The following is a 140,377-nucleotide window of genomic DNA, read 5'->3' on the forward strand; positions in this document are numbered from 1 at the left end:
GCCCAGACAATTCTGGAAATGTAGAACTAGAAGAGGATTTGTCCACTTATATACCAATGCCTATTACAAAGCAATAATAATTGAGACAATGTTGTGCTGGCTCAGAAGTAAACCCAAAATCAAAGGAACAGAATAGTAAGCCTAGAAACTGAACCACACATAAACAAACTTCACACATGACAAGTGCCATTGCTAATCCATAGTGAAAATAGGGACAATTCAATAAATGGTGCTAAATAATTGGTTACAAACATGGAAGATAAATTATATCTGTATGTCACACCACACCCAAAACTCAACATCCATTTCTAGTCTTAAATACAAATAAGGAAAAGCATAAGACTTTTGAATAACAAGGCAGTATTGTATGAGTTCAGGACAGACAAGAATAAATAAAGAGGTTTATCTACTACTGTGGACAGGAATCTCTTAGAAGAAATGTAGTGGTCATCATGGTCAACAAAAGAGTCCAAAATGCAGTATTTGGATGCAGTCTCAAAAACGACAGAATGATCTCTGTTCGTCTCCAAGGCAAACCATTCACGATCACAGTAATGCAAGTCTATGCCCCAACCAATAACGCTGAAGAAGCTGAAGTTGAATGGTTCTATGAAGACCTCCAAGACCTTTCAGAACTAACACCCAAAAAAGATGTCCTTTTCATTATAGGGGACTGGAATGCAAAAGTAGGAAGTCAAGAAACACCTGGAGTAACAGGCAAATTTGGCCTTGGAATGTGGAATGAAGCAGGGCAAAGATGAATAGTTTCGCAAAGAAAATGCGCTGGTCATAGCAAACACCCTCTTCCAACAACCCAAGGGAAGACTCTACACATGGACATCACCAGATGGTCAACACCGAAATCAGATTGATTATATTCTTTGCAGCCAAAGATGGAGAAGCTCTATACAGTCAACAAAAACAAGACCAGAAGCTGACTGTGGCTCACATCATGAACTCCTTATTGCCAAATTCGAACTTAAATTGAGGAGAGTATGGAAAACCGCTAGACCATTTATGAATGACCTAAATCAGTTCAGTTCAGTTCAGTCACTCAGTCGTGTCCGACTTTCTGTGACCCATGAATCACAGCACGCCAGGCCTCCCTGTCCATCACCAACTCCCGTTCACTCAGACTCACGTCCATCAAGTGAGTGATGCCATCCAGCCATCTCATCCTCGGTCGTCCCCTTCTCCTCCTGCCCCCAATCTCTCCCAGCATCAGGGTCTTTTCCAATGAGTCAACTCTTCACATGAGGTGGCCAAAGTACTGGAGCTTCAGCTTTAGCATCATTCCTTCCGAAGAAATCCTAGGGCTGATCTCCTTCAGAATGGATTGGTTGGATCTCCTTGCAGTCCAAGGAACTCTCAAGAGTCTTCTCCAACACCATAGTTCAAAAGCATCAATTCTTCGGCACTCTGCCTTCTTCACAGTCCAACTCACATCTATACATGACCACTGGAAAAACCATAGCCTTGACTAGACGGACCTTAGTCGGCAAATGTCTCTGCTTTTGAATATGCTATCTAGGTTGGTCATAACTTTTCTTCCAAGGAGTAAGTGTCTTTTAACTTCATGGCTGCAATCACCATTTGCAGTGATTTTGGAGCCCCCAAAAATGAAGTCTGACACTGTTTTCACTGTTTCCCCATCTATTTGCCATGAAATGATGGGACCAGATGCCATGATCTTCGTTTTATGAATGTTGAGCTTTAAGCCAACTTTTTCACTCTCCTCTTTCACTTTCATCAAGAGGCTTCTTAGTTCCTCTTCACTTTCTGCCATTAGGATGGTGTCATCTGCATATCTGAGGTTATTGATATTTCTCCTGGCAATCTTGATTCCAACTTGTGTTTCTTCCAGTCCAGTGTTTCTCATGATGTACTCTGTATATAGCTTAAATAAGCAGGGTGACAACATACAGCCTTGACGTACTCCTTTTCCTATTTGGAACCAGTCTGTTGTTCCATGTTCAGTTCTAACTGTTGCTTCCTGACCTGCATACAGATTTCTCAAGAGGCAGGTCAGGTGGTCTGGCATTCCCATCTCTTTCCGAATTTTCCACAGTTTCTTGAGATCCACACAATCAAAGTCTTTGGCATAGTCAATAAAGCAGAAATAGATGTTTTTCTGGAACTCTCTTGCTTTTTCCATGATCCAGCAGATGTTGGCAATTGGATCTCTGGTTCCTCTGCCTTTTCGAAAACCAGCTTGAACATCAGGAAGTTCACAGTTCATGTATTGATGAAGCCTGGCTTGGGGAATTTTGAGCATTACTTTACTAGCATGTGAGATGAGTGCAATTGTGCGGCAGTTTGAGCATTCTTTGGCATTGCCTTTCTTTGGGATTGGAATGAAAACTGACTTTTTCCAGTCCTGTGGCCACTACTGAGTTTTCCAAATGTGCTGGCATATTGAGTGCAGTACTTTCACAGCATCATCTTTCAGGATTTGAAACAGCTCAACTGGAATTCCATCACCTCCACTAGCTTTGTTCATAGTGATGCTTTCTAAGGCCCACTTGACTTCACATTCCAGGATGTCTGGCTCTAGATTAGTGATCACCCCATCATGATTATCTGGGTCGTGAAGATCTTTTTCATACAGTTCTTCTGTGTATTCTTGCCACCTCTTCTTAATATCTTCTGCTTTTGTTAGGGCCAGACAATTTCTGTCCTTTAACGAGCCCATCTTTGCATGAAATATTCCCTTGGTACCTCTAATTTTCTTGAAGAGATCTCTAGTCTTTCCCATTCTGTTGTTTTCCTCTATTTCTTTGCATTGATCACTGAAGAAGGCTTTCTTATCTCTTCTTGCCTTTCTCTGGAACTCTGCATTCAGATGCTTATATCTTTCCTTTTCTCCTTTGCTTTTCACTTCTCTTCTTTTCACAGCTATTTGTAAGGCCTCCTCAGACAGCCATTTTGCCTTTTTGCATTTCTTTTGCATGGGGATGGTCTTGATCCCTGTCTCCTGTACAATATCATGAACCTCATTCCATAGTTTTTCAGGCACACTATCTATCAGATCTAGGCCCTTAAATCTATTTCTCACTTCCACTGTATAATCATGAGGGGTTTGATTTAGGTCATACCTGAATGGTCTAGCAGTTTTCCCTATTTCTTCAATTTGAGTCTGAATTTGGTAATAAGTAGTTCATGATCTGAGCCACAGTCAGCTCCTGGTCTTGTTTTTGTTGACTGTATAGAGCTTCTCCATCTTTGGCTGCAAAGAATATAATCAATCTGATTTCGGTGTTGACCATCTGGTGATGTCCATGCATAGAGTCTTCTCTTGTGTTGTTGGAAGAGGGTGTTTGCTATGAGGGTGCATTTTCTTGGCAAAACTCTATTAGTCTTTGCCCTGCTTCATTCCACATTCCAAGGCCAAATTTGCCTGTTACTCCAGGTGTTTCTTGACTTCCTACTTTTGCATTCCAGTCCCCTATAATGAAAAGGACATCTTTTTTGGGTGTTAGTTCTAAAAGGTCTTGGAGGTCTTCATAGAACCATTCAACTTCAGCTTCTTCAGCATTACTGGTTGAGTCATAGACTTGGATAACTGTGATATTGAATGGTTTGCCTTGGAGACGAACAGAGATCATTCTGTCGTTTTTGAGACTGCATCCAAATACTGCATTTTGGACTCTTTTGTTGACCAAGATGGCTACTACATTTCTTCTGAGGGATTCCTGTCTGCAGTAGTAGATATAATGGTCATCTGAGGTAAATTCACCCATTCCAGTCCATTTTAGTTAGCTGATTCCTAGAATGTCGACGTTCACTCTTGCCATCCCTTGTTTGACCACTTCCAATTTGCCTTCATTCATGGATCTGACATTCCAGGTTCCTATGCAATATTGCTCTTTAGAGCATCGGACATTGCTTCTATCACCAGTCACATCCACAGCTGGGCATTGTTTTTACTTTGGCTTCATCCCAAAACTTCTTTCTGGAGTCCTTTCTCCACTGATCTCTGTAGCATATTGGGCACCTACTGACGTGGGGAGTTCCTGTTTCAGTATCCTATCATTTTGCCTTTTCATACTGTTCATGTTCATACTGACCTAAATCAAATCCCTTAAAATTATACAGTGGAAGTGAGAAATAGATTTAAGGAACTAGATCTGATAGATAGAGTGCCTGATGAACTATGGACTGAGGTTCATGATATTGTACAGGAGACAGGGATCAAGACCATCCCCATGCAAAAGAAATGCAAAAAGGCAAAATGGCTGTCTGAGGAGGCCTTACAAATAGCTGTGAAAAGAAGAGAAGTGAAAAGCAAAGGAGAAAAGGAAAGATATAAGCATCTGAATGCAGAGTTCCAAAGAATAGCAAGGAGAGATAAGAAAGCCTTCCTCAGCGATCAATGCAAAGAAATAGAGGAAAACAACAGAATGGGAAAGACTAGAGATCTCTTCAAGAAAATTAGAGATACCAAGGGAACATTTCATGCAAAGATGGGCTCGATAAAGGACAGAAATGGTATGGACCTAACAAAAGCAGAAGATATTAAGAAGAGGTGGCAAGAATACACAGAAGAACTGTATGAAAAAGATCTTCACGACCCAGATAATCATGATGATATGATCACTAATCTAGAGCCAGACATCCTGGAATGTGAAGTCAAGTGGGCCTTAGAAAGCATCACTATGAACAAAGCTAGTGGAGGTGATGGAATTCCAGTTGAGCTGTTTCAAATCCTGAAAGATGATGCTGTGAAAGTACTGCACTCAATATGCCAGCACATTTGGAAAACTCAGTAGTGGCCACAGGACTGGAAAAGGTCAGTTTTTATTCCAATCCCAAAGAAAGGCATTGCCAAAGAATGCTCAAACTGCCGCACAATTGCACTCATCTCACATGCTAGTAAAGTAATGCTCAAAATTCCCCAAGCCAGGCTTCATCAATACATGAACTGTGAACTTCCTGATGTTCAAGCTGGTTTTCGAAAAGGCAGCGGAACCAGAGATCCAATTGCCAACATCTGCTGGATCATGGAAAAAGCAAGAGAGTTCCAGAAAAACTTCTATTTCTGCTTTATTGACTATGCCAAAGACTTTGATTGTGTGGATCTCAAGAAACTGTGGAAAATTCGGAAAGAGATGGGAATGCCAGACCACCTGACCTGCCTCTTGAGAAATCTGTATGCAGGTCAGGAAGCAACAGTTAGAACTGAACATGGAACAACAGACTGGTTCCAAATAGGAAAAGGAGTACGTCAAGGCTGTATGTTGTCACCCTGCTTATTTAAGCTATATACAGAGTACATCATGAGAAACACTGGACTGGAAGAAACACAAGTTGGAATCAAGATTGCCAGGAGAAATATCAATAACCTCAGATATGCAGATGACACCATCCTAATGGCAGAAAGTGAAGAGGAACTAAGAAGCCTCTTGATGAAAGTGAAAGAGGAGAGTGAAAAAGTTGGCTTAAAGCTCAACATTCATAAAACGAAGATCATGGCATCCAGTCCCATCACTTCATGGGAAATAGATGGGGAAACAGTGGAAACAGTGTCAGACTTCATTTTGGGGGGCTCCAAAATCACTGCAGATGGTGATTGCAGCCATGAAGTTAAAAGACACTTACTCCTTGGAAGAAAAGTTATGACCAACCTAGATAGCATATTCAAAAGCAGAGACATTTGCCGACTAAGGTCCATCTAGTCAAGGCTATGGTTTTTCCAGTGGTCATGTATAGATGTGAGTTGGACTGTGAAGAAGGCAGAGTGCTGAAGAATTGATGCTTTTCAACTGTGGGGTTGGAAAAGACTCTTGAGAGTCCCTTGGACAGCAAGGAGATCCAACCAGTCCATCCTAAAATAAATCAGTCCTGAATAGTCATTGTTTGGACTGATGCTGAAGTTGAAACTCCAATACTTTGGCTACTCGATGCAAAGAACTCATTGGTAAAGACCCTGATGCTGGGAAAGGCTGAAGCCGGGACGAGAAGGAGAGGACAGAGGATGAGATGGCTGGATGGCATCACCGACTCAATGGACATGAGTTTGAGTAAGATCTGGGCGTTGGTGATGGACAGGGAGGCCTGGCATGCTGCAGTCCATGGGGTTGCCAAGAGTCAGAGAGGACTGAGTGACTGAACTATAATGAAGCTTCTTGGTGGCTCAGACGATAAAGAATCTTCCTTCAATGCAGGAGACTCAGGTTTGAGCCCCTGGGTCCAGAAGATGCCCCGAAGGGAATGGCAACGGATTCCAGTATTCTTGCCCAGAGAATTAGATGGACAGAGGAGCCTGGCGGACTACAGTCCACGGGGTCGCAGAGTTGGACATGACTGAGTGTCTACTACTGACACACAGACACACAGAGACACACACACACACAATGCCCTTATCATATGTGATATATATGCTCAGTCTTTAACAAATCAACAAAAAACCTCTCTCTGCTCAAGAACGCAGAAGAGATGTTTAAGAACGTACAGCCTCGGTGACTTCTCTCCCCTCCCCTTTGGAAATTCTCCTGAACTGTCTTCTCCTCCACGTTTACATGGAAGCCTGAAAAAAAGCAGGACTGCAGGATTTCAGAGCTTAAGGGCCCCAGCCCTGCGTAGCGAAGCTCGGGCCCAGAGGCCCGCTTTCCGAGCTCGCTTACTACACGAGCACCTGCAGAGAGCGGGGCGCTCCGCGTCGGGGGAGGGGCTCCTGGGTCTGGGGTGCCCGCCGAGGAGCGGAAAACCCAGGCGCCGGGAGAAGGAGCAGACACTTAACACAGGAACCCGGACGCCGCGGGCCAGAAACAGCGGGGCCAGCGCGTCCCGGGCCAGGTGGGAAAGCGGAAGGGAAGCCGGGCGGAGCGGAAGAGGGGCATGACGGGGCGGAAGGGGAAGTCGTCGCCAGTGTGGTCTTCAGGGCCGTGTGGCTGCGGGGGCTGCACTTTAAGGACCAGGTCTTGGCGAACCCGAGCAGTCACTGTGTCAAGACTTTAGCGTTTCTTCACTGGAATTCCAGATGGCGACCCGCGGGGCTTCGGCGGCGCTGTCCGTGTGAGGCCGTGCCGCAGGTCCACTGCCCTGTGCTGGGCGCGGGGACGCTGTGCAGAGCGACGCAGAGCCCTTTGCCAGGTGAGGGAACGTGACGGAAAAAGGTCAGTGGAACTTTCCTGGGAAGGTGAAGAAATAGCTGATGTTGACGTTTTCAAAAGGATAGAGACGCGTGCTTTCAGTGCTGAATTTATTTATTTAAATTTCATTTAAATGCTGACTACTTCCCAATTCCTGTACTCAGTTGTTGTTCAGTGGCCAAGTCGTGTCGGACTCTCTGGGACCCCGTGAACTGCAGCACACCAGGCTTCCCGGTCCTTCAGTATCTTCCTGCTGCTGCTGCTAAGTCGCTTCAATCGTCTCCGACTCTGTGCGACCCCATAGACAGCAGCCCACCAGGCTCCCCCGTCCCTGGGATTCTCCAGGCAAGAACACCGGAGTGGGTTGCCATTTCCTTCTCCAGTGCGTGACAGTGAAAAGTGAAGTCGCTCAGTCGTGTCCGACTCTTAGCGACCCCATGGGCTGCAGCCTACCAGGCTCCTCCATCCATGGGATTTTCCAGGCAAGAGTACTGGAGTGGGCTGCCATTGCCTTCTCCTGAGTTTGCACAATCTCACGTCCATTGAGTTTGTGATGCCATCCAACCATCTCATCCTCTGTCGCCGAATTCTTTTGCCCTCAATCTTTCTCAGTAGTGTTAAAAAGATGAAAGAAGATAATTTAGCTGATACTTTTAAGTTCATACTGCCGGCCCAGACGGTAAAGCGTCTGTCTACGATGTGGGAGATCCAGGTTCGATCCCTGGAATTGGGAAGATCCCTTGACGAAGGAAATGGCAATCCACTCCAGTACTCTTGCCTGGAAAACCCCATGGACAGAGGAGCCTGGTAGGCTACAGTCCATGGGGTCACGAAGAGTCGGACACGACTGAGTGACTTCACGTTCTGCCATGAAGTGGGCAGCCTTCTTTTGGAGAAGTGCAAAATAAAGTGGAAGGCATGAAGCTTTCAAGATAAAAATAAAACAGCCAGTTCTTTTACCAGCAAAATGGGCTTATTTCTGTGTAGCCAAGGAATTGGAATTGGGACAAGCCAACTATAGCAAAAGCCGTAGATAAGTTCAACAAACGAAGGAGAGTCCCATTATGTTAAAGAGAAGGAGGAAGTTGACAGGAGTTGTTCCGAAGAAAGTCCCTGGGTTGAGGTGAGAGTTCAGGTAGTGATGGTTTCTCATAGGCTAAGTAGCTAGGCACATAGGAAGTGTTCCCTTCTAGTGGGTCTGTAAGTGATGCTCTCTTGTTGGAGCATGTAGTTAACAAGGAGTAATTGATGCCTCCTTTGGTAGTGTGTCCTTCCAACTATTTAAAATGATGTTTGTTTTATTCCGTTTGACGTTTTCTACTTTTCTCTGAAAGCATCACTGATCAAGAGGCAGGTTTTCTAGTTTCAGTGGCCTTTGTCCTTTGGTGCCAGGAAGGACTTCTTGCTGGGTGTTGTGCCCCACCTTGGAGGGAAGGTGCACCGATTGGAAACCTATTGAGAAAACCTAACAAGGATTAGGAGGGAGAAATTGTGGTCTGATCCTCTTAAGATCTTAAATCGTTTGAGATTGTTCTGATCATTTTGAAATGTGGAGCAAGCATCAGCTTGTTGGACAAACTGGTTTTACAAAGATTTGACAGGCAACAAAATACAGAACTTAAAATAGTTATACAAAGCAGAATTAGAAGTTTAGAACCAAATTGTGTGATGGTTCTAACCTAGGACCTTAAGCCTGAGAGTAGCCAATAGAAGAAATCATGTTGGGAAAGGGGGAGGTGACCCTTTTGCAAGTGGTCTTTCTCTCTGATTCTTCTATGCAATTGAGTTTCTGCTTCTCTAATCATGTTTTCTTTGACATTTACTCAGACCCAATGGAAAAAAGGCTCTTCCTACTGAGGCAAACCTGGAGTCAGATATGCTTCCTGGAAGTTCCCACTCAGGGTGACCATGCATGCATGCTAATTCGTTTGAGTTGTCTCTGACTCTTTGTGACCCTATGGACTGTAGCCTGGCAATTTCTTTTTATATGATTCTCCTGACAAGAATAGTGGAGTGGGTTGCCATGCTTTCCTCCAGGGGATCTTCCCGACCCAGGGATCTAACCCACATTTCTTACGTCTCCTTCATTGGCAGGTTTTTTATTACTAACACCACCTAGGAAGGCCATTAAAATAGTGTTGTTATTTCAAAATAACTGTTCAGAACCAAATGTATTACCCAATAATACAGGCTGTAAGGTTGCAAATTCAGAAACCATGAATCTAGGTGAGAATCCAGAATAGTTAATAGTCCAGACAAAGAAAAACTTTAGTGAATTCCGAACCTTCTAACTCTTAAAATAAAGAAAAACAAACAAACAAAAACACTGGCAAGTGAAAAGATTAATTTGTCATGGAGATTCTGAAAGGCCATAATCAAAAGAAGAGGTTGTCCCCTTTCAGTATAATTTGAGAAATACCAGTAAGGGTGTTGTCTTTCTGTGAAAGAGAGAAAGAGAAAAGCAACAGTGACAAAATGGGTTTACAAGCCTAGTCAGGTCATCTTTGGAACGCTGTCTGCCTCAGTTATTAGCTGCTGCTTTTCCTACTCAGTTTGATTTGGGCGTTTCCATTATTTGAAGTTTGGTTACCTTCCAGGTCGTGAGGAGGACCTGGTATAGACCGTTCTAAGGAAATTCAAGAGCAGTCTTTTTTTCTTACTGATTTCAAACCAGAAAAGTGGAAAAAAATTGAAAATATGAGTTTGAAGAGGAGTAGCCAGACATTTAAGGATAGTAAAAATATTTGACCAAAGAGTTACTTTGGCCACCTGCTGCCAAGAGCTGGCTCATTGGGAAAGACCCTGATTCTAGGAAAGACTGAGGACAGGATGAGAATGGGGCGACAGAAGTTCAGATGGTTGGGTTCAATCACTGACTCAATAGACATGAGTTTAAGCAAACTCTGGGAGGTAGTGAAGGACAGAGAAGCCTGGCGTGCTGCAGTACATGGGGTCACCAAGAGTCAGACATGGCTGAACAATAACAGCAGAAGAATTTGGAATCCAGTCCAGCGTACAGGTATGTAACAAAACCTTGAAGATCACCGGTAGGAATAGAACTTAATACCTGTGTAAGTGAAAACATAATTTCTTTCTCCCATGCTTATCCTTTTATTAAAGACAATCATAGTAAAACTAACTTGTTGGTATTAAACTTGGGTTATTTACATAAATGCCATGAGAATAGTGACTGACCATATAAGCTGTTTTTCAAGTTTGTTTTGCTTGAACCTTGTAAACAAGATACCCGGCCCATTTCTTTATTTATTTTTCTTTTCTTCCTTAAAGCTGTCTGGTCACATCTGAGTCTATGTACACCTTTCCTAAGTATGATAATACAACCAAGGCCATGGTAATATAGCCAGTATTTCCAGTGGTGTCTTGTTATGAGGAGAACAGATTCCCAGTGAATTTATGCAAATACACATATTGTCATGAAAAAAAAATACTTAGGTTTTTAAATTCTGGAGGAATCAGGAAGGGAGGAAAAAAAAATAAATGTTTTAACCCTTGTTGTAAAGATACATTTTCTTAAAGGAGAGGAAAAAAAGGGTCCTTTAAATCAAGTTCTGTGCAATATCTTAAATTTATCTAATACTGCTGGGGTCCAGCCCCAGTGGATCCAGGGAATTCGAAGTGGGGACGGCGTTGGCGAGGAAAGACTTATTTATTTATTAAAATAAGATTAGATCAGGAAGAAATCGTGTAGTAGGAAAATTAAGTGGAGAAAAGAGGCTGATTAGCTTGGTTTATGTGGAAAACCAATAAAATTCCAGACAAGGAACTTGCATCGTCTACGTTAGGCCGGCCTCTGGCGCCCGTTTGAATATCGGAGAGTGCCCCGCCTTGGGCTCTCTCTCTTACGGATCTTAGAAACCGGGACAAGTAAGTAGACACAGTGAGCCTCCACGTTCCAAAGGATCAGCCTTAAAAGGAGAGGGAGGGAGCAAGAGAAAGAATCGACAAGGGGGAGGCCAGGCTTGTGCAAAAACCCCCTCCAACTTTATTATTTAAAAGGTGTTTATATACCCTAAATTTTACATAATGGAAGGTATAGAGTCACGCAGGGGCAGCAGTCCTGACCCTTTCTGTACATCTTTTTCATATACAAAAGGTCTCAGGTGATTTACATTATCTTCTGGCCTGGAGGCTTGCTAACACTTTTTGGCTCTCTTTCTTAATGAATGTTAATCTGTTTCCTCTGAAGTGTTTTTCTTTAATCTGCATCTCCTTAAAGCACTAAAGTTACATCTCTATAGAACAAAGGTGCAGTGGGTTATAACATAACAAAGAAGGTACTTAACTCAAAGATCTAATGTTGCTAATACCAGGTCTACTACTTGTTTTTCTATATACCAACTATATCTAAAAATAAAGGATATGAAAATTTGGCAGCAAGTATTGGCTCAACAAATGAAACTTTTAATCAGTCCTATTCTAATGATTTTGACTGCTCGGAAGCCCCTACATTCCTAGGATGTTTTAAGCTTCCTGTGCCTCCTGCAGTCAGGAGGCCTCAAACAATCACATGCGCAGCTGTACGAGTCCTGCAGGCAGGCTAGAAAGCCATCAGAGGGGTTTTTGGATTGAAACACTCTTTCAAATGCAGAAGACTAAAGCCCTGAATTAACTTTTTCCAGAGAATGTCAGAAGAGTGGAAAAGCAGGCAGATTCTTATTTTTGGGGGTACATGTTCAGAAAATGCCAGGGGGAAAACCTGAGATCTGACTCGACCCTGCCCATCAGATCTCTGCCGCATGACCTTGTCACGGGTGGAATTCCTCACGCTGGCTTCCGGCATAATACTTTCATCCTAGAGTATTTGTCAGGATCTTTTCCATGAATTTCTTTGAAGATAAATACGTTTGCAAAAGCCTTGGTGTATAAACAATAATTGTCTATAAATGACAAAAGACTTAAAAATAGTAATAATTAAAGGTGAAGGTTCAATTTAATGTAATCGACAAGTCTATTTGGTCATTTCTGTGACCACATCTTTAAAACCATGGCTGTATATTGTCAGCCTGCTTATTTAACTTATATGCAGAGTACAGCATGAGAAATGCTGGGCTGGATGAAGCACAAGCTAGAATCAAAATTGCCAGGAGAAATATAAATAACCTCAGTTATGCAGATGACACCACCCTTATGGCAGAAAGTGAAGAACTAAAGAGGCTCTTGATGAAAGTGAAAGAGGAGAGTGAAAAGTTTGGCTTAAAATTCAGCATTCAGAAAACTAAGATCATGGCTTCTGGTCCCATCACTTCATGGCAAATAGATGGGCAAACAGTGGAAACAGTGACAGACTTTATTTTGGGGGGCTCCAAACACTGCAGATGGAGACTGCAGCCTTGAAATTAAAACCATTTGCTCCTTTAAAGAAAAGGTATGACAAACTAGACAGCATATTTAAAAGCAGACACATTACTTTGCCAACAAAGGTCCATCTAGTCAAAGCTATGGTTTTTCCAGTAGTCATGTATGAATGTAAGAGTTGCATTATAAAGAAAGCTGAGTGCTGAAGAACTGATTCTTTTGAACTGTGGTGTTGGAAAAGACTCTTGAGAGTCCCCTGGACTGTAAGGAGATCCAACCAGTCCATCCTAAAGGAGATCAGTCCTGAATATTCATTGTTAGGACTGATGCTGAAGCGGAAACTCCAATACTTTGGCCACTTGATATGAAGAACTGACTCATTGGAAAAGACCCTAAAGCTGGGAAAGGTTGAAGGCGGGAGAAGGGGACGACAGAGGATGAAATGGTTGGATGGCATCACTGACTTGATGGACATGAGTGTGAGAAAGCTCCTGGAGTTGGTGATGGGCAGGGAGGCCTGGTGTGCTGCAGTCCATGGGGGTCTCAAAGAGTTGGACATGACTGAGCAACTGAACTGAACTGATAACATTATACTAGAACACATGAGAATTGTCAGAATTTTCATACAATATTTAGAACATTTATTTTAATAACATTCATTTTAATAACATTCATGTATACAAGATAACCTAGGAAAGTTTATTATAATTTCTTTGACAAAGCTTCCCATAAAATTTGACATATCAAATAAACCTAATTACCATCTCCTTTTATAAGAACAGAGAACGTGTCCTTTAAGAAGTTCTAGGGGCCCCTCTGGACATTCCCAAAGTTATTTTCAGGTCAAAAAAACTTAATTTAGAGTTTGAATTTTGGGGGGAAACTTTTCAAAAATATCAAAAGGTTTTGAACAATTCAACAAATAAGATTACAGAAGATTACAAAATGCTAAGTATCTGTTTAATCAAAATGACAAAAAGATTTCAGAAGATACATAGAGAAGGTTACATAGCTGCAAAACAAAAAAGCCAAACCAAACCCTTAGCTGTTCTTTATAAAAAAGACAACTTTTAACTTAAAGCACGTGAGATAATTTTGATTAATGCTTTGCCAAAAGTTTTCACTTTTGTCTCAGGTTCAAAGTGTTTGTTAACCTAATAAGCCACTCATTCTATACAAACTAAATAATACCAATATTTATTAGAGAATTTTCTAGCTTACTTTCGATATATAGTAACATTAAAAGAAAAGAGAAATAGAAATAGCAGAGGATACGTCATCAAATTGGGTTTTAACCAACATCCAGACTCAAACAGCGCTGGGAAGTCCCATGACACAGCACATCTGGAGTCCTAACTGGGAAAAGGTCCCAGGCAGCGCATCCACTCCGTGGAAGAGACTTCAAAGACTGCAGTTCAGGGTTCCTGCTTATAATCCTAGGATGCAAACTGATATCATCATTAACCTATGAGCAAATTGCAGCTCTGAGTTCCTGTTTATTCTTTAAACTTGGAATGTTGTTAAGCCCGGGGCTTGATTGGCCACCCTGTCTTGAGGGGCTCAACAGTCTCAAGATTCTTCCCCAGTCTTATCTATGGTGCTGCAGTTCTTACAGTCATAGCTGTCACTCACAGCCAGGGCAGTGTCGAGGCAGGTTAGAAGCAACGTCATAGGTCTGCTCTGCTTTGTCTCTGAAGCCTAAACAAAACTAATTTCTCTAACAATGAAATGGTCTCTTGAGGAAAATGAGAGATACCAAGGGAACATTCCATGCAAAGATGGGTACAATAAAGGACAGAAATGGTATGGACCTAACAGAAGCCAGAAAATATTAAGAAGAGGTAGCAAGAATACATGGAAGACCTATACGAAAAAGATCTTAGCAACCCAGATAACCATGATGGTGTGATCACCCACCTAGAGCCAGACATCCTGGAGTGTGAAGTCAAGTGGGCCTTATGAAGCATCACTACAAACAAAGCCAGTGCAGGTGATGGAATTCCAGCTGAGCTATTTCAAATCCTAAAAGATGATGCTGTTAAAGTGCTGCATTCAGTATACCAGCAAATTTGGAAAACTCAGCAGTGGCCACAGGACTGGAAAACGTCAGTTTTCATTCCAATCCCAAAGAAAGGCCATGCCAAAGAATGTTCAAACTACTGCATAACTGCTCATTTCACATACTAGCAAAGTAATGCTCAAAATTCTCCAAGCCAGGCTTCAACAATACGTGATCTGTGAACTTCCAGATGCTCAAGCTGGATTTAGAAAAGGCAGAGGAGCCAGAGATCAAACTGCCAACATCCGTTGTGTAGAAAAAGCAAGAGAATTCCAGAAGAACATCTTCTGTTTCATTGACTATGCTAAAGCGTTTGACTGTGTGGATCACAACAAACCATGGAAAATTCTGAAAGAGATGGGAATTCCAGACCACCTGACCTGCCTCCTGAGCAACTTGTGTGCAGGTCATGAAGCAACAGCACCGGACATGGCACAACAGACTGGTTCCAAATTGGGAAAGGAGTATGTCAAAGTTGTATATTGTCCCTTGTTTATTTAACTTATGTGCAAAGTACATCATGTGAAATGCCAGAGAAGATGAAGCACAAGCTAAAAGCAAGATTGCCAGGAGAAATACCAGTCACCTCAGATATGCAGATAATACCACCCTCATGGGAGAAAGCAAAGAGGAATAGAAGAGCCTCTTGATGAAGGTGAAAGAGGAGAGTAAAAAGGCTCGCTTAAAACTCAACATTCAAAAAACTAATATCATAGCATCCAGTCCCATCACTTCATGGCAAATACATGGTAAACAATGGAAAAGGTGAGAGACTTTATTTTGGGGGGCTCCAAAATCACTGCAGATGGTGACTGCAGCCATGAACTTAAAGATGCTTGCTCCTTGGAAGAAAAACTGACTAGTCTAGACAGCCTATTAAAAGCAGAGACAAAGGATGAAACAGAAGCGTTTAGAAAAGACACATGTAGGTGGGAAATTAGTGTGTATGATAAAAACAATTCTAGTCAATCATGTAATTTATCTTAGCAAAACTCTGACATTTTAAGTTACCTCAAAAGATTTCAGTATGCTATTTTTAAGTACATATATCATAAAATATAATTGTCACACCTAAAAACTCTTATCCCATTTTCATCTACCTGAATTATTTGTTCCCAACATTTATGTTTAAGTTACTCACAAAAACTTAATGAGTCATTAGACAAAGTCAGCCATCATATCAAGCAAATTTTTTTTCTGACAGATTTGCAGCAGAGATAATATGAATTTATCTGACTAGTAAACGCATGTGGAATTAAAGTATTCAGTGCTGATGACTCTAAAAACGTTCCTGTTTCAGTTAGACTAACAAATTTAAACTATCACATGAACCACAAAAGCATTCGTGTGAGTTGCTCTTATATTTCTGATAATTTATATAAGTAATATTTTAGACCAATTAAATGGAGCTCTTTTTATAAATTAATTTTGGCAGTACCATCTGGCAGTATAAAAATAAGACATACCTGTGACATAGCATATAGCCATACACAGAGATCTTTTAGCCTGGTACAAAACTCAAAGGAGAATATTTAGATACAAGTTGTTCTTCTGACAGATGAACTAAGTTAAGCCTACCTGTTTATTTGCATGCTATAAGGACCCTCTTAGAGCTCTTTTCAGACTCATTTGTCTTTTTAGAAATTTCTGCATGCCAGTGAAAGAAAGAATTCCATCGTCTTTGAGATCAGGTGCCCCAAATATCAAACCTGAGTTTGAGCAAAACTACAGTTGTTTTGAAGATTTATATCCCCTTGAGGCCAAATGTTTTAAAAGGTACGTGCTGTCTTTCTATGAAGAAATTGAGAAATTTCAGGGGGTGGGGCGGGGTGGGAAAGAAACAGATTATTTATATAGTATAACAGTAGAGAATAGAAGACTTTATCGAAAAATTTGATCTCAGTAGGAATGGATGTCAGTAGCATGTAAAAGATGGGAACAATCAAGTGTCAAGGGATAACAGTGTTATTTATTGCTCTGAGGTTCTGGGCAAACCTATCCCTCTGGCCTTGGATTTTTTCACGGGAAAAATAGATGTATTACAGGGAACGCGTTTATTGCTTTGAAAGATATTTATCTACTATCAAGTTCTGGAATTATTATTTCCTTTTTGCGGGAGAAAGAAATCCCAGCATGATTCTTTTCTAAAAAGTCTTGGCCTAATGAATGAACGGGGCTGAGGAAGTTAAGGAGAGAAGAGTGGGTATCTCTCAAATGGCCTGAAAAGGAATAGGCACAGAGGTAGGAACCTAGGGTAGAGACTCCCACAGTCTGAACCATATTAGTACCTGTCCTGGAGAAGGGAAGGAGGAAATTGGGACTGGAGGCAGGGCCTGAGACAAAAGAAAGTGAAGGAGGGGAAAGAGACCACAGAAGACATGTTTTTTTTTTTTAAATTTGTTTGAAATGTTCATGAGGAAGAACTGCATTAAAAAAAAAATTATTGATTTGGCTGTGCCAGTCTTAGTTGCAGCACCCAGGGTCTTTGACCTTCATTGTGGTATGCAACTCTTCGTTGCAGATGTGGGATCTAGTGGCCTGACCAGGGATTGAACCTGGGCTCGCTGTGTTGGTAATGCAGAGTCTTATCCACTGGATCACCAGGGAAGTCCAAGGACTGTAATTTTTACATGTAACACCATCCAGCTATGATAGACCTAGACAGCATTCTAAACAGCAGAGACATCATTTTGCTGACAAAGGTCTGTATATTCAAAGCTGTGGTTTTTCCATTAGTCATCTACGGATGTGAGAGTTGGACTATAAAGAAGGCTGAGCACCAAAGAATTGATGCTTTTGAACTGTGGTGCTGGAGAAGACTCTTGAGAGTCCTTTGGACTGCAGAGGAGTTCCAACCAGTCAATCCTAAAGGAAATCAATCCTGAATATTCATTGGAAGGACTGATGCTGAAGCTAAAGTTCTAATACTTCAGCCACCTGATGCAAGGAGCCAACTCATTGGAAAAGATCTTGATGCTGGGAAAGATTGAGGGCAGGAGGAGAAGGGGATGACAGAGGATGAGATGGTTGGATGGCATCACTGACTCAATGGACATGAGTTTGAACAAACTCCAGGAAATGGTGAAGGACAAGGAAGCCTGGCTTGCTGCAGTCCATGGGGTCACAAAGAGTTGGACACGACTGAGTGACTGAACAGCAACAAGAGTCCCTGAAAGGGGAAAATTCCTAAACAAATTGCAGGTCATAGCCCAGTACAGTTCCAGTGGGAATAGCTTAATTTCAAAGGAGTTGGGCCAAATGCTAAATGCGTGAGTGCTCACAGGAAGGATAAAGCCTTTAATACAGAAAGTTATCTACTGGAGGTTGTGTCAGTTTCGATTTGCTGAGGAGGCAGCCCTGGCAGCAGTAGCTCTATTTTGTGTCTAGAAATTGATTCCAACCATCAGTAATGTTCTCTGGGAACTCTATAATTGTCCTTCTCGCTGCCCATATTAAGTTATCTTAAGTAAAATTTGCATCATTAATTTCACACAGCCAGCTTTTCAACAACAAAAATGAAAAACTCATTTTTGGTAAATGTTCTTTCATTCTAGTATTCTTTTTGAGCCTCAACAATTCTTTTAATACTGCACACACACATGTAATTGTGAAATCAGCTGGGGGAGGGAGGAGCATAGTAATAAAACAGCTGAACTTTTCTTGATAGTTTATTGGTCTGACCTGAAAGATAAGTAGATCTTAGTTAGCTGGTGAGTTGGCAGTGATCAGCATTCCAAGAAGAGAGACCAGCTTGCATAGAAGAGTGGAACTGAAACAGGGTAGGTAGAGTTGACTTATGGACAGATTCTTAGCCTTGTCTCCTGGTATGGATTCTCAAGCCTTGTGTGCCAGATTGTTATTGGCAAATATTATTTGTCAGGTACTGTACCAGGCATTGCAAATGTCCTCTTGCAGCTAAATCTAGTGGGAAGATTTTTTTAAAGGACTAGTTACAGCAAAGTGTGAGTGAGGGTTAATGAAGGATCTAAACATTGTGAGAGCAGACAGAGTATTTTGTGTAGTTGAGAGTATTCTAAACATTGTGAGAGCAGACAGAGTATTTTGTGTAGTTGAGAGTATTAGAGGGGTTGATTTGGAGTTGCTCTGAGGAAGAAAAAGGTATAATAGGGAATCACATACTCAGAGGGTTGGAATGAATAGAGCGACTGAAGGATATGAACAACTGAAAGAAGTTCATTTTGGCTGGGAGGAAAAAAGGTATGTGTGGCATACTCAGTACATACACAGTAGTGTATGACTTAAGTAGTGAAACTCGAAAGGTATGTTAATTAAGAAAGAAAGAAAGTGAAGTTGGTCAGTCTTGTCTGACTATTTGTGACCTCACGGACTGTAGCCTACCAGGCTCCGGGGGGCCATTTCCTTCTCCAGAGGATCTTCCCAACCCAGGGGTCGAACCCAGGTCTCCCACATTGTAGGCAGACGCTTTACTGTCTGAGCCACCAGGGGAGTGAAGTGTTAATTAATGACCGCCTCAAACCAAATTCAAATGCCAAAAACGGGTCATATGCTGACAGTCTGAAACGGAATAGTTCTGATCTTTTGTTGTTTACTCCCTGCCTTATGCTTATTGTTTTCTTGCTCAGTATGTGTTTGTGTTTACTTTCTGGATATTTCCAGCACCTGATGAAACGGGTTACAGCTTCTAAGAGAACAGAGAGCTTAGTCTTTGTGTAGGGAAGGGAGCTTACTTGTTTGCCTTTGAAAAAGTTAGAAAACATGGAGAGAGTGAAACCTTTGATCTCGGATCTCTTCTTTTTCCCCTTTCTGATGGCATGGTTGTGAGCTTGTTCAGCTGGGCTGAATCTGGTTGTGGTAGGACAGCAAAGCAACCAGCAGGATGGGTTAGCAATCCTGACAAGCTATGGGGTCAGGGGTCCATGCGGTCACAAAGAGTCAGACATGACTGAGCAACTGAACTGAACTGATCCATGTGATTTGTAATAAGTTGCTCAGTCATGTCCAACTCTCTGCAACCCCAAGGACTGTAGCCTGTCAGGCTCCTCTGTCCGTGGGGATTCTCCAGGCAAGATACTGGAGTGGGTTGCCATGCCATTCTCCAGAAAGTATTCATAATAGGCTCTTATCCAGTGTCAAGGATTGGACCCCTAATCTTGGAATCAGCAAACTTGAGAGGCTTAGCAGTGTACTTGAGTTTCTCAGGTACTACTCTCTGGCACAGACAAGGCGATCTGAGGAGAGAAAAGAAGGGAGAGTTAGTGGAAGGAGGACAGGAGTTTGGGGGGCAAAAAAAAAAAAGGAATCAATAGAGAAAAGGATCCATGAGGTTTTTATTAAGAGGTTTCCATGGAAAAATGAGTATATCAAAGATGTCCAATGAGGCAAAAATATTAGTGACATAATGTTTAAATTTGGTAATGATTTAAGTGTAAAAAGGTACATCTGATGATGTCTATACTCATTGCCCTTGTTTTAGATATTGGAGTGGGGTGCCATGCTAAGTCACTTCAGTCATGTCTGACTCTTTGCAACCCTATGGACTGTAGCCCAGCAGGCTCCTCTGTCTGTGGGATTCTCCAGACAAGAATACTGGAGTGGGTTGCCATTTTCTTCTCCAAGGGATCTTCCCGAGCTCGCGTCTCTTACATCTCCTGCATTGGCAGGCAGATTCCTTTACTACTAGTGCCACCTGGGAAGCTTCATTGGAAGTGGTGGAGTGGGGGGGATGTATGTGAAGACGGAACAAACAGACTCCTTACAATGAGAAAAGATATGTTGTTTATTGATTCTATTATCCCTTCATAATAATTAAAAATGCTAATGATTTTACAAGTCTTACTCCTTATTTTCTAGTTTAATTCTTTTTTTTTTTTTTTCCTAAACAGAATACTATGGAAAACATAGGCAACTTTTTTCTTTTTTTTTTTTTTTTAAATAGCCATCTAAGTTCTCATCAAGTTTCTTTGGCACAGTTCTCTTACATTAAAGTCACGGTCAACGTGGAAAAGACCTCACCCCCAAATGAATTTTACATTTAATTGTTTCTTCTATATATGACTTATGCCTTGGGGCAAAACGTGCAGAGAGCATATTCTAGGCAAAAGCCAGCTTGGTCATGTTGTGTTTGGCTCTTTCTGTGTAGGCCTCTCAGTTTTGTGAACTGATCTGGCCAGGGACCTTGAGATCTTATTTTTCCTAGACTAGAAGCAGGCCTAAGGAACCCTGAGCCCTACAGCTTTAATCTTCTTCAGATGCCTTCCCAAGGTAAAGGCAGCCCCTGGTTCCATGTCCCACACAAGCTGAGAGGCAGAGAGGGGAATGTGAGAGAGAAGGCAGTGGAGACGAAAAGGAGGAAAGAAGGGAAATCAGAACAAAGAAGATTCAAAGTGGCAGCAGTACCAGTGGAGATAGTTTCACTTTGTTGCCTTCTATGGCAAGCTGTAGTGCTGTGACTGAATTGCTTATCTTGGCTCAAAACCAATAGTTTCGTTCTTTGGAAGAAGGACTGGGGAAAGTAGATCAAGTCATGGGTTCTCTGCTTGTTTGCCGCTAACAGTTACTAGGTCTTAGGCTCAGTACTCCCTGGGTAAAATGCCTCTGATTCTGAGAAAGTCAGAGAACCGAACTGCCTCGCTCTAACCCTTGTGAGAGAAATCATTATATAGTTAAAATATGAAGTACACTACTAACCAAATCCTTGTAAAATGTGAATCACTAACCACAGACATTATAAGTAGGTAATGTCTTATCTATAACTTAACCTCATTTCTTAAAAAGTGTCAGTACTTTTATTAATGATGTGATAAAGATTGTGTTGTATGCAAACCTGATTTGTATACCTGGAAAAAAATAAAAGACCCACAGCTCTTATCCTTCTTGTGAAGAGGGGTAGGGACTCCATGAGAGTGGAGTGGTGGTTCTGCATCAAACTGACCAGGGGCCAGTGAAAGGGAGACCTTCTTCTCTGGCTGACTCTAATACCTTTAAGCACTTGGAGCTACATATTCTGGACTTGGAATTCCTAAAATCCCTACAATGAAATAAAATTTTTCTGTCTGGAAGATAGAGATCTTTTATTTAGTTTGGGAAATGATGGTTAGATATACAGTAATCACTGGGCTTTCTAGGTGGCTCTGGGGGTAAAGAATCCTGTGCCAGTGCAGAAGATGCCAGAGATGCTGGTTTGGTCCCTGGGTGGGCAAGATTCCCTGGAGGAGGAAGTGGCAACCCACTCCAGTATTCTTGCCTGGAAAATTCCATGAACAGAGGAGCCTGGAGGGCCAACAGTCCGTGGGTCACAGAGTTGGACATGACTGAACATCAACAATAACAACAACTATAGTAATCCCTATACAGTAATAACCACATTAGGTATCATTTAGTACCACAAATGTTAAATGTAAAAACTCTGTGCGCTAAAACCATGAATAAGATGTGGTCCCTGCCGACAGCAGTTTTTAAATTTACTGGAGGCAGGAGCGTCATTATGGGTCATTATAATTTACTGGAGGCAGGAGTGTCATTATGAGACATTATAATTTACTGCAGGCAGGCGTGTCTCTAATTCTTTCTTACCTGGTTTCTGGTCATACATCAAGTTTTAAGAAATATTATTACCTTTAATGAGGACACTTCTTAGTTTTCAGAACTTCCAGAGACTCCAGATACCTGTGTGGCCACCTATAGCAATATGTGTGTTCTTTATTAAATATCTTCTATACAAAAAACAGAATACTTAGAAAAATTAGTTTTGAAATTAGTGTTTTAGAAGATTGGGAGAGATTATTGGCAAAGGCAGAGATACCTCTCCATTCCAAATTTGAAATGGTATCATTTAATAAAAAAAAGTTTAATGAGAAATGTAGCATACTTGCACATAGTTTAAAAAGCATAAGAAGAGTTTAAAGAACAACAAGAACAAAAATAAATAACCCGTGTATCCATTGTCTAGGTTAACAAATACAACACACTCATTCTGAAACCTAATTTTTTCAGAAGTAGGTTAGCTTTCTTCATGTCTACGTTTATTTAGCCACTGTACTAAAACCTGATTTCAAGTTTAAGACAACAGTCTTTTATAGAAGTAATTTTGGAATAATAATATTGTGGTTTCATAACATAAATATTTTTATTTCATCAGATATATATTTTATGTAAAATATATTCTTATCTATTAAAAAATTTAATTCTGGGCAGCTGTTTAGTTACTTGAAGTGATGCCTCAAGTTTTAAAGCTTTTGAATAAATTAATATTATGCTATAAAATATATGTATTTATTTAGAGAAAAAGAGTAAGAACTTTGAGATCTTTCCTGTTGCTTCAGAATTTGACAGTAAGTAGGTGACTCCCTAGAGGAAAGCTTCACATATAGGTAAGCTTTCATTACTTGTGAAATGGAAATATGGGCCTTGTTTCTTGTTTTCCTAGATTTGTTTTGGAAGGGAAGTGAGGCTGTATCATTCTCATTCTAATTGATTGGTGCTAATTTGACTGTGTGCATCACAATAAACTGTGGAAAATTCTGAAAGAGATGGGAATATCAGACCACCCGACCTGCCTCTTGAAAAACCTATATGCAGGTCAGGAAGCAACAGTTGGAACTAGACATGGAACAACAGACTGGCTCCAAATAGGAAAAGGAGTATGCCAAGGCTGTATATTGTCACCCTCCTTATTTAACTTACATGCAGCGTACATCATGAGAAATGCTGGGCTTTAAGAAGCACAAGCTGGAATCAAGATTGCCGAGAGAAATATCAATAACCTCAGATATGCAGATGACACCACCGTTATGGCAGAAAGTGAAGATGAACTAAAAAGCCTCTTGATGAAAGTGAAAGAGGAGAGTGAAAAAGTTGGCTTAAAGCTCAACATTCAGAAAATGAGGATCATCGCATCCGGTCCCATCACTTCATGGGAAATAGATGGGGAAACAGTGGAAACAGTGTCAGACTTTATTCTTTTGGGCTTCCAAATCACTGCAGATGGTGATTGCAGCCATGAAATTAAAAGACGCTTACTCCTTGGAAGGAGAGTTATGACCAACCTCGATAGCATATTCCAAAGCAGAGACATTACTTTGCCAACAAAGGTCCGTCTAGTCAAGGTTATGGTTTTTCCGGTAGTTGTGTATGGATGTGAGAGTCGGACTGTGAAGAAAGCTGAGCACCGAAGAATAGATGGTTTTGAACTGTGGTGTTGGAGAAGACTCTTGAGAGTCCCTTGGACTGCAAGGAGATCCAACCAGTCCATTCTAAAGGAGATCAGTTCTGTGTGTTCATTGGAAGGACTGATGCTGAAACTGAAACTCCAATACTTTGGCCACCTCATGTGAAGAACTGACTCACTGCAAAAGACCCTGATGCTGGGAAAGGTTGAAGGCAGGAGGAGAAGTGGTTGACAGAGGATGAGATGGCTGGATGGCATCACCGACTCGATGGACATGAGTTTGGGTAAACTCCGGGAGTTGGTGATGGTCAAGGAGGATTGAATATAGTTAGGTGAAGAACTGATACTCTGGAAGTATATAAGGTGAGAGTTTCTTAAGGTAGCCCACTCTGCCAATATTTTGGCCACAAGACACTGTAGAGAAAAGCTAATCTGAGTTTACTTTTTCCTTTCATTACTCCCCAGCAAATTAGGATGTTGCTTAATTTTTGTTCTACTTCTGCTTAAAATGTTAAAACTTGAAAAGATTGAAGGGAAATAAAATATCATAATCCTATGCACTGATTTAGTATCTTCAGGTCCTTTTCTGCCTATAGAAAATTCTTAGACTTCATAATAAAAGTTTACTGGTGAAGAGAGGAAAAAAATCAGGTCTCTGCTGCTGCTGCTACCAAGTCGCTTCAGTCATGTCCAACTCTGTGCAACCCCATAGACGACAGCCCATGAGGCTCCCCCATCCCTGGGATTCTCCAGGCAAGAACACTGGAGTGAGTTGCCATTTCCACAAGGCATGAAAGTGAAAAGTGAAAGTGAAGTCACTCAGTCGTGTCCGACTCTTAGCGACCCCATGGACTGCGGCCCACCAGGCTCCTTCGTCCATGGGATTTTCCAGGCAAGAGTACTGGAGTGGGGTGCCATTGCCTTCTGCACAGGTCTCTAATAAAGCTTAATAAAAGGAGGAATTTTGTTCTGTTTTCAATTAGAGAATTGAGTTATTTTTGCTTAGTACATACTTCATTTCTTTGATAAAACTGAAAATTTGTTGAGGGTAAAATTTTTTTTTTCCCTGAAATAGCTAGTTAATGAAGGGGAGGTGACTAATAAGAACTCAGTTAATTTACATTGAACTGTTACCAATTATATCTTACCAAATATATCTTATCATATGCACATGTGTTTATATACTAGGACCCCAGTCCTATGAATTTCTTGACTATAAAAACCTACATGTAGTATGTAATTTACTTAATGGCTCTTACGCACAGAAACTCGTCAACCCATTTTTTATTCTTAGAATGAAACTATTGTCTATCTTAAATAATCCAATAAAGAATCTTGTCCTGTTTTAAAAGATTTATCTTAATTGCTAATCTAGTCGTTATGTATGTATCTCAAATTTCATCTTCAAAAAAGCGAAAAGGCTTCCAAACTCATTTTGAAATGATGTACAGTAATTTGATCTATTTCTTTACTTTTCCCACAAACATTGATCACTGAACTTGAATCTGGGGATAGTGAAAGGGGAGATGAAAAAGAAAGAACAGTGTTTGGGGTCGAGATGGATTTTTTATGCACGTGGCTGGAGTTGTGAGCTTATGTATGTTGCAGAAAAGGGTCTGCAGCAAGGGAGATGCCTTCCAGGGTGCAAGAGTAGGCTCTTGTCTAACACTTAGAAATGAATTATTCCAGAAGATAAACGTGTTGGCAAAGCAAGACACTTCATTGGGAAGTGGCTCCCAGGTGAAGAGCAGCAAGGTAAGGGAACCCAGAGCTGCTCTGCCATGTGGCTTGCAGTGTTGGGTTTTATGGTAATAGAGTTAGTTTCTGGGTTGTCTCTGGCTAATCATTCTGACTCAGGTTCCTTCCTCGTGGCCTGCACATTGCTCAGCCAAGATGGATTCCAGCAAGAAGGATTCTGGGAGGTTGGCAAGACATATGAATTGGTGTCTCACTCCTTTTGACTTTTCCCGAGTTCTTCTGGTTGGTGGTAGCTGCTTCCATGTTCCCTACCAAGGTCTCCTGTTGTAAGATAACTCATGCAAGTAGTTACTGTCTACCTTGGCCAGGGTAGGTGGTTTTGGGCAGTGGTTCCCCTACTATATATGTATATAGTATATAGGCATGAGAATATAAGTTTTGTTTGCTAATTTAAGTTGTTTCTAGCTCCATTGCTTGTCATTTCTCAACAACTCCTGAAATTTTTAGTGTAGATTTTCTCTGCTAGCTAAGAGACTCTTGAGAAAACTTGATATTTACATTTAGCCAATAATTTAGAAAGCCTCTAAAATCCTTTATTTTTTCATAGCTATTTCATATTTTAGTTAGTAAAAATATTATATTTTTGAACTTCACCTTCCATTTCCCATAGACCTAAGTTTATCCACCTTTATCACTTTATTTCTTCTTCATGTTCATTTTTTAGGTTCATGCTCAAGTCCTGAGAAGTCACCCTATTTAAAATCTTTTCAGTTTCTTTGAAAATGTATTTGTAGATTTGTGCTTTTAGGAGCATACAGTAGAAAGATAGCTCTGATTTTAAGGACTAGTGTGAAACTAATGGTGGCCATTGTATTCATCCAGAGACAAAGGTTTGAACTTTGTTGTAGGGGAAACAAAGGATTGGGAAAATAAAAAAGGTAGATTGCACATGAGATATGAAGGAGGGGAAGGAGGTTGGGTTTTCTGCTCTGGCTTTCTGTGTTGTTGATACTACAGATAGTTAAGGGAAGGAATAAAGTAGTTACAGGTTTTAGTAGGGTGAGTTCAGGTTTAAACTGATTTTGAGAAGCCGGTGGTACATCTAGAGGTGAGGAATACGGAAGTAGATTTTTGTTTGATTTAGGAGTACACAGGCATAGCATTTCCAGTGGAGATGGAAATGCAGGATTTATTGTCATAAGAATTTTAAAAAGCTATAGGCAAATGAATAAAAGAATTTCTACAAGTTAGTAGTAAAAGGTTCAGTTCAGTTCATTGCAGTGCAGTTGCTCAGTCTTGTCTGACTCTCTGCAACTTGGAAGAGGCACTTTACAAAAGATGATGAGCTGCAGCACCTCAGGTCTCCCTGTCCATCACCAACTCATGTCCATCGAGTCGGTGATGCCATCCACCATCTCATCCTCTGTCATCCCTTCTCCTCCTGCCCTCAATCTTTCCCAGCATCAGAGTCTTTTCAAATGAGTCAGCTCTTCGCATCAGGTGGCCAAAGTATTAGAGTTTCAGCTTCAACATCAGTCCTTCTAATGAACACCCAGGACTGATCTCCTTTAGGAGGGACTGGTTGGATCTCCTTGCAGTCAAGGGACTCTTAAGAGTCTTCTCCAACACCACAGTTTAAAAGCATCAATTCTTCGGTGCTCAGCTTTCTTCACAGTCCAACTCTCACATCCATACATGACCACTGGAAAAACCATAGCCTTTACTAGATGGACCTTTGTTGGCAAAGTAATGTCTCTGCTTTTGAATATACTATCTAGGTTAGTCGTAACTTTCCTTCCAAGGAGTAAGCGTCTTTTAATTTCATGGCTGAAATCACCATCTGCAGTGATTTTGGAGCCCAAAAAAATAGTCTGACACTGTTTCCACTGTTTCCCCATCTATTTGCCATGAAGTGATGGGACCGGATGTCATGATCTTCGTTTTCTGAATGTTGAGCTTCAAGCCAACTTTTTCACTCTCCTCTTTTACTTTCATCAAGAAGCTCTTTAGTTCTTCACTTTCTGCCATAAGGGTGGTGTCATCTGCATATCTGAGATTATTGATATTTCTCCCAGCAATCTTGATTCCAGCTTGTGCTGGAATAAAAGGTAAATAAATAGAAAAAATGGGTAAAAAAAACTTGGAAGAGGCACTTTACAAAATGTGATATACAAATAACAAATTAGCATATGAAAATGGAGCTTCACTTCATTAGACATCATAGAAATGCAAAGTGATACCATAATGACTGTACCACTATCTAGAATACTTAAAATGGAAAGAAAGGAAATAAAAAGACATTAGCAAATGATTAATAAGATCATGGAGCAACTGGAATGTTCACTCTCTGTGGATATGAAAACTCTTATTAGCCAGTATCTCTTAAAGTGGAACAAATGAACAGATATGATCATTATGGCCAGTCCTTGGAAAATGGCAATATGTGTGTGATGTGTGTGAGTATAAGAGGGAGAGATTGATATGTAGAGTTTGCTAATACTTTTCACCATGAGTAATTTCTGTTGGACATAAAGCCCACTGACCCAGACTGAAAGAATGAACTTGGAGACACTAGGTGCAGCTAGAAGAGAGGATTTAATGACGGTTTTGCAAGATCTGGTGTCTGGTGGGCAGGCATACCCAGTGTCATTAAAACAATTTTATCCCCTAGCATGCAAGCCCTTCCCCAAGTTCCTTCCTGGCTGAGTACTGTGGGATGAACAGTCTTCCTGGATGTTGCCTAGGTTTGTTCCCTCTCTCTTTATGGGCTTGCCCCTCCCTGACATCTTGTTTCTTCCTTTCCTGTGCACCCATTCCTGTTTTCTGTTTTGAATTCACCAGTAGAGTGAGCCTCCATGAAAATCCTAAACATTCCACCCTCCCTTTGTTTTCCTGGACTTTCCAGTTTTATAACCCTTATGGTTATTGCATCAGTAAGCTGCTAGGCCACTTTGGCTGGTAGTAATTTTTCCACCCAAAGCCAGCACCCTTGAAAATGGACCATTTTAAGTTTTTTTATTTCTTACAATTTTCAAGTTACCAGTGGTTTAAAAAAAACAACTTGCAAAATTCTTCACTGTTTAACAGTCAGTATCCACTACTTCTGTTTTTAGATATAGCCAGCAGAAGTGCATATGTGTTGACCCAAAGACAGATACTAAAATGTTCACAGCAGCTCTACTTGTAATGCCAAAACCCAGAAACAACCCTAATATCTATTTACATTGGAATTGATGAGTAGTGGTATATTCATATAATGAAATGCAACAATGAAAAGAATGGACTATTTAGAATCTCATTACACATGATAATAGTAATAGGTGTCACAAACATAGTTGAAACCAGACAAAAAAAGATATACCATGTTTTTCAATTTATATAAAGTTCAATAGTAGGCCAACTAATCTTGAAGAAGTCAAGATAGTTGTTATCCTTATTTGGAGTCATGACCAAAAAGTGGCACAATGAATGGTGGACCTTGTAAGGTTCATGTTCTGTTTCTTGATCTGAGTGCTATTTACTTGAATGTATTTGCCTTGTGAAAATTCATTGAACTGTAACTTATGATTTGTATCATTTCTGAGTGTATTATTTATGTCAGCAAAAATACTTACAAAAAAGCATTTGAACAAATAGGTGATTACTCGGAGATGAGATATATAAAATGAGAAGAGTTGACAGAACTTTGGGGGATGCAGAAACCTTACGTATGTGTTCCTATTTCTTTCCCTGTTTTCCTCAGGACTCCTTCCAGCTGTTTCTGTGAGAGCATTACATAAGATAAGGATAATACCAAGAATACTGCTCTGTTGCACTTCTGCCCCGAGGTTGTTTCCAAAGGGACTTTTGGACTGAATTTTTTCTTAGATTTAGAGTTAGGAGAACTGCCATCATGAAGAAGACTCCCTGAAGGCAGGAGATGGTGCAAACTACAGAACAGCAACAGCTTTCTTAACCCTCCTAGTGTGTTGGATCTCAGTAAATGTCCTGTAGCTATGTCATCATCTCCCAGTGATGTACTGAGATAATGTACTTTGTGAATTGTTTGGTTTGAGAAGCTGGGAGAAGGGAAGCAATCTGATACTTAGGGTGCTTTGAGAAGGAGGGAAGTCCTTTCAGTAAACAGAAAGGTCTCTCGCTAAAGACCGTTAATGTATTATATTAGAAAAGTGTCTGTTTAGCTAGACTACTGCGTACTTCTCTCTTTTTTCCAGAAATGGCAAGAAGTCTTTTGAAGACATCGCCTAACCCTGTAAAGACAAAATTGCTGCATCAGATAGGATTGTCAGTTTATAATACTTCTCATGGCTTCCATGAAGAAGAAGTGAAAAAAAAACTTGAACAGTTTCCTGGTGGATCCATTGACCTTCAGAAGGAAAACAATGGCATTGGCATTATTACTCTGAACAATCCAAGCAAAATGAACGCCTTCTCAGGTATAGAGATCTTTCTTATGTTAAAGAATGATACCAAACCTAACCTGCTATCTTGTGATTTTTATTCTTAAACTCTGTAGACAGAATCCTTGAAAGTCATGGTACTCTTTGTAGAACATGTAAAAATGAAAAGTTGTCACATGAACCAGGAATATTTTTAAAATTTATTTATTTCTAATTGGAGGATAACTATGTTGTAATATTGTGTTGGTTTCTGCCATACATCAGTCAGCCATAGGTATACATATGGCCCCTTCCTCCTGAACCCCCCTCCCACCTGCCACCTGATCCCCTCTATGTTGCCACAGAGCACTGGTTTGAGCTCCCTGCATCATACAGAAAATTCCCGCTGGCTGTCTGTTTTACATATGGTAGTGTATCTGTTTCCATGCTCCTCTCTAAATTTCCCCCAGCTTCTCCTTCCCTCGCCGTGTCCACAAGTCTGTTCTCTATGTCTGTGTCTCCTTTGTTGCCCTGCAAATAGGTTCATCAGTACCATTGTTCTAGCTTCCGTGTATATGTGTTAATATATAATACTTGTTCTTCTCCTCCTGACTTAACTTCACTCTGTATATTAGGCTCTGGCATCCACCTCATTGGAACTGAACTGACTCAGATGCATTCCTTTTTATGGCTGAGTAATATTTCATCGTATGTATGCACCACATCTTCTTTATCCATTCGCCTGTTGATGGACATCGAGGTTGCTTCCACGTCCTAGCTCTTGTAAATAGTGCTGCAGTGGACATTGGGGTACTTGTGTCTCTTTCAGTTTTGGTTTCCTCAGGGTGTATGCCCGGTAGTACGATTGCTGGGTGATATGGTAGTTTTATTCCTGGCTTTTTACGAGATCTCCATACGGTGCCCATAGTGGCTCTACCAGTTTACATTCCCACCAACAGTGCTAGAGGCTTTCCTTTCTCCACACCCTCTCTTAACATTTATTTTTTGGTAGTTTTTTGATGATGGCCATTCTGACTTGTGTGAGGTGATACCTCATAGTTTTGATTTGCATTTCTCTAATAATGAGTGACATTGAGCATCTTTTCATATGTTTATTAGCTATCTGTATATCTTCTTTGGAGAAATATCTGTTTAGGTCTTCTGCTCACTGTTTCATTCAGTTGTTTGTTGTTCTGGTATTGAGCTGCATGAAATGCATATCTATTTTGGAGATTAATCCTATGTTAGTTGTTTCATTAGCTGTTATTTTCTCCCATTCTGAGGGTTGTCTTTATACCTTGTTTATAGTTTCCTTTGCTGTGCAAAAACTTTTAAGTTTTATAAGGTCCCCCTTGTTTGTTTTTTTTTGGTTTGTTTCCCTTAATCTAGAAGATGGGTCATAGAGGATCCTGCTATGATTTATGCCAAAGAGTATTCTGCCTATGTTTTCCTCTTAAGAGTTTTATAGTTTCTCGTCTTATATTTAGTTCTTTAATCCATTTTGAGTTTATCTTTGTGTATGGGTGTTAGGAAGTGTTCTAATTTCATTCTTTCATATGTGACTGTCCAGTTTTCCCACCACCACTTATTGAAGAGACTGTCTTCTCCGTTGTATATTCTTGCCTCCTTTGTCAAAGATAAGGTGCCCATAGGTATGTGGGTTTATCTCTGAGCTTTCTATCTTGCTCCATTGGTCTGTATTTCTGTTTTTGTGGCAGTACCATACTGTCTTGATGACTATAGCTTTGTAGTATAGTCTGAAATCAAGAAGGTTGATTCCTCCAACTCCATTCTTCTTTCTCAAGACTGTTTTGGCTACTCAGGGTCTTTTGTTTCCATACAAATTGTGAGATTTTTTTTTTTGTTCTAGTTCTGTGGAAAATGCCATTGGTACTTTGACAGGGATGCATTGAATCTGTAGATTGCTTTGGGTAGTATAGTCATTTTCACAATATTGACTCTTCCAATCCAAAAACATGGTATATCTCTCCATCTGTTTATGTTGTCTTTGATTTTTTTCATCAGTGTCTTATAGTTTTCTGTATACAGCTGTTTTGTCTCCCTTAGGTAGATTTATTCTTAGGTATTTTATTCTTTTTGTTGCAGTGGTAAATGGGATTGATTCCTTAATTTCTCTTTCTGATTTTTCATTGTTAGTATATAGGAATGTAAATAATTTCTGTGTATTGATTGATTTTATCCTGTGACTTTACTAAATTCACTGATTGACTCTAGTAATTTTCTGATAATATCTTTGGGATTTTCTATGTATAGTATCATGTCGTCTGTAAGCAGTAATAATTTTTACTATTTCTTTTCCAATCTGGATCCCTTTTATTTCTTTTTCTTCTCTGATTGCTGTGGCAAGTACTTCTAGAACTCTGTTGAATAATAGTGGTGAGAGTGGTCACCATTGTCTTGTTTGAACTAAGAACATTTTTTACTAACTGTGTATATTTTAATTTTTTAAAAATATATGAATACAGATGTTGATAAAATTAATCAAACTGAGCTTGGTTATTTTTTCCATGGAAATTTTAAGTGCTTAATAACTTCATATGTGTTCAGCTGTCACTAGGAGACAAAAGGAAGGATATTTCAAAGATTAAAAACTAAAGAGAAAAGCCTAAAATGAAAAAAAAAAATTTAGTTTAATTTTTTTGTGAACTAAAATAGACTGTCATTTTAACCATGTAATTCTAATAATCAGTGAAAGCACTGCACTTGCCTATTTGCTGCCCCTTTTCTAACTCTGAGATACAGGTAAATACTTTGTATTGCTAGGCAACACTCTTGGCATATAAGAATTTTACATTTAAGAGACCTCAAAGTCCAGGACCTGGATAATTTGTAATTTTTTGCCAAAGCTCAAATTTGTGTTATTCTACCATGATGTAATACAGAAGCCAATGAATAACCTTGCTGACTGCCCAGCACTCATGTTTCAAGGTGATTTTGGCAGTCTCTGTTTATCAGTTATATGCTTCATGGAAGGAGGGGGTTGTGAATTATATTTTGTAGTAGCATTTGAAATATTGGGTTCAAAAATATCCCAATAAAGTTTTATGTGTCTTTATATAATCATAACTATAGACATAATTCAATAGACTGTAAACTTTGTAAATTATCAATGATGAGTCTTTAAACATAAGATGACTTTTCTTTACACTCAGCAGAATTCAGAGATATCTCTTGCTATTAATGTTAATGAATAGAAATATAATGTAGGACACAAGCGTCAGCTATATATATCATTTAAAATTTTCTGGTAGCCCTATTTTTAAAAGGAAAAAGAAGGGTTAAATTAATTTTAATAATATTGTGTTTAATCAGTGTATTCAGAATATTGCAACTTGTGATTGATATAAAAAGTATCAATGAGATATTTTCCTCTTTTTTTCATACCAAGTCTTTGAAATCTGCTATGTATTTTACACTACTGTTAGCGAATTGGGTCTGGCTGCTTGCTACTCAAAAATCAGCATTCAAGACAAGTGTTATTAGGAAAGAAAGTTGCTTTTAGTCAGAATGCTGGCAGTTTGGGGAGATGGTGGACTCAGTGTCCCACAAAAACCACCTCTGAAGATTCTGTTGAGCCATGAAAATTTTAAAGGAAGAAGGGGACATAATCTCAGTCTCTGAGATAAGGTGTCTGAGTCATTGCCATCCCACACTGTGTGCTGGCTTGTTGACTTCTTGTGATTTTTCTTTAGATGCTCTCGTTCACTCAGTTTGTTTGCATGGATTTGTTCTTGAGATTTCTGAAGAAGAAGCTAGGGAAGAGATCTAGTCCTCTGTTACTTATTCTTCATCTCTACTTCTCTGATCTATGGAACGAACCAACAGGTTAGGCAATGTATTGTGTCATCCAGAGATCTGATAGTTGTGCCTAAGGCCAGAGATGAGTAGAGGATGGGGTTGCCTGGCCTAAGGTTAGTGACAAGGCAGAAGGGGCTTCCTGTCGAGAGCTCTTTCGTGCCATAAACTGTTTACACTACCGCACATCTCAGTTTAGACTAGCCATATTTCAGGTGCTCAGGGACTTCATGTGGGTGGTGGCTACTTCATTGGACAGTGCAGCTCCATACCTTCAATTGGTTCAGAGAATAAAAGGCAACTTTTACATGAGCCTAGAAAAAAATTAAATTAGAAAGGTAAGACTGTTGTAGAGATTTTAGAGTAGCTAGCTACTAATTTTTACTGACTACTGAATAGCTGTACTTTATGATTTATATCAGTAAAGCTTTTCATCCAAATGGAAACAAGTATTAATTTGATGCCTCGTGTTTAAAACTAATACAAGCAGAGCTACTTTGATTAGAGTGATGGGGTTGGGTCAGGTTGAGAGACGATGAATGAGCCCTACACTCACAACTCTCAGGTCCTTGCCTGAAGATCACCCAAGCAGATACTCTTCATGGTCCATTCCATCTCTTATGTTTATTTCACAGAGTCAATAAGATTAGTTTAACTACTGGTATATGTTTCTCATACTCAGGGCCAGCGTTTTTTCCCTACCTATCCACATATTTATGTGGTTTCTTAATTAAGGGGGGGAGAGAGAGAGATCACTAACAAATTGTAAATTTTTAAAGCAGAGAGACTGTCATGCTTATCTTTTTCATATATACTCAGTACCATCATTATGGGCATTTGATAGACATTCAGTATTTGTAAAATTTGTGATGTTAAAGTCTTGTTTGACACCTTACAGTTTCTAAATTATTTCTATTTGTCCAATATTTTATGTGTCTGTGATACCCCCTCCCCTCTCTGACAGGTGTTATGATGCTACAACTTCTGGAAAAAGTGATTGAATTGGAAAATTGGACAGAGGGGAAAGGTCTCATTGTCCGTGGGGCAAAAAATACTTTTTCCTCAGGATCTGATCTGAATGCTGTGAAAGCACTAGGAACTCCAGAGGCAAGTATTATATCAGTTATGCAGTAGATTCTACATGTTTGTCAGCCATCTATGGCTATGATATTTATATTCTACTTATTGGTTATTATGATGACAGCTATTTTCTAATAGTTTTCCAAAGATCAGAGTTTTTATTTTGCATCTTAAAGATTAGCTTGTAATAGTGTGAAGAAATGGGGAAAAAATGAAGGATAGGAAGGTTAGCAATAAAACGTCCACTATTAAAACCAGCAAGGATGTGAATTTTTTAAGTGGGAGCCCTTTAGCATCTCATGATATGGAGTTTTGCACAAGGTACATATATAAAATACTTAGCAAGGCTTTGGCACTTGGTAGGCTCCAACAAATGCTGGGAGTTGAAACATTTGCTTTTGAATTATGGTGACAGAAAAGCAGTCTGAATCATCTGTCAGTATTTGTCCTCCACGGAAGCTGTTTTTCTTGAATTCAACCCTCCACTAACATTCCCTAGGCAGGAAAAAGTAAAAAAAAAGCAGATGAGAGAGAGAGGAAAAAGGGAGAAAAATGTATCTGTTACCATTTAATGATAAATGTGAACTGTATGTAGGTAATAATGTTTTAATGTTATTGGACAGCTCTTGCACCACTCTGTGTAGTATAAGGATTTCAGTTTGCATAATATCTATGAGGAAAGATCTCTCTTTTTGTAATTTTGATAGATTTGTATTTGAAAGTTGGTTTCAGCATTTTCCGGCAGGCAGGAGGGTGCCAGCCTAAGAACCGAGTGGGCTACAGTTTTATAATCTAAGGAAAAGTGAAGACAGGGAGAAGACCCCCGTCTTCCTTATAGTTCCTCTTCCATGTTGGGTGGGGGATTTTTCTTGTCCCTGTGTGGTCAAACTGGCACTGTCATCGTGCAATGGAAATGAGCAAAAAGGTGCTAACATATGCTAAAGTATGGTAAATCATCTCAGGTTTCAGTGTAATATCACCTTTTCCTTATATTTTTGTTTTTACTGTGTATAGAGAACCGCATCATAGAAATCATTAACTTACTGAGCTTACTGGGCAGGAGGTGGGTCTCATTCCACCGTTATTTTATTATTTTGGGGCACATGTTATGTGTCTGTTGCATGGTTTTGCTGCTAAGGAATCCTGTTTGGTTTCGTGGTGAAGCAAAACTGCTGTGTTAAATGATCATTAACTTACTGGCTCTCCCACACTTTGGTTTTATTTACAATCCCCTCCTGGGATTAAATATTTAACCACTTGCTTTGTCCCTTTACTCTATCCCTATCAAGAATACTAAGCCGGCAATCTGAATATATGGATTCTTACCCAGGCTTTACAGGTAATTTTACTATGGGGCCTGCAGGTCATTTGATTATAATTTTTCACCTCTAGAATGATTCTGCAGAGAAGGCAATGGCACCCCACTCCAGCACTCTTGCCTGGAAAATCCCACGGATGGAGGAGCCTGGTGGGCTGCAGTCCATGGGGTCGCTAAGAGTCGGACACAACTGAGCAACTTCACTTTGCCTTTTCACTTTCATGCATTGGAGAAGGAAATGGCAACCCACTCCAGTGTTCTTGCCTGGAGAATCCCAGGGACCGGGGAGCCTGGTGGGCCGCCGTCTGTGGGGTCGCACAGAGTCGGACATGACTGAAGCGACTTAGCAGCAGCAGCAGCAGAATGATTCTGTTGCTAGATATCTTATTCTGTTCACAAAAGACACTATAAAGATAGAATGAGATAGTAATGGTAGATAATTGTGGGTCTGGTATAAGTCAGTGTTGGGCTGTACTCTCAGGCCTGGAAAGCCTGCACTTGCCCAGCCACAAGACCAAAGAAAGAGCCTGGAGTCAGTGACAGCTGTCAGTGGGCCAGTGGAAAGGGGGAACTCACATGTCTGAAGCAAAGTCCTGAAGCAGCACCCCACCAGCTGTGGCAGACAGGGCAGGACAGTCTTTGCTTCATGGAAAAGGGGAGCCCCTTATAAGGGGAATTAGCTTCATGTTGGCTCATTGGTTACCAGGGAAACTAGCAGAATGCCTCTCACCACACCTTTGAGGACAGTGACTTGCAGGGATGCAGGAAGGCCAGCCATGTGAGTAGGGTGTAAGTGAAGCAGGCAGTGGTTGAGGAAGGGACGTACAGAGAGCCAGAGAAGAGCCACCTTGAGTGGCCTGACCTTTTCAGTCAGATAGGAAATCATCCCTAAAAATGCGAAAAGTTATTTTTATTTCTTCTAGTTAGAAGGTTGTTTCTGTCTCTTTAGATCATGTGGCCAGCATTTTTTTTTTCTGCTATATATGTAAAAACTACAAGTGGAAACATGCTAATTGTTTCACATATATATAGTGGGCCTGATGTAAATCAGGTAGGAAAATATCAGACTTCAGATGAGATATCACTTAATAAAGTTTATTCTTTCCAGTGAGGACCTTCTCCAGATAACTTGTTGAATGTTTGCAGTAGAGTGAGTGTGGATTTTGATCTACAGCTGGGAACTCGGGTGCTGTGACCCCAGTGCTTAAATAGCACTGCAGGTGTCCATCCCTTGTAGTCACGCACATCTGCCAATATCGATAAAAAACAAACAAACAAAAAAAACCCACCTGGAATTGTGATTCTGCTTCACAGTGTGTTATTTTTCAGGCCCAGATTGGCTTTAAAATGCCTTATTTCAAAATATTGTCTTGTGTAGGTGAATCCTTTATTGTACTTCTATGAAATATCTTTAGTCATGGTTATAGGAAATATATAGCGTAGAAATAAATAATTTGAATAAATTCTCTTTATGAACAGTATTGGGCTTCCCAGGTGGCATGGTAATAGAGAATCCGCCTGCCGATGCAGGAGATGCAGGAGACATGGGTTCGATCCTTGAGTTAGAAAGATCCCCTGGAAGAGGAAGGGGCAACCCACTGCGGTGTTCTTGCCTGAAAAATTCCATAGACAGAGGAGCCTGGCAGACTACAGTTCATGAGGTCGTAAAAGAGTCAGACATGACTTAGCACACACGTGCAATGTACATGCATGCATGGTGTATTTGTCACATGATGACTTTCAAATTAATAAGAACTAGAAACAGTTTAAATAGAATTCCTGATAACTGTTTCCATTTCTCGTATAGAGCTTATTCCTATATGCCTGAAAAGTAACTATAAATGTGTAAAACTGAAATTTTAAATGGCCTTGGGATTTTTGAGGCTCATACATGTTTATGAGCTGCAGTTGCACATATGGACATTCCTGTCCCTCACAGCTAAGAGATTCTGAGATGCTTAACATGACTTAAAGTTATAGACAGCCTTTTTCTGAACAAAGCTCTTTTTATCTCGCATACTTACTCTTTGTTCTCAGAGACATGTCACTGCATCTGCTTGTTTGGTGAATTCACTCTTCTGAGGATGGATAAGTACAATAGATGATGATTTTAGTAATTGAATTGCTTTTCTTTCAGATTATTAATAAGGCACTCAAAAGTGATTATTAAATGCTTGTGTTTTTTCAAAGCTTTGAAAAATATTTTGCTAATGAAAATTACCAAATACTAAAAAAAGTAGACTTATTAACTGAAAGAAGATGGGCAACCTAGAAGTTGCGAGTTAACATTTTATTCTGCAGACATTCTTAGGACTTCAAACCTAAGGGGAGACAGTATCTCATAACCCTGAGAAATCGCTCTGAGGCTGTGAAGGGGAGCCAAGATATATGGGTGTGTTTGCAACAAAGTGCAAGTAGTCAGGAGATTCTTGTTAATTAAAGAAAGCCAGACATCTGAAGTTAAGGAATCCAGCGCTTTTCTGTGTATGGGTGGGTTCGAGAGTCTGGGCCCACTGAAATCATTTCCTTTAGTATGTACCTTCAGCTGTAGGGGCCAGTATCCTGTTTTCTCATCCTGCGCTCCCTCAAGCTGCACTGTTGGGAGTGGCGGCTGCTCGATGGGGGTACATTCCCTGTTCCCATGCTAAGCTCCCTCAGGGCTCACCGTCAGGGTTGACTGTAATCGCTGATGATTGCTCCATCCTTTGTTTACCGATAAGATAGGCAGTATTTTATTTTTCAGACTAATATGTTGAAACCCTCCTGTACTCAGAATCAACAGTCATCAGTATTGTATTTGCTTATCTATCGGTAGTTTTTTTCGTTTTTTTCTTTAGGACCTGGTCTCAAGAGGTTGGTTTCATTTTGATACCCTTTTGTTAATGAGCAGGGAAAAAAAGCTCTCATTGTTCTAGTGAAAGAAAGTGAAAGTCACTCACTCCTGTCCGACTCTTTGCCACTCCTATGGACTATACAGTCCATGGAATTCTCCAGGTCAGAATACTGGAGTGGGTAGCTGTCCCCTTCTCCAGGGGAGCTTCCCAACCCAGGGATTGAACCCAGGTTTCTCGCATTGCGGGCAGATTCTTTACCATCTGGGCCACCAGGGAAGCCCCTAAATATTCCTATTAGATAGTTAATCCTTCATTAAGATGGTCCAAGCAGAGAGATGAACTAGCCCTGAAAAGTTATGGAGCAGAAAAAAAGAATAAAAGAGGAAAAAAGTCTAGTGCAGTATTAACCCATTTCTCAGATGTGACTTGATGCAGCAGATGTGCTGCAGACTCTGAGAAGTCTTTTTTCACAGGGCAGAAATAATAAAAGTCCAGTTGAAGCTTTCAGATAGGGGGAAATAAAAACCTTCTTACTCTGCAGTGAATGGGTTTGATGCCTCGAGAAAAGTTTGGCCTTTTAGAAACCTGTATATTTCTCTATGTACCTTGAAGACAGTAAGTATCCTCCTTTGTCCAGTGACTTCCCTTGTTAAGTTTCTGCCAGTCTGTTGCCCCCTATTTCTCTGTTGCCTAAATTTTCGCAGCAACCCCAAAGTTCTTGTCTAACTTCTTTGCTTTTGCTGTGGTTATTATACAGTTCCATTGTGGCCTTATTGACTTGTAGAGAAGCTGTTATAAATTTCTCAAAACTCTTCTGTGTATTTTGAGGAAATTAGTAAATTCATACAACAGGCACTTAGAGAAAAAAAGGAAGGCTCATTTATGGTTCTCTTACTGGAAGGGGGACCACTTCCAGAGCCCAAGAGTGGGCTCCTGTCTAGCACTCGGAAATGAATCGTCCAAGGAGACACACATACTGACAAAGCAAAATGCTTTATTGGGAAGGGATGCCAGGCAGAGAACAGCAGGGTAAAGGAACCCAGGAGAGCTGCTCTGCCACATGGCTCTTGGTCTCAGGTTTTATTGTAACTGGGAGTTAGCTTTCCAGGTTATCTCCGGCCATTCATCTTACTTATATCCATATTTGGTCTGATTCCTGGCAGCACATACATCTCTCAGTCTCAATAGTGTCCAGCAAAAGGATTTCTGGGAGATTGGCAGAACATATTATGGGCTGGCATCTCCTCCCTCCTTTTGGCCCTTCCCAAATTCTTCCCAGCTGTATCATACTGTTTTTTACTACTCATTGATTGCCTTTGTTTTGTGAAACAACGTAGTTCTCCATCTCAAATTCATCTGAGTCAGTTAACTTCAACAAGCACATACTATATGCAGAACGTTGATTACACTGCTAGCTTCTGAGGATAAAGAATGCGTTTTGTCAGCCTCAAATTATCTAGCAAATGCCATCTCCTCTTCTCCTCTATAAAGCCTCCTCAACTACTCCAACCCAGTGAATTGTTTCTTATTTGCCACTATTCTCAGCTTGTTTAAGCATTTCTCAGAATACTTAACGTACTATACCTTGATGCATGATGCATTTCTGTTTTCTCACAAGATTTTTGAAGACTGGGAACCAGGGCCACATTCTACTGATCATGTTCCCTATCTATCTTTATCTTGTATAGATGATGTGACTAATAATAAATCTAAATACAATGTATACAATCTATAAATTCTCTAGTTAAGTTAGAAAAAGGAAAATACTACAGAAACACAAAGGGAAAAAGTTGTTACTCTGGGATTTAGAAAATCTTGTTGAAAAAAATGTTTGATTCAGGCATTCCTTGAAATAGGTAGAGAAAAGGACCAGCTGTTCCAAATAGTGGGAATGATGTGAGCCAAGACATAGAACAACAATAAATGTGAGGTGTTAAAGGAATGGCAAAGAGCTTGTTGCAGAAGAAGTCAGGATGCTTGACTGAAGGGTACAGTAGTCAATAAAGTTGGTAAAATAGTTTGGGATCAATCCTCCCTAAGGAATTCTGACCTTGCTTTATTGGTGATATGAAATTATCATCCTATAAGGAGGTTTTTCAGGCAGGATGCAAAATACATTACAGAGGAAAAAGAAATTAAATACAGAGAGGCCAGTTAGGAAACAAGGCTGTTGTAATAATCTAAGCATGAGTAACACAAGTTCAAACGTGTGAAAATAGAAGACGAAGGGATTTAAATTGGAAATATTTCAAAAGAAGGATTGAGGAGACATGCTTGGTAACTCAGCAAACACAGGAAAACTGAAATGGAGGAGTTAAAGATAATGCCAAGAATTCTGAACCTGTTGGACTAGAAAAACCATTCCTGTTAATTCAGAACTCCGTGATCTATTACAAAGCATCTAGGTACATTTTCATCTTTCTAACCATTCTTTAAATCAAATGGAACAAGTCTTTAAAATTTTTCGTTCCTTCCTTATTGTGTAAGAAAACTGAAGTTCATTGTTATGACTTGCTCAAGTTTATTTTTTTATTATGTGGTGATACTCGGGTTAAAAGTCAGCTTTTTCATAACCGGTTGTTTTGCCATGCCAAATTTGAAACATTGGCAGAATGTGAAATCTCTTAGCAGGTTTTGGTACTCTAAAGGAAACACTAGTTGAAGCAATGGAATGGATGAGACTTCCAAGGAAGAAAGTGTAGATAAGGGAGAGAAAGAGGGTCATGGAGTGGATTTTCGGTAACATGTATTTAGCTGAATAAAAAAGACAAAGAAGAAAACTAGAATATAGTAATCAAAGAATTAGGAAGAGGATTGGGAGTTGAAGTGTCACTAGAAACTGAGACTATCCAAATGAAAAAACTGGTCAAAGGAAGATGCTATATGTTATGGAGATACAGAAGGAGATGAGAATAAGGAAAAGCCATTTAATTTAACAAATAGGAGATTGTTAGAAACCTTTGAGGAAAGTCTTTTGAGAGAAGGCTGAAGACCACATTATACTTGGTTTAAGAAAGTATATGAGGGTAAAAAGAAGAGGCAATGAGTTTATACTACCATTAAGAATTTGTTTTTAATATGTTTATATTCTTAGGGGATCAGAATTTGGGATAATAGGTGGGTATGTCTTATGCCTTGTCCTTCCAAATTACCCTGAATAGAACTTTACACTTTTCTGAGACCTGACTCTTACACACCTATGGCTACGGCTAAGTCGCTTCAGTCGTGTCCGACTCTGTGACCTCATAGATGGCAGCCCACCAGGCTCCCCCATCCCTGGGATTCTCTAGGCAAGAATACTGGAGTGGGTTGCCATTTCCTTCTCCAAGGCATGAAAGTGAAAAGGCAAAGTGAAGTTGCTCGGTCGTGTCCGACTCTTCTCGACCCCATGGACTGCAGCCCACCAGGCTCCACCGTCCATGGGATTTTCCAGGCAAGAGTACTGGAGTGGGGTGCCATTGCCTTCTCCATTACACACCTAAGTCCATGGTAATAACCTCATACAAAGCTGAATTCAAAAAACCCTTGAAGATCAATATAATAAATACAATATCATTTGCATTTCAGACAGCTTCAAAGAGTTTTTAAATGAAAACCTCATTTTAAAAATTTCATTATTTTTGTCTCTATTACTTTCTAAATCCTAAAAGTTTTTTTTTTTTAATTTCTTACGTAAAACATTTACATGTGTCTTTGTGTTTATTCTTATTTAAAGGATGGAATGGCCGTATGCATGTTCATGCAAAACACCTTAACACGATTTATGAGGTAACGTATCTTTGTTTTTAAAACATGATTTCTATGCTTTCTTCTCTGTAACCACCCTCCGTGTTTTTTCAGTCTTCTAACTTTATTGAGGCTTTCAGTGGCTAAGTCAAAGATCTCTCTCGGTAAATGTCACATGGTACTTGAAAATACATGGGTTATTTTCAGATATCTTTTGATACTGATTTTTAACATCATTCCACAGTGGTAAGAGAACAGACTTTGATTTTGATACCTTTAGACCTTGAAATTTTTGCACCTTGTTTTATGTCCCGCAATATGTCCCAGGGCCTCCTAGTTTATAGGCTGTGAGAACTTGAATAGAATTTGTATCCTCCTATTGTGTGAAAATTGTATAAATCTTAATTATGTTGAATTGGTTCATGGTGCCTTTCAGGTCTCCTGTATCCTTCTACTTTTTTGTATGTTCAGTCCATTAATTTTTGAGAGTTTGCTAGTGAAACTCCAACTAAAAATCTTTATCTATTAAAAAAATAATTGTAATATATAGTAGAACTGTATGTAACTTTGTTCTGTATTTTCCAAGTCTCCTATAAGAAAGTTATATTTTCATAATTTAAAAAATAAAAAAAGCAATAATTAAAAACAACACAATTTCTAAAAAACCCCAAATAACTCTTTATTAGTCTATGCTTTGCTCTAGTTAAGAAACAGTCACTGATAGTCTATTCATATTTAGAATATATGAATTCAATATTCATATATTCTGGTTCATATTTATTCTAATGATGAACTATTTACGTTTGCCATCAAGGACAGTCATATAATTAGGTGTTAGTGAGGTACATACAAATATTTTAAAAATAAGAACCTTGAGAGGTAAAGAGTTTAAGACTTAGCTCTTTTCCTTAAAGCATTTGTATTTAGTTATAACCCGGATATATTTAAGATAGACATGTGAAAGTTAAATACTGATACTAGAGCAGAAAAGATGCATAAAGATAATCTAATATTCAAAATTAGCAGAATGTATAGTGAAGTGATCTACATCCACAAGGAGAGAGAAAAAGAGAGGAGAGAGAGAAAAGAGAGAGAAAGCTTTTAGGAAAGATGGATTCACTTTGCACCTAGAAGAGGAAGAAAAGGGAAAAAATTTGGCTCCTGTTATTATGCATTTGGGGTTACAAACTATGACATGATTGGGGTGATTAGCTTTCTAGTTCCATATTCTGAATGTAAAAAAAGTTAAAATTCAGGGAAACTAAGGAAATTCATACTTGTTTAGCACGCTTATTTATTGGACATGAATGTATTTTTGTTACTGTTTATATATAAGAGTCTAGAAAGAGTGATCTTCATTGTATTAGTTCCTATTCACCTACTTCTTACCACATTTGACCTTTTCTTAAGTAAATCTTAAAAGTTTTTTTCTTTAGGTAATCCTTTTTATTTGGAAGCAGTGTGTGTTAAGAAATGTGTGATTTCTTAAGACCTGTATCTTTTCATTTTGGTTAGACCTGCAAAAAATTATATATTTTTGAAACATTTTAAATTCACCTTTTAATACACAGTTCTGCAAAATGGGTCTTTGCAAACATGAAAGGTGAAGAGTATTTTTACTTCAGAACCATTCTTTTATGTAGGATCAGTCTCTGGATCATTTCAATGAGGAAGGAAAGATTTTTGGTAGGAACCTTCCATACCACATTTCTTCCTTTTTGATACAGCCTTAATTTTCCCGTCTATAATTTGATATCAACAAAAATCGACTAAGACTGTAGCACACTGAAGAATTCCCAGTTGTCAGGTGCTTGGAAGTTCCAGGAGCTCTCTACAAGCTTGTTAGTCACTCAGTCATGTCCAACTCTTTGGACCCTGTGAACTGTAGCCCGCCAGGCTCCTCTGTCCATGGAATTCTCCAGGCAAGAATACTGGAGTGGGTTGCCATTCCTTCTCCAGAGGATTGTCCTGACGCAGGGATCAAACCTGGGTCTGCTGCATTGCAGGCACATTCTTTACCATGTGAGCCACCGGGGAAGCCTGTATACAGGCTTACCTCGGAGATACTGCAGGTTGGGTACCACAGCACCACAACAAAGTGGTATCAAAGCAAGTCACAGAATTTTTTGGTTTCCCAGTGCATATGAAAGTTATATTTATACTGTACTGTGTCTGTTAAGTATGTGATTGCATTATGTCTTTAAAATGTACATATTAGTTTAGAAACACTTTATTGCTAAAAATTGCCAATCATCGTCTGAGCCTTCAGTGAATCTTAATCTCTTTGTTGGTGCAGGGTCAGTATTGATGGCTGCTAACTGATCAAGGTGGTAGTTGCTGAAGGTTGGGATAGCTGTGAAAATTTCTTGAAATAGCCAACAGTGAAGTTTTCAGCTTCAGTTGACTCTTCCTTTCATGAACGATTTCTCTGTAACATCCAGTGCTGTTTGACAGCATTTTTACCCAGAGAGGAACTTCTTTCAAAATTGGAGTCAGTCCTCTCAAACCCTGTGGCAGCTTTATCAAATACATTTTTTAATATTTAAAATCTTTTGTTATCATTCCAATCATTTTCACAACATCTTCTCCAGGAATAGATTCCATCTCAAGAAACCACTCTCTTTGCTCATCCATGAGAAGCAACTCCTCATCTGTTAAAGTTTATCATGAGATTGCAGCAAAATCAGTCACATTTTTAAGCTCCACTTCTTGTTCTCTTGCTGTTTCCACCGCATCTGCAGTTTCTTCCTCTAATGGTGTCTTGAACTCCTCAAAGTCATCCAAGAGGTTTGGAATCAGCTTCTTCCAAACTCCTGTTAATGGTGATGTTTTGAGTTCTTCCCATTAATCACAGATGTTTTTAATAGTGTCACCTGGCTCCTCTGCCCATGGAATTTTGCAGGCAAGAGTACTGGCGTCGGTTGCCATGTCTTCCTCCAGGAGATCTCCCCAACCCAGGGATCGAACTCCAGTCTCCTGGGTCTCCTGCATTACAGGCAGATTCTTCATCTGCTGACCCATTGGGGAAGCCCCAAGAGCATCTTGAATGGTGAATCCTCTTCAGAAGGTTTTCAATTTACTTTGCCCAGATCCATCAGAAGAATCACTCTCTGTGGAAGCTAAAGACTAATGAATTGTATTTCTTAAATAATGAGACTTGAAAGTTAAAATTACTACTTGATCCACAGGCTGCAGAATGGGTGTTGTATTAGCAGGCATGAAAAACAGCTTTTATTTCACTGTACACCTTCATCGGAGCTCTTGGGTGATCAGGTGCATTTCATTGTCAATGGGCAGTACTAGTTTGCAAGAAATCTGTTTTTTCTGAGCAGTAAATCAGCAGTGGACTTAAAATATTCAGTAAACCACGTTGTAAACCGATGTGCTCACCCAGCCTTTGTTGTTCTATTTATGTAACACTAAGTAGATTGAGAAATGCTGGGCTGGAAGAAGCACAAGCTGGAATCAAGATTGCCAGGAGAAATATCAATCACCTCAGATATGCAGACGACACCACCCTTATGGCACAAAGTGAAGAGGAACTAAAAAGCCTCTTGATGAAAGTGAAAGAGGAGAGTGAAAAAGCTGGCTTAAAGCTCAACATTCAGAAAACGAAGATCATGGCATCTGGCCCCATCACTTTATGGGAAATAAATGGGGAAACAGTGGAAACAGTGTCAGACTTTATTTTTGGGGGCTCTAAAATCACTGCAGATGGTGACTGCAGCCATGAAACTAAAAGACGCTTACTCCTTGGAAGGAAAGTTATGACCAACCTATATAGCATATTCAAAAGCAGACACATTACTTTGCCAACAAAGGTCTGTCTAGTCAAGCTATGGTTTTTCCAGTGGTCATGTATGGATGTGAGAGTTGGATTGTGAAGAAAGCTGAGCACCGAAGAATTGATGGTTTTGAACTGTGGTGTTGGAGAAGACTCTTGAGAATCCCTTGGACTGCAAGGAGATCCAACCAGTCCATCCTAAAGGAGATCAGTCCTGGGTGTTCTTTGGAAGGAATGATGCTGAAGCTGAAACTCCAGTCCTTTGGCCACCTCATGCGAAGAGTTCACTGATTAGAAAAGACCCTGATGCTGGGAGGGATTGTGGGAAGGAGGAGAAGGGGACGACAGAGGATGAGATGGCTGGATGGTATCACTGACTCGGTGGACATGAGTCTGAGTGAACTCTGGGAGTTGGTGATGGACAGGGAGGCCTGGCGTGCTGCAATTCATGGGGTCGCAAAGAGTTGAACATGACTGAGTGACTGAACTGAACTGAACTGAGCAGATTGAGCATAATTCTTAATAGCCCTAGGATTTTCAGAGTGATAAATGAGCATTTAGTTTCAACTAGTAACAGGCTGCTCCTGAAACGAGTCAGCTTGCCCTTTGAAGCCTTGAAGCCAGGCATTGATGTCTCTCTAGCCGTGAATGTCCTAGATGGCATCTTCTTCTAATGTAAGGTTGTTTTGTCTGCATTGTCACCTTCATGAATTATCTTAGATCTGCAGGATAACTTGCTGCAGCTGACATCTGATCTGCATCAGCACTTGCTGCTTCACCTAGCACATTTAGGTTATGGAGACGACTTCTTTCCTGAATCCTCATAAACCAACCTCTGCTAGCTTCATACTTTTCTTCTATGTCTTCCACATCTCTCTCAGCCTTCATAGAACTGAAGAGAGTTAGGACTGCTCTGGATTAGGCTTTGACTTAAGGAAATGTGGGTAATTTGATCTAATATCTGGACCAATAAGACTTTCTTCCTATTAGCAATAAAGTTGTTTTGCCTTCTTATCTTTCATGTGTTCACTGGAGGAGCACTTTTAATTTCCTTCAAGAACTTTTACTTTGCATTCACAACTTGGCTAACTGTTAGCCAAAGCCTAATCCAGCACAATAAGTGAAAGTGAAAGTTGCTCAGTCGTGTCTGACTCTTTGGAACGCCATGGACTAGATACAGTCCATGAATTTCTCCAGGCCAGAATACTGGAGAGGGTAGCCTTTTCCTTCTCCAGGAGATCTTCCCAACCCAGAGATTGAACCCAGGTTTCCCGCATTGCTGGCAGATTCTTTACCAGCTGAGCCACCAGGGAAGCCCAATAAAGTGAAGCACAAAGAAATGAGGTGTGCTTGCATTATACAGAAACAGCTGTTTATTTGGAAGAAAGTTAATATGCCTGAAATTTAAAATAAATAATGATTTGGGGAGGTATGTTGATCAGTTTGGGGCTTCCCTGGTGGCTCAGAACGGTAAAGATGGCAATGCAGGAGACCCAGGTTCGATCCCTGGGTCAGGAAGTTCCCCTGAAGAAGGGAATGGTTACCCACTCCAGCATTCTTGCCTGGAGAATTCCATGGACAGAGGAAGCTGGCAAGCTACAGTCCATGGCGTGGCACAGAATTGGACACGACTTAGCTACTAACACCTTCACTTTGATGTTTCCATAGCATTTAGTGTGAATTATTATAATTTTTCGTTATTATACTATTTTGCTTCTCATGGTTTACAGGCTAATGATTTTACTGTACTTTGAGGTGTGCTTGTTTTTATAAACACAGATGAATAATTTTGTTTCTACTATATCTCAAGTTTTTAAAATATTTGTAGCTTAATATCAGAATTTAAAATATTAACATCCATTTTTCCTTCTTCCTTCAATATACAGACTTCCTTTAATAAGTGTTGCATTGGTTCAAGGTCAGGCGTTGGGTGGAGGAGCAGAAGTTACTACAGCGTGTGATTTCAGGTAGGGTAAAAATTGTATTACTCCTTGCCCAGTATAATTAACATGGGAAATTTATTTCTTTGCCTGAATTATAGGTATTTAATATATTTTTAAATAGATGATGATGAGCAAATATTTTTTTCTGCCAGTCATATCATTAAAGTAGATAATCAGTCTAATATAACTCCATAATTACTTCATTGCTGTGCATTTCAAAAAGTTAAAATGATTTTGAAAACAAATCCATACTAACAAAGTCCCCGGGGAATGAAGCGAAGGAATACATGAAACTTTAAGAGTCACAAGAATTATACAAGAAAAGAACCAAAAAAAAAAAAAAAACCTCAAAGAAGTAAAGAGAATGGGGAAAGGGTCTGCTTGGGTCTTCCTCTTACTAATGACAAGAGGTTTTCTGAGACCCTGTCTCTACTGTGATTTGTAGAAACTTTGTGGGGATTTTGAGCTGATTAGAGAATTCATTTAGAGAAAATTATTTGGTATCAATTAACCCTTTAATCCTAGAATTCTTTTTAGTATTGGATAGCTGTACTTTTGGAGAAGGGAATGGCAGTCCACTCCAGTGTTCTTGCCTGGAGAATTCCATGGATGGAGAAGCCTGGTGGGCTACAGTTTGTGGGGTCGCAAAGAGTCGGACACGACTGAGCGACCAACACGTGCAGCTGTACTTTATAGGAATGATACAGTTTTTGTAAGGCTTTCTATATTTTGCTTTCCTGTGTATAAACCATAAATGTTTTATAAACATTTGTGTGTATAAACATAAATGTCAGTTTAATGACTTGCTACAAAATAGGAAGCTATGTAACCATCTTATAGGTCAAGAATTGAAACATTATCAGCATTCCTGAACTCCCTAAGTCATAACCCCTTCAGTTCCATCTGTAAGAAAGTATTACCCTGAATTTTATAATTACTTTCTCATTTTCCTTTATAGTTTTATAAGTTATAACCATTCTATAACCAGTATATTCTATTTATTTTCCTTTTGAACTAAATATAAATAGCATACTTATAGAAATACTATGAGGAAAGAGTCAGTTAGCTAATTCATGCAAAAGAGGTAACTTTTAAAAATTTGTGACTCAGGTTTCAGTTTATAAGTTGAAACATGTCACTTTGTATTCAAATAAATTGAGATTTTAAAATAGTTTGGGTATATAAAACAAATTACAAAGATCCTAGTCTCTTTGAAAACTGTGTTAAAGTTGCTTTAGTTGTGTCTGACTCTCTGTGACCCTGTGGACTGTAGCCTGCCAGGCTCCTCTCCATGGGATTCTCCAAGCAAGAACACCGAAGTGGATTGCTATGCTCTACTCCAGGGGATCTTCCTGACCCAGGGATTGAACCTGCGGCTCCTACATTACATGCAGATTCTTTACCTTTGAGCCACGCCCACCTGGGGAAGCCCCTTTCAAAACTAGTACTTGCTAATTGAGGAGCATTCTTATATACAACAAAAACTGGCCATTTCACATGACAGTGCCCTCTGCTGTCATCAATGCAGATTGTATTCAGTTCAGTTCAGTCGCTCAGCCCCATGGCCTGCATGCAGCACACCAGGCCTCTCTGTCCATCACCAACTCCTGGAGTTCACTCAAACTCATGTGCATTGAGTCGGTGATGCCATCCAACCATCTCATCCTCTGTTGTCCCCTTCTCCTCCTGCCGTCATTCTTTCCCAGCATCAGGGTCTTTTCCAAGGAGTCAGTTCTTCTCATCAGGTGGCCAAGGTATTGGAGTTTCAGCTTCAGCATCAGTCCTTCTCATGAATATTCAGGACTGATTTCCTTTAGGATTTACTGGTTTGATCTCCTTACAGTCCAAGGGACTCACAAGTGTCTTCTCCAACACCACAGGTCAAACGCATTAATTCTTCAATGCTCAGCTTTCTTTATGGTCCAACTCTCACATTCATATATTACTACTGGAAAAACCATAGCTTTGACTATATGGCCCTAATTGCAGATTCTATCAGGAGGCTACATTTTCATTCTGTGAGGAGAAATCAGTTATATTGGCTTTATGGTCAATATGAGACTAAATAGAAAATGTGTGTGAAAGGACTAAATGCTTTTCTCAGTTTACCCTGAAATAAAGGTACTTGTGAAATATATCATTTAAGCATATATGATATATAAATATAAAGTATATATTTAGATATAATGTAATATATCTAAAGAATCCTAAGCTATATGTAAGTATACATTATTACACTTAAAAATCCTCTACATAAAAGTGAAAATTAATACTTTATAGATGTACTCTGGACAAAATGTACCCTCTAACACAGAGTTGTGTGTTCATCTTTAAGCACTTATTAGACTTTTGCTTCATCTTTTATACTCATTCCTGATCTGTGTTTGGGTGGAGTTAGGGTTTAGGACAAAAGGCAAAAATCACAGAAAAAATAATTAAAGATTACTTAGTCCTTAGTTAGTTAGTTAAGTTGCTCGGTCGTGTCTGACTCTTTGTGACCCCGTAGACTGTAGCCTACCAGGCTACTCCATCCATGGGATTTTCCAGGCAAGAATACTGGAGTGGGTTGCCATTTCCTTCTCCAGGGGATCTTCCCGACCCAGGGATTGAACCCAGGTCTCCCGCATTGCAGGCAGACGCTTTACCCTCTGAGCCACCAGGGAAGCCCTGAAAGTGAAAGAGAAGAGTGAAAAAGTTGGCCTGATGCTTAATATTCAGAAAACTAAGATCATGGCATCTGGTCCCATCACTTTATGGGAAATAGATGGGGAAACAGTGGAAACAGTGTCAGACTTTATTTTTGGGCTCCAAAATCACTGCAGATGGTGACTGCAGCCATGAAATTAAAAGACACTTACTCCTTGGAAGAAAAGTTATGACCAACCTAGATAGCATATTCAAAAGCAGAGACATTACTTTGCCAACAAAGGTCCGTCTAGTCAAGGCTATGGTTTTTCCAGTGGTCATGTATGGATGTGAGAGTTGGGCTATGAAGAAAGCTGATCACTGAAGAATTGATGGTTTTGAACTGTGGTGTTGGAGAGGACTCTTGAGAGTCCCTTGGACTGCAAGGAGATCCAACCAGTCCATTCTAAAGGAGATCAGCCCTGGGTGTTCTTTGGAAGGAATGATGCTGAAGCTGAAACTCCAGTATTTTGGCCACCTCATGCGAAGAGTTGACTCATTGGAAAAGACCCTGATGCTGGGAGGGATTGGGGGCAGGAGGAGAAGGGGATGACAGAGGATGACATGGCTGGATGCCGTCACCGACTGGATGGACGTGAGTCTGAGTGAACTCCGGGAGTTGGTGATGGACAGGGAGGCCTGGCGTGCTGCAATTCAAGGGGTCGCAGAGTCAGACACGACTGAGTGACTGAACTGAACTGAACTGACTGATGCTAGCTTGGCACTGCCATTCAAGAAAGTTGTGTCTTGGTTTGTCGTTTAGTATTTTTAGTAATGCAGTTTTACTACATTTTATAAAATTCTTGGTTCACAATTTACAAGACGTTTTAAAAACATAGAAACTGGTCCTTCACAATAGAAGTGTGAAAAACTCTCCTAGACTATTGAGCTCTTTTAAATGTACACACTCAATATAAGAGTTCTTAAAGATAAAGGCTAATAGAGAGGCTTGTATAACTGAGGTACATTACTAACCACTAGTTACAAGATAGTGATAAACCAGTATAAATTACTCTAGCTGGTCTTCCACCTAACTTCACCATTGCTCTGTTGGTTATTTTCTATAACAAACTGGAAACTATTTCAGGAGATGAGAAATACTTTTTTTTGAGAAATATTTTTAATATGAATATTCCTAATAAGTGAGCTTATACAGCATTCCAGCATTACCCCTCTCCCTGCCCTGAAACCCTTTAAGCACTAGCTGATAATACATGTCATGAATTAATACGTCAGAAACACTCAGGTCTACATAACATATATAGACTCTCATACTGAATTGCCTTCAGTTGAGTCATCATTTTCATGTAAAACTTGCTTAGAGAAAATGGCTTGTAAAAAACATTCTCTAAAGCTGGTAACTTAAAAATTGTCATTCCACAGTGTTCAAAAACTAGTCACTCAAACAATGTTTCTCTTTAGTGACAAAATTGATGAGGAAATGAAAAGCTTGAACTGATAAAATAATCTGATTCTAACTTTTAAATTTGTCTTGATTAAATGAAGCACAAGTTAAGAAAATATGTATTTGAATATTACTTTTCTATTGCAGCCATAACAAATCACAAATTTAGTGGCTTATAACAGTACCTGTTTATCTCACAGGTATATAGGTTGGAAGTCTGGCTGGGCTGAACTGGGTTCTCTAAACCTGGTCACGAAAGGTGCAAGTCAGTAGGTTGACCGGACTGAACTCTAAGGACTCAGGGGAGTGTGCACTTCCAGGCTCATCCTGGTTATAGCTGGTAGAGTCCAGTCCCATGCACTTGTAAGGCTGAGGTCTCTGTTTTTCTGTCAGCATGCCAGCCAGGAGCCAGTCTTTGCTCTTAGAGGATGCCTGTATTCCTTCTCTTGTTTTCCATGTGACCCCCTTCAGCAGTGGTGGGTTAAGTTCCTTTCATACTTTAAATCTTTCTCACTTTTCCCTCTGCTTCATCTCTCTGACTCCAACTGGGGAAAGTTTTCTGCTTTTAAGAGCTCACTGGTTAGAATGAGCCCACTGAGATAATCTGGGATCATGCCTCTATTTTGAGAGAGAGAGACACACACACACACAGACACACACACACACACACACACAATCTTAATTACACACACACACACAATCTTAATTAGATCGGCACAGTCCCTTTTATCATGTAAAGTAACATATGCACAGCTTCCTGGGATTAGGGCCTGGACGTCTTTGTGGGACTGTTCTACCTCCATCACAAGGGCTTATCATAGAGAATATAGTTGCCAGTTTTGGGTTGTTTTTTTTTTTTTTTTTTGCTAGCTTTTATATTCCTATTTGATCACCAATTAAAATTGGTAACTTTGTTACTCTAAGTTACCATTGTGAACTGCATCTTTTTAAACTTGTTTAGATACACCAAATTGATAAAGGTTCATTGATCCAAAAATTACTTAATGTGTTATTATAGTTTCTTAGGTTGGTTTCAAGCTCAAGATTCTAGAGTGTGCATTAGGAGGTACTTAGAACACTCATTCCTTGATTCCCCTTGTCTTATGCCCTATCATTCAACAAAAGGAAGAGGGTGGGAGAGGGAAGGGGAAAGGAAGGAAAATCTCTCAGAAATATCCTAGAAAATAGGAAACTGCAAACTCAGACTGCTTGAGGTTTCAGCGTCAACTTTTGGCAGTCAGAAACATGTCATCCGTTTAATTGTCTGTTACTCAGTTTTTGCTACTTAATTTGGTATAAGAGAGAAATTGGAATTGTGCTTTTGCTTTGAAATTACGGTCAGCCCTCTGTATCTGTGGGTTCCAAATTCAAGATTTCAACCAAGGATTGAAAATATTCTGGAAAAAAATTCGAGAAAATTTCAAAAAGCAAAACTTGTATTTGCCATGTGCTTGCAACTACTGATGTTCCTTTTACACTGAATTAGGTATAAGTCATCTAGAGATATTTAAACTATATGGGAGGATGTGTACAGGTTATATAAAAATACTATACCATTTTATATAAGGAAATTAAGCATCTGAGGATTTTGATATCTGTGAGGGATCCTGGAACCAGTCATGGAATGGACAAAGACTCCCTGTACCATATTATAATGGAACTTCACCAATTTTTAACATTTTGCTGTTCCTTTTTTCACCTCTTTTGTGTATGTGTATAGTATGTTTTATATATATATACACACACATATATGTAATTTTTTATGAGAAATTTGAGAGTAAGTTACAAACATCTTACCCTTTTACTCCTTTATACACCCAAACACACACATAAATATATATTCTTTTTTTTAAGAACTAGTTGTTCAGTTGTGTCTGAGTCTTTGCAACCCCATGGACTGCAGCACGCCAGGCTTCCCTGTCCATCACCAACTCCCGGAGATCACTCAGACTCATGTCCATTGAGTTAGTGATGCCATTCAATCATCTCATCCTCTGTCATCCCCTTCTCCTCCTGCCTTCAATCTTTCCCAGCATCAGGGTCTTTCCCAGTGAGTCGGCTCTTCACATCAGGTGGCCAAAGGATTGGAGCTTCAGCTCCAGCATCAGTCTTTCCAATGAATAGTCAGGGCTGATTTCCTTTAGGACTGACTGGTTGTCTCCTTGCAGTCCAAAGGACTCTCAAGAGTCTTCTCCAACACCACAGTTTAAAAGCATCAATTCTTCAGCGCTCAGCCTTTTTTATGGTCCAACTCTCACATCCATACATGACTACTGGAAAAACCAAAGCTTTGACCAGATGGACCTTTGTCAGCAAAAAGTCCGTATAGTAACTTACTATACTCTAATGAAGAACTAGAGTGTTCTTTATATAACCACAGCACACAGTTGTCAAATGCAAGAAATTTAACATTGATGCCCTACTTTTATCTAATACACTGTCCGTATTCTAGTTGTGTCATTGTGGCAATGACGTCCTTATAGCACTCCTGGACATTTTTCCTCTACTGCAGGATCATGTACTGCACTTATCGTCAGAACTCTTCATGTTCAGAACTGAGATTATGTTTTTTAAGCCACTAAGTTTGTGTGATAACATCAAGAGAAAGTAATGCAGATAATGATACTTTAAAAATGTTTATTGTGCTTTCTAATTGTAAAAGGATATTGTGTGCATTCTGGTGAATATGAATCACCTGAGGATTTTGTTGAAATGCAGTTCTGATTTCATCTCAGGGGTGAAGCCTGAGCTGATGCTGATATTACTGGTTCACAGACCACACATTGAATAGCAACATTCTAGATTACTTTGTGTGTTGGTCATTGAGTCATGTCCAACTCTTTGTGATCCCGTGGACTGCAGCCCACCGGGCTCCTCTGTCCATGGAATTCTCCAGGTAAGAATGCTGGAGTGGGTAGCCATTCCCTTCTCCAGGAGATCTTTCCGACCCAGGAATTGAACCTGAGTCTCCCACACTGCAGGCATATTCTTTACCGTATAAGCCACGATGGAAGATTATTTTGAAAATAACTTATTTTGAACATATTATAAATATTATAATAATAAAATATATGTTACTATATATTAAAATTTTTAAGAATATAGAGTTAGCTATAGCATAACAAAGTTGCAGCCAAAGATAATTAGCATTAGCACTGCAGTGTGCTTTCTTCATATCTTTTTTTTTTTTTTACAATGGAGAGAACACAATCTCTTTATTTTTTTTTCATTAAAAAAAATATTTTATTGAAGTGTAGTTGGTTTACAATATTGAGCTTAATGCCTGCCGTACAGCACAGCGACTCAGTTATACACATACATGCATTCTATGTTTCTTTTTTTTTTAATCTTCATATCTTTTTAAAATAGACATATAATTTTCTTTTTTAAAAAATTAGGATCATATGACTTATAGTCTATATTTAAGGACAGTGTTCCCATATCACTTGTATACTTGAAAAATATGAATTTAAAATTTTTTAAAATATTCCGTCAGTTTGGATGTACTAAAATATCCCCTTTTGGCTGTTTCTAATTTTCCTCTATCATGATTAATGCTGTGATAACTGCCTTATATGTAAGGCTTTGTCATTTTGGAGTATTTTCTTTGATTTATTCTATAAATCCTAACACTTACTAACCGCTTCAGGTACTTAGTCAAAGAATGTGAACATGTTTAAGAGTTTTGATATATAGTGCCAAGTTACCCTCCAGGAAAGATTCTGCTAGTTTGTGACCGCATATGTAGTCGTGACCGAGTGGTTAAGGCGATGGACTAGAAATCCATTGGGGTCTCCCCGCACAGGTTCGAATCTTGCCGACTACCCATTGGACTTCCCTGGTGGCTCAGATGGTAAAGCGTCTGCCTACAATGCGGGAGAACTGGGTTCGGTCCCTTGGTTGGGAAGATTCCTTGGAGAAGGAAATGGCAACCCACTCCAGTACTCTTGCCTGGAAAATCCCATGGACGGAGGAGCTTGGTGCAGGCTACTGTCCATGGGGTCGTAAAGAGTCAGGCACGACTGAGCGACTTCAAAAAAAAAAAAAAATCAAATGCTACGACCAGCAGTATGAGTGTCTATTTGAGAACATCCTTTTTTACAATAAGTATTACTCTTTTAACTTTGATAATCAAAAATTAAATTTTATTTTGTGTTTTTTAAGGTTTTGGTGAGGCATACATTTTCATATGTTCATTGATGTGTATCTGTGTGAATTGTCTACATTTTCTTTTTGTTTTTCTTTGGAATGTTTTAAGATTTTGCTGTTTATACACTGGATGAAAAGCACATTTTTATTCCATCATCTCCCTAGAGGAATAAAATTCTCAATTATGCAATTTAGAGCCTGCTATTTAATTTGTTTTCAATCTTGAACATTGATTTCATGAATATAAATAACTCTCAGCCAAAGGTATTAGCATTTCCAGCTGCTACCTATTAGTTCAAAGTATATTACAAAGAAAGGGAGCTGTAAACAGGCTTGTCCCAAGGGAGCTACTATACATAGCCCTTGTCTTAAAATACTAACCTAATAAGTCAAACAGGAAATACAACATAATATTCATACTTGCACAAATGTGCACACAAACACGCATAAACACCCGAACCAACACATCCCAGAGTCATTAAAAAGCAAGTCCCATTTTTGCTGTGGCAGTGCCTGTACTCTGAATATGAGATGTCCACCTCAGGAAGCAGTCACATTTCTTATGCATGCTGCTTTTTCTGTAGTTATCACTGTGTTATGTGGAAAGTCTTACTTCAGAGCCTGTGATATCAAGAACATCCTCTTCTCTGAGCATGCTAGGATTACAACTGAATGTTAAAATCAGACTTTATATTCCCCCAACATTCTCCTGTTTGTGTCTCTCTCACTGTACCACCACCATCACACACAAATGCACACACACATGCACAAATAGAAAAAAACTTCATTCCACCACATACTTTCTTAATCAAGCAGTCTCTTTACATAAAGTACATGGAGCCTGATGAGACCAATCAGCTAAGAGAAGGAAATCAGAAAGGTGAGATAAGGGGAGGATCTTTGAGATCTTTCCATCTTCTTTAATTTGTCTTGTGATGTGATGGCAGGTAGACAACAGGAGGAAGAAAATGCCAGGAAGGTGCCCGCACAAACAAAGAAGTGACTGTGTTCAAGGCATGATTCTAAAAAGTATTGTCTGTGATCAAAGATGTTGCTGCTTATGTACCATATTTCCCCATGTCACTACAGTTTGCTTTGTTGTATTTGGTTTGTTCTTAATGTCATGTAAACGACCAGCAATTTCTGACCCTAAAAGTTTATTTAAATCAATGATTCCAGACTTTAAATTTATGACATCATGTGATTTAATTTTATAACAGGACTGCTGTCTTTAAAATTTTAAATATTTATGCTTTTATTATATTGCACAATATTCCTTAAGTTAGTCTTAGGTATATGTCTGTTTTTTTTAAAAAAATCAACTTGGAATCTTCCACTTCAGCCGTATCTATACGGAACACAGTATTATTTCTACCTTTATTTGGAAATTGAGAATTGTATATATTTTGCAGTCTCCATTAACAGATATTGAGGAAAGGTAGTGTATCATTATTTGCTGGGCTTCCAGTGCAAGAATAGCTCTTTTACATTTCAATACTTTTGGGATTGAATGACTTTAGTCCAGGAAAAAACTTTATAATGCCATTCTAGCAGAAACACTGCTATTATTTGTAGTGACTTACCTATTAAGGCAACCAACTTGATAATAATGAAAGATAGTACACAGAGAGTGTAATATGTGTATGGTGAGGCTATAAAATACATAGTTTTTATATACCAAATAAAAGTATAAATAATACTCTGTTCTATAGATGTGGCAGAGGCAGAAAATTTCACACTTTTTTTTTTGATGTGGACCATTTTAAAAGTCTTTATTGAATTGGTTACAATATTGCTTTTTTTTATATTTTGATTTCTTGGCCAGGAGGCATGTTAGAATCTTAGCTCCCTAATCAGGGATCAAAGCCACATACCCTGCACTGAAAGGTAAAATCTTAACCACTGAACTGCCAGGGAAGTCCCACACGGATTTTTTTTTTTTTTTAATATATATAAGCAAGTTCCTCTGGGATTAACAGAATTGCGGCATATATATGTCCTAAGTAACTTTCGTATATTAACTCATTTATTGTAGTACTCATAGAAATTCTAAGGCATAAATACTGTCTTTATATCTATTTGCTGGACAAGCATACAGAGGCCCAGGGATGTTAAATAATCTACCCTTCCTCATCCTCCTTTATACCATTGAGTCTTTGGTCTCTTTTGTGTTTTACAAGGTGTGAAATGCAGCTGGTCTAGTGGTCAGGCCTGGTAGTCTGGCTTAAGCTATACTCTTCCCCAGTGCAATTATTTATGTGTTTCTCGTTTCTTTGCCATGGAGTTCATGAAAAGTACCTTTCTTTAATAATAAACATTTTTAACACTTTTAAAAAATAACTTTTACTAAAAAGTTTCCTATTTTAGTACAATTTGGTAATTGTTTTTCTTGAATACCTTTGTTCAAAGTCCTGAAACTTATAGCTAAACTCATCAGAAATTAGTAGCAAAATGAACAGTCCTTTCAGGTATCAACATTGACTTTGCAACACCTGTCAAAAGATACTCTTCCAAGTTATGGTTAGTTTTTCCTGATATAGCCATACCACAACACCGGGTATATCCAATTTAGGTTAATTTCCTCATCACCCCTCTCAGTGGGTGTCACAGGAAATTTTCAACCTTGCCAATGATAATGATACTAACAGTCAGAGGATACTTACATTCTTTTACTTGTCAAAATAAGAGAGTTAATGTGGTTTAATGAGTCTGCTGTAGGGCTTCAGAATCTTAAGGTTTGGGTCTTCCAGTTTTCTACATAGATTAATAGATTATCACTTGCAATAAACTACATGATAGGTGGTGCCAGATAACTGCATCTAAACTAGCAGGAATTAGTAGATAATCTTATAAGGGCTCTTAGGAAGAAGTTTCTAATTTTGGATATATCCTGTTGATATGACATTTTCTTCATAAATTCTGATTATCACCATTGAAAATTTTATATTTAACCTTGAACTTTTAGATTAATAAAGAGTCTTGTGAAAGGTTCTCATCTAAATGTCCCATATTTCTCTCATTGTTAAACTACTTTGTGTTCTTTTGTCACTAATAAAATTTTTGGTCTTATTTACTAATGTAATATGCACTTCAGTTCACAAGTACACCCTAGGCATGACATAGAAAGAATAGATGTCAGAGTTTGATGGCAACAGGTACTTATACAAGGACAGCCTCCGGATTTGTTAGTGTCCTTTACAAGTGATACCTCACCTTATAAAACATGGCAAAAGGAAAACAACCACACATGGTATAAAGATGATAATAAATGTTATTCTTTAGAAGCAATTCCAAATATATATATGCTTTATACATAATAACTTTTGTTGTCATAAGTTCACCTGCATTAGCCCAACATCTAGGACTTTAACCAGCTTTTATGTTCAGATGATTTTAAGTGAATTTTTTCCTGACATAGTCCTTCTTTGTATTGTAGACATAGCTCTGAGCCATCAATGTCAGTTCCAGGGTATAATTAGGAACTGTGACAATTTTATCTGTGAAAAGCTTTATAGGATTTTCAATATAAATAATAATATTTCCAACTCTATTAGACATTACTGTAATTTCTACTTTCTTTTGACCTTGATTTATGTTTAAGGAAGCTGTTCTTCCCTCACAATTTGGGGCTAGTTCAGATTCTCAAGACACTTGGTTCCTTCTTCCCTCCCATTTGAAAATTATTTATTGAAAACTACTACTTTCATGGCTGTTTGCTTCTAAAAGCAGTGGTCCATATTTGAGGCAGATTTTCCCTCATAGGAATTCACAGCTGCAAGGAGAACATCCTCTTTCCCAGTGGGTTAGTAAATAGGCTTTTGTGAGAATTCTCTATTGGAATATTTCTCTTGATTAAAGGGTCAAAGACTGAGAGTCTGTTGTTCTTGGTGCTAAAAGCACCAACCACCTGCAGCTGGGCATTGAACACTTGGGAAATGCAGAACTTACTTAGTCTTCATTTTTGTAATGAGTAGCTTGAAAGCAGTAATTTTTCTTAAAAAATTAAAATTCAGACATGATCTTTAGACCAAATTATATTTTAATAGTGAATGCATTGGGGCATGCAGTCAAAATACTGATAGGCTGCATTCCCCAAACACTGTGGCTTTATGCAGCCTATTAACAGCATACACATACTTAACTGGTAAATATGATTGCCGTGCCTACTAGTCTCTTTGTTTATTCCCTTTTATTGTTCCACTTGATTAATCACTCTGTACATAAAAGTCCCAGTATTTGGGGAAAATGAATCCCTGCTGTAGGAAATCATCCCTCTCGAGTCCAACCGAAGCCGCTGTCAACTTTCTTCCTGGCATCCCCGCCTCCACTCTCCTCTAGCTACCTATTGTATGTAGTGGGAGGTTGAGAGGTTAACTTACTTGGATTTAAAATTCTGTCCCTGCTATAGCTGCATGGCCTTGGGTGCGCTATTTATTTAATGTTGCCTGTTTCCATCTGCAAAATGAGGATATTACTGTACCTCCAGGGTCGTTCTGAGGATTAGTTAACATAAAGTTCCTTAAATAGTTGGTGTGCTGTTAAATGCTAAATAGGCAACTCTTACAAAATAAATCAGATATTACTCCTTTGGACAGCCTTCTCCTAGAGCCTCACACTTAAAAAATAAAATCTGACCTCCTATCCAAGTGCCTGTAAGCTCACTCTGATCTCATTGCCCATTTCTGTTGGCTCTCTTCCTGCTACATAAGCCTGGTCCCCAGATACTAAGCAGTTCTGCTTCAAGGCCTTTGCACTTGTAATTCCCTCTTCCTGGAATTCCCTTCCAGAATTTTGCATTGCTCACTCACTTGGGTAGTTGCTCAAAAATTCAGCGGCCTTTTCCATATAAAATGGCACACACCCAACACATGTATCCTCATTCTCCAGTCCCTTGCCCCGTTTTCTTTGTAGCATTTATCACCACTGACATTATATTGTTGTTCAGTGTCTTTTTCTGCTAACAGCAATGGAAACTGAGCAGAGAGAGTTTATTTTGGTCATTCCTGTAGTCCTGCATCTAGACCACCTGGCATTGGTAGAGCTTAGTAAATACTTGTGGAGAGTGGAGTTAAAAAACAAATCCCAAGTTAGAAAAGAGTATTTTTACCCTGAGAACTACTGACTTTAACTTATTATACATTTTTTTTTATAGTATGCACCTAACATTTCCTACTCCCATATATTCACTTTAATCCAGGTTTTCTCATTAGGCTACCACTCAGTTTAGATTGGGTTTTCAGGATAAACGTAAAGATTAGATTTGTATATGCAAAGTGAAAGATTAACACAAGATTGGGGACCTTGTTTTCAGACAGAAGTGTTAAATGCCGTGTAGTAAACTGAATTCTATACTTAGCCACGTTTTTTGAACATTTTTAATGACACAGCTACCTATAAAGATCTATGGAGATTTCAGGTCAGATTATGAATAGGTAGTACTTTGTGACTAAAGCATATATACTTTCAATTAGCTTTCTTTTCTCTTTTGCAGATTAATGACTACAGAGAGTGAGATCAGATTTGTCCACAAGGAGATGGGCATAATACCAAGCTGGGGTGGTGCCACCAGGCTGGTTGATATCATCGGCAGTAGACAAGCTCTCAGAGTATTAAGTGGGGCCCTTAAGCTGGATTCAGAAAAAGCATTACATATAGGAATGGTGGAGGACATCTTGCAGTCTTCAGACGAAACCGAATGTCTCAAAGAGGCACAAGAGTGGCTACAGCAGTTTATCAAAGGGCCACCAGAAGTAATCAGAGCTTTGAAAAAATCTGTTTCTTGCTGCAAAGAGCTTTGTTTAGAGGAGGCATTACAGAGTGAGAGAGATCTTCTAGGAACAGTTTGGGGTGGACCAGCAAATTTAGAGGCTGTTGCTAGGAAGGGAAAGTTTAATAAATAATTTTTTAAAATAGCACGTTAAAACCCCAGTGATCAATATGGATAAAAGTTGAGTGATATCAAATATGAATGTCAAAACTACTTAGAAGGTAATATTAGTATTTGTAGTATAACAACTGTTTGACTACTTGAAGTCAGTTGGCCTCGCTTTCAGTTTATTCAGGTAGTTGCTAAGTGATCCTGAACCTCTAAAATACACTTTTGGGTTAAACATAGTCATTAATTCCCAGATTCCCATGATAGTTATTAGGCTATAACCAGACTAGTTTTTGAAAGGAGAAACTACACAAAACCTATTCCTGGTGTTCTTTCTCATAAAGTCTTTGTCTTAACCTGGAAATAATTTACAAAAATGATGTAATGAAGCTTAGAGAACAAAAGTGGAAGGGGTCAGGGGACAGGAAGATTGTGATTAGTCCTTTTCTTCTCCTCCATGCAGCTGCATTAAAGAGGTCATGGACTGGCCCTTCTTTTAAGGATGCTCCTCACCCCACCCTTCTACAAATTTGGACCTTATTTGATGTTTCAAATAATTTCTATTTTTGGTTATCTATGAAACAATGATGGCCACCATACAAAAAGTCTGTTGACTCTACAAAATTGGCCAGTTGATTTGTATGCACCAGAATTTCCAAGCTAGCAGTTACTATAGTTTATGTAGTAATCAAATTTTCTTTAATCAGACTCATGAAGCATCATGTTACACATGAATCAGATTTCTATTTTTTTTTCCTGAGAAGTAGCCATCTTTTCTTTTATAACTATATTTAAAAGTAAATTTAATAATAATGGATGACAAACTTCTATGATCTTAGTAATACAGACTTAAAAATCTAAGTCAAAGAATTAAGTCATGAGATAAAAAGTGATTTTATAAGGGACTGTTTATATTTGCCATTGTAACATTCAACTCATATTTGATAAATTGTATTAAAGACAATTTGCATATGCTTCATCAACATGATCCTGCTGTTTTGATTTAGGATAATATAGAAGATAAACTCATGTTTCTTTTCTGCAGAATCAAATTCTGGATTACCAAGTTAAACCAACATTTCCAACCTTGCTGTAGATTCTACATTTTGTGTTGAGTCAGTTTGTGTCTACTAAGGCTGTTTAGAAATAAACCTACCATTTAATTCATGTAAGTGCTAGCCATTAATGAAGACTGGCAAGGAAGACCCAGTATATATATAGCCTCTTCTATCAAGTTATTTAAGACAGGCTTTAGGTTTATTTCCACACATATTTATTCCATGAAAATTCCCTGGAGACTGTTTTAAATCTTCTCTATGAAGAAATCAAAACTTTTCTGAGCAAGTGACCATGTAAGCTGAATACATACCAATTTAAACCACCACCATTTTAGTGATCTTTGGCCACAAAATGTTTCCATTTCCTTCCAGATTCAAACAAGAGACAGATTAATTTTGATAAATTCTAGTATTTATTAAATTATAAAGTCTTTAATCAAAAAAAATGGATCAAGAGAAACTTCTAACTACAAGGACTAGACAGCAAAGCCTATGAGAACGCCATGAAGTGTGTTACAGACAAGATTCTGAAACATAAGTTATAAGCTGTTTTCTTTACATTTCCATTTCAGTAACTTTACTATTAAGTAGTTGTTATTCTTCTATTTTAAAACCCCAAATTCACATTTGTTCTCACATTATTTAAGCTTTCTGTTCGTACTGATACCAGATATCTCATAGGTGCCAAATTTTAGTAATGGTTTTATGTCAATCCATGCAGAAAAACATGAACCAATGCAGTAGTCAGATGAGGACCATTAATGCACAGATAATACACACACGCTGGCCGAAAGAACTGAAGGTATTTTAAAAAACTATAAAATAAACAGACCTCAAGAAAACTGCATTATTACTAAACAGCTCTCAACTATTAACACCCAAGTTCTTTATATTAAATAAATTTCTCAACAGAGATGTGTTAGACATTTTAATTACAGGGCTATCCTTCCCATACCCCTTCCCACCCCAACTCCCAAAATGCACTACTAGGGATGAGTATAATGTTACGTGGGCAGAAATTTACAGATAACCATTTTCATCTTGAGCATGGATCTGAAAACTTTTATTTAAACTTCTGTTACTGTGCACTGTCCATCAGGCCTTCGAGATCTGACACTCACTGTTCCACCTGCTGCCACTGATCGATCAGATACTGTCTGATTTGGATTAGGAACCAAAAGTCTCTGTTGGGTCAAGGAGTGTTGTGCAACAAGCGCAGATACATCCTCACTGTCACTACTGGCATCGGATTCAGTTTCTTCAATCGAAGTGTCTGGTGCTGGCACCCTGCCTGAAGATGGTGATTCATGCTCTTCTTCTCCTTCCCCTCTATGACTCCTTTCCGCTATGCTGTCTCCACCAAGTTGTAAATGTGCAAAAGAGTCTTCCAGAGAAGCGCTTGCATCAGGGGATGGCGTGGCGGGGCTTGTTAGCTGACCATCTACTGACGTCAGGGGCCTAACAGACGACGACTGAACAGGAGCTCCACTCTGAGCCGGTACACTGTCCGCTCCGTCAGCAGAGCTCTCTCTCGCTAGGTTTACGGTATTAGCATCACAGTCCAGCCTGAGTCCGGCTACTCCTTTCTTTGGTATATCTATTATATCCCGCTTGATCTTCCTGCGACGTCCATGTTCGTTTCTCCTATACTGTACCATATTTTCAAGATCGGCAACATACAGAAACCCGGCAATCAGCATCTCCGTGCTCTTCTTGCCTCTGGAAAAAGCATCTTCCAGCTCTCTGCTAGTGCGCTCGTCATACTGCCACCACCCGTTCCTTCCCTCGTAATACCAAGCATATTCACCGTTTCCTCTGCTGGCTGCCTTGAGTTCTTCTGGGGACAACAACGTTGGCTTATCAAGGAAATCTTCGGGAATTTCTTGTCGACAAAGGGCACATCGCTTTCCAAGCCATGAAGCTCCCTTCACACACAGGTAGCAGAAAACATGCTTACAAGGCAGACTGACTGGGTGAACACATGTTTGCAGACAAATGGCACATTCAGGGACAGTTAGAGAAGGTGCAGTATTAGAACAGGACTCATTTGCTTTCCTGTTTGTAGGAAGCATGTTTATAGAGTGATCAATTTCTCCACAGCCAGCCATCCTGAGAAAATGAGAGAAAAAACATATAATATTAAAATCTTGTTTTAACTCTTCTAAAATCTTAATTCAACATTCAGAAAACACTTATTAAGCACCAATTATATGCAAGTCATGTCCTAGACACTGGGGACACAAAACTGAAAGTAGAGAAAAAACTTATGTAGAAAATTATTTTTGATTTGAATTTATTCTTATTTGTGGGATGGGGGGGGGAAATGAGGCACAAATAAAAAAGTACAACCAAAGTATAGATTTGAAATAAATATACCATTTCTATTCACAGGATAGAACTAAATGCTAAGATTTTAAAATGTACAATCCATCTAGACTTTTAAAATCAGTCTGGAAAGTAGAGAAAAAGAAAATGATTAAAAATAATTCAGATTACAGTCACAGAAGGTAACCAATTTGTAGCCTTAACTGCAATACCTCCATGCATTAATGTACTTCCGGTACTTGACAAGTAGACCATGTGAAACGACTAGAGCTGAAATCCTAGAAACTCCCTTTCTCTGCTGTATGACCTTAAAAACATTGGTTGCACCAGTCAGCTCATTCCCCCTCTGTGAGACGCCTTTCTTTTAACGGCCTTTTTGCTGTCGCTGGCTCTCTCTAACCACACGTGCGTTCCTCTTGCTGTCCTCTTTCAAGACGATCCCATCTACATTCAGGGCTTCAGTTGTTACCGACTCCTAAAATGATAATCACCAGCCCAGGCCTTTCGTTTTAGCCCTAGAACTACCTTTTAACTGCCTACTTTAGCTCTCTTCTTGGCTGTCTGAAAGGGACAAAAACTGAATTTCTGATCTGTTTCCTCCTTACTTACTCCCTAAATGCCCCTCTGGAGACACCTCTATTCATTTGCTTTTCAAGCCAGAAATCCATCACTGAAGCTGTCCTTCTCCTAACCCCTCCCCATTCAAAACTTCAGCAAGTCCTACACTTTACCTCCTCAATATCCTCTAAATCCAACTACAGTCCATCTCTGCCCTTCCCAAGTCATCAAGTAAACACTTTATTAAATTACTGCATATGCCTTTTAATGGGTCCAGCCTTACGTCTTGTTAATTAACAGTCCAGGATCTATATGCCCTGCTCCCATGCCAGCTTCATCTCACATGTTTTGACTCAATTCCCTTTTCTAAGATATCTAATACACACTACATAATAAATACTTGCTAAACTGAAATTAGCTCTTCTCTTTTCTGTTTATTGGCAAAAGCTATATATATATTGTTCTCAGAAAACAACTCTGAAAACAGTTTTAAGGCACTGACTGACTAGGTTTCATTCATCAGGTCCTATTGCTACATTTAAATCATAGAGTAACTTGAAACATTCTACTAAAAAAAAACTAAAACTAGCTAGAGAAAGGGTGAAAATATATTCTTTTGTTCCTTTCAATTAAAAAAAATTCACTGTCAATGAAATTCTGAAAAATCTTTTAATTTCCACATTTAAGGCCCAATTAAAAATAAGGAAGTCCTTCATGAGCAAGTAATAATTTAACTGAGTTAACAAAATGTTTAAATGAGCTACTGCTCATCACTACTTTGGAGAAACAATAGCAACATCTCATATACACCTACATGATCTAGGTGCCTTCTGGACAAAAGAAAGGCCAATAAATTTAAAAATTTTAAAAAGAAAAATAGAAGTCTACTAAAATGTAAATAAAGTATCTAACAGTGCAACTTATATGAATGCCATACTTTTAAAAGATACACAGTCTCAGACCCTGTTGTATTGTAAGTAAAATTAACCCCAAATATCAATTTTCCATTAGATGCAGTTACCTTATCTATGAAAAAGAAAGTTTTCAACCTAAAAGCATTACTCTCCATCCTGACCAATGCAAGAGTCTTACTCTTGAATGCATAAATAAATGTAAACATATAATTAACAAATTAAAAAAAAAATGATAGCCATTCCAGGGGAAGACATGAACAGTCAAAGTAACATACTAGAAAAGGCAAAACAATTCTTTTGGGGCAGGTATTCTGGTTCCCTCATTAGAATGAGATAAAACTGGATAAACATCATCAGAAAACAGGTAGAAGATAGTTAAAGCTTCATTATTTCACCTAAAGAACTTTCAACAATCAGTTCAGCTCAGTTCAGTTGCTCAGTCGTGTCCTACTCTGCAACCCCATGAATCGCAGCACGCCAGGCCTCCCTGTCCATCACCAACTCCCAGAGTTCACTCAGACTCACGTCCATCGAGTCAGTGATGCCATCCAGCCATCTCATCCTCTGTCGTCCCCTTCTCCTTCTGCCCCCAATCCCTCCCAGCATCAGGGTCTTTTCAAATGAGTCAGCTCTCCACATCAGGTGGCCAAAGTATTGGAGTTTAAGCTTCAACATCAGTCCCTCCAATGAACACCCAGGACTGATCTCCTTTAGGATGGACTGGGTTGATCTCCTTCCAGTCCAAGGGACTCTCGAGTGTCTTCTCCAACACCACAGTTCAAAGGCATCAATTCTTCAGCACTCAGCTTTCTTTATAGTCCAACTCTCACATAGCCCTGACTAGACGGACCTTTGTTGGCAAAGTAATGCTTCTGCTTTTTAGTATGCTCTCTAGGTTGGTCCAGAGAAGGCAATGGCAACCCACTCCAGTACTCTAGCCTGGAAAATCCCTTGGGCGGAGGAGCCTGGTAGGCTGCAGTTCATGGGGTCGCCAAGAGTTGGACACGACTGAGCGACTTCACTTTCACTTTTCACTTTCATGCACTGGAGAAGGAAACGGCAACCCACTCCAGTGTTCGCACCTGGAGAATCCCAGCAACAGGGGAGCCTGGTGGGCTGCCATCTATGGGGTCGCACAGAGTCGGACATGACTGAGGCGACTTAGCAGTAGCAGCAGCTAGGCTGGTCATAACTGTGCTTCCAAGGAGCAAGCATCTTTTAGTTTCATGGCTGCAGTCACCATCTGCAGTGATTTTGGAGCCCAGAAAAATAAAGTCAGCCACTGTTTCCACTGTTTGCCCATCTATTTGCCATGAAGTGATGGGACTGGATGCCATGATCTTCGTTTTCTGAATGTTGAGCTTTAAGCCAACTTTTTCACTCTCTTCTGTCACTTTCATCAAGAGGCTTTTTAGTTCCTCTTCACTTTCTGCCATAAGGGTGGTGTCATCTGCATATCTGAGGTTATTGAAATTTCTCCCTGCAATCTTAATTTCAGCCTGTGCTTCCTCCAGCCCAGCGTTTCTCATGATGTACTCTGCATAGAAGTTAAATAAGCAGGGTGACAGTATACAGCCTTGATGTACTCCTTTTCCTATTTGGAACCAGTCTGTTGTTCCATGTCCAGTTCTAACTGTTGCTTCCTGACCTGCATATAGGTTTCTCAAGAGGCAGGTCAGGTGGTCTGGTATTCCTTTCTCTTTCAGAATTTCCACAGTTTATTGTGATCCACACAGTCAAAGGCTTTGGCATAGTCAATAAAGCAGAAATAGATGTTTTTCTGGAACTCTCTTGCTTTTTCCATGATCCAGCGGATGTTGGCAATTTGATCTCTGGTTCCTCTGCCTTTTCTAAAACCAGCTTGAACATCTGGAAGTTCACAGTTTACATACTGCTAAAGCCTGGGCTGGAGAATTTTGAGCATTACTTTACTAGCATGTGAGATGAGTACAACTGTGTGGCAGTTTAAGCATTCTTTGGCATTGCCTTTCTTTGGGATTGGAATAAAAACTGACCTTTTCCAGTCCTGTGGCCAGTGCTGAGTCTTCCAAATGTGCTGGCATATTGAGTGCAGCACTTTCACAGCATCATCTTTCAGGATTTGAAATAGCTCAACTGGAATTCCATCGCCTCCACTGGCTTTGTTCGTAGTGATGCTTCCTAAGGCCCACCTGACTTCACATTCCAGGATGTCCGGCTCTAGGTGAGTGTGAGTGATCACACCTTTGTGATTATCTGGGTCGTGAAGATCTTTTTTGTACAGTTCTTCTGTGTATTCTTGCCACCTCTTCTTAATATCTTCTGTTTCTCTTAGGTCCATACCATTTCTGTCGTTTATCGAGCCCATCTTTGCATGAAATGTTTCCTTGGTATCTCTAACTTTCTTGCAGAGATCTCTAGTCTTTCCCATTCTATTGTTTTCCTCTATTTCTATGCATTGATCACTGAGGAAGGCTTTATCTCTCCTTGCTATTCTTTGGAACTCTGCATTCAAATTGTTATATCTTTCCTTTTCTCCTTTTTTTTCCTGGCTTCTCTTCTTTTCACAGCTATTTGTAAGGCCAACTATCAAGAGCTCTTCAAAAATGTTGAAGATATTAAGGGAACATTTCATGCAAGGACAAGCATGAAGGGCAGAAACACTAAGGACCTCAGAGAACAGATCAAAAAGAGGTGGCAAGGATACACAGAAATAGACAAAAAAGTCTTAATGAACGGACAACCTGGAGTGTGAAGTCAAATGGGTCATACGCAGGAAGCATCACTACGAACAAAGCTAGTGGAGGTGATGGAATTCCAGCTGAGCTATTTCAAATCCTAATGCTGCTGCTGTTAAAAGTGCTTCAATCAGTATGTCAGCAAATTTGGAATACTCAGCAGTGGCCACAGGACTGGAAAAGGTCAGTTTTCATTACAATCTCAAAGAAGGGAAATGCCAAAGACTGTTCAAACTGCCATACAATTCTGTTCATTTCGTATGCGAGGAAAATTTTGCTCATAATCCTTCAAGCTAGACTTCAATAGTAAGTGAACCGAGAACTTCCAGATGTACCAGCTGGGTTTCAAAGAGGCAGAGGAACCAGAGATCAAAGTGTCAATATGTGCTAGATCATGGAGAAAGCAAGGGAATTCCAGAAAAAAATCTACTTCTGCTTCATAGACTATGCTAAAGCCTTTGGCTGTGTGGATCACAACGAATTGTGGAAATTCATAAAAGAGATGGGAATTCCAGACCATCTTACCTGCCTCCTGGGAAACCTGTATGCAGGTTAGAACTGGACATGGAACAACAGACCGGTTCAATGGTTCAAAATTGGGAAAGGATTACATCAAAGCTGTATGTTGTCACCTTGCTTATTTAACTCTATGCAGAGTACATCATGTGAAATGCCGGGCTGGACAAATCACAAGATGGAATCAAGATTGCCAAGAGAAAGATCAATAACCTCAGATATGGAGATGATACCGATCTAAAGGCAGAAAGTGAAGAGCCTCTCGATGAGGGTGAAAGAAGACAGTAAAAAAGCTGGCTTGAAAATCTACATTCAAAAAAGCATATCATGGCATCCAGTCCCATCACTTCGTGGCAAATAAAAGGGGAAACAATGGAAACAGTGACAGATTTTATTTTCTTGGGACTCCAAAAATCACTGTGGACGGTGACTGCAGCCATGAAATTAAAAAACGCTTGCTTGGAAGGAAAGCTATAACAAACCCAGGCAGTGTATTAAACAACAGAGACATCATTTTGTTAACAAAGTCTGTATAGTTAAAGCTGTGGTTTTTCCAGTAGTCATGTACGGATATGAGCGTTGGACCATGAAGGCGGCTGAGCACTAAAGAATTGAAGCTTTCAAACTGTGGTGCTGGGGAAGACTTGAGAGTCCCTTGGACAGCAAGGAGATCAAATCTGTCAATCTTAAAGGAAATCAACACTGAATACTCTTTGAAAGGAATGTTGCTGGGAAAGATGAAGCCAAAAGGAGAAGGGAGCAGAGGATGAGATGGTTAGATAGCATCACCAACTCAATGGACACGAATTTGAACAAACTCTGGGAGCAAGTAGAGGACAGCAAAGCCTGGCATGCTGCGGTCCATGGGGTCACAAAGAGTCAGATATAACTTAGGGACTAAACAACAACTTTCAACTATCAATTTGCCATAGCAAATACCAAATGCTGATTCTGTGTAGCTCACCAAGTATACTCCTAGTGTATCCCAAGTGAGACATGGGGAGGAAAAACTTTAAGTACTTTTTACATAATTCTGTATTAAGTACATGCAGTAGGCAAGATACCATTAAGATAGAAAACAAGATAAAGACAAAGCAACACAAACCACTAGCCTGCCCACCTATAAGACCCACCCCGTGCATGTGTGCTGTTGCTTCAGTCGTGTCCAATTCTGTGACCGCATGGACTGCAGCCTGCGAGCCTCCTCTGTCCATGGGGTTCTCCAGGCAAGCATACTGGAGTGGGTTGCCACGCCCGCCTCCAGGGGATCTTCCTGACCCAGGGATCCAACCTGCATCTCTTACTTCACGTGCACTGGCGGGCAGGTTCTTTACCACTAGAGCCACCTGGGAAGCCTTCGATGATCTTCAAATAGGCTGGAGGCTAAATTTGTGCAGAGGATTATACGAATATATAAGTAAGAAATGCTTTTTTTTTTTTTCCCCTTTTGTAGGGCAAGAATTTGATAAAGAGAGTGCTAATTAAAGAGAAATATTCCCTAAGTAATGAATGTCTTAGGAAACTTTAGAGATCATTTTTTAAAAGGGAATTTATTTCCTGGTTACTAAATTAATATGAAGAAATTTGGAATGAAGTTAGTCCAACTCTACTAAAGAACATAAATGTATCACTCACTTTCCAAGGCTTTTTTTTTTAACCAACTGAACCCTTAATGTGCTATTATTACTTATATGCATAAATTCCATTCTTCTAAATGATGTAAAATATTTCTGGAAGACAAAAAATGTCTATTAATGCTAGTTAAGACTTCTGTGCAACAAGATCAAATACAGAGAGATATAGGCAGATTCAGTGGAAATCTGTAAGTATTCAGATTTTGTCTAATCTTAAAGACATCTCATCAAAGGAAAGGTAAAATTACTATAAATGAGAAAGATCTTTAGCTTCCATAGTATTGAGGAACTTTCTGCCACCATTAAAAACTACAAATACTGAAAAACCGATTTTTTTAAAGTATGGGCTCAGAACCCAATTAAAAACATGAAAGAGAACAAAGAATAAAGTACTACAAGATCTTTCGTGGAGACCTATCAAAAAGAATGTCACCTTCCTTCCCAAAACTTTTTTTTTTAATTCCTCAAATCTTTACTTCTGTTGGAATATAGAGTTTGAACTTTAATACAAGTTAAAAATTTCACATTAAAATTTTAACAATGACCATTCCTAAGTCCTTAAGACAAAATTCTTAACTTTTCCTATCATACAGTGTCTTCTAATTGGTGGTGGTGATGGTTTAGTTGCTAAGTTGCGTCCGACTCTTGCAACCCCATGGACTGTAGCCTGCCAGGCTCCTCTGTCCATGGGATTCTCCAGGCAAGAATACTGGAGTGGGTTGCCATTTCCTTCTCCAGGAGATCTTCCTGACCCAGGAACTGAACCCGGTCTCCTGCATTGCAGGCAGATTCTTTACCAACTGAGCTACAAGGGAAGTCGTTTAATTTCTGTTGGATGTCTATTGATGCATATTTTATTATAGTAAACTATTTAACAGCTAACAATCACTGATTGCATAATATGTGGCAGATATTTTGTGAAATATTTTAATCCTCCTATCACTCTATGAACTGGGTCTGTTATTTTCCTTTCTACAGATGAGGAAACTGAGGTACCAAAAGCTCAGATGATATACCCAAAGTCATAGTTCATTAAGTGATTGAGCCAGCCTCAAATCTAGGTTCCATAACCCAGATGATCTGACTTCAGAGTCTTTACTCTGAATTGCTACATATTGTTTCTAAAACAACCATGTCTATCCAAATAGAAGAACCACCATCAGTAATTTTAGGAAAGATAAGGCTTCAGGAAGTTACAAGAAATTTCAGACTGATAGAATAATGACATGACATTACCTGCTGCAAGAGTTCTCACGTATTTCTCCTTATTCCTTTTCAATTTTGAACAGAGAACGTGTTTGAGCATCTACCATGCCCATGACACTAGGAAGGGAAATGCATAATAAAGTCTGCCATCAAAGTTAAAGAACACTGCATTACCTAATGATTTTTTGATAAGTGTAACAGACACCAGGGAGTACAAAGAAGAAATGGTAACTAGCAAGGAGGGGATAGATACATTTGAATAGATGAAAAGTACTGTGCAAAGAAGTACAACAGAGACCTTCTATATTATGGAATCTTAATAAAGTTAAAACATTTTAAATGCAAATGGTTTGTAAACACTTCTGGTCCACAGCCTTATTAAAAATGTAGTGAAATCTCACATAGAATTTAAGGCGTTCAAGGATCTCTATGAAGTTGGTCTTTATACTAACTCCTAAGGAGTCAACAGGAATTCACTGAAAGGTTATGTTAGGAAGTGACAAGTCAGATTACTAGTTTATCAAGACCAGTTGGACAAAAGTTTGGAGGAAGACTTGGCAGCATGAGGCCAAAAGGAAACTAGAATTTATAATAATCCAGGTAAAAGATAATGGGAAGGAAGGGACAGATGTAAGGTTCTAACAGTAGAACATAAGAAATACTAAGGAAATAGAAATGAAAGCACTTAGCTACTGATGGATGATCAAGATTCAGAATCTGAGCTGAGTTCTGACATTGTAACTTTGAGACATTTATAAAGTCTTCAAATGAAGACAGGCAGATGACAGTTGAGTTAACTGGACAGGTATGCTCAAGAAATCTAAGCAGAAAGAAGTGTCTTGAGCCACCAACACATACATGATTACTGAGACATGAAAATGGATGAATGCCCAAATTAAATCTGCATAGACAGCACACAAAAGGGCTAATCACAGAACCTTGGATTACTCCAACATTTGTAAGTGAGGCAGTGAACAAGAAGAATGGAAGAGAAAAATGGGGAATAAAGTGAGACTACCCCCTCAAAAGCCACAAGGGGAGACATTTAAAAAAAGAAAAAAAAAGGATCAAGCAAGGAGCAAAGTTACAAAAGTTACTCAACTTATGAAAATTTCCACAATTGTTGTGAAATATATGGTGCAAAATATGTGAACACCACACACTGATTAGCTATTTTGAGTTCCCAGAACCCATTGTGCCTGGTATCAATTACTTTCTACTTAGCCAAGGCACCTTTCTTTCCTTATTGTCCCAAAGACTGTTATAAAACTTACCCAACCTCTTAGTTAAGAGATATCCTGAACCCTCATATTAAGAAATTAGGTATGAGTGACTCCTCAAAATTTATCTTTATCTTCATTCTATCTTAATACTCTTGGCTCAGGATGGAGTACTGGTAGCTTTCCAAGCTAAAACATCCCATTTCCTCCAAGATTTCTATTAATATTCTATTCCTAAATTTCAAAATCAACTAACATGCTAAGTCTAATGATCTCTTTCAGTCTTATCTATTTGATTCCATTGCACTAAATGATATTAACCAGGCTCTATCTAAAAATTTATATTATTCATTTCCATGACGGTACTCTCTCCCAGTTATCGTTTCCCCCTCTCCCCACCACCTTCTTTAGTTTCCCTGAAATAACAGTATTCCTCAGAGAGGCTCTGAGTGACCAAATTTTCAATATTACATTTTATGCCTAGACAATCTACAGGATATTCCAAATTTATATGTATGAATGTAAATCTCATATCCTCAAAATGTAATACCTGGAACTGCTCCAGATTCCTAAGAGCTATATTTCCAATTCTGTATTCAAAAGGTCTACCTCAATACTCTCCAGTCACCTGAAATCAAACATGACTAAAACCAAAATTATCTACTGCCTTAAACCCACATCCTCTTCTTTTGGTCTCTATCTTGGATAAAACTTAGGAGTTATCCTCAGTGCTCCCCTACTCCTTGGCCACTTTGCTTTTCTGCAACAAAACCTTTATAGAATGTGCCCTTTGTTACTAAAGCCTGTGTCCTTAATTTTGGCCTCCTGGGCACACTCTTATACAAAATACTGACCTCTCAAGTGGCCTTCCTGACCTCAGTCTTTTCTTCCTCTCATCTTTCCTCAGTTTAATTATGTCTAATTAGTCCTTCCTCCACTCTGTCTTCAGTAGTTTTCTACTGCCTACATAATGTCATCAAAATTGCTAAGCATTAACTTTCAATACACTGACATAGACTTCAGAGTAAAACAAGACTTAGTTAAAAATTCATCATTTATTCTTACTATGTTGACCTAGAACAGTGTTTACCAAACTTCTCCAAAGATAAGAATTAGCTGATGTGCTATCTCTTGGAAATTTAGACTCATCTGCATTAAGAGTCTAAAAATCTGTTTTCAGTAAGTGCCCTAGCAGATAATTCTGAGAAATTTGGTAAACAATGACCCAGGGAAAATGAGTTTTATCTAATTCTGTTTCTTCATCAGTAAATAAGGCTACTACAATCTTGTGATTGAGTTCAATAATCCAAGTAAAATATCCAGTAAGCACCAGGCAACAAGTAGGTACAAATAAACACACACAACCCCTTTACTAACTGTGAAGTCTCTATTTCCCATTGACCTTCACACATAGAATTGCTCCCTCACTCCCCTAAGATGCCTGGATATTTAGGCAGCTGTGCCCTTCCCCATTCCCTTGGCTTGAAAAATAATTCCTAATTTTCTGATTGTTAAAATTCTATTCATTTTTTAAGACCGAACCAAAAGTTCCCCTGTTCACTCTGAACTCTTCAGATGGAATAAATTCTCTCATTTCTGAAAGTGTTTTACTGGAGCCTCAATATAGTATTTCTTCCACTGTATTAATTATACAGTGTGTCTTACTAGACTTACAGTCTAATTCCTTGATGGCAGGATAGTCTGATGGTTAAACTATCTGACCTACAGGATTAAAAAATATACAGAAGTATATAGACAGACAGGTAACATGTAAACAGGATTAAATTAAAACTATATTTGCCCCAATTTTAAAGAAAAATGCTTACTGGTTTCATTTGTCTTTTATTAAAATTCTCAACACTAAAAATGATATGGTAATACTTTTAATGGGAGTATATAATCAAAGCATCATACTGGAAAAGTAGATAATAATAGTTACATGTCAAACGGGAGAACATGTGAAATAGTACCTATAAGGGTTACTCTTTGGTCAAGTATTTTAACTACTGTAATCACCAAAACTGTTAACTTGGAAGATGGAAATATGATGTTCATTGTGTAAAAAAGTTTCATCAATAACAGACTAAAGTTCAATATGGCCAAGAGAGAGGTAGTGTTAACATTTTGAAGTATATTTCACAAAAAGAAACTGATAGGAAAATAGAACTAGTAAAACTGGGGACTCCAATAAGAATTAAAATGCAATAATGTACTTTAAAAAAATAAATTAACTTTGTTTATTTAAATAAATTACTATGTAAAGAATAAGTAGAACCTAGAAGACCTGGAGATCTTTCCAGTTTTTTAGCCTTCTATGTGCAAATTTCTCTGTCTTCAGTTTCACTTTTATAGGGATTACTCCCTATGAAGAGTTTTTTTTTTGGATGCCTATATTAATAGTAATTAAATGTGAATAAACTTGTCAATTCAATTAAAGATCTAAAAATCAATATAAAACATTCATTTTGTTTGATTAAAACTGATACTTGATTTATTACATTTTATACCAGTCATTTAACTTGTTGCAGCTTTGTAAAAACCATGATGCCATACTTACATTTCTATTACAGACCCCACAGATGCCTGCCACAAAAATAAAATCTCTTCATGAGTAATCAGCCAGTTTGCAGAATTTTCTCCTCCATTGCTGGATCATCCTGTGCTGCAAAAGAAAAATTTCAACATCAACTTCTCAACAAAATTAGTCAATTATGTATGATTCTTTCATTTAAAAAATTCAGTGGCAAATTTTATCTCAAAAGTGGAAAAATTTCAAGACAAGGATGCCAGCTTTCCCCACTGCTATTCAACACTTTACTGGAAGTTTTAGCCAGAGCAATCAGATCAGAAAAAGATAAGAAAGGCATACAAATTGGTGAAGAAAAAGTAAAACCAGATCTATTTGCAGAGATAGTAAAATTTTCTCTGTTCTCTATACAGAAAATTCCAAAGAATCCCGAAGAAAGCTGCTAAAGCTAAAACAAATTTAGCATAGGTGCACTTTATAAGTTCAATGCACAAAAAGTCAGTTCTGTTTCTATGTCACCAATTCAAACCGGAAATCAAAAAAGCATTCCCACTTATAACAGCATCTAAAGGAATGAAATACCTTAACCAAGGAGGTGAAAGACTTACACACTGAAAAACTACAAAGCACTGCTTAAAGAGATTAAGAGCAAAAAAAGGGAAACACAACTGGTGTTCACAGACTGGCAGACTATGAAGATGACAGAACTATCCAAGGTGATCTACAGATTCAACAGAATTCTTATCAAAATCCCAATAGTTTTTTCCTTTTTTCTTTTTTCAGAAATGAAGAAACTCATCCTCCAATTCATATGGAATTGAAAGGGGCCCCAAATAGCCAACACAATTTTGAAAAGGAACAAAGATGGTGAATTCACACTTATAGATTTCAAAACTTACTACAAAGCTACAGTAATGTAAGCGTGGTTTTGGCATAAAAATAGACAAATACACCAACAAAAGAGAGAGTGCAGAAATAAACCCATCTCTATGCCCAACTGGTATTTTACAAGAAAAAAGCATTTTTTTAAAAAGTGAAACGAGTTCTATATGGATGCAATATGTCTTTCACAGCCTCTGGCTTCCTACAGGAGGTAACGTACGGGAAGGCAAGGTCATCACATTAACTAGGACCTCCTGGTACCTATATGAATGTCCCAGTTTGCAAACCAATAAGATGGTTCCTGGACAGCAGACATCTTGAGGCACCAAGCAAAACATCATCTCAGTCATTAGTCCTCTCTCTTCACAGTTAGTGTTACCTCCATCCACTTCAGGCCCACTACAGGAGGCTCATTTACTGCAAAGAACGTACATGATGAGGACAGAGACAGGCTTTCCAGAAACAAGACAGAAGAGACAACTACTCTTTCAGTTACATGCACCTCTTATAGTGAGGGAATCTATCTCCCTAAAAAACCTGGAATTTTAGTGTTTAAGATTTTTTAGATATATGCCCTTTTAAGGTAAGTCAGCATATCTCACCAAATGTTTAACAGAACAGACCAAACAATATGTAATCTACCTCAAAACTGAAGACCTTCCAGAAGTAACTGACTAAAAGTGTTTATAAACAACTTGACTTTTTATTTTACTCTGACTTTAGAACCTAGTCTTTCCATGACAAGGACTCCACTGTCCTGACTTCCCTCCACAACCCTTTCACTTTACTAAGTGCCTACAATTTTAGTGGCACCAAAGAGGACTCCATCATTCACTTCCCTTCTACAGTCTACTCAAAATATTAGAAACCGCCCACTTTTGCACACAGGACAATAGGAAACATTCTACTATTCTAACATCATTACTCTTAAGCACAAACAAACAAAACCCCACTTATTCTTCGAAGTCTCGAACCATTGGCTGTAATCCCCTAAAGCTATTCTCTTAACTCTTAAAATACTATCTATCTACTCACTACTGGTCATCCAATTCATTATAATTCCTGACACCTGACTATGAATTTATTAAATATCCTTGAGAATAAACCATTCAACACCTAATTCAGAGGTTCTCGAACTTCCCCAGAGACACACATCCTCAGACTCTAACTCAAGATACTGTAGGCCAGTAGACATGGGTTTCAGCCCAGGAATCTCACCTCAAGTGATGCTGATACAGGTAGTGCATCAAATACAATTTGAGAAACACTGTCCTTATTTTTCAATTCCTAAATTCAACAAACTTCACCCTCTGCCCCAACAAAATATAATGGCCACGTTTGGAACTAGATGCCACCTAAAACTGCTGCCTCTCTAAAATCTTAAACTCGCTCTCAGACCACAAGCTCTGGTTCTTCCAGCTCACTTATTCATTCTCACACCCACTCTTTAATTCCAAGTGCCTCTCCAGTCTCTTGCCCACCTCCTCTCCTTTCTCCAATACCTGATTCCATTTCCTTTTCTGCCCAATCTGGAGTCCAACGATTTTAACTTCTTGAGAGAATGCTTGGCTCTCTCACATCTCTGTCTCTCATCTACACATACTCTACACACCCCCATCTCTGCATGTATCTTACAACGTGACATCTTGGCTTCTGTGCTTTAACCAATGAATGCCAATGGAGAAATACAAAATTATTTTCTCACTCCCCTTTCAACACATTACATCAAATTGTCAACTTTTAACCCTAACACCTTGGGACTCTATCCTCCATTCTCTTGCCATTGCTAGTGCCCTAGTTCGGACTTTTACCATCACTGGACTACTGCTCGATCTGATTATTTTGCTTCAGTATCACCCCTTAAATTAAGTCTCTGAATGTGATACACTTAAAAAGAAAAATGAACCCTCCATGCGTAAAGCCCTATATGGGCTCTCCAGCCTATATAATAAAGTAAAGCTCCTCAGACAATATTCAACAGCCTTAAAGACTTGAAACCTAAATAACTCTCTCCCACAACCACTCTCATAGATTAATACTCTAGTTATACCAAATTACTCAGTTCTCCAAATTTCCCTTTGTAATTCTGTATTTCCTCCTACCTGTATAGTCTTTCTTTTAAGGTTTATGAATGCTACTACCTTTCTCTGATTGCCTCTGGAAAAGCTGTTCCTTCCCCTATATTTTGTAATTCTTCTGTTACTGAATTTACCATACGCATTGCAATTATCTGTTTGCTCCTGACTCTTCCAGTAAACCATGAGACCCCTGAGATAAGGATTATTTATATCTCTAAGTGGCTAGTCAACTGCCAATCAGTTGTTGTTGTCTTGAGTCGGTATTCCTTGGATGAATGAAAAACTAAATTCATTTAAGTCACCTAACACAACATTTACATTCTAATTGTGAACAGGCACCCAGCCACAAAAGCTATAAAGTTATACAACTTTCAATCCTTTCTTTAAACAACTTAAAATCCAACAGAGGGAGTTAACACATTTACAAATATAAAACTGATGCCATCTTTATATCTTTTGACAAGTATATAATTTACCTAGCTATTCTTCACTGCAGTGAATTCTCCAGAATGCAGACAGAAATCCAAGAATAAAACAGATTTTAGTAAATCTTGTCAGCTACAGGGACCTTTTCAATCACTATCTCCCGTGGCTAAAATTTCAAAGCTAGCTGTAAATGGGTAATAGCTGAGGGGAGGAAAATGAACTAAAACCTACATAGTAATCTAGACTTCCAGATATGACAACTGTGGTCCTCAACCAGCAGTATCAGTATTACCTGAAAGTTCTTTACAAACAAATATCCAAAGCCCCACTCTCTGCCAAGAGAATCAGATCTCCAGGTATTTCATATGCATATTGAAGGTCACTAAGTAGACACATTATATCACTGAATCCTCAAAATGACTCTGTGAGAAATTTTATAAATGAGGAAACCCAAGCCCACAAGGATTTAGCACCAATTCACAAAGCTATCAATACTGGGAGATGAGATTCAAACTCAAGTATATCCTTAAAAAAATATTTTCCTCAATGTACTCTATCTCAAAGAATATCATTATTGAATAAAAATACCATGCAAGCCACATAGGTAATTTCACATTTTCTATTAAGACAATAATAAGAAACAAGCAAATTTAGAGAGTATATTTCATTTAACCCAATATATTCAAACCATTGCCATTTCCACATGTACTTAGATAAATTATTAATGTGGTATTTTATACTTGTGTTTGTGTACGTGTGTGTACACTCCTTGAAATCTGATGCATGTTTTACTTTACAGAACAACTCAGTTCAGACCGGCCACACAGCTTGCTCAATAGCTCCATGTGGCAAGTGGCTAGCATGCTCGAGATGCAGGTTTAGAATGTCTTGCATACCAACAGCCTTAAAAAAAAAAAAAGAACCTGCAATTTAGTCCAACAATTGTTGAATAAAGAAAATGAACTCCATGTTACTTTACTCACACCTTTGCTTGCATAGATTAAAAAAAATTGTATATTCTACTGTGATCAAAACTGACTGGTTTAGGTATCCCAATTCTACCAATTAGATCCATCAACTCTAGCCTCTGAGAACTGTAATGCCAATTGGGCACAACATATGGTATGACTTGTGATATTCAGAATAGTCATGTGTAATACTCACAACAGTCGAGTGACCCTCAGAAGATTTATACATTTGAAATCAAAGAATTTTTTTAAGGGAGGGAGGGGGAGTCTTACTTTTAACCAAAGATAAAAGAATAGTGTAATTCTAACTGCAGACCACAAATAATTTGGCAAACATAAATAACTCAAACATACATAATTCATTCTGCAATGAATGATTTGTAAATTATCACCAAACTAAATACAATTTATGAGTTATTCAGTAAAAATTTACCATTATATTCTGACATGCATCTATCAACTAGTTAACGGCTTAAGTTTCCTTCTCAAGGTGCAAATTTATACAGAAACAAACCATTAGGAAGGTAATATAAAAAGAGAAAAGATTTGAAACTAAATCAGTTATTTCTGCACCTTAACAATTCTAAAGGGAAAAAGTGGCAGACTATTTTTTAAAATATATAAAAGTTTAGAGATTATCATTTACCCATTCAACCAATCAAGTTTAACTGAAAACGAATATTGTATTATTTGTAATTTTGTGACCACTCAACAAATTCCTGCGCCTATTATTTGCACCCACTGTTACTGTCTCTGAAAATATTTAGGATTAATTACGATTCTACTTTTCAAATCAGTCATGGACCAAGTTCTTTTTTTAGATAAAAGATTCAAATAAATGATTATCTTTTTTAAAAAATCAAAGAAAAGCATGTGACAGTTAAAATATCAAATTATAAAGATGTGAAGATTGCCCATATTTTTCCAATTATTAACAGCCAATGTTTAATAAAAGTTATTACTCTTTATTCAAAATATACAAAACTGGAAATGTTCTACATAAAAGAGATCAGTGACAGAAAAGAAAAATACTACACATCTTACAACTTTTGTTATACAGTCAAAAAAGAAGAAGAAGAAGAAAAATTAAGGACCAGTAAAAGAAACAGAGAGAGTGGGTGTAATTTAGCAGATGTATCTTAATACTTCTTAAGAGAGAGTCCCAAATTGAAAGATGTAACTAAATGCCCTAACGTTTTTCCATTTTTAGCTTTCCTTCTCATCTCCTGTTAAAACAGCTTACCAAAAGCACAAGTCATACTAGGAAACAAAAGTCTTCAGTCAAAACTCACTTCTACCAAATGGGGTCCAATATTTTACACTACTCTGTGTTAAAGAATTATTTCCACCACTGCATTTAATATTTCCCATTAAAAAAAAAAAAAGTTACTGCATGACAATCTCTGGGCTTCACAATCTTTATATCCAAGCTTTAAACCTTTACACTTCTCACCCAAATATGTGGGCTTTGCATTTTAACATTAAATGTGAAAGTGAATGAAAAATGTCTTTTAATCACATCAAACAGAAGTTGCATAGTCTGAAACCATTTTGTAAAGAAGAAAGGTTCTGCTGCTAATTATCTGTTTGACCTTGGTCAAGTCACAACTCCCATATCTTAGTTATTTCACCCTATTCTACACTTCCATAATTCTAAATGCTTAAATTAGTAGGCATTTAACAACAGGTTCTGTTTTAATTAACCCAAAAGGTAGTAAGCCCTGAACACTCAACACTGCATAAATAAGCACAGGTGGTTGTAGCAGAATGTAAATAAGATGGTTTCCATACCATGGAAAGACTGTTTCTAATCCAGCCGGTCGCACAAAATCAGATTCCTTGGGCACAATAAAAAACCAGGCAAGAGAATGGAAAAGGTTCAGTACCAGCCTTTGCTAACACTGACAGAGAAGCAACTCTCCAGCTGGCAGTCAGGTGTTTCATGCTAGCAAATTTATAATACAGAAGCATGTTCTCTAAGCAGATCAGTATTGTGAAAAGACTCAATACTTTTTTCTTCTTCTTCTATGGAGAAATCATTTTAGATCATGTCCAAAGAAGAAAAAAACCTGCCCTATCCTTCTGACAATTCAAAAGCAAAATACTTTACCAGTTAATACATGTTTCCTTTAAAAAAAAAAAAACAAAAAACTTTTCTTCCTCTCGTCTAATGACCAGCTATTTGGAACAACAGTATTCCTGATGACTGTAATTCTATCAGGTTTTTAACAATGAGTAAATAACAAAATTCTACAAATGTTTACTACCAGGTAAATATTTGCAGAATTATTTTCATTTTGCCCACAATTTACACTGGCCCATTTGAAACAAAATTCTAAATCAAAGACTGAGCTTAACGCTCCAATTTAAGATGTACAAGCAAAATAAACATCCAAAATCTATTTTTAGAGTGGGTTTTCACTCTTCGGGTTTGCTCTTTAAAATTAGATTTACTGGACATATTTTCATGTTTTGTTAGCGCACTCCACAGACTCCCAGACACTCAACACAAACAATATTTGCTGGTCACAAAAACAGCAAAGCCAACATCATAAATCCTGTTACTTGAGCAGGTGATTTTCTTCCAGTGTCCTATATGTCACGTCTTTTAAAAGTATGAATATAGACTCACTTATTAAAAAACAAAATAGCCTTAAGCCTTCCAATTTCTGGACATGTATACTGCTTTCAATGACATATCATATTTTCAAACCCTATATTAAAAGTACACATATTGTAAGTACTTCCACTTACCACATCACTCTGCTTGACCACCCAAATTGTATATACTTATTTTATAGTTAAGTTAATCATGTTCCCATTATGGCCTACAATTGTAATTATCTTTTATCTTGCTATTGACTGTGAAAACTGATAACATCTTTCATTATCATGATTATGTAACTATTATTCACTTAATATTATTTATGATTGATCAACAGAAAAATAATAGAACTCAGTATCACCAAAACTATGATTTAACAGAAGAACCTGTATCACTTTTTAATATCCAGATGCATACCCGAATTATCTTGAAATTTTTTGAAAAACATAAATGCCCAGGTATCGCTTTTCTCCAGAGCTCCAGATGTTTCTAATGAGCAATAATGTTTAAAAACAACTGGACTATATGATGATCTTTTACTTTTATCTAGTCTGTTTCACTTTTTCTATTTCATATTCAGTAGCAGCAGCAGCTCCCATTTCATTTATATTTTCCAATTTCTCCATCTTTTCTTTTTGATGTTCTCAAATCAAGCATAGTAGAAAAGCTTTTGTATACATATATACAATATGCACATTTTAGAAAACTTGTGAATTTTTGACTAAAAAATTTAGGGCATTTTGATTCCACTTGCTTAACTCACTATGAATAGAATGCGGATTTCTAATTTAAAAAAATAAATAGGCAACAAGAGACAAAAACTTCCTGTATAGCACAGGAAACTACAGTCAGTATCTTGCAATAACCTATAATGGGAAATAACTTCAAAAATAATGTATGTATAACTCAAATCACCTTGCTGTGCACCTGAAACAACGTTAAGTCAACTATACTTCAATAAAATATGTTAAGTGAAGGAAAAAAAGTAAACTTAATCAAAAAAAAAATAAAAGTACACACATTGGAGGGGCACCTGAAAATATCAATCACAAAGACAATGCGTTTTTCTACCATTTCTTAGCTTTCTTCTCTCAATTCCAGTTTCACTATTAAACAAAATGTACCTTCTTTAGAAACTTGAGAAATAAGTGCTCAGTAAAATGGCACTTAGGGAACAGAAAGAAAGCCGTACTAAATCTGATATCGAGAAAAAGATCTAGTTGCCAGAAGTGTGTGTAAGAACAATTTTTCTGCCTTTCTCTAGGTGCCCACAGGAAACAAAAAATAGCGGCCACAATGGAACATCCATTTACCCTTTCAGACGGGATGCGGGGGGAGGTGGAGGGGTGGTAGGGAGAGAACTCCGCACCCAGCAACCAGAACAAAGCAACGGCCCCGTCTTTTAAGACGTACTGAGGTTTTGGAGGCTCAGCGGGTACTGAGACACCTCTCAGTGGTTCTGATGCTTTAACAACAGTGCTGGGCTTTAACCCGGACAAGACGAGGGACTGGACTGCTCGTCGGATTAAGCAAGACCCAGGAACTGAGCAGGAGGAGGAGAGAGAGAGGGCAGAGAAAGATGCCAAAGACACTCCGGAAAAACAAAATGCAGGAACTGTACGTCCGGACCCAAGGCCCGAGTGGACGCCTCCGCACGGGATGCGGGGGGCGGGGGGATTACCCCTCCAACCATCGCCGCCCCTACATCTTGAGGCCCATAGAGTCCCCGAGTAGAGGCCTGACACCCGCGCTGAGCGGACAGGAAACAGACCCGGCTGCCACCGAGGGCAGCGACGAGGACCCCGGCGGAAGAGGCTGCGCAGTAATGGCCGCTGCTCCGCCTCTCGCACCCCGACCGTGACCAGCCCCGGGCTCTCGCCCAGGGCAGCGGCTGCGGCGGCCACAGGCAACGCGGCGTCCGTCACAATCCTCCTGCCTCTGACAGCAACCAAGCTAGGGGCGGCGGAAAGGGCTGAGCTGTGCCACGCCGGCTAGGCTCCACTGCCGCGGCCGCGCCGGCCCAAGGGCGTCCACCCGCGTCCCAGCCCCTGACCCCGCCGCCGCCCCTCTCAGGCCCGGAGAGCAGGGCCGACCCGGGAGGTGCCGCGGTCGGAGGTGACGCCGCGGGCCATCACTCCTCTCCCCGAGTAGGAACCACGAGTGGCTTGACTTTCACCGTGCCCCTCGAGTGGGCTTCGCCCCGACTCCCACCTCTGTGGCCACAGCCGAAGCCGCCTCGCCGTCTTTTCTCTTCGGCCTCCGAGCCTGCAGCGGCCGGGAACGCGCGCGCCCGCGCGCGCGCGCGCGCCCGTCACGTGACCGCCGGTCGCGTCGCGGGGGCGGGGCCGCGAGAGGCGGAAGCAGCGCCGCGCCACGGGAGCTCGCGCCGGCCCGCCCCGGCCTTATTTCCCCGCGCCCCATCCGTGAAGCCCGCGCGGCTCGTCTTCTCGGATCTCTGGGGACGTGCAGTTTCGCGGCTTGGGTCTTTCTAACTGCTTTATATTTTGCTGTGCTTGTAATTAGGTGCCGAAGAATTCTGAAAGACTGCAAGTCCACCAGAGAGAGAGATTGGGGTCGAGGAAGTAAGACGCGTGTAGGGCCAGCAGGTGGTGCTGCTCAGAAACCCAGCCTCCGTACCCAGGAGAACCTCTTGGGCACCTAGCTGAATTTGAGGTTGAAGAGTCTGTAGCAACACTGCGCGTTCCCGTTCAAAAAAAGTCCAGTTTATTCCTATCTTGAACCATTGAGCGATTAATTTAATCGGCAAAAAAGAATTACTTTCCTTTTGGGCCCTTTTTTCCTAGACTGGCTCATATGTGTGAATGTCGCTCAGTCGTGTCCGATTCTTTGCGACCCAATGGACTGTGGCCCACCAGGCTCCTCTGTCCCTGAAATTCTCCAGGCAAAAATACTGGAGTGGGTTGCGAATTCTTCCAGGGAATCTTCCAAACCCAAGGATCCGACCCAGGTGTCCCGCATTGTAGGGGGATTCTTTACCGTCTGAGACACCAGAGAAACGCAGAAACAAGAAAAAAAGATTAATCGGTATACAAATCTAAAAACTAAAGAAATGGTTTAATTTGTGGGACGTGTGTGGTTTTAAACATCAAACTCTTGGCTGTATCCTCCGTTTCATTTGAGCCTGTACGTTGTCTTTTGGAACTGATTGTACTTTCTTAATTCTTAGTAAAATGAAGGTGGAAGAGCATGGTTTCTTACCTTTAAAAGACCAGTATATATTTCAACATTCTTTGCCAGTATCTTCTTTTTTTTTTTTTTAATTTTAGTTTTTTATTTTTTAAATTTTAAAATCTTTAATTCTTACATGCATTCCCAAACATGAACCCCCCTCCCACCTCCCTCCCCAGAACATCTTTCTGGGTCATCCCCATGCACCAGCCCCAAGCATGCTGCATCCTGCGTCAGACATAGACTGGCGATTCAATTCACATGATAGTATACATGTTAGAATGTGAGTCTCCCAAATCATCCCACCCTCTCCCTCTCCCTCTGAATCCAAAAGTCCGTTATACACATCTGTGTCTCTTTCCCTGTCTTGCATACAGGGTCGTCATTGCCATCTTCCTAAATTCCATATATATGTGTTAGTATACTGTATTGGTGTTTTTCTTTCTGGCTTACTTCACTCTGTATAATCGGCTCCAGTTTCATCCATCTCATCAGAACTGATTCAAATGAATTCTTTTTAACGGCTGAGTAATACTCCGTTGTGTACATGTACCACAGCTTTCTTATCCATTCATCTGCTGATGGACATCTAGGTTGTTTCCATGTCCTGGCTATTATAAACAGTGCTGCGATGAACATTGGGGTACATGTGTCTCTTTCAATTCTGGTTTCCTCGGTGTGTATGCCCAGAAGTGGGATTGCTGGGTCATAAGGTAGTTCTATTTGCAATTTTTTAAGGAATCTCCACACTGTTCTCCATAGTGGCTGTACTAGTTTGCATTCCCACCAACAGTGTAGGAGGGTTCCCTTTTCTCCACACCCTCTCCAGCATTTATTGCTTGCAGATTTTTGGATCGCAGCCATTCTGACTGGTGTGAAGTGGTACCTCATTGTGGTTTTGATTTGCATTTCTCTAATAATGAGTGATGTTGAGCATCTTTTCATGTGTTTGTTAGCCATCCGTATGTCTTCTTTGGAGAAATGTCTATTTAGTTCTTTGGCCCATTTTTTGATTGGGTCGTTTATTTTTCTGGAATTGAGCTGCATAAGTTGCTTGTATATTTTTGAGATTAGTTGTTTGTCAGTTGCTTCATTTGCTATTATTTTCTCCCATTCAGAAGGCTGTCTTTTCACCTTGCTTATATTTTCCTTTGTTGTGCAGAAGCTTTTAATTTTAATTAGATCCCATTTGTTTATTTTTGCTTTTATTTCCAGTATTCTGGGAGGTGGATCATAGAGGATCCTGCTGTGATTTATGTCTGAGAGTGTTTTGCCTATATTCTCCTCTAGGAGTTTTATAGTTTCTGATCTTACATTTAGATCTTTAATCCATTTTGAGTTTATTTTTGTGTGCGGTGTTAGAAAGTGATCTAGTTTCATTCTTTTCGTATCTTCTTACTTGCAATGCTGTTGAATTTCCAACTCTCATTAACTGTTTAGTCAAGGTTCAAAAATGTTCATTTCTTATATGTAGAGAAATAAGTGCATTTTATTTTATTCTGTTTATCTGTCTGCTGATCTATCCATCTGCATGCAGAAATGGAATTAGTCTACAGGAATCTCACTAAAATGCCCTTATGGGCTTCGAGCTCTGTCTCAGCAGCACTGGTAGTGTTAGTCATTTCAGTGAATAGCTCTATCTTTCTTTGTTCAAACAGGCAGGATGTAGCTGCCCCAAGGCTCCTCTTAAGGTAAAGGGATTGGTGAGTCATTCCCTGTGGTTGAAACTCCAAGAGGAGAATTTTGTTGTTGTTCGGTCCCTCAGTCATGTCCGACTCTTTGTGACCCCAAGAACTGCAGCATGCCAGGCTTCCCTGTCCTTCACCCATCTCCAGGAGCTTGCACAAGGTCACGTCCATTGAGTCAGTGATGCCATCCATCTCGTCCTCTGTTGTCCCCTTCTCCTCCTGCCTTCAATCCTTCCCAGCATCAGGGTCTTTTCCAGTGAATCAGCTCTTCCCATCAGGTGGCCAAAGTATTGGAGCTTTAGCTTCAGCATCAGTCCTACTAATGAATATTCAGGGTTGATTTCCTGAGACATTACTTTGGCCAAGATGAGAATAGCAGGACAACTGAGAGAGGAGGCTGGGGCCTGCCCAGACCCCATATTAATAATGCTCATTCTCTAAGGCAGGAGACCTCCCTGACCACAGGCAGAAAGGCTCCTTGAAGGTCAAAGGGCTATGATGGGAAGAGATGCTATACCCAGAGGCCTCTTAAGTAGAATCCTTTTTAGCAAAGAGATTTGAGTGCACACAAGAGAGGAACCTGAGATTATACCAAATATGGACTCTGAACCAGGCAAATCAAAATGACTGACCAAAGGAAAATCAGAAGAAATGACCCATAAAAGTAATTCAGTTTTCCATGAGGGTTTGACTCAGAAACTCTGAGTCTGCCCTGTGTCTATCCACACGTGCTATACTCTTTTTCCTCCCAATAAATACTGGCTTCACTACATTCCATCTTTGTGGGAATTCTTTTCTGCAAAGCCAAAAAGCCAGGGCCCTTGTCACTGACCACTGGTCCAGTGGTTAGGATTTGCTCCTCTCACCGCCACAACCCAGCCTCTATCTCTACTTGGGAACTCAAGCCCCTCTTCAAGTCATTGCAGGCTGAGGCCATCTGAGATCAAAACCTATCTTTAATTTCTCTCTCTTATGCCCCATATTCACTTTGCAAATAATCTGTTGGCTCTTCCTTCGAAACACATTCAGAATCAGACTCCTGACCTCCTCTGCTGCAACCTACCTTATCTCTTTCAAATGGTTTACTGAAAGACATTAAATCAGAGTCCAACAGATTCAAGATATTTTTGTAATAATGTTACTATCTTTGGCATTCTATTTTGCTTCATTGAATCAGAGAGAAAGGAGTGGCAACAGAATACTAGGATCTGCTCACTATTGATAACTCTTTCCCCCAAGCATATAAAATGTGTTCATAAATACCACATATCTCAGGCACCCCTTCTTCCCCATACTATCCCTCCAACATATAAAAATGTTTGATGTTGTTAGTTTAGTGATCAAAATATTCCGTTTGGTCAGTTCTGAAGACATCCATGAAAATGTGCTTGTGAAAATCATAAGTGTTTCAGTGGAAAATGTGTTGAAAACCATTGCTGTAACTAGTTGCAGGCAGTGAGTTTCAGAGTGTTTCCTAGTGTTCCCTGGGGGTTGTTCAGATCCTATCAGAGGGTCCTAGAGGTAAAAAATTATCTGGATAATAATACATACAAAAACTCTAGCTGTCGTGTTTCTCCTTCTCTCTCTTTCTCCCACCCCTTTCCTTTGACTTGACCGCAGTGGAGTTTTCCAGAGGTCCCGTGATGTGTGACCATCTGTGTGGCCAACAGATTGATATAGAAGTAGATTCTAGAATTTACCTATATTAATTAGGCCAGGCACTAAATAAATTTGTAAAACTTAAGATAATACTGTTCTTTCTCACTGTTAACTTTGCTTTGAAAAGTAGAGTTATTTTTCAGGGAATATTTATGTACTTACTTTAACATTAATGGATTCTTATTTTAAATGACTTAATTGTAATTGAATTAATTTTAATGAATGTAAAGTAGTCATGAATATTTTAAACAGTTTTCAGTTTTAGTTTGGTAACTATTGATAGATTCACATATATAAAACTTCTTTTGAGGCTTCTATAATTTTTAGGAGTATTAAACGTTCCCAAGACCAAGAACTTTGAGAACTCCAGCTCTAGTATAGTCTAGAATAGTCTGGGACCGTTTTGTGCACCAGCCCTAAGCTAGATTTCTTCCCACATGCCAGCAATCATCTGATAACTGTGGACACAACTTTCTCATGTGTTTGGAACCAGAACAAACCAGATTCAGGAATGCACCCAGTCATTATAGCTAGCAGATGAATAGAAATAAAGCCAAAAGGAAGTTTTGGAAACCAAACTTTTCCATTTCCAGTTGAAGATTTTGCTTCAAGAGCTGATAGGTAGCTTGATCTCTGTCCTACTATCTGACATGTTGTTCAGTAATCAAAAATATCTACTCTTTGAGTAGAATTCCTCTGTAAATAGTAGCAGACTGGAAAGTTTTCCTTGTGCTCATCCTTTACCTAACATGATAACCAGTGCTCTTCCTTTGGCTCATTCTTAGTGTTTCTACAGCAGCCCTGGAAGCTACAGCTGAGTTCTGACAATTGTATGCTTGGGAAATAGCCCAACACAAAACAGTCCCTGAGTAAGATGTTATAGTTTGACTGTAAAGGCAAGCACACCTTTCCTAACCTTGACTGTATGTGTACATTATATAAGTATTAGTTTTTAGATGTCTTATATTGACAACATTAGCTATTATTTCCAAAGTTCATATTTGCTTCATTGGACATGACCTCATTGAGCATTATGTTGAATAACTACTCTATTTTATTTATTGGCAGAATTGCTTATTATTTTAAAGCTAGATCATTATTTTAATAGAACTGACACAGTGCATTCTGTTGCATAAAGGAAATAGCTTACAGTCATATGGGCAGGGCACAGATCTGGTATCAATAAAAGCCTTAAATAATTAAAATCATTTTTAGGAAAGTAAAAAATGATAAGAATCATAAAATATACATACAATAATCATGGTATTACTTTAAAAAATAATTTCAAGGCATGACAGTGTTAGTATTGAACCCTTTAAATATTCGGTAAATAGAAACTCTCTGTGTTATATAAAATGTTTGATAGCCCAGAAAATGATGACCATTTATTCAGTTATACATTTGGAAAACCAAAAAAATAAAAATTTCAAAATACTTAGAACTAGAAAAAATTAAGTCAAATATTTAGACATAGAACAGATTATAAAAAATTAAAATTTTATTAAAATAGCAAGAGAAATATTTATTTTATAAATATTGTTTGATTTAATAATGGTTTACTTTGAAATTAAAATTTCAATTCAAAATCTGGAAGGATGTTGTTGGAGATGGACAAGTTAGTCTTAAGTTTACCCAAATATGCTGGTAGCTCAGCTGGTAAAGAATCTGCCTGCAATGCGGGAGACCTGGGTTTTTCTCCCTGGGTTGGGAAGATCCCCTGGAGGAGGGCATGGCAACCTACTTCGGTATTCTCCTCTGGAGAATCCCCAAGGACAGAGGAGCCTAGTGGGCTGCAGTCCATGGGGTCACGAAGGGTGAGATACGACTGAGCAGCTAAGCGTGCGTGCACGCAGTAAAAAATAGACAGCGGCTAGTAAACAAGTGTACAGTGTGTGATGAAGCAAGAAAAAGATCTTAAGAAAGTCTGTTTTCAGCAACCAGTTTGGGAGGAAACTTGCATACTTGAAGAAAAAATATCTTCTCTCCACCTCTTCTACTGTAAAGCCAAGATTACAAACTGGCCACCCTTTTACCATAATCGGGCCGCAGATGTATATGTTTATTGCATTGTATTTTAAAAATCAGAAAATTTTACATCAAAATATAAAAGTTAAAAAAAAAAACCAGCTTGGGAAGAAAAAGCAAATCGGAAGATAGAGCAAGGCTGGACCCACATTTCCAGATGGCACTAATTGGCAGGAACAGAGGAGTGGCGGCCCCCCTGGTGCTCAGCAATTTGGCACAACTCTTCCTGCCTCCTGTGCTGTGCCAGCTTGCCTCACGCGTTTATGTGAGTGGCTCCAGTCCTGTAGCCATTTGAGATGAAAAACGCCAGATGGATCAAGAGTTTGATGTGAAAGATGAAACCATGAAATAAATCCGATGAAAACACAGGTGGATATTTAACTGGTTCTCGAGAGCTGGACTAACCCTTTGATTATTCTTGTTAATGAATGGTAGGCTCCAGGGGTTAGGGGTGAGTGAGGATTAAGTACTTCCTCACAACTCTCTATTAGAGTCTAGAGAAAGCAATCCTCACACCAAATTCTTCCCCACAAGCAGCCATTTATCCAGCAGTTTTTATGAGAAAGTTGGCAAAACATTAGGATAAATGCTGTGCTGTGCTTAGTGGCACAGTCATGTCTGACTCTTTGTGACTCCATGGACTGCGGCCTGCCAGGCTCCTCTGTCCATGAGGATTCTCCAGGCAGAATGCTGGAGTGGGTTGCCATGCCCTCCTCCAGGGCATTAGAATATATAGGGCTTCCTAAATTGCCAGCATCCGCTGGATCATGGAAAAAGCAAGAGAGTTCCAGAAAAACATCTATTTCTGCTTTATTGACTATGCCAAAGCCTTTAACTGTGTGGATCACAATAAACTGTGGAAAATTCTGAAAGAGATGGGAATACCAGACCACCTAACCTGCCTCTTGAGAAATCTGTATGCACGTCAGGAAGCAACAGTTAGAACTGGACATGGAACAACAGACTGGTTCCAAATAGGAAAAGGAGTAGGTCAAGGCTATATATTGTCACCCTGCTTATTTAACTTCTATGCAGAGTACATCATGAGAAACGCTGGACTGGAAGAAACACAAGCTGGAATCAAGATTGCCGGGAGAAATATCAATAACCTCAGATATGCAGATGACACCACCCTTATGGCAGAAAGTGAAGAGGAGTTAAAAAGCCTCTTGAGGAAAGTGAAAGAAGAGAGTCAAAAAGTTGGCTTAAAGCTCAACATTCAGAAAACGAAGATCATGGCATCTGGTCCCATCACTTCATGGGAAATAGATGGGGAAACAGTGGAAACAATGTCAGACTTTATTTTCTGGGGCTCCAAAATCACTGCAGATGGTGATTGCAGCCATGAAGTTAAAAGACGCTTACTCCTTGGAAGAAAAGTTATGACCAACCTAGATGATAGTATATTCAAAAGCAGAGACATTACTTTGCCGACTAAGGTCCATCTAGTCAAGGCTATGGTTTTTCCAGTGGTCATGTATGGATGTGAGAGTTGAACTGTGAAGAAGGCTGAGCGCTGAAGAATTGATGGTTTTGAACTGTGGTGTTGGAGAAGACTCTTGAGAGTTCCTTGGACTGCAAGGAGATCTAACCAGTCCATTCTAAAGGAGATCAACCCTGGGATTTCTTTGGAAGGAATGATGCTAAAGCTGAAACTCAAGTAATTTCGCCACCTCGTGCAAAGAGTTGACTCATTGGAAAAGACTCTGATCCTGGGAGGGACTGAGGGCAGGAAGAGAAGGGGACGACCAAGGATGAGATGGCTGGATGGCATCACGGACTCAATGGACGTGAGTCTGAGTGAACTCCGGGAGATGGTGATGAACGGGGAGGCCTGGCGTGCTGCGATTCATGGGGTCGCAAAGAGTCAGACACGACTGAGCGACGGAACTGAACTGAACTGAAATTCTTACCTAGGTGCTTCCCAGGTGGCTCAAGAATAAAGAATTCACCTGCCAATGCAGGAGACATGGATTCAATCGCTTGGTCTAGAAGATACCCTGGAGGAGGAAATGGCAACCTACTCCAGTATTCTTGCCTGGAGAATTCCATGGGCAGAGGAGCCTGACAGGCGATAGTCCATGGGGTTGCAGAGTTGAATATGACTTAGCAACTGAACAAGAAAATTCTTATATCCTAATTAAACAAAAGTAGGAAGTGTCTCTGAAATTTTTTATCCAATGTGCATATCTCAAATGCCATTAATTTCACCAAAGAGTTCACCAATAAGAACTCATCTCACCAAAAAAACCCCTTTTCCACAATTTGTATATTGATTAGCCAAAGCTCTAGCACTATTAGAGACAAACTCGCTGAATCATTCAGAGTCTTTGGAGTGCGGCCTTTCTGATTGAGTGCTAGTTAATCACCATGTGGATGGGAAATTCTAATTAGGACAAATAGTTACACATAAGGAGTAGCTTAAGCCAAGGAGCGTGTACCTCGTAGCTGTCTATGCTCAGGTTCTTCAAAGTGAAGTATAAGCACCACCACTGGCATTTTGCAGAAAAAGCCCTTTCCAAGTATAAAAGAAATGGAAGAAATTACAAGAGAAAAGAAAATATTTGATGCCACAAAAATGACAAGTTTCTGTACATCAAAAATACCTTAAATTAAAAGGGGAATGAAAAACTGCTGGGATTATTAGGAGCAGTTATTTCTTAAGTGAAATACACATTTACATGTTACACACGTGTGTGTTTCTAGTTTCCTCTTTGTCTTTTTATATAAATCTCATTGTGCAAAAAACAGTTACAAGAATTTTCAATAAATGCTTGCTTCGGACTAAGCAGTTTCTTTCACGCCAGCATTCTCATCTGGCTTCTATGCTATATTGCTGCTGCTGATTCTCTTGAGTGTTACTCTGTTGGCCACAAACCATCTATTGGTCACTGTTGAGGAAACCCCTTCCTGATCTTAAGCAAAGAAAATACTCCTGCAGTCCAAATGACTGAAGTTTTTATTTTATTTTTTTTGGAAAGAACAGTTTTGGGGGGATGTGTTTATTTTGTTTTTGAAGTTTTTTTTGCCATGCACCGGTTATCGCTGACCTGATGGACATGAGTTGGAGCAAGCTCTGGAAGTTGGTGATGGATAGGGAAGCCTGGTATGCTGCAGTCCATGGGGTCGCAAAGAGTTGGACATGACTGCAACTGAACTGAGTTATTACTCAGAGGTGCCGTCCATGACACAGAAGAATTCTACAACCTTGAAAAGCTCCAGAAAATAGCTTATCTTTCTTCACTGTTGCTATTGCACCTCACACAGCACACAGAGATTCCCAGAAGCCACCCCAGGCAAAAGTAGTTCTAGGATAACATCTTGGTGTCATCATGATGCCTTCAGCTCCAGAGAGTGAAGAAAGACCCTTCTTCTCCCAGACAGAGGCCCATCTCATTTCCTACTCTAGTATTAACCACTTCCTGGAATGACTGATCTTGAAAAATCCTTTCTGTTACTAAAAAATATCATGGTCACGCACCAAGGTTCAACTTGCATCACAATGTTGTTACTAAAAAATATCATGGTCATGCACCAAGGTTCAACTTGCATCACAGTGTTGTTCTGTATTGGTACAATTTCCAAAACCTGTGTTATTCAGTCATGCACTGGACATCTGTTGTTTAAGGCTGCCAAAAATCCACTTCCCCTTCTTTTGAAATGGTGCCCTGATCTTAACACTGGGAAAACTACTCCTTCACTATTAGTTGCAACCCTGGAATGATCAATCAAGATGTCCCCATTTCCCCTGGCCAAGGGATGGACACATGATTCAAGCTATACCAACCAGATCCTTTCTCTCCTTGGAATTTGAAGTTCATGTGGAATGTGGGGAAAGGTGGAAAAAGCAGATGGATCCACTCCATCTGGCTGTGACTTTTCATTCCTTTTCGTTTTCGCCATAGAAACTTTGGCTTCTGACTTTTCCAGGACTGACTCCGAAGTTGTGTAAAGATGTCCCATATTCGTCAGTCCTCCAATATATTCCTCTATGGTTTTTTCTTGTACCTAAAAGTCTAAATAATTCAAGTTCTACTCATGATTATATTTTTGTGTAAGTGTGCTTTTTCTCTAAACTTCCTGTTGTGTGTGTGTGTGTGTGTGTGTTAGTCTCCCATTCGTGTCCGACGCTTTGCGATGCTGTGGACTGTAGCTCGCCAGGTAACTCTGTCCGTGGAATTCTCCAGACAAGAATACTGTAGTGGGTTGCCATTCCCTTCTCTAAGGGATCTTCTCGACCCAGTGATTGAACCCAGGTCTCCTGTCCAATCCCAGGGGGATTCTTTACCATCTGAGCCACCAGAGAAGCCCAACTTCCTGTTACTCAGCTGCGTCTATCAGGATGGAATTCTACATTGATCTTACCAAGTCCATTCACCCATCTGGTCTACTTTTCTCTTGAGATGCTGGATCTATCCCAGCATGAGGTCAAGATCAGGTCATTCCTGGAATGTGGTTGGTAAGGTAAAATAACTCTCAGGACGCATTTTCAAATAATACTACTTTCATTTTTGATTTTCTATTGCTTCAAATCAAAAGCACTCTTTGTGTCCATGACTGAAAGAGAAGAAAAGAATGGAAATAATGACCAGAGATGTGGAAGGTCTTTCCCCTGTCCTTGCCACCTGGCAGGAATGAATAGGTCAATGCAAGTGTAATCAGAACTGAGGTTTATGAGTTCTGGGTGAAAAATTGAGTTTATCTTTGGGCAAGACAATCCCTTGTTTTGTATTAGACTTCTTAAAAATGTCTAAGTATTTCTTTAATCTCTTTGGTGGTGGTGGTCTAAAAGTTAAAGTGAAAGTGTTAGTAGCTCAGTTGTGTCCAACTCTTTGCTATTCCATGGGCTGTAGACTGCCAGGCTCCTCTGTCCATAGGATTCTGCAGGCAAGAATACTGGAGTGGGTTTCCATTTCCTTCTCCAGGGCATCTTCTTAACCCAGGGATCAAACCTGGGTCTCCTGCACTGCAGGCAGATTCTTTACCACCTAAGTCACCAGGGATGCCCCGCTGGTGGTCTATTGGCTAAGTCATTTCTGACTCCTTGAGAGCCCAACAACTGTAGACCACCAGGCTCCTCTGTCCATAGGGTTTCCCAGGCAACAATACTGGAGTGGGTTTCCATTTTGTACTCCAGGGGGTCTTCCTGACCCAGAGATTGAACCCATGTCTCTTGCATCACAGGTGGTCTCCTGCATTGCAGACAGATTCTTCACTGTTGAGCCACCAGGGAAGCCCTAATTGCTGTCATCACAGTTATAAATCAAAAATCTGTCTGTGAGATAATAGAAAAAATTAAGTTTATGTGTCTGCCTTGGGTTCCTGGCACAAAGCTCCTAAAATTCTTATAACTTCCTAAGTGATAATGAAACTAGGATTATCCTTTGTTCCAATATTTGGTGTTTGACCTTTTCCGAACTCAGAGTTCCTAAATCCCTTGGAATCTCCTGGGTGATAACAGTGTCTTTCACTCTAATGAGGTGACTCCTGACGGGCTCCTCAACGTGTTAGTGATGATCGTGTCTACATGATGAAGCCTTCATAAAAATCCCAAAGATACCAGGTACAGGGATCTTCTGGGTTGCTAAACAAAGTGGAGGTGCTGGGAAAGTGGTGTGGCTGAGAGAGCTTGGATGCCCCACACTACTTCCCATATACCTTTCCTTCTGTATCTCCTCCTTTGCTGTTCTTCTGTGTTCTTTGTCATACTCTTTTAAAATAAACTGGTAAATAGTCATTAAACTCTTTTCCTGACTTCTGTTAAAAGCTGTAGAAAATGAATGGAGCCTGAGGAGGTGGTTACAGGAACTCTGGTTTATAGCTGATCAGTCAGAAGTATAGGTAACAGCCTGGACTCTGGACTTGCTGTTAGCTTCTGAGGATGCGGGCAGTTTTGTGAGACTGAACCCTTACCTTGCGGCATAAGATGCTCTTAATAGATAGTGTCAGAATTGAATTCAATTGTAGGACACACAGATGGTGCCACAGAATTGCTTGGTGTTTGGAAAACCCCCACACATCTGGTGTCAGAAGTGTTGAGAGTCTCATACATACTTCCCAGTATTCATTGCAGCACTATTTACAATAGCCAGGATATGAAACCAACAAAATGTCCATCCACAGAGCAATTATTTGTTACAGAGAAGAACTGATTCTGACTCCATGTTGGAACTGTTTCTTTGATCTGCCTTTTGTTGCTGTTGTTATTATAATCATACATAATGGACTGCCTCAAAAGACCCTGCCCTCTGCCTGACTTAAAGTGCCTGTGTTCACCTCCGAGAGAGAGAATCTGACCCTGCCCGCCTGTGAGTAGAAGGGATCACCACACCCTTTCTAAAGGCTGGCCCTTCCCAAAGATGTTGTGCAAGACTGCAGACCCTTTTTACTTCACCTCCTCACTGCCTCTTCCTCTCTATTCTGCCTTTTGACTTTAGTTCTGCATTGCTTCTCAAATCTCTAGTTCTGTGAAAGGACCTGCATCCAGACCCAGACAAGATGATTTCTTTGAGACATTAGTCTGCCGTCTTCTTGGTATTCTTTGCCTCAACACCTCTGTCTCTTGAATTCATTGGCCTGTCATGTGGTGAGCAGAGCAAGCTTGGACTTGGTGAAAGAACGGATAAAGAAGAGGTGGTGCATATATACAATGGGATGTTTCTTGGCCATAAAAAGAATGAAATAATGTCACTTACAGCAACGTGGATGGATCTAGAGATTTTTGTACTGAGCGGAATAGACAAGAAAGATACTGAGCGAAAAGACAAAGCCAAGTATGTGATATCACTTATATGTGGAATCTAAAAAAAAAATGCTACAAATGAACTTGTTTACAAAACAGAAATAGAGTCACTGATGTAAAAAACAAACTTATGGTTGCAGGGGAGGGATAAATTGGGAGATTGGGATGGTCATATACACACTGCTATATATAAGATAGACAACTAAAAAGGAAGGGCCTACTGTAGCATAGGGAACCCAACTCAATACTCTGTAATGACATTTATGGGAAAAGAACCTAGAGAAGGGTTGACTTATGTGTGTGCGTAACTGATTCACTTTGCTATAGAGCAAAAACTACAGAGCACTGTAAATCAACTATACTCTACTAAAAATTTTTAAATGTGAAATATTGTGAGTCTGATAGTAATATGAGAGTAAAGGAGAAACACAGGAATAGTATAGATTTTCTTTACCTTAGCCATTATTCTTAGAAAAGCCATGTTCATATTTAATATATTGCATGTTCTACTCCTCCGTATGATTTTTAAGGTTATTTCTAAATTTCATTTAAAACCTGTTGGGATTATTTTAGATCATACTGGATCAATAGATGAATACGTTATAGAGTTACCTAGTAAAATCCAAGATATTCAGTTAAATTTGAAGTTCAGATAATCAAAATATATGTATATATTTGTATAATTCTTGTATGTATATAATTTTGTAGTATAAGTACAGCCCATATAGGGCTTCCATGTTGACTCATGGTAAAGAATCTGCCTACCATGCAGGAGACCCAGGTTCGCTCCCTGGGTCAGGAAAATCCCTTGGAGAAGGGAATGGCTACCCACTCCAGTATTCTTGCCTGGAAAATTCTATGGACAGAGGAGCCTGGTAGGCTACAGTCCATGGGATCACAAAGAGTATAGTACTTGGGACATATTTATACAAAACAGCCTTTTTATTATTCATTTGAAATTGAAGTTTAACTATTTTCTATTCTAATTTGATAACTCTGGCAATGTAATCTGGGAAGAAATGACATCTTTAAAATACTGTCACCATTTTCACAAATACTATATCCTCTCCATCTATTTAGTGTCTGTATCACTAAATTATTGTGGTTGTATATCTGTCTCATTTTGTTAGATTTATTCCTAGGTGACTTAAAATTTTTCAAGTTATTTTAAATGAGAAAATTTGTTACTGTCCAGAAATTCTATTAATTTTTGTTTAGTGATCTCATATTTAGCAGTCTTGTTGAACTTTATTAATACATTTGTCTATAAAATATCCTGAATTTTTGTATTTACAGTGCTGCTGCTGCTGCTGCTGCTAAGTCACTTCAGTCGTGTTCGACTCTGTGCGACCCCATAGACCGCAGCCCACCAGGCTCCCCCGTCCCTGGGATTCTCCAGGCAAGAACACTGGAGTGGGTTGCCATTTCCTTCTCCAATGCATGAAAGGGAAAAGTGAAAGTGACGTCGCTCCATTGTGTCTGACTCTTCGCAACCCCATGGACTGCAGCCTACCAGGCTCCTCTGTCCAAGGGATCTTCCACGCAAGAGTACTGGAGTGGGGTGCCATCGCCTTATCTGTGTATTTACAATAACATCACTTAAAAAGAATGAGCTTTATTTGCTTCTTTCTAATCCATATTTTTTTTTACCGTGTTTTAAAATAAATATACATATATTTAAATTTGGCTACACTGGGTCTTAATTGTGGCACGCAGGATCTTTAGTTGCAGCATGTGAACTCTTAGTTGCAGTTTGCAAACTCTTAGTTTCAGCATGTGTGATCTAGTTCCCTGACCATATTGAACCCAGGCCCCCTGCATTGGAAGCTCTGTTTTAGCCACTGGACCACTATGTAAGTCCTTAACCCATATTGGTTTTTTTTTTTTTAACTGCACAGAAAGGATCTCCAGTACAATGCTGGGAAGAAGTGGTCATAGCAGGTATCTTTGTCTTGTTTCAATTAAAAAAACATCATGTCTATAATTTTGTCAAACTTTTATGTTTATTGAAGGTCTTTAATAGATAATTCCTATCAGGCTAAAATTTTTCTATTTCTAGTTTGCTAAGAGTTAATCATTATTACACTGAATGGGTATTTAAACATCAAAAATACTTTCTGTATCAATAGAGATCATCATATGGTAGTTTTCCCCTTTAATTTCTCAATGTGGTAAATATAGTAACAGATTTCCAGATATTCATAACTTAGTCAAGGCATACACAGAAACAAACACATATAAACACTGGTGGATTCCATTCATTAATCATTTGTTTAGAGGGGTTTTTATCCCACGTGACATCAGCTTATAATTTTTCTTTCTTGTAGTATTTGTATCTGACTTTGGAGTGAAGGCTTTCTTGGCTTTATACAATGAAGTCATTAGAGAGGGGTTTCTGTTTTTACTGTCTTTAAAATAGTTTGTATAATTTTAGATTGATCTTTTCCTTGAAACAAAATTCTCAAACCTCAGCGTGCCTTGTGTACAGACTCCTCAGCTCTCACTTGGGATAGCTCATTTAGTGGGTGTGAAGTGGAACTTGAGAATTTGTGGGTCTAACAAGTTCTCAGGTGATGCTCATGCTCATGTTCTAAGGGCTCAACTTCAAAAACTACTGTTTTAAGTATTTGGTAAAATTTATTTATAAAATCTGATGGGCCAAGTTGTTCAGTTTTGTGTTCTTAAGTAATGAGTGCATTTGAAACTATTAATTCATTATAGATCTAATTCTAGTCTAGTTTTCTTTTGGGTCTATATGGAAAGTTATGTCTCTCTAAGAAATCGTCCACAATTTCACTTATGTCAATAGAATTATTCACGATAGTCTCTTATAATGTTTTAAGTCTTGGAGTTTGGGCTCTAGTTTTCAATTCTTATAATATGTGTTTGTGACTTTTCTCCAGTGGTGTGCTGGAGCTGGTTAGTGCCAGCTGCCCAGAGCCACTTATATGGTCTCTTCCTAATGTGTACAGTGACATGGTGTCGATAGATTAAAATCAGCAAAAGTGCAAATATTTACACTATAGGAATCAGAAATCTTACAACTTAGAGTCTACCTCCACCCCAGAGAGAGCTGATTAACCAGCATAACTCCCTCTCTCTTTCTTTGCCCACTCTTTTTGTTCCCTTTTCCCTCTCGTCTTCTCTCTTTTCCATCAAACTTATTATATATTTTTCTGTTTTATTCAGTTCAGTTCAGTTCTGTTCAGTTGCTGAGTTGTGTCCAACTCTTTGCAACCCCATGAATCACAGCACGCAAGCCTCCCTGTCCATCATCAACTCCCGGAGTTTACTCAAACTCATGTCCATTGAGTCCGTGATGCCATCCAGCCATCTCATCCTCTGTTGCACCTTCTCCTCCTGCCCCCAATACCTCCCAGCATCAGACTCTTTTCCAGTGAGTCAACTCTTCGCATGAGGTGGCCAAAGTACTGGAGTTTCAGCTTTAGCATCATTCCTTCCAATGAATACCCAGGACTGATCTCCTTTAGAATGGACTAGTTGGATCTCCTTGCAGTCCAAGGGACTTTCAAGAGTCTTCTCCAGCACCACAGTTCAAAAGCATCAATTCTTTGGTGCTCAGCTTTCTTCACAATCCAACTCTCACATCCATACATGACCACTGGAAAAACCATAGCCTTGACTAGACAGACCTTTGTTGGCAAAGTAATGTCTCTGCTTTTGAATATGCTATCTAGGTTGGTCATAACTTTCTTTCTAAGGAGTAAGCGTCTTTTAGTTTCATGGCTGCAGTCACCATCTGCAGCGATTTTGGAGCCCCCAAAAATAAAGTCTGACACTGTTTCCACTGTTTCCCCATCTATTCCCCATGAAGTGATGGAACCAGGTGCCATAATCTTCGTTTTCTGATGTTGAGTTTTAAGCCAACTTTTTCACTCTCCTCTTTCACTTTCATCAAGAGTCTTTTTAGTTCCTCTTCACTTTCTACCATAAGGGTGATGTCATCTGCATATCAGAGGTTATTGATATTTCTCCTGGCAATCTTGATTCCAGCTTGTGCTCCCTCCAGCCCAGCGTTTCTCATGATGGAGTCTGCATATAAGTTAAATAAGCAGGGTGACAATATACAGCCTTGGCGTACTCCTTTTCCTATTTGGAACCAGTCTGTTGTTCCTTGTCCAGTTCTAACTTGCTTCCTGACCTGCATATAGATTTCTCAAGAGGCAGGTCAGGTGGTCTGGTATTCCCATCTCTTTAAGAGTTTTCCTCAGTTTATTGTAATCCACACAGTCAAAGGCTAGTTTTGTAAAAAAATAATTTTTGATTATTTAATTCTCTGGTTTGTATCTTTGTTTCTTAGAGTAATAGATATTTGATCTTGGTTATAATTCTCCTTATCTATTTTAGGATTTATCCTATTATTTTTCTAAGTTCTTAGATGGATGATTGACTCATTCATTTTTAGTTTCTCTTGTTTTGTAACATAATAATTTTCCTCTGAAAACTGTTTAGATTGAACTCTACACATTTTGTTTTATGGGAGTCTAGTCATAATTCATGACCTAATATTTGATAATAAACACTGTCCATTATGATTTCTTCTTTGACTCATGACTTATCTAGACTCCTGCTCATTTAAATGCCCAGATATTTGTTACTATGATTTTTATTTGTTTATTTTTTAGGCTATACATTATTGGTTTTTCACTTTGTAGCAGAGTAGTTATGGAACACGATGTATGTTATTCATTCTGGGGCATTTGTTGAGACTACTTTGTTGTCTGAAACCTAGTCAGCATTTGAAAATGCCTCATTTGAGCTTGAAAAGAATGTGCATCCACCAGTATACTAATTTAGTACCTTCACTAAGTTATTAATTTTGTTGCTCACATCTTTTAAAAAATGTTTTAAAATTAACTATCAGTAGTAGTAGTGTTAAGTCATTCAGTATTGTCTGACTCTTTGTGATCTCTTGGACTATAGCCTGCCACGCTCCTCTGTCCATGCAATTCTCCAGCAAGAATACTGGAGTGGGTTGCCATGCCCTTCTCCAGGGGATCTTCCTGACTCAAGAATTGAATCCAGGTCTCCTGCATTGAAGGCAGATTCTTTATTGTCCGAGCTACCAGTGAAGCCCTAACCATCAGTAACTATCCATAACTGTCAGTTTCTTGGAGACAGGTGTTAAAATACCTGTCTCCATTGTGCAGATACCTTGTCACACTTCACTTTTCCTTTCTGCCTGCGAATTCCAACCTCCACTGATATATCTGATTGAATACTCCATGGGCTGAGACCTAGCTTCACCTTTGTTCTCTACTATCACTTTATTTCTATGTTTATGGCTCCTGGAGTTTTCCTGTCTTCTTTTCAAGCTGAAAGTTGTGCTAAGCCATTAAAAAAATATTTCATTCAGAATTTCCTTTCTTGTCAGAGGGAAACCATCTACACTAGCTAGGTTTGCTGTGTTTGTTCCTGCTTTTCTTCTGCTTTCCAATTCTGCCTTGAATTTCAACTAAGATAAATATTCCAACGTTTATGTTTACTAATTCCACTCACCTGTGTCTCCCTTATTTTCACTTACTGCATTCTTTTTTCTAATTTCTTGGATTGGACTCCTTGTTTTCTTGTCATTATTTTGTACTAATTTTGTAAAAGCACTCAAGAATTTTGACTTTTCCATGAAGAATTTTCTAAGGAGAGGTATATGCCCTGAATATCAGTTTCTTAGTTTTCATTTGTAGCATTGCTTTTTGTCCCTCTGCATTAGAAACCTATCTTTCAGTTTTGAACAGGATACTATGGTGAAGATAGTGGTAGAGAACAATCTATTTGGCACTGTTGAATAAGAGATCTGAGTTTATTTTAATCTAGAGAGAGATATATGATGACAAGAATGCTGCAAGGCAAAATTGACAAAAAAAAAAAAGGAAAAAAAGCCGAGAAATATCACATACACCTATTTAAAAAAAAATTTTGGGGGGGAGTATAGTTGATTTACAATGTTGTTAGTTTCAGATGTACAGCAGATTTAACCTGTTATACATATACATATATCCACTCTTTTTTAGCTTCTTTTCCCATGTAGGCTATTGCACAGTGTTGAGAAGAGTTCCTTGTGCTATTCAGCAGGCCATTATTAGTTATCTATCTTACATATGGTAGTGTGTATATATCAATCCCAGTCTTCTAAATTATCCTTACTTCCTGTAACTCCCAGTAACCATAAGTATATTTCCTACATCTGTAATTCTGTGTCTGTTTTGTATTTGTAGCTTTTTTTTTTTAAGATACCATATGTAGGTGATATCATATGATATTTGTCTTTCTCTGTCTGACTTACTTCACTTCGTATGACAATCTCTGCATCCATTCATGTTGCTGCAAATGGCATTATTTTGTTCTTTCTTACGGCTGAGGAAATTTTCTATGGTATATACACACCACATCTTCTTTATCCATTCCTCCACGTTGATGGACATAGAGGAGTGGATAAATGTTGCTGGACATTTAGGTTGCTTCTATGTCTTGGTTATTGTGAATAATGCTGCAAATTGGGATGCATGTATCTTTTCAAATTATGGGTTTCTTTGGATATATGCCGAGGAGTGGTTTTGCTGGATCATATGGTAGCTCTATCTTTAGTTTTTAAGGAACCTCCATACTTTTCTCCCTAGTGATTGTACCAGTTTACATCCCTACCAACAGTGTAGGAGGGTTCCCTTTTCTTCAAACCCTCTCCAGCACTATTGTTTGTAGATTTTTTGATGATGGCCGTTCTGACCTGTGTGAGGTGATACATCACTGTAGTTTTGATTTGCATTTCTCCAATGATTAGTGATGTTGAGCATCTTTTCATGTGTTTTTTAGCCATCTGTATGTCTTCTTTGGAGAAATGTTTATTTAGATCTTCCTCCAATTTTTTGATTGTTTTTTTTTTTTTTTTGGATATTGAGCTGCATGAGCTGTTTGCATGTTTTGGAGCTTAATCCCTTGTCAGTTGCCTCTTTTATAAATTAAATATCACATAAATCTTGATGAAAATCAAGTTTCCAGAGTTTCAAAGTAAATCTTTAAAATTTGTACTTCATACATCTATAAATTTTCAAAATTTAAAAGGGAAAATTGGCTTTTATTTATATTTTAAAAATTTTGTGAGCACATAATTTTTAAAAACTACAATTTAAAATTTTTAACTAGAACTTTCTCTTTCGGTCACAATGAACTAATAGAGAACAGATTGCCTTCAAGACCAGAAACCCACACCCCTTGCCTTAAACAACTAGAAAAAGAGACACATGGGAAATACATGGTTTTGGACATTGGACAGCAAATAGCACAGGACCATGACTCCTGAGAGAAGGGAAATAAACAGTGCAAGACTTATGTTTTTACCAGTTTATTCTCACAGTAGTTTTCATGCTGCAATATAGTTAGAGGAAACTGAATAACCAAGTCCTTACTAAATTGAAGAGAGAAAAAGTAAGAGTTTGGGAGCCTAAATTGACTAGAATTTGCTAATAAAATTTCTGAAGAGATAAAAAGCTGCACAAAAAGAGTTCCATAGATTTTTCAGAGGGATCTCTTGAGGTTTTAGCTGAAAAGCAACCTACGCATAAAGAAGAAAAACTATCTGAGGATCATAAAAAGAACTGTCATGAAGAAGTAAGCAGAATAATTCCTAGAGATCACTCACGGTTGGGGATTGTTCATGTTCTTACCAACAAGTGTGTAAATATCATACAATACAACGTTCATCAGATGATATTCTCCAAAGAGCATCACGTTAGTGGGACTACTTTAGCTCTGGACTGAAGCTACTTTGGACATTGTTCTGATGACCTCCTATTTAGCCTGTTGATGAAGGAGGGTGACTTAACCTTAAATAGTATGAAGTGGCCAAACACATGGCACTCAGCAATGGACAGAGGAGATTGGCAGAGGTTTACGGGCCACATACGCTCACAGCTTGGGAGTGGACGTGTGTGCATGCTCAGTTGCTTCGGTTGTGTCTGACTCTTTGCAATGCTATGGATGTGTAGCCCACCAGGCTCCTCTGTCCATGGGTTTCTCTAGGCAAGAATACTGGAATGGGTTGTCCTCCTCCAGGGGTTCTTCCCAACCCAGGGATTGAACCCAAGTCTCCATATGCCATAGAGGAATACATGGAGGGGGGGTGCATGTGGGGGCAAAGGAATCCCAAAGGGCCAGGGGAAGCAGTTTCCAGGCTGTGGAGAGGGAGGAAATCGTTAAATTGAAAGACGTCAATTACCAAAGCTCTCTCAAGCAGGAACAGATAATTTTAATGCTCCTACATCTGTTAAAGAGATAACAATTATATAACTTATATAATTATATAACAATTATATAACTTCCCACAAAGATAGTAAAGCTACCACTAAATTGATACCAAAACCAAGCAAAGTTGTGCCAAGAAACAAAATAAAACAATTAAGAAAACTATGGAGCAACATGCCTCATAAGCATCTATAAAAAACTCCAAACAAAAGTTTAGCAAACTGAGCCCCTAAATATATTAATTGGATAATATATCATAATGAAATGCGTTTTAGCCTAGGAATAGAAAGCTGGTTTTACAGAAAATAAAACAATGTATTCACTAAATTACAAGTTAAAAAAGAAAAATCATATCAAAAACATCTCAACAAATGGAAAGAATGCTTGAGAAAATTACATCTAGTCCTTGTAAAAATACTAGCAAAGAAATAACAGAAGCATACTCCCACAACCTGAAAAAGGAAATCTGTAAAAAAAAACAAAAACAAAAACAAAACCTACAGCTGATGTAATACTTAATGGTAAAAGAACAAATGTTTTTCCTCTAAGGGCAGGAACAAGGCATAAATGTTGGCTCTTCCTAAATTCGTCATTGGGAGGAAGGGCTACATCATGACAGAGTTGCATATCTGAAGTGAAATTTCCCTTGTTTATATCTGTAAGAATACATGCAAGTGACTAACTGTTTATTGCTCAGTGATAGTATGAATAGGGAGGTCACGAATAGGGAGGTCACGAATAGGGAGGTCACGAATAGGGAGGTCACATATAGGACGATTCTTTCCCAGAAGCCAAAAGAATACAACCTTTCCATGCTTTTTAAGAACTTTTGGTTACCCTGACAGTTTTTAACAAATGATGATTTTATTTTCAGTCCCAAATTCTACCTCACATTGATTCAATTTGAATTCAGTTCAACCAAATTCTACATAGTATTAGCCCAAAGTCTTTTTGTTTTGCTTAAGAGGTGATGATTTTTTTTAGGGAAGTTACATTGGAAAAAAACAAAACAAAACACTTGTCTGGAAATAAAAGTTCTGATTGTGATCTTGGTTCTGCCATTTAGGCAATTACCTTATCCCTTCTTAGCCTCAATTTCTCATCCAATAAATAAGTAAAAGGCTAAACTCAAAAGATTCTCTAACTTTCTTCCAGCATAGAGTTTTTCTTTTTTTTTAAAAAGAAGTATTTAACAGTATCTTTCATACTTTAATAGGCAAAAAATCACCCAGTGAATCTGTTAAAACATAGATTCCTGATTTCTGCATTGAGAATTTCTGATTCAGTGGATCTGTGGTAAAGCCAGATACTTTGCATTTTTGACAAATTCTGAGGTCAAGATTCTATTATGGTCTTCAGACTATACTTGGAGTAACACTGGTCTAAACTTTAGACATTATAGTTGCAATTCTGTTTCAAGACAATAGATGATAAATTTTTGGATTAAAACTAGTCAGAAATACTCCAGTAAGGACAGTGTTTTGAAGAGTTCATCGTATAAATATTTCTGTTGCTATAAAAAGCCAGTATTTATTGTTTTATATTATCATCTGGTTTTGGTTGGTTAATGAAGTACATGCTTAGTTTACGTGTATGCTTTAGCAAATTTAATCCCTTTTAGTGAATAACTTTTATGCACAAAGATTCTTGACTTGTATTTTGGGCTATATTTTAAGCACAGGTTAATGTCTTTAATCTTTCATGAACTCATTAGTAAGTGAGGGAGGCAGGCAGAAAACAAACAACTTTATACAAAGCATCAAATAAAAATGTTAAAATAGTTCTTTAAAAAATACAACATACCCCCTTTAAAAACAGAGGAGGATGAAGGAGAGATTAATTCTAACTGAAGTATACAGAGAAGAGCTAACAAATAATATGTTATAAACTGGTGACCAGATCCTGGTCATAGAGAAAGTAGAAAATTCTAGTGTAAGGGAACCTATAAAATAGATATGGGGAGGCCTGTTCATATTTGCTTGACTTTATCGGGTCTTGGTTGTGGTACATGTTACGTCACACAGGATCTTTCACTGCAGAGCAGGGGCTCAGTAGTTCCTCTGTCGCGTGTTCCCCAACCAGGGATTGAACCTTCATCTCCTGCATTGCAAGGCAGATTTTTAACCACTGGACCACCAGAGAAGTCCCTATAGGGACCTATTTTAAAGTCTCTTCTATATTAGAAGACTCACTTTTTGGGGTCTTTCTTTTGTAGTGCTACACAGATTTTTAAGTGTATTCCTTTTAAATATACTGGGGATGATCTAGAAATAATCCATCAAGCAGTCATTATGATCTTAAAAAGTCGCTTTTAAATCTATTGCTTCTCATTAACAGTAATATCTTCTACATTTTCATGTTAATGAAGATAAGCAAATAGATAACACTAGTCAAATCAAATTTGCAATAGAATGAACAATATTTCAAAAAATAAATTTTGGTGAAAAATTCAATGTAATGTGTGGTTTTTGCTTTAAGGAGAGTACATAATCATATGAGTTATACATATAAACTATCCACATAATATTCATGTAATTATATGAGTTGAACTATAAAATAAGTAAAATATTAGAAATTAAAGTTCCAGAGGTGAAGAGGTTTAACTGGATTCAAGGGCTACACCTGTAGGTTTTATTCTTTTATTTTAGTTCCCTACTGGCATTGTGATATTGAATTGTTATGGTATTCATAATGATTGGTATAATATGTTGAATGACTATGATGTGCTATCCACATAACATGCATTTTCTTGAATAATCCCAACAATCCTAGAAAATAAATATTACTAACTTCATATTAAATATAAAATTAAAAACTTACCTTTCAAATGGCATGGTGGATTTATACTTGACTCCAGAGTGAGTACTTTGCCCATACCACTTACTTTGTTTTGAATTATTCTATTTTCACCTTGGAAGAAGAAAATCCTGCTGATTTAATTACTAATTGGTCAGTACTATCAGCTTCCCTGGTGGCTCAGTGGTAAAGACTCTACCTGCCAATGCAGGAGACACAAGAAGATGCAGGTTTGATCCCTGAGTCATGAAGATCCCCTGAGCAAGAAATGGAAACCCACTCCAGAATTATTGCCTGGAAAATTCCATTGACAGAGGAGCCCGGCAGGTTACAACTACAGTTCATGGGCTTGCAAAAAATTGGACATGACTGAGCAACAGTACTGTTATCAGGCATATATCCACTTTGTGTGTGACTCCAAAAAAAAAAAAAAAAAAGTCTTTGCTTGTTTGGCTGCACCAGGTCTTAGTTGAGGCATGCAGGATCTAGTTCCCAAGCCAGGGACCGAACTCCAGCCCTTGCATTAGGGGCGAGGAGTCTCAGCCCTCAACCACTGGACCAACCACTGGACCAACCACCAAGGAAGTCCTTGTCTGTATCTTCCAATTAACAAATCAAGCAGGGACAGGGGAATAAGAGGGTGGAGGAATTGGTGGACGTGGAGCACATCTCTCTCCTTGGATACATCAGGACCAAATCAAGCAGAAAAGTTATCCTGATGGTGCTATATGTGGGTGCGTGCATGCATGCTAAGTCTCTTCAGTCGTGTCTGACTCTTTGAGACCCTATGGACTGTAGCCAGCCAGCCTCCTCTGTCCATGGGGTTCTCCAAGCAAGAATACTGGGGTGGGTAGCCATGCTCTTCTCCAGGGGATCTTCCTGACTCAGGGACCGAACCTGGGTCTCCTGCATTGCAGGCAAATTCTTTACTGTCTGAGCCACCAGGGAAGCCCCAGTGGTTCCTTTCAAATCACACCAACAAAGCCAGTCCTGCACTAGGTGAAGGCTTCTTTGCCTGAATTCCAGTTCCCAGTCTCCTTTAGTGGCCCATCTTCCCATTCTTCCTGAGTTCTGCTTTTTGTGTGTATGTATGCTCTTTCCTGTCTTGGTTTGTATATTGATCTGTCTTTATAAAATGTACTTTATAAAGTACATGCCTCTTTCATATGTGTGGATCTCTCCTTGTGATTGTGTCACCGTGTGAATTTTGTAATATCAATTTCCCGTTGCCTCTCTGGGATGTGTTTGTGCTTCTCTCTCTTCATACCTTCCTGCCCAATCCTTTATCTTTATGTATGGGTCAGTTTTTACGTGTTGAATTCACTTTCTCTTTTTTTCCTTTTCTGTCTCTGCCACTTTCTACTTACTTCTCTCACTCTCTCCCAGGGCAGGTAGTACAGCCGAGTGGATTAGAGGACATACACTGAAGTCAGATTGCCTGGGACCAGACCTCAGCTCTGCCGCATACTGTGAGATGACCTTGGACAAATATCTTCACATCTCAGAGTTGCAGTTTTCCCATTTGAAGTATTCAGATGATAATAGAGCCCAATCATAGACACAGACTAACTTCGAGATGGTCTGTCAAAAACTGTTTAGGACTTCAAGTTCCCCCACAGAACCATCCCTCCTGGAATGCCATCTGTCAGAGGTGTCACTCCAAAAGAAACCTTGCAATCCCTCCACAGTTAAGCCTGGATGGAGAATCTTTCTAACATATTCAGTCTTTGTGCCTTGGAAGAGAGAAAAAGGTTTATCAGCTTCTCTTCTATTCAAGATAACATATAGTCTTAGGCCAAGTTTCTGAGAAGTACAGGAGCCCCCAGGTTCATGATTTGGAAAGGAAGTGCTCAGAGGCCACAGGAAAGGGGCCACGTTACCAGGACAGGGAAGCGAAAGAAACCAGGGAGGAGCCTCACAGCCTGATTTGAGGGAATGTCACATTCTCCAGAATGCGAATTTCCCCTCAACATTTGTCCTGACTGGAGGGGGAAAGAACTGGGCTTTCATATTTCTATGTCAGTAGTTATAAGGGCTGGGACCATGGGAGGTACATAAGCTCTCAGGTGCCTTCGCTTTTTCGCTCCAAGTCTACAGGCAAACAGCTCCAGGTGGCCTTCGGCAGTTTTCTGAGGAGACTCAGGGACAGGCTAGAAATGGGCAGAGGGTCACTCAGGGAAGGAAATGGGGACCCAAGGAACTCTAGGCAGAACACTGAGAAAGTCCCCAGCCCTACACATATCAAAATGCAGGATGAACTAACAATATTTTAGGAATAAAATTTGAATAGGTTCAAATTTACTTTAAAATTTTAGTCCTTCATAAGTGTTGGAGCTTTAACACAGGTGGCATTTTCCACATCTGGTTGTCCTACTTCTTGAGTCGTGACAACACACACCTAGTTAGATTAGACAGTAGTTCCATTTTTTTAAGAATAGTAACTATAGTCTGTCTGAAACTTAATTCAGACTCACTTTTCTTATACTTACAAGTTGGCACAAGTGATAATGATGTAGGAAATAAAAGAGATTTTCCAAGGTTAATGCATATCACAAGCTCATTAACATTTTCAGGTTAAGAAGTCTGCTAAATGAGGGTGTGGTGGTGGTTTAGTCACTCAGTTGTGCCCGACTTTTATGACCCCATGGACTGTAGCCCACCAGACTCCTCTGTCCATGGAATTCTCCAGGTAAGAACAGTGGAGTGGGTTGTCATTTCCTTCTCCAGGGGATCGTCCCGATCCAGGGATCAAACCCAGGTCTCCCACATTGCAGGCAGATTGTTTACCCACGGAGCTACGAGGGAAGCCCAAATGAGGGGGCAAGAGGTAACTTCTAATGACTGCTGGGCTCTCTGACAGGAGCCGGCCACCACAAAACAATGGAAGTTAAGGGAGATGCCATCTCTTACTGATTCTTTGATTTCAAATGTACCAAATGGATCATTCAGTTCACTCCTAGGCCCTGAAAAGCCCTTCCCCACCTCATTCCAAAGGCCCCGAAAAAGCTAAGCAATGAGGCAGTAAAGTTTATACTTGGCAGCCTCGGTCTCTCTTTTCTGAGCCTTTTTTTTTTTCCTTAGCTGGGGCTCCTGAGAATTTATCCTCAACCAATAGAGAAGTAAACTGAGTTTTAACTATGTTTAACCTCTTTGGTGTTGTGTGCGAAGCTGTTAAATAGACACATCTTCAACTGCTATGGTCTGTGTTGACATAGGACATGTCATATATGATATTCATGTTTTAATCAATAGCTAAGTTTTTAGCAACCCATCTGGAGATAACCCATCTTACCAATGTACAGACTATTTCTCTCTGAGAACATTCTTTTTTTCTTCCTTTCTTTCTTTCTGTTTTCTTCCCTCCCTCCTTCTCTCCCTTCTTTCCTATCCATCCATCCATCCATCCATCCATCCATCCATCCAGGGAAGAAACAGATAGGAGAGAGAGAGAAGGAGGGAGGGAGAGGGGAAGGAGAGAGAGAAGGCACATTTCAAGGTTAAGAAGTAAAGCAGGCTGAAAGCATTTTATGGAACAAATTAGAGGAATCAACTCTCCATAGAAATCAACTGGTAGTGAAATCTGAGCATGTAGATAGAAAAAATGAAGATACTCTGAAAATAGTAACGAGGGCTTTCAAATAAGAAATACACAAATCCCAATGTGGGTGGCCTGATAAAACTATCACAGCCAGAGAAGAGAATATAGGAGAATTCCAGATTGAAGCAGTATATGTACTATGTATTCTCATCTACACTGACTAAAATGCTCTCATAAGCTCCTCAGTTAAAAAGAACTAAACATCTAGTTTAGAAGGATATCAGTCACGTCTGACTCTTGTGACCCCAGTGCTGTAGCCCACCAGGCTCCACTGTCCATGGGATTTCCCAGGCAAGGACACTGCCATTTCCTTCTCCAGGATCTCATCCTGATCCGGAAATGGACCTGCATCTCTTATGTCTTCTATGTTGTAAATGATCTCCTACAATGCAGGCAGATGCTTTACTGCTGAGCCACCAGGCACAGTTGTATAAAAGTATATGAGTGTGTGAGTGTGCATATATACATAAGTGTAGACTGCAACTGACTTTCATGGAAAGAGACACGGTTAGCCAAGACAGAACACTTTAGTTCTAGTCTTAACAGGTGAAAGTGAAAGTGACTCAGGTGTGTCCAACTCTTTGTGACCCCGTGGACTGTAGCCTGCCAGGCTCCTCTGTCCATGGAAATCTCCAGCCAGAATACTGGCATGGGTAGCCGTTCCCTTCTCCAGGGGATCTTTCCAACTCAGGTCTCCCACATTGCAGGTGGATTCTTTACTATCTGAGTCACCAGGGAAGCCCAAGAATACTAGAGTGGGTAGCTTATCCCTTCTCCAGTGGATCTTCCATACCCAGGAATCGAACCAGAGTCTCCTGCATTGCAGGCAGATTCTTTACAAGCTGAGCAACTTACCCATATTAAAAAAAAATAAAAACAAAAACACCCAAGCCATGCACAGAAAAAAACAAACAGAGGAACACTCTTGTTATCTGGTGTTGGTTCCAAAGTCCCATGGGGATCTTCAGTGGCTGGGCTAGCCTAGACCATACACTAAATCTTTTGACTTGGCTGATTGGTCCTAAGTGGCCTAGGACCGAGTCCAGAGGAAGACTTCCTTGTTTTCTTTGCTTCTAGTCCAAGGTTTTAATCTGAATTCTGAATATCAGCACTCAAGGAAAGCACATCATTTAGCAATAAATAGGAAGAAAGCACAAAAATCAAGAAAGCATTTGGCTCAAGGCATAAGGCAAAGCTGGTTGGATTCCCTCCTTCTCCATTTTTTGGGGTTGTCTGGAAGAGGAACTCAGTGAAGATCCCTTGGCTTTTCTTATGCAGCTGAGTGGAAGAACTATCCAGGGCTATGCAACATAGACCAGACGAAAGCGCGAAAACAGTTTGCTTTCTATAAAACTGAAAATGAAAACACCAAAATGAACCTGTTCTCTTAATCAAGAATACTCTTTGTTATCACAAGAGAACGACTCTTTGTGACCCCATGGACTATACAGTCCAAGGAATTCTACAGGCCAGAACACTGGAGTGGGTAGCCTTTCCCTTCTCCAGGAGATCTTCCCAACCCAGGGATCGAACCCAGGTCTCCCACATTGTAGGCAGATTCTTTACCAGCTGAGCCACAAGGGAAGCCCAAAGGGGTCTTACTCTCAAAGTATTCCTGAAGAAATATTAAAATATATACAGAACCATCTATACTCTTTCAGCCTCTCACTCTGCTGTTAAAACCAATGTATAGGACTTTCAAAACTATAGTATATCGGCTCCAAGTCTAGCAACTTTTGTTGAAATTATTTGCTCAGTTGTTTTCTTGCTTCTTCATGTACAGCTCCCATTTACTTCTGTTTTCATCTGTTTGATTCACTTGGAGGCTGACAGTGATTGGTCCATGGATGGTAATATTTCCCAGAATGGGTAAATCAGTCTCTTTCTATCTTCTGTCTGGTCATAAACTATAGGGATGTAAGTAAATAGTCAGGAAGCATTCTACATATTGACCAGAACAAGAAATCCAGGAAAATAAAGCTAATTCCCACCCCTCAAAATAGAGGTGAGAAGTAGAGAGAATGTCTTGAGAATGTTGCCATATACAGAAGAGTCCTTCAGTATTGATTTATTCCTGAGGCTAGTTCAACACGCATTCTTCCAAAGTCTTGATTGTTTTCTAAGTTCTGAACATTAGACAAATATCCTTCCAATAAAATTTCCCCTTTCGCTTAAGCTAGTTCAAGGTGGGTTTCTGTCACTCATATGTGATAGAATCTTGACTAATACATCAAGACTTTCAATTGTTCTATTTTTTCTAACATAAAAGTGGCTGAATTTCCCTGGTAGTCCAGTGGTTAAGAATCCACCTGCCAGTGCAGAGGACATGGGTTTGATCCCTGGTCCAGGAAAATTCCACTGCTTCAGGGCTGCTAACCCCATGCACCATAAGTACTGGAGCTGGCATGCCCTAAAGTCTGTGAAGCCCCTGCAATGAAAAACCCATGCCCTGCAGCCAGAGGAAGCCTGCGTGCAGTACCTGACCCAGTGCAGTCCCCCCCAAATTGCTCTATGAGTCCTCATTGGCTTCAACCTTTCGATTCTGTAGTGAGAATGCTAGTTGACGGTGCTAGCCCAGCTAGAGCACCCCTATTGTCTAGACCAAGTTAGCCTGAGTGACCCAAAACAAAACTGGCCAAAAGGGGAGGACTTTGCCTATTCCACTCAAACTCATGCCTTGGCTTAGACCTCATGGCAGAGACTGCTAGTTACCCACTCCACTTTTCATTCCCTGTTTCTTCCTTGTGATGAAAACTGCAGATTTTAGATGGAAACATGATTGCCTGGGGAAGAAAAAAGCTCTACTTTCTAATCTTCCCAGCAGCTAGGTATGGCATGCGATTGAAGTGAATGATATGTAAGCAGAGGTTTTTTTTTTTTTTTTTTTTTTGGCTTTTGTTTTTACAGTTTCTCAAATACCTTCTTTACTGATCAGCTTGTATGTGTTCTTTGCCTCCTTTCTTCTTCAAGCCTCCCTCTTTTCAACTGGCTTTTCCCTCTTACCAGTTCCCAGGGAACTTGACTGGTTCCCTTGCACCATGAGGTGGAAGGCATGAGCTGAAGTTGATGAAACCTGGGTCTATGATTTCATGAAGCTCCATATCACCCCTGGCAAACATATCTTCAGGCATTTTTTTAAACATGAGAGAGAAATAAACTTATTTTTTGTGTAAGTCAATATTATTTTGTTATATGCAGCCAAGCTAATCCTAAATGATGAGTCACTCCAGCTGGAGAAAATTCTAATTAAGATCAGACGCAAAAATATCCAGAAATTAAAGAAGAGACTTGAGTGACTAAACTGGAGAAAACACCTAGGATTGTGGCACAAGCTCAGTGCTCTGAGGCTTGAATTAGACTCAGTTCAGTTCAGTTCAGTTCAGTCGCTCAGTCGTGCCCGACTCTTTGCGACCCCATGAATCGCAGCACGCCAGGCCTCCCTGTCCATCACCATCTCCCAGAGTTCACTCAGACTCATGTCCATCGAGTCAGTGATGCCATCCAGCCAGCTCATCCTCTGTCATCCCCTTCTCCTCCTGCCCCCAATCCCTCCCAGCATCAGAGTCTTTTCCAGTGAGTCAACTCTTCTCATGATGTGGCCAAAGTCCTGGAGTTTCAGCTTTAGCATCATTCCTTCCAAAGAAATCCCAGGGCTGATCTCCTTCAGAATGGACTGGTTGGATCTCCTTGCAGTCCAAGGGACTCTCAAGAGTCTTCTCCAACACCACAGTTCAAAAGCGTCAATTCTTTGGTGCTCAGCCTTCTTCACAGTCCAACTCTCACATCCATACATGACCACAGGAAAAACCATAGCCTTGACTAAACGGACCTTAGTCGGCAAATAATGTCTCTGCTTTTGAATATGCTATCTAGGTTGGTCATAACTTTTCTTCCAAGGAGTAAGTATCTTTTACTTTTATGGCTACAATCACCATCTGCAGTGATTTTGGAGCCCCAAAAAACAAAGCCTGACACTGTTTCCACTGTTTCCCCATCTATTTCCCATGAAGTGATGGGACCAGATGCCATCATCTTCGTTTTCTGAATGTTGAGCTTTAGGCCAACTTTTTCGCTCTCCACTTAAGAGGCTTTTGAGTTCCTCTTCACTTTCTGCCATAAGGGTGGTGTCATCTGCATATTTGAGGTTATTGATATTTCTCCTGGCAATCTTGATTTCAGCTTGTGTTTCTTCCAGTCCAGCGTTTCTCATGATGTACTCTGCATAGAAGTTAAATAAGCAGGGTGACACTATACAGCCTTGACATACTCCTTTTCCTATTTGGAACCAGTCTGTTGTTCCATGTCCAGTTCTAACTGTTGCTTCCTGACCTGCATACAGATTTCTCAAGAGGTAGGTCAGATGGTCTGGTATTCCCATCTCTTTCAGAATTTTCCGCAGTTTCTTGTGATCCACACAGTCTAGAGTTATTCTGCATTGTGAGTAGAATTTAAGGTAGGCTTATGAGAGACACTTGAGTCCTCCCAAAGTCAATGTATTTATATTTATATGTGGTGAAAAGTCCCAAATTCACATTTCATGAATAAGTCGAATCAATCTCAACGAACATTAATCTCTTCATAATGTTCAGCGTTACTTTCAGAAATGCCATCTGAGTAATATCACCATTCTACTAAAAGCCCTTTAATGACTGAAATCACTTAACATAATTAGCAAAGGTTGTATCTATTTGTTTGGGGTTTTTGTTTGTTTTATTCTCTCAGGACTAACTATAAGCTCAGTGAAGGCTGAGCTATGCCTATGTTATTACGTCACCAATGCCTAGCATATGTCACCAATGCCTAGCATTGTGCCTAGTGTATAGTAAATAGTCAACAAATATTTGCTAAATGAATGACAGATGAATGAAGAAAGCAAAAATTCATGAATATGAGAAATCCTTTAGGTAACATTATTCTATCATTATGCAGAGTGAACCAGTCAAGATCTGGTGTGCCAAAAGATTAAACCAAGTTGCACTTTTTATAAAATTTTGCTCTAATTGTTTATACGTGCTGAGTGGGTGTAATGATATACTGCATAAATAGGCAGGATTCTAGACTAACACTCAAGGATTCATGACCTTGTATGGCCCCCACCCTTTGAGTGTGGGTAAAACTGTGAATATGGTGGGGTATCACTCTTATGACTAGGTTACTAACTAGCTGACTGACCAATCTCAAGATAGAGATTATCTTTGTGAAATGAAAATATCTCCTGCCATATCAATGAATAAGAATTATCACAGCCATCAGTGATTTCTGGCCTCCAAATGTAAATGAGGGCTCCCCAAACTGTGAACCAGCAGATGCTGCCACCCCACGGTGATTGCTGAGGAGCTGGGGGATTGCAAGAAGCAGCCATCTATCACTCCTCAAGGTGAAAAAGGAAACAGGATTTGGCCCCAGAGAGCTGAGGTGCATGGGGCTTCCCAGGTGGTGCTAGTGGTAAAGAACCTGCCTGCCAATGCAGGAGACTAAGACAAGCGGGTTCCTTTCCTGGGTCCAGAAGATCCTTTTGAGAAAGAAATGGCAACCCTTTCAGTATTCTTGCCTGGAAAACCCGTGGACAGAGGAGCCTGGCAGGCTACAGTCCGTAAGGTCCCACAGAGTCAGACACGACTGAAGCAACTTAGCACAGCACAGCACACAGCTGAGATACGTACAGAAGGAAGGAATTCGGTGAACCCAGAGGCTTGCAACTTCTCATACATAGAATGCTAAATTGTTTAACTTGATATCTGAGTTTTCTTACCTCACAATTATTTTTGATGTTCAGATTCTGCTCCCTTTGTTGCAAACTTGTATATAGACTGATTCCTCCTCCTGCCTCCTCGGAGCAGTTTTCTCAGGGCTACTGAGATGCTTGCCATTTCCTTCTCCAGGAGATCTTCCCAGCCCAGGGATCGAAACCAAGTCTGCGTTGTAGGCAGACGCTTTACCATCTGAGCCACCAGGGAAGTCACTTGCTGAGATGCTATCTCCTTGCTTCAGGGTCCTTAACATTCCCACCAAATAAAATAACTCTCTACTTTCAGGTTGTGACTATATTTTTAGTTGACATTCTCAGTGATCTTGACCTAATCGAGTGAGCTCTTAAAAGATGTAAGAACTATCAGAAGATATACTAGAAGGTGTTGTGGACTCATTATGGGAGACACATGACAAGGAACTTTGAACGGCTTTTGATCACCAGTCAATAGCTAGAAAGAAAATGGGTACCTCAGTCCTACAACTGCAAGGAACTGAGTTCTCCCATAAATGACTAAATTTGGAAGAGAAGCCTGAGCTCCAAAGGAGAATAGCATCAAGACCAGCACCTTGATTGCAGTATTATGGGAGCCTGAGCAGTGGATCCAGTTAAGCTATGCCCAGACAATTCATCCTGGGGAGTTTGAAATAATACATTTGTGTTGTTTTAAGCCTTTAGGTATATGACAATATTGTATACAGTAATAGAGAACTATGACAAACACTTTTACATATATTATTTCATTCTCAGGGAGATGAACAGATTTATGTTTTTACTTTAGTGTTTACAGATAACGAAACTGACTTCAGAGAGGTTAAACAACTGGTCAGTGTTTGTCAACCTCGTAAGTGTAGGGAAGGATGGGGAGAGTTTAATAGAAAGATCATATTAGAGGTGGAAATCCCCCCATCATGTATGCATATATGCAAATGATGGAGTAGACTGAGAACTGAGGCTGCAAACACCTCCATAAGGTGGTGTAATTGCTACTGTGCAGATGACAGTGTTGATTGAATATCTTTATTCTAATTATAGCATAGTAAACTAAGCCAAATCTTTTCAACTTTTATTGGGAAGACTGATGCTGAAACTCTAATATTCTGGTTACCTGATACTAAGAGCCAACTCATTGAAAAAGACCCTGATGCTGGGAAAGATTGAGGGTGGGAGGAGAAGGGGATGACAGAGGATGAGATGGTTGGATGGCATCACTGATTCAATGGATATGAGTTTGAGCAAACTCCAGGAGATAATGAAGGACAGAGAAGCCTGGTGTGCTGCAGTCCATGGGGCCGCAACCTATTACAGCTCTGTCAGTGCTTTTTAGGTTGCTTATTTGTACTCCTGGCTTCTTACTCCTATTTTCATTTTTCTATTTTTTACTCAGTATGGTTGTTTTGAAATCTGCCTTAAATTCTATATGGCATGAAGTATAATAGGAAGGAGGAGGAAAGGAAGAAAGAAGGTAAGAAGGAAGGGAAAGAGAAAGAGAAGAAGAGGTAGAAAGAGGAAGTGGAAGAAAGTAAAGATGAAAGGGAGGAGAAAAATAAGAAAAACAGGAAGAAAAGAAAGGCAAAAACTACAGAATGATGCCTTACAACTCATATGACTCAGATTAAATGACTTGCCTGAATTCAGTTTACAAGCTATAATATGTAGTTCCTAAGTCTTCTGGCTTTAAAATTTATGCTTTCTTTTTTTTTTCCAGGCTGACATAAATATTTGATTATCCTTACCCTGGGACTTTCTATTTTTAAAAGAGTATGTGTACTTTGCTTGAGCAAATAAGGCAAATATGTATTTCACCTACTCTCAGTGAAAAGAATTACCAGTGCCTCTCTGTTACCAGTTAGGTTTTGTAGTAGATTTAGGTCTTTTGCATCACTAATAGAAACAGGCTGATGAAAATAAGAGGTGATGAATTTGGATGAGTTTCATCCACGCATGCTTCAAAATCACATTTTAACAAGGGTAAAACCGATGTCTTGAAAATTTAACAGATCAAAGAGAAACCAAGAAAAAAATGCCATTTTAGAAAGGAGAAAAGAATAGCAAAGTAAATAGAAGGTAACAGAAGAGAGGAAGAGAGGATGAAGAGGAAAAATGTTATAAAACAGAGCTAAAGAAAAATCAGTTTTTCATAATAAATCTTAAAATCCACTCTGGCATTTATATTGTATTTTTTCCAAGCCTTAAATGGTTCCTGTGTGTGACTCACTTATTATGGATGCAGTTTGGATTGTAGTGTGCTTTAGACCATATGGGATATCAGAGTATCTAGAACACACTGATCCACACAACTTGTCATTATCTCACTGTACAATTTGAGATGAGATTGCTTTCTTAGGATTATTTTTTTGTTCAGGGAACAAGGTATGTTTACATAGCTTTTGTATACAGTAACAATTACTGTTCATTGAGGAGAAAGGTTAAACTTGAAAAGAAAGAATAAATGCTAAGACCCTACCTGCAGTATTTCCTATCACAGTTAGCAACCATTCCATCTTTCCACATCAGTCAGTCAGTCAGTTCAGTCGCTCAGTCGTGTCCAGCTCTTTGCAACCCCATGAATCACAGCACGCCAGGCCTCCCCGTTCATCACCATCTCCCGGAGTTCACTCAGACTCACGTCCATCGAGTCAGTGATGCCATCCAGCCATCTCATCCTCTGTCATCCCCTTCTCCTCCTGCCCCCAATCCCTCCCAGCATCAGAGTCTTTTCCAATGAGTCAACTCTTCGCATGAGGTGGCCAAAGTACTGGAGTTTCAGCTTTAGCATCAGTCCTTCCAAAGAAATCCCAGGGCTGATCTCCTTCAGAATGGACTGGTTGGATCTCCTTGCAGTCCAAGGAACTTCCAAGAGTCTTCTCCAGCACCACAGTTCAAAAGCATCAATTCTTCAGCACTCAGCCTTCTTCACAGTCCAACTCTCACATCCATACATGACCACTGGAAAAACCATAGCCTTGACTAGATGGACCTTAGTCGGCAAAGTAATGTCTCTGCTTTTGAATATGCTATCTAGGTTGGTCATAACTTTTCTTCCAAGGAGTAAGTGTCTTTAATTTTGTGGCTGCAGTCACCATCTGCAGTGATTTTGGAGCCCAAAAAATAAAGTCTGCCACTGTTTCCATTGTTTCCCCATCTATTTCCCATGAAGTGATGGGACCAGATGCCATGATCTTCGTTTTCTGAATGTTGAGCTTTAAGCCAATTTTTTCACTCTCCTCTTTTACTTTCATCAAGAGGCTTTTTAGTTCCTCTTCACTTTCTGCCATAAGGGTGGTGTCATCTGCATATCTGAGGTTATTGATATTTCTCCCTGCAATCTTGATTCCAGCTTGTGTTTCCTCCAGCCCAGCATTTCTCATGATGTACTCTGCATAGAAGTTAAATAAGCAAGGTGACAATATACAGCCTTGATGTACTCCTTTTCCTATTTGGAACCAGTCTGTTGTTCCATGTCCAGTTCTAACTGTTGCTTCTTGACCTGCATACAGATTTCTCAAGAGGCAGGTCAGCTGGTCTGGTATTCCCATCTCTTTCAGAATTTTCCACAGTTTATTGTGATCCACACAGTCAAAGGCTTTGGCATAGTCAAGAAAGCAGAAATAGATGTTTTTCTGGAACTCTCTTGCTTTTTCCATGATCCAGCGGATGTTGGCAATTTGATCTCTAGTTCCTCTGCCTTTTCTAAAACCAGCTTGGACATCAGAAGGTTCACGGTTGACATATTGCTAAAGCCTGGCTTGGAGAATTTTGAGCATTACTTTACTAGCATGTGACATGAGTGCAATTGTGTGGTAGTTTGAGCATTCTTTGGCATTGCCTTTCTTTGGGATTGAAATGAAAACTGACCTTTTCCAGTCCTGTGGCCACTGCTGAGTTTTCCAAATTTGCTGGCAGATTGAGTGCAGCACTTTCACAGCATCATCTTTCAGGATTTGAAACAGCTCAACTGGAATTCCATCACCTCCACTATCTTTGCTTGTAGTGATGCTTTCTAAGGCCTACTTGACTCCACATTCCAGGATGTCTGGCTCTAGATGAGTGATCACACCATCATGATTATCTGGGTCGTGAAGATCTTTTTTGTATAGTTCTTCTGTGTATTCTTGCCACCTCTTCTTAATATCTTCTGCTTCCCCAAAACATATTGGAGTCATTCGAACTGCTCTGTTTCTTTCACATCCCACTTATAACCTATGGCCAAATCTCCTAGCTCTGTTTTCAAAACACTATCACCAGCTCCACAGCTATCATCCTATTCTAAGACACTGCTGTTTATCAGCTGCTTCCCTTGCTTTTTGTACAAATCTATTCCCAACCTAGAAGTTAGAGTCATTCCACTGAAATATTGGTCAGATCAAGGCACTTCTCTGCTCAATCCCTCCAGTGGCTCCCCATTCATCCCAGAGTAAAATCTCAAACTCACTCAAGGATCACCTCCCTGAAATCTTCTCTGAAATCTATTTAAAATCACCAACTGCCATCATAACCCCTCTGGAATGAAGCTTCACAGGTACAGGTGTGCATGTCCACTTTATTCACTGATCTACCCAGAGTACCTAGAATAATGCCAAACACACAGTATGTATGTGCTAACCATTTGTTGAAGAAATAAATGAATGCTTGTTGACTTGAACCTCTGAGGAATACAGCATAAATAGGCACTGTTAGTTGCTCAGTCGGATCTGACTCCTGGCAACCCCATGGACTGTAGTCTGCCAGGCTTCTCTGTCCATAGGATTCTCCAGGCAAGAATACTGGGGTGGATTGCCATTTCCTGCCTTTTTGGCTAAGATCGAGTGTATTAACAGTTAACTCACCTGTTATTAACCTTGGTTGATTTAACTTTTTCTCCTCATATTTGAATATTGTTTTATTACCCCAGTAAAGAAGTTATCATAGGACCAACATGAGACAGAATATGGCCATTTGAAGAAATGCAATTAGTAAATTACTGTTGGATTGTAGCAGGTACTAAGAAAAGAATCTACAAGAAGTGAGGCTGGAGGAACAAACCAGATGATGAATTCTCTGACATGCTCTGATAAAAAGATTGGATTTTATCCTTAAAAAAGTATAGTATGGGCACTGCCCAGGTTAGATGATCTGGGGCTCATCAAGGAAAAAATATGTCCAGGAGAGACAGTAACACAGAGCAGGCTTCACTGGGCCATGCGTGGACAGAGTTGTGTAACAGGGAAGTCTCTCTAGACTGTTCAGAGGCAAAGGGACACATAAGTACTTACATTGAAAATAAGAAAGAATGAATAGCAACATCAACTACATCCTGGCTCTTGCCAAGGGCATTTGCCATCTGTCTCTGTGAAGACTGAATCTTGTGCTGACCTTTGACACGCCCTGAAGGGAGTTCAGAGTGGAGAGTGGGGCACTTTGTGCTCCAAAGAAACTGGTGGGACAGGTCTTTAGACAGTTGGATATTCTCAGGAACTGATTTCATGATCTCAGTCCTTGCAACTCCTGTATCTAGAAAAGCACTTAATCCCTTACTGGTGACATCACCTCCTCATGACCAGCAGAAAATCTTTTGTAAGATAAGTGCTTGATTGCATTGAATTCCCTCTTCACCAAAAGTCATATATATTGACCTCCCCTCACTGTCTTCTTGGCGCAGTTTCTCCAAGCTATCCGAGGTGCTGTCTCCCAGGCTGCAGTCCTCACTGTGCCTCAAATACAACTTACCTTGCTCCTCTCTCACATTGTGCATCTTTTTTTTAGATGACAGCAATATTTATTTGAATGTGGCTCCAGTGACTTTTGGCAGACACAATGAGGAACATTTTGCAGAAAACCACATAGAAGGCCAAGTGTTTGATAGTGATCATGGAATAATAATAACAACAAAGTTATAGATTTAAGGAATATTAAGGAAAAAAATTGAAAGGATTCAATCATCAGATAAATGTGAAGGTTGAATGCAGTTTCTGTCTTAAGAAAATGGGTGGGCAGCTTGCCAAAATAGGAAAAAAAGAAATATGAGGAAATTTAAAGGAGGGAGCAAGAAAGTGAGTTCAATTTGGGACATAATAAATTTGAGGTGCTATAAGACATCCAAGTCAAGACATTTGGTTTGCTTGCTTGTTTGTTTTTCTTGAAGTATTCATTAGCTACATGGATCTAGAGGGAATCAGGGTTGGAGATTTGGATGTTGGAGTATCAGTGTTAAATGGTAGTTAAAATCCTGTAAATAAATGAGATTTTCTCTAAGGGAGTGTCAAGTACAAATTGGCACTTGCCAAGAGCATTGCCAACTGCTGAACAACAAAGGCATTTGCCATCTGCCTCTACTGAGATTCCTGGTGGACTTCTCTGGTGGCTCAGATGGTAAAGCATCTGCCTACAATGTGGGAGACCCGGGTTCAATCCCTGGATTGGGAAGATCCCCTAGAGAAGGAAATGGCAACCCACTCCAGTACTCTTGCCTGGAGAATCCCATGGAGGGAGGAGCCTGGAAGGCTACAGTTCACGGGGTCACAAAAAGTTGGACATGACTGAGCGACTTCACTTTCACTTTCCAGTATTCCTGCCTGGAAAATCCCATGGACGGAAGAGCCTAGTAGGCTACAGTCCATGGGGTTGCAGAGTCGGACACAACAGAGTGACTTTCTTTTCTACTGAGATTGAACCCAGAGCTGCTATAGCTGTTGACCTTCAACAACCCCTGAGGGAGTTCAGGGTGGAGTGATGCACTCTGTGCTCCAGGGAATCTGGTGGGACAGGTCTTTAGTTAGTTGGATGTTTTTAGGAACAGATTTTATGATCTCAATCCTTGTATCTCCTCATATCTAGAGAAGCAGCAAATCCCTTTATGATGACATCAGCTCCTCATGACTAGCAAAAAACCTTTTGTAAAATGAGTGCTTATTGGCATTGAATTCCTCCTTCACCAAAACCTACTCCTACTGATGCTTTGGAGCAATCTCTCAGAGCTATCTGAGGTATTGCCTCCTGGGCTGCAATCCTCATTTTGCCGCAAATAAAACTTAACTGACAACTCTCAAGTTGTGCATTTTTTTTAGTCAACAGGAGATAAAGGAGGAAAATCAAAAGTCAGTGATGTCGTAACAATCATATGAGGAAAGAATTTGGAGGAGAAAGATGATAAATAGCATCAAGAGTAGTATAGAAGTCCTGTAACTTAAGGATTGAAATGTCTTTTGTTTTTAGCAAGATATTTGTAAGACTTCATTTAGTGAAAATGAATAAGCATCTATATAGTGATTTAGACAGTCAGAAAGTGGGAAAGTGGTGGTAAATATATATGACTCTTTGGAGAAACTTGGCTCTCAGAGGAAAAGTGAAAGTCAGTCAGTCATGTCCAACTCTTTGCGACCCTTTGGACTATACAGTCTGTGGAATTCTCCAGGCCAGAATACTGGAGTGGTAGCCTTTCTTTTCTCCACGGGATCTTCCCAACCCAGGGATTGAACCCAGGTCTCCTGCATTGCAGGCGGATTCTTTACCAGTTGAGGCACAAAAAGTAAAGTGATCACTGCTGCTGCTGCTGCTGCTGCTGCTAAGTCGCTTCAGTAGTGATCACTAGAAGGAGACAAAGAGATAGGACATGTTGGAAGAAAAAGAGAAGTCAAAAGTACAGAAGAAAGGAAGAACACTTGATTTAAGTAAGGTTCCCAAAGAAATGGAAAGATGTGATTCAAAGAGCAGATGGAAGGATTTGAAAGGCAGAAGGGCAACTAGTTAGCTAAAATATAAAGAAAAAGGTAAGGGTTGTGTTAACTATATTTACATATATTTACATTTGGTTGTGTTGTGGGGAGCCACAGGGAGTGGAGAATGGTCTTGTGTGGTGGTCTCTATTTTTCTCTCTAAAGGAGGGTTCATTTACTTAGAGTGATGGGAAAGATCAGAGTGGTGAAGGTTTGAAAATACTGTTGTGGGGAATGAGAGAGGAAGAGGACTAGAGGGAGAGATTTTACTGTGTGGTGTTAATAGCTAGACTGATGTGAGAAACCATGAATTTGTAATGGCATCAATCCATGTGGTTATGGCATTTGTTTTTAGCAGTGCTCAGCAGCCAGAGACAAGAAAAGAGTGACTGGTTGATCCTGGGCTAGAATTTTGCTAATTAGGTGCAGAAGAAGGATAAGGGGCAAAGGCACTGTTAGATTTGGCAAGAGAGCTTTTAAGTAATAAATTACGAAGTTTAGATATGTTGCTGCTGCTGAGTCGCTTCAGTCGTGTCCGACTCTGTGCGACCCCATAGACGGCAGCCCACCAGGCTTCCCTGTCCCTGGGATTCTCCAGGCAAGAACACTGGAGTGGGTTGCCATGTCCTTTTCCAATGCATGAAAGTGAAAAGTGAAAGGGAAGTCGCTCAGTCGTGTCCGATCCTCAGCGACCCCATGGACTGCAGTCTTGCAGGCTCTTCCGTCCATGGGATTTTCCAGGCAAGGGTACTGGAGTGGGGTGCCATAGATAGTTAAAATAGGAAAAGAGTCCAGAATGACGGTGGCTAGAAGACAAAGAAGGGAAAAGCCCGTGAAAATAGAACAAAGGAAGGTCCGAAGACAGGAGGGAGGACCTCAGGTAAAACAAACAGCCCTGCTGGCTAGCCCAGTTTACATAGGGCAGGATCAGGGAGGGGAGAAAAAACATATAAAAAGAGGAGCCAAAACTGAGCCAGGGGCCTCTTTTCTCTGTCTTTTGGGTCGGCCCACCCTCACTCCTCAAGGGTGTACTATCCTTTGTTTTTCCTAATAAAACTGAGCTGTAACATCGATTCATCTGTTGCTTCAAATTTTTCCTGCAGTGAGACAGAACCAAGGAAATTACAAACTCCCCCTGACAGATAGATTGAAGTTGATAATGATTATTTAATGCCTACACTTAGCAAGGAGTAACGTTATGCGTTTTACATAATTTATTGCTAATCTTCCCATCAAATACGTGATATAGGTATTACTACTCTCATTTACAAATGAGGAAAATAAAGCTCAGCTGAATAATTTAATGAAGCCAGGAGAAGGATTAAAGATTAAGATAACTTGATGGACCAAGGATTAGAGTTCTTATTGAGATCTAAGAATACTTTTTGTGGACCAACAAGCTGAGGGAGCAGAAACTATAGATCACCATAGAGTGTAAAGAATTCTAGGTGGTATATGGTCCAGGATGTCCATACAGAGCTATACAGACAGTGGGTTTGGAGTGTTAGGTATACTGTCTACACAGAATTGGCAGCCATCAAAATGCAGTAGAAATGGGGGCAAAAATCTAACCTTATGATTGATAAACTCAAGCCTTTGGTAAGCATGTGGACAGTAAGTTGGAATCAGAAAATGGCAATTGCTTGTGTGAAGCATGATTATGCTCAAGGTCCTGAGTTTTAAGGAGAAGTTATGCTGCAGGGAGGAAGCCAGTTCTGACTCCATGATGGAAACTGTTTCTTTGACTTACTTTTCCTTGCTTTTGTATCAGTTCAGTTCAGTTCAGTTGCTCAGTCGTGTCTGTTTCTTTGGGACCCCATGGACTGCAGTACACTAGGCTTCCCTGTCCTTCACCTACTCACTTGCTCAAACTCATGTCCATCGAGTTGGTGATGCTATCACCGACTTTTGTATAGTCATATTTACTATGATTATGCTTTTGTATAATCATACATAATAGCCTGCCTCAGAGGACCCAGGCCATCTGCTTGACTGTAAAGTGTCTTTGTTCAGCTCACAGAGGCATAATTTGTCCCTACCCACCTGTGAATAGAAGAGATTAATACACCCTTTTCAAAGGCTGGCCATTCCCTTGGAGATGTTTTGCAAGACTGAAGACCTTTTAGTACTTTACCTCCCCACTGCCTCTCCCTCTCTTTCCTGCCTTTTGAATTTAGTTCCTTGTTGCTTTTCCTCTGACTCTGTAAAAGAACCTGGCATCCAGACCTCTATAAGATGGTTATTTTGAGGTGCTAGCCTGCCACCCTCTCGGTCAGCTGCTTTCCGAATAAAGTCCTTTTCCTTGCCCTTACACGTTGTCTCTCAGATTCATTGGCCTGTCACGCAGTGAGCAGGGTGAACTTGGACTGGTAACAGTTAAAGCTTAAAAACAGGAACAGGAGGGACTTCCCAGGCAGTCCAGTGGTTAAGACTTTGCCTCCCAATGGAGAGGGTACAGATTTGATCCCTTCTGAGAAAATCCCACCTGTGTTCTTGGGTTCACTGGATTCCCGTTTCCCCATTGAGGTTAGGGGTGAACTTGAGCAGGCAGTGGCTTGAGAGCACAAGTGATCAGTCACTTTTCAAGATTCCTAACTAACTGATAATGGGACTTAACCACAGGTCTCTGAAGACACCCTAGCCCAGGTATGCAGACACTAAGGTTAGCTAATTCCCAGGACCTGCCCTTTAGGTAAAAATAGCAGCAGTCCCGAGGGTGGCTGGTCCACAGCACCATCCTTTATTAGCTCCCTTCTGTACCATATCAGACTCTTAATCCCTTTGAAGCTTGTGGTCAACTAAAACCTCTATGGGTTGACTTTTTTCCATGCCAGTGGCTATTAATTCCCTTGCTCCTTTGTAGTTTGCTTGACTTTAATGTAGGTCTAGGCTTTCTTTTCTTCTCGATTTTATCTTTTTGGTCCCAGCCTGTCATTCCAGTTTGACTGTTTTACAATGTTTATTTTCTCATCCAAATCATCATTTATATCTCTCAGCATTCTCTCTCTCTCTTAGATTTAGAGAAGCATGCTTTCTTTAGCTTCATCCAAGCTATTGAGATGAAATAACAGTAAAGGATGAAGGACATAGACTTCAGTGCTCTATCATAGAACCTGCAGGTTGACACAAAATTTTATCAATATTTCTTCCATGAAGCTGCTCAGCTAGATAGAGATCCATCTCATTGTAGCCACTTCTGTAAATGTATGGGCTTCCCAGGTGGCACAGTGGTAGAGAATTCACCTACCAATGCCAGAGAGCCAAGATACCCAGATTCGATCCCTGGGTTGGGAAGATCCTCCGAAGTAGAAAATGGCTATCCGTCCCAGTATTCTTGCTTGGAAAATGCCATGGACAGAGGCGCCTTGAGGGCCACAGTCTGGGGGGCGGGGGGGGGGGGTCACAAAAAGTTGGACATGACTGAGCACAGCACACAACACAGCTGTAAATTTATTCAGGAAAATATCCAGAGAAACTCTGTTGAAATTCAAGATACAGTGTATGAAATTTCCCCAACTTATTATTACTTTAAAGACTCTAAAAGACAAAGCAAACAGCAAACAAACAAAAAGCAAAAAATCTCCTAAATCATGAAACAACACAGGAAAGGGAAAGAGTGTTTTGCAAGGCAGAGCCTGAGGTCTGAGAGCTATGGTGACTCCATGGTGTACAGTCTCCCCTGAGTGTGATGTCTGGTCTTCTTGCTTCCGTGTCAGTAGCTTAATATTAGTCTTAGAATTCATTTAGATATAAATGCATGACTTCAGTGTGGTCTTCATATTCTACATTTGTTCCTCGTGGCAGAAAATATGTTTTGAAAATAACATGTTTAAAAATGAGTGGTTTTGAAGATAAAACATAATTGATGTTGTTTTTCAAAAGAATATACAACATTTAAGAAAAATTTTTAAATCAGACTTGAAAGCAAGTTTTTCTCTTTTTTCATTTAGGAGGAACTGTGCAGATATGTGATTTTTACTGGCTATCTGAGTTTCTATCTGGCAGAAAACTAAAATTCTATATTTATCATTGGATCTATACAATAAACATTACGTTTCTGTTTTTAGACATCAAATAAGTTAATGGAGACAATTTAGCCTGATTTTTTGCTGAATATACTGAACACGAGATGCTTCCTGTCAGCGAATAAACACATTAATAAAACATCTAATTTTTAATTGAATAGATGAAACTGTGCCAATATGTGAAAGAGTTACAAACTGCAACAAAATAAAACTGGTTTCATTAAACAGGACTGTATGCATTGTACTGCTGCTGACTATATCTGAAAATAGGAAAACAGTTATGAAACCAAAAATTTATGCTTCATAGAAAGTATACCTACTAAATATTTCCTTGTAAAGATTTCCTCCTAGGTACTGATAAGTTGACTTGAACAGTTTTTTTTTTCCTTTCTTGCCACCCACTTGTATTCATGATTTAAACACTGACTTATGATGAAAGAGGAGATAAGTCAACCTTAAAGTGATGTTAATAACATACTTTATATTTTTATACTTTACTATTAAACTTCATATTTTGCAGTCTTTAATATCTTTAGAAGGACTCACATCCAGTTTTGATTTTACTTGCAATTCATTTATAAAGTAACATACAAAAAAAGTAGAAGTTCATATAGTCTATGCATGTTTTGGGCAAAATGTTGAGTAGGCAATATTGCCTAAAAGTTGAGAAGCTTGACCTAAGTGTTAAGGAGGGCAGTGATACAGATTGATTTTTGGATAGCAAAATCAGTTAAGATGAAATAGCATTATCAAATGCATTCTTTTAAGGGAAAAGAGACAAAGGAAAAGACCAAAAAAAAAAATCTTGCTTAGAATTATGAAGTGATATGGGGATTTGAGAGAGAGCTGGAAGACGTGTTGGGAGAATACTGTTAAACTGGAAATGCTGTTTACATTCCCATTTGTCCACCGTGTTTGTTACAATATTTAAAGTTGCGCTTTTACTTTTATTACAGGTTAGTTAATAATTCTACTTTCTGTCTGTTAAGTCAGGAAATGCCTTTTCCTCCTTTGCTTTAGCAGGTGAACATGCTCTGTTGTTGCTGCTGCTGCTGCTGCTGCTAAGTCACTTTAGTCGTGTCCGACTCTGTGTGACCCCATAGACGGCAGCCCACCAGGCTCCCCCGTCCCTGGGATTCTCCAGGCAAGAACACTGGAGTGGGTTGCCATGTCCTTCTCCAATGCATAAAAGTGAAAAGTGAAAGTGAAGATGCTCAGTCATATCTGACTCTTAGTGACCCCATGGACTGCAGCCTACCAGGCTCCTCCATCCATGGGATTTTCCAGGCAAGAGTACTGGAGTGGGTTGCCATTGCCTTCTCCAGAACATGCTCTAGTCTAATTTCTTTCTTGGAAAGCAGATCCAAGGAAAGGATGACTTGACTTTGTGTGGGTCCTGATCTGAGTTCTCTTTCTCATCTACTAGAGGAGAGCTTTTCCATTGCTTTGCCTCTGTCCCTTTTCCATCTATAGTTCCCTACCTCCCACTCTGTTCTCAACACACTGAGATCTGGGGCTTCCCTGGTGGTCCTGTGGTTAAGACTTCTGGCTTCTACTGTAGGGGCATGGGTTCTATCCTTGGTTGAGGAGCTAAGCTCTCCCATACCATGCTCTGTGGCAAAAATAAAAAATAAAAAATAAAAATTTAAAAAACACACTGAGGTTTGAATTCCATTTGTATAATTTTGAGGAAACAAGTTCTGGCAAATCATGGCAACACAGGGTCTAATTGATTTTGTTGTAGTTTTTGATATCATCACACCTTCTTTTGGTTCCCGCCTGTAACTTTTCTGTTTTTTATTTACCTCGCAGTCTTTCTTTTTCTCTGCACATGTGTGCTAAGTCCCTTCAGTCTTGTCCAACTCTTGTGACCTTATGGGCCACAGCCTGCAAGGCTCCTCAGTCCATGGGATTCTCCAGGCAAGATGGGTTGCCATTTCCTCCTCTAGGGGATCTCTTAAATATCGCTCGGTCGTGTCTGACTCTTTGTGACCCCATGGACTATATGATCCATGGAATTCTCCAGGCCAGAATACTGGAGTGGGTTGCCTTTCCCTTCTCCAGGGGATCTTCCCAACCCAGGGACTGAACTCAGGTCTCCTGCATTACAGGTGGATTCTTTACCAGCTGAGCCACAAGGGAAGCCCTAAATATTGCTAAGTGTGTTCAATCTTTTTCCTTTTCTTTTAGTGTATTCTGCTCAGATCCACTCACCTATGCCCTCTGGTTTATCGATTAGATGATTACTTCTAATTCGATGTTTCATTTTACACGCTCTAAAAGGGACTGACTTGTATTTCAGAATCCCTTGAGTTCATCCCCATTGAATGCTTCACACATTTCAACATCAACAAGGCAAGGAGGCAATCCATTTGTGCCTATGGTCAGTTCTCTGTGTAGTGATACCACTAACCTCAGACACACCAAGAGACACACGGATTCACTTCACTTGCCAGCTTCCTCTTCTGGCTCCTACTTTCAAATGATGTCTCATATCTATTCTCTCTTCTCCTTCACCTTCTCTGTGCATTAATTCAGGCTCTGTGTATTTTTGAGTTCACTATATGCAGGTCAGGAAGCAACAGTTAGAACTGGACATGGAACAACAGACTGGTCTCAAATAGGAAAAGGAGTACATCAAGGCTGTATACTGTCACCCTGCTTATTTAACTTATATGCAGAGTACATCATGAGAAATGCTGGGCTGGAAGAAGCACAAGCTGGAATCAAGACTGCCAGGAGAAATATCAATAACCTCAGATATGCAGATGACATCACCCTTATGGCAGAAAGTGAAGAGGAACTAAAAAGCCTCTTGATGAAAGAGGAGAGTGAAAAGTTGGCTTAAAGCTCAACATTCAGAAAACGAAGATCATGGCATCTGGTCCCATCACCTCATGGGAAATAGATGGGGAAACAGTGGAAACAGTGTCAGACTTTATTTTTGGGGGGCTCCAAAATCATTGCAGATGGTGACTGCAGCCATGAAATTAAAAGACGCTTACTCCTTGGAAGGAAAGTTATGACCAACCTAGATAGCATGTTGAAAAGCAAACACATTACTTTCCCAACAAAGGTCCGTCTAGTCAAGGCCATGGTTTTTCCAGTGGTCATGTACGGATGTGAGAGTTGGACTGTGAAGAAAGCTGAGCGCTGAAGAATTGATGCTTTTGAACTGTGGTGTTGGAGACGACTCTTGAGAGTCCCGTGGACTGCAAGGAGATTCAACCAGTCCATTCTGAAGGAGATCAATCCTGGGAATTCTTTGGAAGGAATGATGCTAAAGCTGAAACTCCAGTACTTTGGCCACCTCATGCGAAGAGTTGACTCATTGGAAAAGAGTCTGATGCTGGGAGGGGTTGGGGGCAGGAGGAGAAGGGGATGACAGGATGAGATGGCTGGATGGATGGCATCACCGACTCGATGGATGTGAGTTTGAGTGAACTCCAGAGTTGGTGATGGACAGGGAGGCCTGGCATGCTGCGATTCATGGCGCCACAAAGAGTCGGACACAACTGAGTGACTGAACTGAACTGAAGGCAATTTTATTGCACGTAATCAGTCACTCAGTAATATGTGACTATGTGACTTCATGGACTGTAGTCCACCAGGCTCCTCTGTCCATGGAATTTTCTAGGCAAGAATGCTGGAGTGGCTTGCCATTTCTACTCTAGGGGATCTTCCTGACTCAGATTGAACTGCTCGTCTGAGGTTTCTTTTGTTCATTCTTTTTAAAAATTCTGTCATTCTTTGTCACCAAAGTCATCTTTGTAAGCCAACTAGAATGATTTTGTTGCCTTTCTCACAACCTTTCCCAGACTTGTCACTTTTCAAGATAAAGTTCCAAGTCTTTCACATAGCATATAGGGCCATTTGTCATCTGTTCCCTGCCCACACACCCACCAAATCTCTTGCCAGAGAACACAACAGGTACGTGGAGTTCCGCAAACAGCATATGTATGCTCTTTTATGCCAGAGTCTTCTCATGGCCTATGACTCTATCACTTCCTTCCTATCTTGTTTCACTGTCAAAGAACTACAGTAGTCTCCCCTTATTCATAGAGGGTGCATCTCAAGACCTCCAGTGGACCCCTGAAACTGCTGCTGCTGCCAAGTCACTTCAGTCGTGTCTGACTCTGTGCAACCCCATAGACGGCAGCCCACCAGGCTCCCCCGTCCCTGGGCTTCTCCAGGCAAGAACACTGGAGTGGGTTGCCATTTCCTTCTCCAATGCATGAAAGTGAAGTCGCTCAGTCGCATCCAACTCTTCGCGACCCCATGGATGGCAGCCTACCAGGCTCCTCTGTCCATGGGATTTTCCAGGCAAGAGTATGCCTGTAACCGTAGATAGTATCAAATCCTATATATACTATGTTTTTTTTTCCTACACATACATACCTATGATAAAGTTTAATTTACACATTAGGCACAGTAAGAGATTAACCATGATAACTTATAATAAAATCAAATAATTATAACAATATACTGTAATAAAAATTAAATGAATATGATTTTTCTCTCTCTCTCTTTCTCTCTGAATGTCTTAGTGTACAAACTTAATGCCTTTTAAAATCTTATCCAAGTACTAATCACTCACTGCGCCTGTAACTTTTGCAGTTTGAGGGGTGACAGACAAAGCAGCATGAATTTATTTTTCCTTCTTCACAATTTCACAGATAGAAAACTTGTTCTTACCATAGAATTTAGCAACCCCAGCACACGATTTTTTTTTCTTTCCTTATTGAGAACTTTCACCTTTTCACTTAAAGGAAGCATCTTTCAGCTTCTCTTTGACGAATCTGAATGGCCAGCATCACTACTCTTGTGTTGTGGGGCTGTTATTAAGTAAAATGAGGGTGACTTGAATACAAGCACAAATATCATATGATATCACTTACGTGTGGAATCTTAAAAAAGAAAATGAGACAAATGAACTTACATACAAAACAGAAATAGACCTCAGACACAGAAAACAAACATGGTTGCCAAAGAGGAAAGTGAAGGAGGGATTAATTGTTTGGGATGAATATATACACACCACTATATATGAAATAGATGACCAACAAGTACCCACTGTATAGAGCGAAACATACCCAGTATTTAGTAATAATCCATAAGGGAAAAGAATCTAAAAAAGAATATATATATATACGTATAACTGAGTCACTTTCTTATACATCTGAAAATACAACATTGTAAATCAACTCTCCTTCAATAAAAAAAAGTTAAAAAATAATATTTAGAAACACATTGCTGGACTCTGCAAAGCAAAACAAAAAACCTTATTGCTAAAAAATGCTAACCATCACCTGGCAAAGCAAGGCGGTCACAAATCTTGCTTGTCAAAACCACACTATCTGTGAAACACCATGAAGTAAAGTGCAAGAAAATATGCTTGTATATAAAAACTTACATTGCAGAGTGATTTGGAAATTCTAAGTGTTTTAAACAAAGCGCGTAAAAGATCTGATGATGACAGGGACAACTTACAGAGCACCCACCATGTGCCCAGCAAGTCACATACTTTTTAAAACTTTTATTTTAATTAATTTATTCTGCAATCCATACACTATGTTTCCTTTAATCCTGACAACAATTCTGCATAGTCTGGAATGATATACTCATTTTATACAAGAAGATACTGAGAATCAAAGAACTTCAGTTATTTTTCCAAGGTTGCACAGTCTGCCAGAAAGGGATTTAATTGCAGCTCTTTGAGTCTCCAAAGACTGTGTCCTTTCCACAAAATTTCACTCCATCGGGTAACCGCAGACTTATTTCCCAGTGTCCTCCAATGATTCCATCTAACTAGTCATCTTGGCTTTTTCTTCTGCAGCACATTTGGATTTTGTGCTTCATGATGCTGCCAAATGGGGGTCTACTGACTGGGAGAGGAACAGGGATTAGGAGTCACTGAGCAGGTCAGTCAAGGGAACTGGAGGAAGAGAGATGGAAAAATGGCGAACACTGTGGCACACCGCCTCACCCCTGCAGCCATGTTTGTATGTCCTCTTCCTTTCTGTTGAGCTCCAGGATATTTGTTTTTGCTTAAATATGCATGACTTTGTGACATTCAAAATCTTGTAGAATGGAAAGCAAATGCTCTTTTTGGAACTTGCAATATGAATGTATCTTTATTTTGTTTGCTGTATTTTTGTTTGTTGAAAGAGAGGGAATGGTTAATCATCAAAAGTGAGTAAGAATCTCTTAAATGTATTACAACTTGTAGCCTCGGTAAATTTGACCTACTGCCCACATTTAACAGTTTCTGATAGAAGAGACTGTAATGTAAAATATCCTTCATGCAGCCTGGCTAAAACTGGCATTTGGTTAATCAGAAAAAGAAAGAAAGAAAAAAAAGCAATGAAATGTCTGATGACTTATTTCCCAGTGTTCTCCAGCAATTCCATGTAACTATCCATCTTGGCTGTTTCTTCTGAAGTACATTTGGATTGTTTCATGATACAGCCAAATGGTATCTTTTTTTAAAGTAGGAAAACTGAGTTCCCCATTTTGCTGGTATAGTTTCAGCCACATGTGAAGAATGGAATAAATATGTGTCATCAGGAGCAGACTGTTAGCAGATGAGATGATGCCTCAAACCGTATCTCAGCAACATCCTTTGCCAAACTCTACTCCCTAAGGAAAGAGAAGCAAATGTACTTTTGAAAAACACTTACATGAGATTAAACATCCTTACATATTTGAGAAATATTTATCATCCTATTAGTAATGAACAGGTTGGTTTCATTATTTAAAAGAAAAATCAAGATTTGTGAACTAGGAAGAAAAAATAATTGAGGGTATATAAGCTTGGAATAATTGAACTGATTATTATTTACTATAAAATAGGCATGATGATTTTTTTTGAGATATAAAAATTTACTTACAAATTACATATTTCTAGTGCTTTTCTTTCTTTGGCATTGGATGTACAACGCTTACTATGTCACCTACAAAAATTTTATGCTAGCATTACACAAAATAAGCGAGGTGACTCTGGGGCAAGTGTGCACACAGGAGTCCTTAAATTCACTAGAGAGACTCAAGCATTCTTTGTAATGATTTTGCATAGGAAGAGTGTCTGACCAGTTGCTGTCTCTATAAATATTAACCGAATTGAATCACTACCCACAAGTTGGATGCAGATGAGAAGCAGATGGAACATGGTCTTTTTGCTTGTCATTGCAAGGAGAAATAATTTAATGTAATAACACTTTAGGATGAAAATGTTGAATTTTCCTAGTATAGTACATTGCAGATTTTAGTTTCCTAAGGCAAAAGGGGATACTTTTCCTGTCTAACAATGCCAATAATAATTAGAGCTAAATACCATTTTCATATCTAAATGAAGTGGCTTAATAAGTGAACACTGTTTCAAATAGTAGAAAACAAGAGAGTTAAAATGTCACTAAGCCTAGGTCAAAGACATAATTACAGGCAGTATTCCCTTATCTGAGATTTTAAAGTAAAATCAGTACATCTTTGGCTTGTGTTTGGTTAATAATGGAAAACATTTCCTAAATTTTAAAAATGAAGTCCATACTTTAGTAATAGAACTAAGGAAAGTTAGCACTCTCTCTCACCCCATTCCCTCCAAAGCTTTTCCTCCAGATGTTATTTGGTATTTATTTTGCAGTGTTTATTATGACAGTTCAAGCCGTTTATGTTTTAAAGATGCATTGGTCAGTTTATTTATAGAGAGACAGCTTCTTGAAGTCAAGACAATTGACGTGGATATGGGTTAAAGCTACCCAGTGCTAGAAAGAATGGAGACGGCTGGTTTCCTCCAGTAGGTTCTCTGTCATTTCTTTCATTATGGGGGTTCTGGAGTTTTCTTTTCTTTTTCTTATTTTTTTTCTCAGTCCCATAGGTTTTACGTGATATACCCTGGGAGGAAAAGCTGATTTCCTGGAGCTGTTATCCTGCACAGGAAATGAAAGAAACACAAGGCAGAAGGGGTGACTGGGCCTTCATACATTTGCTTACAATCTGGCTCCAGTCCAGGGTGAAACTGGAAGAGGTGGAGATTTTCCCAAGGCACCCAGGTTGGAGTGCAGTTCGTCTGTTTGGATAGCATCGCTGGTGCTTCTCGAACCAGGCTCAGGACTGGGGGGGTGGGCAGTAGGTGGTTATGAGTGTGCAGCAGGGCTGGATCAAGGTTGTGGAGGTTTCCTGTGCTGAACTATGCTGTAATCCTCTCCCTTTGTGTGTTGCAAAATAAAACGATATTAAATTGCAAAACCGGGATGAGAAAGTTCAACAAAGTTCTCATTTTTCTCATTGTGATTACTTCACTGACACTTTGACAATATTGAATGATATTAAAATTTTTTTGTAATGTAAAACAGCAATTTTTTTCCCCAAAGATTGCTTTTCCTTGCCTTTGCTTTCCTGAGTTCCTTAGACTTTCCATTGGGAAGTCTAGATAGGAAATACATCTACTGACTGAGTTTGCGGGAGTGCAAGCTCAGGAAATGGCAACCCACTCCAGTGTTCTTGCCTGGAGAATCCCAGGGACGGGGGAGCCTGGTGGGCTGCTATCTATCGGGTCACACAGAGTCGGACACGACTGAAGCGACTTAGCAGCAGCAGCAGCAAGCTGAGGGCAGTGGCAAGTGGAAGCTGGGGGCGTGGCACCCAATGAAGTCTGGGGAAGCGCTGAGGACCATTATGGCTTAGGGCTGTCTTTAGAACCACATTGTCTTTAGAACCACAATGCAGTACTTTGTAGTAAGACTGAAGCTTTGTCTTGCAAATTAGAATGTATAGGGAATTTCACTTTTAATTATTTTCCTCTCCTTTAGCAGAATGTGTCTTTCCAAGCTTTAAGAAACAACTTAGCAATGAATTTGTTATCTCAATTCACTTTTAACTTAATATGTGAGTGTTGTACAGCATTTCAAGTTACACGAGGAAAAGCAAGACAATATGCTACTTTTCTTTGAGGGTCTAAAATAATCTTACACAGGGTTAGCTCTCCACTTGAAATGCTACTCAAAGGTATATTTTA

General features: G+C 39.5%; 2 protein-coding genes and 1 non-coding gene across 16 annotated transcripts; 2 read left to right on the forward strand and 1 right to left on the reverse strand.

The window, feature by feature from the left end:
* The first annotated feature begins 6,737 nt into the window (after nucleotides 1–6,737).
* On the forward strand, nucleotides 6,738–100,852 carry ECHDC1 (ethylmalonyl-CoA decarboxylase 1). Of its 13 annotated transcripts, none has more exons than XM_069599011.1 (8): nucleotides 6,822–7,115; nucleotides 16,108–16,242; nucleotides 27,984–28,056; nucleotides 29,527–29,748; nucleotides 34,472–34,614; nucleotides 42,455–42,507; nucleotides 48,136–48,216; nucleotides 61,923–63,289. In XM_069599011.1, exons 3-8 carry the CDS (start codon nucleotides 28,029–28,031, stop codon nucleotides 62,329–62,331), a joined length of 936 nt encoding a protein of 311 aa, XP_069455112.1. In that variant the 5' UTR covers nucleotides 6,822–7,115; nucleotides 16,108–16,242; nucleotides 27,984–28,028; the 3' UTR covers nucleotides 62,332–63,289. The 13 variants fall into 13 exon arrangements, with proteins under 13 accessions (XP_069455115.1, XP_069455114.1, XP_069455116.1 ...); XM_069599012.1 differs by having other exon boundaries at nucleotides 6,830–7,092; XM_069599015.1 differs by lacking the exon at nucleotides 27,984–28,056 and having other exon boundaries at nucleotides 6,818–7,115.
* On the forward strand, nucleotides 56,027–56,108 carry TRNAS-AGA (transfer RNA serine (anticodon AGA)). The gene has a single exon. It is a non-coding gene; the product is annotated as a tRNA-Ser (tRNA).
* RNF146 (ring finger protein 146) lies at nucleotides 63,755–86,399 on the reverse strand. Of its 2 annotated transcripts, none has more exons than XM_069599021.1 (3): nucleotides 86,152–86,399; nucleotides 77,012–77,116; nucleotides 63,755–65,473 (listed from the first exon to the last, which is right to left on the reverse strand). In XM_069599021.1, coding segments are annotated over exons 2-3 (1,044 nt in total). In that variant the 5' UTR covers nucleotides 77,014–77,116; nucleotides 86,152–86,399; the 3' UTR covers nucleotides 63,755–64,431. The 2 variants fall into 2 exon arrangements, with proteins under 2 accessions (XP_069455122.1, XP_069455123.1); XM_069599022.1 differs by having other exon boundaries at nucleotides 77,012–77,111; nucleotides 86,152–86,275.
* Nucleotides 100,853–140,377: the final 39,525 nt, after the last annotated feature.

This window comes from Ovis canadensis, chromosome 8, assembly GCF_042477335.2.
Source record: "Ovis canadensis isolate MfBH-ARS-UI-01 breed Bighorn chromosome 8, ARS-UI_OviCan_v2, whole genome shotgun sequence".
NCBI lineage: Eukaryota > Metazoa > Chordata > Mammalia > Artiodactyla > Bovidae > Ovis > Ovis canadensis.

Coding starts and splice junctions, on each gene's coding strand:
- ECHDC1 (XM_069599009.1), top strand. CDS start 9,921: ATGAGAATGGGGCGACAGAAGTTCAGATGGTTGGGTTCAATCACTGAC. Junction 29,749..34,471: donor CAAAATGAACGCCTTCTCAG/GTATAGAGATCT, acceptor CCTCTCTGACAG/GTGTTATGATGCTACAACTT. Junction 34,615..42,454: donor AAGCACTAGGAACTCCAGAG/GCAAGTATTATA, acceptor TCTTATTTAAAG/GATGGAATGGCCGTATGCAT.